This window comes from Urocampus carinirostris, chromosome 3 (genome assembly GCF_059441175.1).
Source record: "Urocampus carinirostris isolate Australia breed hairy pipefish chromosome 3, RoL_Ucar_1.0, whole genome shotgun sequence".
In the NCBI taxonomy this organism is placed as follows: domain Eukaryota; kingdom Metazoa; phylum Chordata; class Actinopteri; order Syngnathiformes; family Syngnathidae; genus Urocampus; species Urocampus carinirostris.
In genome coordinates this window covers 58967819-59089714 of record NC_142351.1, presented here as the reverse complement: position 1 = coordinate 59089714, position 121896 = coordinate 58967819, and the positions used below count along the sequence as shown (strand labels likewise).

Genomic DNA, 121896 nt, shown 5'->3' with positions numbered 1-121896 from the left:
TTTATTTATGTAGTTCAACATGTTATATTGTACATGTGTTTCATTATATCATATATACTGTTAATTAACATTTTGTTGTGAGATACTGAGTTGCTCAACATGAATGAGGTTTATTATAAAAAAAAAAGTTCAAAAATTAAGTAGCTTGGAGGTTCACTGGAGGAGGAAAAAATACATGCAAATATATTTAAGTACCGTAGAATAATACATTTTCTTATTGAAATTATGAATTCATTAGGGGTAACCACAAACCTGTCTTTTTTCATGTTCTCCTTTTATACTTCCTTTTTTTCTTAACTTCTTTATACAAAATAATAATTTGTAATGAAATGCATCAAAGCAAGTGAGCCGTTTGAGAGCCGGCTCTCTTTAATGAGTTGAGCCGAAAAAGCCGGTTCTCTAAAAAGAAACCGATTTCCTTTCACTACACAACTACCACATGAAATCCGATGTTTTTTAAGACCACAAACCAAAACGGTACAGAGATAGAGGCTACCGCGGCAAACTTCTTTGACTTGACTGATTTGCTTTTTCGTCATAGTCGGTGTATACCGGATGGTACCCATAATTGACAAATTTGCGTTTTTCCGTACAGATTTTCTTGTACGTCGTACTCGTCTTAAAATGCATAATAAACGTATTTTGTATGGCAAAAACGTACAGGTTAACAAGTATGCTAGTGTGTAAGACTTGACCACCAGATGGGACTGTTGTCTAATGCGGACAAAAAAAAACATGCCACAGCTACAATACGTTAGACAAACATGGCACAACCTCAGTTATGGAATCCTTAATGTAAAAGAAATGCATATTTCTTGACTTATGATATCTTGCGAAAATGAACATTGCTATGATGGTTCATGTATTATGTCACGACCAGAACAGAAGTAGGACCCAGATGTGTAACATTACTCTGAAGTTTATTCAAATATAGAGGAAAGGCAGCGCCAGCGATCCGGAGCTCGCTGGACGCGGGAAGCAAGCCGCTCACGGGATCGGAACGTGTTCCATATGTAGAAGTGGATCTTCCGGAGCGGGTCTAGCATAGTTAGACGGAAAAAGAAGTTGTTGCTGGGGGATCAGAACGCGGTCGGTGTCAAAAAAACGGGTCGTAGCAGGAGACAAACGGGGAAATCAGGAACGGCCGAGTGGAAAATGGGTGACAAAACGGGACCGACGGGAGTCAGAGACCAAAATGCTTGCCTTGTGAAAACAGAGGTTTGCTGATGGACTGACAAAGGGTGAGTGAAAGCACTGAGCTTGAATAGGAAGGGGAACCACTCAGGCAACCAGCAGCAGCTGTCGCCAAACGAGCAGGCACAGGTGAGAGCAATGAGTAATCTTGACATATTATTGCATAGTATTCAAACCAATGTTTTGTTTTTTTTCACTAAATGCGAGTTGTTTGTACCACAAGGAGGCAATTTTTACACACTGTCCTTTTAACTCATACATTACACTGCTTCTTTTGAATAAACACATCCTCCAATTTGAAAAAAATGTTCATGCAATGAGAAAAAAAAATTCTGAATGGCTTGACTTGCTTTCAGCTTGCTAACAAGTTTTGGGAGGGTTACTTTAAAAATGCAATCCGATGCAGTCACTAATTACCTGATCAAACAGAGTTGCCGGACACAACCGAATGTTTGATCTTACATTACACATAGTCCAGTGTTTTTCCGAATTGCTCAGTCCACAATTGAATGTCGCCGTCGACGATAAAGCTCCGTTGGGGGTGTGCAAGCTGCTGTTTAGCAGCGGGCAGGAGATTTAGCGCTATGCTAACGTTAGCATCCGGTGAAACTGTTAGCGGTGGAAAGTATACAGCAACACAAAGACCACAGTTAACTCTCCCGGTACATAGCTAGAAACTCCATATCGAGTGAGCAGTGTGTGTCAATGGTTCCGCTATTATTGTAGCGCGTAGTTTCCAACCCCTGTTTTTACCGGAGTCTTCGTCTCGTTCGAGCCGGTGATGTAATGCGGCGTCGGGAAAGCCAAGACTCCGTGATGGCAAAAAAAAAGTCCTCCAATTCCGGACGTTGTTGGTGGCGATCCGCAGCTCAATTCACTCATTGTGGACGATGGATCTGGCGTTCGTTGAACGTGCTTGGGAGCGCTGGTCTGTGTGGTCGCCTTCTTAGCTTAGCTCAGCCTTTGCTCCGTCGTTGTCATTGTCGGCAGGCGGCAAATCTTCCAGGGAGATCCGGTGGTCTCTGTATATCCCTTGGGATGTAGTGGATATTATTGTAAATGCGAAGGGAGTCGAAGGGAAAATAAGAGGGATCAGGGGACACTGAAAAACAAAAGACGAACTGGAGCCCGAGCCGCAGTGTCTGCACAACGCGCCGCCATCTTGACTACAAAAACATGCATGTCAGGTTAATTGGCCGGTTCAAATTGTCCCTAGGTGTGAATGAGTGAGTGACTTGTCTGTCTCTGTGTGCCATGCGACTGGCTGGCGACCAGTTTAGGGTATCCCCTGCCCACTGCCCGAGGATGGCTGGGATGGGCTCCAGCTCTCCCGCGACCCTACTGAGGATAAGTGGTGCAGATAATGGATGGATGGATGGATGTTTAGGCTGAATGAACAATGTAACCTTAAGAAAGAAAGGGGAAACCAAGATCAGGTAGTTGCTTGTAGTCCAAAAAAAGAAGTCACATTTTAACCACGTAGTATACGAGTATTGAGCAAAAATAAAAATTTTTCCTCCACACGGCGGACAATACATGCTTTGTTTTAGTTCACTTTACGAGCACATCAATAACCAAATGTTGTTTTGAACCGGTGCTTCTCCTTTATTGGAAGAAGAAATCCTCTCGCACAATGCACTCATGTTTGCCCTCTGCCAGCAGGCAAGAGGTTTGTTTGCCTCACTCTGCATCTTCGGACACTCAGCACAGTAATACAGTACATACTGTACTTCTTCTTTCATCGTGAAAAATTCAATGTAATTGGAAAAAATATACTGGATGCGTTGCTTTTTAGCTTGCTACCACTATGACTTCTTATTTTTGCTAAGGAGTGCAAGGAATCAAAATCCTTGGTCTCACTATCGCCCCCTGCAATGATAATTGGTGCCTCTCTTAGCATCTGCAGATGCTCAGCACAGTTATACATTACATACTAATTGTACTGTATTTACAATACACATAATATAATGTGGGCGGCACAGCGACTGAGTGGTTAGCGCATCTGCGGCACAGTTGAGGTCATGGGATCAAATCCAGCTACCAACCTCCTGTGCGGAGTCTGCATGTTCTCTCTGTGCTTGCGCGGTTCTTTCCAGGCACTTCCTTCCACATTCCAAAAAACATACATTTCAGGTTAATTGACCGGTCCAAATTGTCCCTAGGTGTGAATGAGCGAGTGAGTTGTCTGTCTCTGTGTGCCCTGCGACTGGCGGGCAACCAGTTCAGGGTGTCCCCTGCCCATTGGCCGGGATGGGCTCCATCACCCCCGTGCCCCAACTGTGTGTAAGTGGCGTAGATCAGTGTTTTTCAACAGTGTGCCAGGCCACAAAAGTGTGCCATGAGTCCTTGACTAGTGTGCTGCTGGAATTTGCCCAATTTTATCTTTCCCCCAAAAATCAGGCCATTATTCAGTGTTTTTGCTTTGTTTAGATGAGGAACTGTAATAGTCATCCATATCAGTAGGTGGCAGTAGATTTTCATATACTTTTTTATATACTAATTATCTGCTCATGAGGGAGCAAAGTACATTTAATAAGTTAATTTAACAAAGCGGTTTAAGATTGCACTGTAAAAATAAAACATAAATAAAGCACATCATTCTTTTTTATTTTAAGTATTATTTTCTCATTTGTATTTACTAATTACCTGCTTATAAGGTAGTACAGTGAAATATTTGACATAACTTCATTTTCAAACATTTTCGACTGACTGTGTGCCTCGGAACTTTTTCTAAATAAAAGTGCACCTTGGTTCAAAAAGGTCTAAATACACTGGCGTAGATAATGTATGGATGGATAATATAATGTGAACATTCAGCGATTTACAAAATAAGAGGAATAACTATAAGACAGAATAAATACAGTATAACCATTCAATATATTTCTTATTTTCATCTGCATAAAGGTGCGGCTCTACCTCTCCTGCCTCCCTTGACTGCACATCACTAGAAGTGACAGCAACTTCCAAAATATTACTATTTGCAATTGCTGCAGCTATTTTTTGTTGCTGTTGTTGTTTTACATTTCCCATATAAATTATGCTAATAACAGCAAGCGCTCAAAACAAAAGTGTTGCTCCCACTAAACGAAATGATAAATCAATCAAAAGGTCACAGCAATGTACTCCACCCAGCCAAGGGATTGGTGCCAGTTGTCTTGACTTCACAATCCATGGCCTAGTAAAGGGCACCACTTCTCACAGGTGACGCCAACATTGTTTTCACTACAGCTATTAGAGGGCAAGACATGCTGAATGTTCACAGTATTTGATTGTCACGTCAGAATTTGACTTTTGTTCATAAATAAAATGTGCTGGACTAGGGGTCTCTAAAGTAGTGCCCCTAAGGACAGCTCAAGTGCCTGCGGACATATCTAAAAAATAGCTCACCAGTCCTGGGTAGTTGTGTTATTTTATTAAAAGGATTTTTGTAGTTGTTCACTGATTCTATTTCACCCTTCTTCCAATAATTACCCTGGCAATAACATAGTAACATCATAGTAATAACTTAGTTATTACTATTATTCAGTTATTTTGTTTAATCTGAGTACAATATTGGCAACTGTTTATTTTCTGTTTTTAAATATGCCAAGTTAAAATATACCATTTATAACAGGATCATTTAAAGACAAATGCATGTATGCATTTATCAATTTATTCAGACCAATAAAATATAAATACGTTTCCAGAAACATTGTCCCTTAATGTCAAAATGTAAAAATACGCTTTACATTTTGTCTTTATTTATAAATTTATTATAAAGGCTGTGGCGCTGCTGATCAGTAAGTATTAAGCCTCCGGGAACTATTTCACTATGATAAACTACCACTAGATGGCAGGAATGACATTGATTAGATCTTTGTCCATACATCGATGAGAATTCACTTTTTCATGTTGATTTGCTTACTCCATCGAGCAACTGAGAGTGTGTGGGCGGCACCCGACTTACTGAAATCACGGTATCACATTACAGGAAATATAGGACGCTGAAAATTTCTTGCAAAGTCCATGCATTCTTCACGCATATGTTTAGTATTCTTGAAATTAAATGTTACATTGCAAGCACAGTTCCCATGTGTTTATGGAAAGCATTTTGTAGATATATGAGTTTTCATAAATGCAAAAAAGCATCCTTTTGCAAAAAAGCAGTTTTTCTCAAAAGTTTTCTTGGAAAATGAGTATTTTCATAAAATTAGCAATGTTCAACTGTTGTTTACGAAACAGCGGTATAAGCAGAGGCGATTTTGTTCACCAGGCAAACCAGACGGTAGCTTGATAGAGACAGATAGTCAAAATTTGCATTGCAATTGATGGAAAAGTTGAGTGAAGAATTGAAAATTGCGTTCTGAAACCTTCAATATGAAAAAAGAGGAGAGAAGAAAGCAAGATGGTGGTAGAAGTATAATAATGAACAGAGGGCAATAGTATTTTCCCCTTACCATTAATAATGAATGATGTACAGTAAGGCAAATGGTGCTAATCCAGTTTCACAAATGCTAGCAATAGCATGAACATACTTTATTTAAGTTGTTTTTTTTTTTTTTACCGTCAAAAGCTATTGCCCAATAAAATTCTGCTTGGGGCCCCACTAGACCCTAGAATTACCAGCAGCACGGCGGCGCAGTGGTTAGCGTGTGTGCGGCACAGTTATAAGGTCTTGGGAACCTCCTGTGTGGGTTCAAATCCAGCTACCGGACTTCCTGTGCAGAGTTTGTATGTTCTTCCCGCGCTTGCGTGGGTTTCCTCCGGGCACTCTGGTTTTCCTCCCACATTCCAAAGTCATGCATTTCAGGTGGATTCGCCAGTCCAAATTGTCCCTAGGTGTGAATGAGCGAGCGAGTTGTCTATCGCTGGGTGCCCTAGCGATTGGCTGGCAACCAGTTAAGGGTGTCCCCTGCCCACTGCCCGATGATTGCTGGGATGGGCTCCAGCACCCCCGCGACCGTACTGAGGATAAGATGAGATAAGATAAACTAGAAAACATCATTTTTTTAAATGAAAGAATGAAATGAAAGATGAGGGTTCAAATGTTCTTTGATATGATACTGTATGTCCTATGTCTATATATTAATTATATTATATATAATTTTCCTGTAGGCTTTCAAAATTGAGTCAAAAATTGTAGAAAATGGCTGGAACCGCGCTCGCAATTTTAGAGAAACAATTGGCACTAAATGAGTAAACGGTTTAATATAATCCATTCCTTTATTTAGGGTGCCTTTAAAGTACTGTGATTTTCCACAAGAGGGCTATCTTGTACTTAAGAGAAAGTGACTTCATCGGTTCTAACTACAATTTGAGAGCATTTTAAGATAATACATTTCTGACAATTAGAAATATGTACAAGACTGTCTCAGAGAATAAGAATATTGTTATCATTCTTTATCTTCTGTAATGCAATTAAAATGAAATGAAAAGTCATATATTTTGGATACATTATAAATTAACGGAAATATCAACAGTCTTTTATTGTTTTGATATTGCTGGTCATAGAAAAACTTCAAATGCTCAATCTTAAAATAATAGAATATCATGAAAAAGTTCTCACAATATTAAGGTCTCGTGAAAAGGTATACCAGTAGGCTGTAAGTCATAATCAGCATGTGATATTTCAGTTGATTTATAATAAATCGAGAATGTAAGATGTTTTTAATTGCATTACAGAAAATACATATTTTTTTCACAATATTCATATTTCCTGAAACAGTCTTGTATAGACATTATAAGCATATGTTATGCATAGAAAAAACTACTTAACCAAGTGCAATAAAGCACATTATGTTGAAAAAATACCCGGGTATAATGTTCAACTTTGGTGGTAAATTTTTCCCACAGTTGCAGTATTTTTTTTTAAATTTCATGACAAGAATGCAACAAAATTTAATTGACGATTCATTTGAAAATCATTCACCGCCGCTCTTGGTTGTTTGCTCCAAGTGCTTTTAAATTAATTAATCTTCAATGAGAACTCTTCAACTTTAAAAATTAACGAATACGCAGTGCTCTGTCTCACTGTGATGCGTAATTAGATCTTATCAGGATGTACTCATTGACCTGATACTGCACAATACTACCCTGACAAGTGCAGAGAGACTTATAATAATTGTCTCTATTTTGCATACCTCGTAAATAAGATTTGGATTTTATACTGAATGAAAAATACCAAACATTCAAGTGACAGGCAATCAGCAGAGGCAGGGGGAGGCAATGCCTCACATGCCATCATGGAAAGACAGAATTATAAATCATAAAATGATAATAATTTTTCAGTGTTGAAGTTCTTTCTCAGTTAAATTCCCAATTTTGGGATTTTATTTTTAAAAATTACAGAATATTCACTTCATGAATATTAATAATACGTTTAGGAGGTAACAAAATTATGTGCTGAGCGTCTGCAGATGCAAATTGAGGCACGGCATTCTCTTGCCTCATGGCAAACAGCGATATAGGGACCAAGGATCCCGATTTGGTGGGCCTAAACAAGAGAATTAGGAATAAATGACAAATTTAAATAAGAGTGCGGTGACAAAAAGTTGAGAATTTGTCATAGAGAGAGTCCAAAGGTGTTTAACTGAAGTAGTTTATTATACATACAAAAGTAATGTTATTTTACGATTTTCTGTACTTGTTCACACATGCACACACCAATCATTATGTACTTCAACAACAATCCAGTCGGAAATCCCCCCCACAAGAGTCAGTCTCCTGCAGTTTAGCGCATCTGTCTTTGAAGGGCCAGATGGAGGGAAATTGTTTGTCGAATGTTTTGTCTCTCAATGTATGCAAATGCAGCCACCTCGTCAGTTTGCATCCATCCCTCTAAAACTGACGTCAAACGACCTCAATCCTTTTAACTTGGGAAGCTTGTACGGAGGACTGATCCTGCCATTTGTAAAAATAAATATATGAATTGACAAATACATACAAAAATATGCCATATAAATAAATGAGCAAATGTCATATTTTATAGACTAATAAAGTGCACCAAAAAACAAAAATTGGCCAGAAATGTGAAAGTACGCCTTATAATCTGGTACACCTGATAAAACGGAACATATTTTGAATATACCTGGAAATACCTAGTTACGTTTAAATGATACTGCATACAGTAACTGTTTTGCCATTGAAAAACATAGAGTGGTTTTTGCATTCCCTCTTTTGGTTAACATGTCAGTTGTTTGTTGCCAAAATGAAACAAAAGAGAAGCGCAGAACTTCGACGGCAGCTCAGCAGCCGACTTTCGAGCGCTCATTGAAAATCCTCTTTTGTAGTTGCTTTAGACAATAATTGTCCATAAGTATAAAACATTGTGATCCCTTGAAAAATAATTTTTGATAATGGTAACTTTTTCTACAAAACCATACTCTTGTTTGAATTATTATTTAAGGATGCCGCATACTGTAACTGTTTTGACTTTTTTTTTCCCGATTGTTGGAATAATGTACATAAGTTATTCAACTTTACTATGATTTATGTGTGTTATATGTTTTCTTGTGAGATATTGTGCTTACAAAATAAGATTTTCTCTCAGCAAAAGTCTTCCACTACACCCTGGCAAGAGAGAATAAAATGGTGTGAATCAGTTACAGATTTGACCTGCAGATCAAGGATCTTTTCCTGAAATATAGCATGAAGAGAGTTAATCAGTCACATTTCAAAAAACAAGTTGTTGTGCAAGAACTGGTTTCAATAGAAAAATTCAACCCTCAACCAACCCCTAACTCTTAGTGTTGAAACCACCTTGTAACTAGGGCGTTCCTTTTCTGAGTAAAAGGCAAGGTGAGGGAAGGCTGCTTTGAAGTGAGTTGGAGGAACTGTAACCAAAAGCAGTTTTCCGTTTGCTTCCCTTGCAAGTAAACCAAACACAATTCTCTGTGTCTTTTTTGTATACAGGTTTTGTTACAAGTGTTGGGTTGAACCTGACACCGATTTAGTGATGTGTCACTTCATAACCTTAAACAGGTGGTGAATACAGCCAAACCGACTACTTGCCCGTCTGACCCGCCTCCGGGTTCTTTTTGGGGTCCTTGGACCTTCAGTTCGAAATATTATAAACATATCACTCTCCTCAGTTGTTATTAAGCCTACACTGAAACGACCCAACCTTGATCCAGAAAGCTTAAAGACCTGTGTCAAACCAACCGTTTCTTTCTTAAGTACTTGAAAAAGTTGTGGCACAGCAGCTGAATGATTCTTTATACAAGAACAATATTTTTGAATCCATGCAATCAGGATTCAAGGTGAATCACTCTACTGAGACAGCCCTGGTTAAGGTAAACAATGATCTCCTACTGGCAATGGACTCTGGGGCTTCATCACTCTTGCTGCAGCTGGACCTTAGTGCTGCCTTTGACACTGTAGACCATAACATCTTACTAGAACAGTTGGAAAAATGGATTGGTCTCTCAGGAACTGTCCTCTAATGGTTCAGATCCTAACTCTCAGATAGGACGCCGTGTGTTAAATATGGTGAAATGACATCTGAGCCCTTTAGTGTTACCTGTGGTGTTCCGCAGGGTTCAGTACTTGGCCCCCTTCTTTTCAGCATATACATGCTTCTATTAGGTGATATTATTGGCAAGTACAATATCAGTTTCCATTGCTACGCAGATGACACTCAACTATATCTTCCGATGGAGGTATCTGCCAGACTAAACTGTGGGAATTTGGAGGCCTGCCTCACTGAGATAAAAGAATGGACGGCACTCAACGTCTTGCACCTTAACTCTGAAAAGACCAAAATGTTAGTTATTGGTCCATCTCAATGCCGTGACTTGTTCTCAAAAACTGATCGGAAAATTGACAAATGTAAAATCACCCTGAGAGACTCAGTCAAAAATTTAGGTGTCATATTTTACCCAAATGTGTCCTTTCAAACACACATTAAGAATATTACTAGAAGAGCTTTTTTCAATCTTCGCAACATTGCTGTTTTATGTGGAGATTATAATTCATGCGTTTGTTACCTCCCGTCTCGATTACTGTAATGCACTACTCTGCGGTTTCCCAAAGTCCAAAATCAAGAGCCTTCAGCTGGTACAAAATGCTGCAGCGAGGCTTTTAACTAAGACAAGAAAGTTTGATCACATTACCCCGATTTTAGCTAATCTACATTGGCTCCCTGTTAGCTTAAGATGTGATTTTAAGGTTCTGTTGGTATTATACAAAATCATGCATGGACTTGCTCCCTCATATCTTTCGGATTTGATTTCCCCCTATGTTCCGGTCCGGAGCCTTCTCTCTGAAAACGCTGGTCTATTAGTGATCCCAAAAGCCAAGAAGAGATCCGCAGGTTCGAGAGCGTTTTCCATTCGGGCCGTGGAATGCTCTTCCCCCTGAGATTTGTTCTGTAACCTCAGTGGAAATGTTTAAATCTAAGCTTAAAACACACTTCTATTCTATAGCATACGAATAACCTATATTCTATGTTGAAAATATCTGTGTATAATTTCTTATTGCAACATCCATTGTAGCCTCTTCATCCTGGAAGGGGGATTACTTCATGCGCGGTCCCTTCTCAAGGTTTCTTCATTTTCCTCATGTTGAGGTTTTTGAGTTTTTCCTTTCCCTCGTGTAGGTTTTAGATCAGGGAATGGTGTAATAATAGTCTGTGGTTTGCAATAATCTGTGGTTTGTGCAGCCCTTTAGAGACTCTTTGTGATTAAGGGCTATACAAATAAACACGACACGACTTGAAAAACACATTAAGAACTCTTAAAGTGCCCTATTATGCTTATCATGTTGTTTGTTTCCAAAATAGTTCATGTGGCAAACTCATATGAAATAATGTAAATTTATGTTAGGGAATAAATAATTTTAAATTCAAAAGTATTTTTTATGCAACCTCAGCTCTTACAGTGGTTTTATTTCCTTGCGCCTTATAGCCCAGTCCACCTTAGATATGAAAAATATATCACAAAAGACAATTTTTTTGTGGAGTACGCCTTTTAATCCGGTGTGTTTTATAATCCTGTGCGCCTTATAGTGCGGATAGTACGGTAAAAAAAAAAAATCTTACATTACATAAATATACGACATAAATAAATTGTCTTTATGTGTTTATGTTTTCTGACATTCGTCATTTATTGTTTCAATTATTTCCGGCACAATTTCTTTTTATTCAAAGGAAGGGACAGGCAAAACTGTTTAAGCGCACCGATCAACTGCCAATTCTTTCTTCACTGATCTAACATTAGGTGAAAAGGTCAGACAGGCATTTATTTATTTATACCTTTATTTCTACATACTGTATGGCAGGATCAATCCTCCATAATCTTGTAGCTGGGCGGCTGTTGTGCCGAAATCTATCATAAAGCAAGTGTGTAAAATACATTTACAAAGTCTCCCGTACTTTTGTCCTTACAGTAAGTTAATGGTTTAATAACAACTGCATTAATTGCTGCCATTATAACAGACTAGCAGCCATCACAGGGAGCAAAACAACACATTTCACTATGTCTTACTCAGCCATAACCGCGAGCCATCATTGTGTAATTACATTTAAAATATTGCTCGATCCAGCGTAGAAAACGAGATCATCGTATTGTACTCGCGCTTCCTTGGGATTCGTCGTGTGGAATCAGCGCTAAGCTTCTGTGAGAACACACTTGCTTAGTGTGCATCCTCAAACATACATAAAGTCTCTAGCTACACAGTAAATCGGATGTAATTCAATCACAACATGAAAGGTGTGATGATATCTGCTAATTTCCATCAGCAATCTGCAGTTCTGAGAGGAAATCGCTCTGTAGTTTGTCCACGAGTGACGGATTTTTGTGTACACATGGTAGAGAGTCCGTGTTCTTTTCAGCATACTTGGCTTTGAAAGACTGAATTCATAAAGAAAAAAAATCGATCAATTATGAGCTCCAGATAATAAGTATTATTATTTAATTTGAAAAGACAAACACTTTTAACCCATAATCAAAAGAGGCAACAATGTATTTGCTACTTCAACGATTTTTTGGAACAAGATCATCACCTGGCTATTGCTATGCTACAGTGCACATCCTGGCCTTAAGCTTTCGCTCCCAGCCGGATGGTCAATAGATGAGAGTCCAGCAGACGGGATGAGCGCACCGCCAAAAGGCGATTCTCAGGCCCAATGCTCTTTCTCCAATGTGAAGAGGGACGGATTCATTCCTCCTGCAGTTTTTGTGACGGGACTGAGGCCAAGGAGCTGTTAAGTAGAGAGCTTGATCAGCTAGGAAAAGTTTCCAAAGGAGGCTGCGGAAGGGGAGAGAGAAAAAGGCAGCACATGATGAGAGAGAATTTCACAAGGGGCTGTTGTTTTTCAAGTAACCGTTGTTAATATTCAACATATGAACATTGCTTTAATCATGCACTGTATCGATTATATGCATTGTGTTTATGATTTTTGGGAGACCAAGCCAAAGATAAAGAAAAATTACAACAAAGAGGAATTCGTTGTTAAAAGACTAGAGGAATACACAATTTTTAATGCAACATTACCCTGTAACGCTTGAAACAGACACACAATTTCAGAAATATTTTGCATGCGCAAGTGACTCGACATGTATATACTGTACTGTAAATCAAATATATAAATATTATTTTCACACTTGCACAAATGATTATGAACAATATCTCATCTCATCTCATCAGCTGCACCGCTTATCCTCAGTAGGGTCGCGGGGGTGCTGGAGCCCATCCCAGCAATCATCGGGCAGTGGGCAGGGGACACCCTGAACTGGTTGCCAGCCAATCGCAGGGCACACGGGGACAGACAACTCACTCGCTCAGTCACACTTGATTAAGAATACACTTAAAAAATACATACTACTGGATGAACAGCTCTCAAATAATTGACAGAGCCCTGAAAATTGGAATAAGACTTATATTTTGGTTATTATAAGAACTCTTTTCGCCATTGGTTGAAATGTAACAATTCATATGTTAACCACAAGGGCACACTCAAAGACCACTCTATAAGGAAAAACAGCCACCATATGCAGTATAATTTAATCGTAACTATGCATTTGAGATTTTATCCACAATATGCTCTGGTATAAAAGGCAAACCGGTTTACAGGTGCACTTTCAAATTTCTCGACACTTTGGGTTTTTTCGGTGCGCCTTTTAGTACAAAAAGTACAGTAGTTTCATATACCATATTTTCCGGGCGATACCTTTCTCCGGAGTAAAGACGCATCAGTCTAAAAATGCATGTTTAACAAGGAAAGAAGATATAAGTCGTACCTGGAGTATAGGTCACAATTTTGAGGAAAACATATTTGATAAAAACACCAAAAACATACATGTCATCTTGAAAAGCAATTTAAAATTAAAATAAAATAGAGAACAAGTAGCAACACACCTTCATTAGGCCAAACTTACCTCGGGATGATGTCATTACCAACTAAGCGTATACGACCGTAACAGAATTACAACTATAGATCTACAAATAATAACACACAACACATAATCGCAGCTGAATAAATTGTTTTATTGTCATTATACAAAACGAAAACAAAATTGGAGGACATCCGTCAAAAGCACACGCAGGTATGAGCGAACAGCCTCTACTTATTCCAACACGAATGTCCCTTGTGGTCTAGGCTTTATCACCTCGGCCAACTCCCACACAGAAATCTGAATGCTTGGACCCTCGCCACACCTTCATGGACCTTGATGCCCCTTCACCTGTGTGTGTACTGCACCGAGCGGCTGTATAGTTGCGCGCTAGTATGGTATTTATTAATATAGCATTCTCTGTACTGTACAACGGTACAGACGAATATTTTTTTCGAGATGTAGAAAAAGATCCAGACATTGCTGTAAGTTAGATTTTGTATTGTGTGCACCTTTTTCTGAGTACAGGACAGTGCTTAAGTGCTTCTTTCGGCCGCGTGGCACACAGCTTCCAGCCTAAAGAATAATTCAACTTCCTGGTTTGTGTGCATACACACTGCACTGTATCTCTAGCACGTTAAGAACTTTGACGTTTTTAATTGTTTAATATCTCGTGCATCCATTCGATATGGTTGGCTAAAAGCTAGCGGCAGCTTAAAGAGGCGAGCCGTTTCTTTTGAAACTAAAGTGGAATAAGAAAGCTTGATGCTGGTGAGAAAATGGTTGGATCACTTTTTTTTGGCCTAACTCATCCAAAAGTAAGTTAAACTTAACTTTATTCATCTTTATAGTCAAGTCAAGTCATTTTTATTTGTATAGCCCTTAATCACAAGGAATATCAAAGGGCTTCACAGACCACAGAATGTCAACGCGTAATGTGATTTTTGATGTTTTAGAACATATTTTATTAAATGTTTATTTTTCAGTTTCAATGGACATTTTTTTTCCTAACCAAGCTATTTGCAAAAGCAGGCTGTGCGACAGACGAGTGTCACATCAAGCCTTATTCCACTATGTTATTATCTCCCTCTCAGAAAACAACAGACGAAGTAGGCCAGTTTCCCTGACGACCGGCCAACATATGACATCGAGCGTCATTAGGCGGTCACTTTGCCTCGCCCAAACTGTTTTCAGCCTGACAAAAACACGCCACCTGTTTTCCAGGGACGGGCAGATGCCGAAGTGGCATTTGAGTGAACCTAGGCCACGACAGGAAGCGGCTGGAGAATGAAGTGGCTAGAGGAACGCCTGCAGGCCCTTCTCTGATGGAAAAGATTTTAAATGAGCTCCTGACGGAGGCCTGGTAGCACAGGCAGATGTGGAAAGAATGGGAAACACACAGGAATTTACCAAATGTTTTTTTGTGTGCACCACATTTGCGGGTAAAATTAAAATCTGAGTTACATCAGTAGTGGCAAACCTGTTTTAGCTCTGGGACAATATGGTAGGAAAACCATTCTCACTGGTGCTGGACTAGTAAATTAATGGCATAAAAAGTGTGCCTTAGCTAAAGGGCTGGGGGTTTTTTTGGAGGCTCAAAAAGAAATTATTAATATTGTGGGTTTAATCTTTTGTAGTGTTTATCAACTGTGTAATATTAAAAAAACAAAAGACAAAACAACAGCTGAATTAATTTCCACTACAGTTTATTTAACTCGGGGAAACTCATACAGACTGGAAAAACAGCATATAAACACTAATTAATTATTTTAATCAATTATTTATTATTTATAATTTATTTAATTATAATTATTTCTGCTTTTTGCTTTAGTTTAACTAAATAAAGGAATGGTTAGATTCCATTATAGAAAGGAGCTAAAACTTCTTTAAACTTATGCATAGACCCAAGTGCTATATTTTAAATTTTGTATTTTTTGTGTTGCCAAGTACAATAACAGTGAGATTTTCTCAAGGAGCTCTGGCTGATTAACGGTAGTCAGCAAATAAAGCTACAGTGGGTGCTTTGAAAGTGGTGCCTGTCTTTGGCGACACCAATTGGACATATTTAAAACTCCAGGTCATTGTTTGACTAGATGCAGCTCTTTTTTCTCTCGTGCTTCTCTCAGCATTGTCAAGCGGGATGCATAAAATGATGTGTTCGTAAGTTGAATTTGTTCGTAAGTTGCTTCGGTGCGATATTTAGTATGGAATTTATGTTTAATGTTTAAATAAGTATGTTTAAGGCTTGTATAAGTAACCTGTAATGTTTTGAAACTGAAAAAGAAACGTTTAATAAAATAATATGCTCTATAACGTTACAAAGCAAGCTGAATGATAAAGCATATTACTGAATAACAAAGCTCCACATTAGGTGTTGACATTCTGTGGTCTTTGAAGCCCTTTGAGACTCTTTGTGATTAAGGGGTATACAAATAAACATGATTTGATTTGACTATAAAGATAAATATAGTTAAGTTTAACTTACTTTTGGAAGAGGTCCTCCTCCATGGTAAAAATTTTAGGGTGTAAGCTTGAAGGGACATAGGGAGTCTCTGTCGTTTGTTTTTTCCCTTGTGCTTTTAGCACTTGGTTTTGGTCGGTGACATCTAATGGTCAAATTGTACGCACTGTCCCTTAAATACAAACTTGGATGGTTTTTTTTTTTTCCCCCCTGTACTATAAGTTGCAGGGTTTTTTTCATAGTTTGGCCGGGGTACGACTTATACTCTGGTGAGACTTATTTGTGAAATTATTAACATAATATTATACAATTGAGATTTACATTTTTATTACCGATACTGTATATCACTTCATGTTATTTTCACACTGAACCGCAAGAGGGCGCCCTCCGCCTGTGTTGATAATTTGAACCGTGACTGTGACGTAGCAGCAGAAGGAATAAGCAGCTTTTAGTCTTCCTCCTGAGTTAAAGTTGTTTACCGGTAAAAGTGACATTGAGGATGAATATTTCACTGGATTTAGTTTTTCAGAGTAAAGTTGATAATGTGGTAAGCACGTTCTTTATGCAAGAGATATCTGAATAACTCTTAATATTTTTTGTCGTTTGTCTAAAAATGCACGTACGTGTAACGTTAGTTTACCGAGTTCTCCATTCTAGTTTCATTTTATACTTCCTTTCCGGATGACATGGATTTGATCAAATAAATTTGCCCCCAAAATGAAACTTACAGTATACTTTTTAATAATGCATTTTTTGACTGGTGCGACTTACACTCCGGAGAGAATCATAGTCCGAAAAATATGGTAATCATTCCTTCATTTATATTACTATTGTGTGATCATATATGAATTTATGTACTTTTGTATTCTTTAGGTCTTTTAGTATGTGCTTATTTTTCTATTTTGACATTTTTGTTCCTTCATAGGCATGAGTGGTGTAAAAGTCATCTGGCATTAGATAATTACTGATGAGAGGCTGAGGCATGGCAGATGGCTACTTACAAAGGCAGACTTTGATGAAAATTTCATGTGTTGAGAAGGAAGTAGGTACTGCCACTTTATTAGAATAAACCAACAAGCATGAGACACGGACGAATATCCTCCCCCCGAAACTTTCTTCCAAGCCCTGATGCACCAGATGTTAGGGCAACCATATCAAGGCTTACATGCCGCTGGGAGAGTTAAGAAGCTTTGGGATCTGGAAGATTCCCCCCGTTACCTTTTGCTGCACAGGCGACACAATCCGTCGGGCTGAAAATAAAGTACACAGACCGTGGAAAGCCATGTCTAAAAATACAGGCAAGCGATGGTGCTGAAAAGGCACAGGGCAATAGATTTCAAACATAAAAGGGGTGAAAATATTGCAGTCAAGGTTGAGCAAGCTGCTTTACATTTGCATTCTACTTTGACGCGCTGATTTCAATTTTCCACGCATGAATTTTCAGCTTACCAGTCCGATGTTTGGCTCGCATTACCATGACCCAAAAGTTTGCTCAAACTATAGCAGTAAAACACAGCGATATGTTTTTTTTCCCCTGATCCTTATTGCAGACTTCACATTTTTGCAGTTCACGTCTTATCTTCATATCAATAATTAATGTATTTTTTTCGCTATTTTCACTGTTCAACAACATTGTTCTTTTGCAATGTTTGCATCAACATACCTGTCTACCAGTACGTCTTTGCTGTTCAAAGTATGGTGTTTATGCATCTGGATGGAAAAAGGAATATTTGCCAATTATGGGTATCATCCGGAAAGCACAGAATAACAAGAAACAAAAAAAATCAAAAGAGTCCGCCGCGGTAGCAATTATTCAATGACAATTTTGTCTTCACATACAAAACAAGCAGTTTGCTGCAACTGTGCGCATGTATATGGCGCCAGGGTATTTCTCATTGCATCATTCCGATCACGTGTAAACGGTAGGGGTAGGCAGATCCATCCAAATATCGATATTATTGATACTAAGGAAGTACTTGGATCCGATTGATATTATTGTCCTGGGAACGATACTTCACTACTCCACCAATTTTTTGAAAGCACCACTTATATACGTAGAGAGTGCAGTCCTCTCTCTGACCCAGCGTTCCCGGCCACTCTTCATGTTTAGGGATGTTTGTGCGACTGACAAATACACTTTTAGCATCTATCCTTGCCTGGCCTGTTGGTGCACCTTGCCTGCCAGACAGAAGAGAGGGCTAAATCTACAGGTACAACCTTATCAGAAGCTAAATATGAGCGATGTGTGGACAAAGGAGAATGTCAGGTGTCATTTGGGTGGTAAAGTTTTGCGCTAATGCGGCAAATTTACCTAAACACAGGAAATAAGTTTACCTTACTGAGAGCAACAACCTGCAACCAAAAGTGTAAACATATTACGGTTCCTGAACAAAATTCTGTAATTCTGTTGTCACGATGGCAACAAAGCCGAAAGGGCTTGTTTGTTATATTGCTGTTGTTTTTGGTTTGACTCTCCTGACTTTTGCTCTGTAACAGTTGTTACAGTAGTAGAAGTGTTTTAGTTTTTATACAAATCAAGTTTTTTATATTGTATTGTTTACACTATTTGCACCATCTGACTTTATTTGCAGAGTATTATATGGTGGAATGTTTAGTAGACATGTTGACATTGTTATATTTGTTTTTTTGTTTGACTCTCTTGGTTTTTGTTCAGAAACATTTGTAATACAAATATTTCTATATATATATTTAATACTGTAATGGTAAAATTGTTATCTTTTAAGTAAAAAATGAAACATTTTAAGTGCCTAAAATCTTTGTGCTGTGTTTATCGTAAATAGAAACTAACTTGAGGAGGATTCAACTATTTAATGATCAAGAGCTTTCCAAGTAAAACATATCTTTATCGGATTGGAATCCATCAATACTACCATGTATTTACGTGAATCGAGATTAAAATCCCATGTATCGCCCATCCCTAGTGAAAAGAGCAAAACCACATTTCAACGTATTTCTAAACTTTTTGTTTAGATACAACTGTCAAATCGTGATGACCGGACCTGAATTAAAATGCCTTTACTTAATTAGAAGAGGCAAACATAACAAAGATAGCTAAACATTTGCTTTTGTGTACAAGTAGCTCTGGAGCGACATGCGGCTTTTTGTCGCTCACTAGTGGCTCCATAGCGCTTTTAAAAAAAAATCACGCCCCCAACAACCTTGCCCAAGTAGAATGGCCAGCAACAGGGCCATTATGCCGGTCTGTTCTTATTTAGAAAAACTAATTTACAGGCATTGTGCGTAGAAGGATATAACAAAGCATAGGTAAAAATAAAATGTTATAATGTATCATATTAATAGTGTCCACCTATGTACATGAATACAGAGACCCTTCGCTATTTCTTGCTTCGGTTATTGCTTGTTCACTACTTTGTGATTTTTTTTAATTTGAATACAATCGCATTATCTTTAAGGTCATTAATATCAATGCATCGTGCATCTGGCATACAGCAGGGACAGATCAGGGAGGGCGCTCTGTGTTGGGTGGATGTGATTGCCTGCTTGCGCGACTATGATAGGCTGATGTTTGTCAGGCGTACAAAGTGGGGGTCATAGCAACCACTAGCTTTAGGTGGTTTGTTACATGGATAAGAAATTCAACAATTAAATCAGACTTTAAAATAAGTCAGAAGACCCCCTTTGGGTGCTCCGTGGATTATTATTGGGTTTGATAAACAGTTGAGGCGACAGCTAAGCTACGTAGCAACCCTCACAACCTCCACCTCCACCTGAGTCAGCAATGACAGATCGGTTACCCATGAAACGGATGACCTGGAGCTACAGCGCGAGATAATTTGCTACATTTGGAACGGTTGTATTTTAATCACTGCAAAGACACCCGATCCTAGCGCGCAACTAGCCAGTGGCTCAGTGCCGAGGACACCTGATGTCAGCGCGCAACTAGCCAGCCTATTTGTGCCTTCTGTGAGTTTCAACGTCTACGACTGTGACGCGGAGTTCCAAGCTTTCCGATTTCCGTGTAGGGCTCGGGGCTGATAAAGCCCGGACCACGCACGTGTGGACAGGGTATGCGTGCTAAAGTAAGTGGAGGCTCTTCATTCATAACTGAAGCTTTGCGTAATTTTGAGGAATGTCTTCCAATTGTGTTTTAATTGTGTACAATGACAATAAAACCATTCATTCAACTGCAATTATGTGTTGTGTGTTATTATTTGGAGATCCATAGTTGTTTTTTGTTACATTTGTATACTCTCAATTGGTAAAGACATCCTCTCGAGGTAAGTTTGCCCCCTTGCTTTTATAAAAGTGTGACGCTTCTTTGGGGATTTTCACCTTTCTTTGGGTTCTAGTGCCCGTTAACCGTGAAAACTGAGGGATCTTTGTAAACTTAATTGAAAAAAAATATGCGATGCAAGATTATTTGGGATTTTGTAAGGAAAAATATACTGTAGCGGCTTGTAGCATTGAAATTGGCAGGTATGCATAAACTCCAATTCAAGAATTAAAATCCAGAATGAAAGCACTTTTTCCCCATAGAGAAAAAAATAAGTTATCTTTAACTCTGTAGGTTTTATACAACAAAAAACATCTTAAACTTTTATTTGATGTCCCACAATTAGTGCGCTGACTGGATATAGACTACAAAACGTGATTATGGTTCTTCTACGAAGCGTGTCAGTCTGAGACTGATTAATGATTGATGGAAAGCAAGGGACAAGCAGTCAGTGAAGAAATAAGACGTCAGACACCATTTTCTCTTCATGCATTTCTTTATTATCCACTGCTCTGTCAATTACAGCCAGTCTATTCTGTCATTCTGCCCTAAAACAACAAACGCAGACCTGTCTTCTTTTTTTTATGCCTTGCTGGGCTTCAAACGTAAATATTATTTCGTAAGTTTGAGAATCATTTTGTTTGAGCAAAATAGTGTGTCTTGAAAATGTTACAGTTGACAAATTATTATTTATGTATTATACAATAGTGCCAGATTTCAACTCCCAGAAGTTGCACAGATTTTAGGTTGATCAAGAGATCGCAGTTCGAATCCCGGCTCCTCCGCGTTACATGTCGAAGTGTCCTTGGGTAAGAAACTGAACCTCTAATGCCCCCAATAAGCAGGTTTGCGCCTTACATGGCTGCACGGCCGCTATTGGGAAATGTGAAGCACACTGTAAAGCGCTTTGGGAAGTCTTGACTTGAAAAGCACTATATAAATGCAGATCATTTCATTTCATTTTATTGAAACGTACATTAAGAATTAGATGTGCCTTTATCGCCTTTGATAACAATGTAGTGAACATTCCTTATGAAATAAAACATGGCACACACATATTTAAGACTTAAAAAAGAAAAATGTGATATATTTTTTAAGGCAAAAGTATTTACAAGGTAGCGCTTGGAGACTAGTTTAAGTGCATTAGAACAATAATGCAATGAAAAAGTAGTGTAATGACATTTAAAAGCAACATGATAACAAAATAAGTCGAGAAATAAGACATGAAAACCAATTTTTCGATCCATAGGAGAGATATATATTGTTTCAGTCTTGCAAGCTTCTTTAGCGTGGTGATGGCCCTAGGAAAGATACTATCTCTAAACCTGTTAATCCTTCTTTTTAGGGACGAGCCAGCCTTTTAATAGCCAGCTGAAGATGTCCATAGAAAAATAATCATGTGTGACACTATTGAGAGGTTGGACAGTGCCAAGGAGGACATTTTTAGCCTTTTAATGACTATATCTGGACTTAAAATGTAGAATTAAAAAATGTGAATTCACAATAGTGAGTTAAAGTCATTTCACCCGATTTGTAACAAAATGTCGACAAAATGTTATCAACGTCTGTTCTGTTGTTACTCTTATTTCCATATTGTAGTATTGAATCCAAATAAAGCAAATAAAACATCAATCTAGGGCTAATTTATAACGTGGTATTTGAATATATTTTACTAAAAATGTGATGAAACCTTTGGTTTTGGTTCCTCTGTGCCTTGCAGAAATTGAATCACTGCTGGTTGTGTATTGAATATTTTCTTATTAAAACACAATTTTTCAAACAATCACAATGCTGCACATAACACATTAACTCTTAAAATCTCACTTTACTATATTTAAATCAGCAACCGCACCTTTTAAACATTTGTGTAGTTTCATTATCTCTGTATTCCATCAAAATAAGTGAGAGAAAACTAATCTTGATTGTCCTTACTCCAGAAAATAATTGTCAATTATCACGCTATTGGATCTGATTAGTACATGAATTTATAAATAAATCTAAATTCTGTTTTTTTTTTTAATTTCAAAGTCTGATTTTAATGTCTAACAAACACATTATGATTCTGTGTGCTCTCATTTTCCAAAATGTCTCATCAAGTGTTACTGATTGGTTTCATTTGTTAATTATAAGGAGATAAATTGAAGAAAACACCTTGCTTTGGATGGGCTGTTTGACCGGACAATATTTCCCTGGTAGCCACTTGTCTCAAGATGAGGATTATCTTGAATAGCAGGATGGCAGATGCTGGACTTTGCTGACTGGTTAGCATGTCTGTGTCACAGTTCAGAGGTCTCGGGTTTGATTCCAGACACTAGCCTCTCTCTGCTGAGTTTGTACGTTTTCCTCAAGCCTACCTGGGTTTTCTCCTAAAATCCCAAAAGATGCATGTCATGTTGATAAGTGACTCCAAATTGTCCCTAGGTATGAATGTGTGTGTGTGATCGGTTGTATGTCTGTGTGTGCCCTGTGATTAGCTGGCAATCACTCTAGAGTGTTCCCGATCCAATGCTAGATACCAGCTGGGATGGGCTCAAGCCCCCTCGTGAAGTAGAGCAGTTCGGAAAAAGAATGAGTGCAGTATGGTAAATCCTGTAAATACTGTAAGCATGCCTAACGTCAGCTAGTAACAATGAGAAAGATTACAAGTAAGTTTTAGTAGTGGATCCAATGTTGGTCGAGTAGTGAAAGAAATATTTAAGAGTTGCTAAAACAATCTAATGTATTCTTAGCTAACTTATGATCAATATTTTTAGATTGAAAGACCAATCATCAAAATACATTTTGGGTTTGAAATTGTCTTTGCCAAATTCAAAGACCAATTCTCTTTATTTCTAATCATAATCATTTATAAAATATATCACAATATAACACATCGCTACTGTGGAACGAAAAACATACGAAACACAGACATCACGATTTCGTATTTTTTTAATTTTTATTCCAAAAACCCTAAATATTGGTAAGCTCACATGTGTGGCTTTTTTAATATTGCTTTATTATTTTTTGATATTCCTAATATTTCATTAATATTTTTTTTTACAAATTTTAACCCATTTCGGTGTGAAAATGCAATGGTATTAATCATACCATTGATCTTAAAATCTAATAAAATATTGATATTTTGGGTCCCCACCAAGAAGAAATTGGTTAGGATGCTAGATAACCAAAATTAAAATAATTTATTGTTCTTTTCATTATTATTCATAAGAAATAATGTTTTAGAAAAATTTAGATTAAAACTACAATATATTTATAACAACATATTTTCAGCTTCATCGAATAGATAGATACTCTGATCAACAAAAGATAATCAAACAATACGGTCATCATTTTCTGCATCTGCAGTTAGTAGTAATCAACTATTTTTCTACTTGGATCTTTAACAGCTGACTAGCCGTGACGAAAGTTGAGCCTGAATTAGAGCAAGCCACTTCTGGATCTATTCCAGATGTGATTACCTGGACCATTTTATTGATGAATGACTAGTAAAAATGTTTACTGGATTTGTGGCTGTGAGACAGAGCAGCACATTATGCGCTGCCAACTCAGGCAGCACACACCACCTCTTTGATGTCATTTTCCATATCCATGTGTCTCATAGCACGTACACCTGCTCCCCGGGTGTCAATTTAGCCAAAGCTAAATCATATCCGACAGCTTTTTTCAGCACTCAGCAGACATGATTATTGTGCTACTTACTCCGACTGAGGAGCTGAAGATTGCGGACCTCTTCTCGAACCTGTAGCTGAAGGACTTGTTGCAGGACTTCTTGTCTTAGAGTGTCCTGGACGATTCCCATCCTCTGGAGCTTTTCACCATTCAAACGCAATAAGGCCCGTCCTGGGAAAAGGAAATGGGCCTCTGCTTTACAACAGTACAGCAGTTTGATCGTTTAAACATTTGCACAGGGATTGGTCAGGAGCGACAGGCTGGCAACCGGTTCAGGGTGTCTCCTGCACACTGCCCGAAGATAACTGGGTCTGGCTCCAGCTCCCCCAGTGTGCCTACAGAGGATAGGCGGTGCAGAAAATGAATGGATGGATGGATGGATGGGCTAGGCCAGAAGGGGAAATACAGTAAATACCGGATTGATGTGTTAAATTTTTCCATATGCGGTCTAAAATCCAATACCTTGGCAATACATAGCAATAATATTTTTATCCCTTGAATTTAAGCACAAGTTGGGATTCATTGTCTGTTTCGTTTTTTTAAAGAAACCCTTAATCCAATTGGTTTTGAAACAAAATATACAAATAAATATATTAATCTACAAATAGAAACAAAGAGTTACAGCAAGCTACTTTAGTAATTATATTCACAAAATTTGCTAATTTGCATTGGAAAAATACAATAGGGCTACTTGAAAAAAGTTTAATTGCATAGAATTTAATAAATTTATCAATAAAATTGATTTTATAAAAGCAATGTAGCCAGTAATTAGAATGTTGGCCATGAACGAAATGAAAAGGGGAAACAAAGCGACGAATAGTAAGAAATCTGGGTGAGTGCAATCATATTGCCCTACACAAAGCCTTCTTTTTTAAATAAAACCACACAAGGAAGGGCGTTTCCAAAAATATTCTCCGTTCGGTGAAAGGTAGTCAGCATACTGTATACAGCTTCAGTGGGTTTAAATTGGCGCGTGGCATTCCAGACATCCAGTAGTCATATTTACAACTGGAGGTGATTGTTTGCTGAGATTTTTTTTCTTTTGCTTCTCTCAAAATCGGTTCCTGGGTCGGAATAAATCTGTTGGCGGGCCTGACACGGCCCACGGGCCTTAGTTTTGCGACCCAGGTTTGATGTATTAAAACAAGAATGCTGGGACTAGCAATGTATGACTAGTGATAAAAATTGGTCCTTGTATTTGTTTATGATTGAGCAGGGTCTGAATTTGACCAAATTACACGTTTAGCAGGATAAAATTAGCCTAAACTTTACTTGGAATTATTTGTAAATAATATACTGGTTGCATACCATTTTGCCTGATGTATTCTTTTTATGATTTAGTGTCATTATGTTTGTCACAGTAAATAAAAAAAAATCAAGGTCTACCCAAACCAAAAACCCTGGATGTCCAGCGAGGCGCGCACCCTCCTCAAACACCGCAACACCGCCTTCAGGTCTGGAGACAAGGCTCTTTACAGTGTGGCCAGGGCTGACCTGAAGAGAGGCATTAAGAAAGCAAAGGCAGCCTACACGAGGAGGATCGAGCACCTCTTCGCTGGAAATGACCTGAGGAGGATGTGGCAGGGCCTTCAACACATCACTAACTTCAGAGGCCACAAACTGGCAACTGTTGAGGCTGATGCTTCACTAGTTGCGGACCTTAATCAGTTATTTGCTCGCTTTGAAGCTGAAAGGCCACAAACAGCCAGCCACATCACACCCACCAACAACCAGCAGCAACACACTCACATTTCAGGAGCGCTAGTTAGGCGTGTGCTGAAAACTATAAACCCCAGGATAGCAGCTGGCCCGGAATGGAGTACCAGGGAGGGTACTCAGGGACTGTTCCGATCCGCTGGCTGGGGTCTTCACCACCATCTTCAACCGGTCCCTGTCACAGGCGACCGTCCCACCTTGCCTCAAAACCTCCCCCATCATTCCCATCCCCAAAAAGTCAGCAGTGGAAAGCCTCAACGACTACAGGCCTGTCACTCTTACACCTGTGGTCATGAAGTGCTTCGAGAGGTTAGTCTCCCAGTACATCAAAAACTCCCTGCAACTCACACTGGACCTACACCAGTTTGCCTACAGGGCAAACCGCTCCACTGACAACGCCATAAACACAGCACTTCACACCGTGCTGAAACACCTGGACCACCGGGGGAGCTACGTCAGAATGCTCTTTCTGGACTTCAGCTCAGCCTTCAACACCATTATCCCAGAGATCCTGGTGGAGAAACTCACACACCTAGGACTCTCTCCCTCCATCTGCCACTGGATAATGGACTTCCTCTCAAACTGCCCACAGTCCATGAAACTCGGTAACCACGTCACTCCCACCCTAACACTGAATACTGGCTCCCCCCAAAGTTGTGCACTGAGCCCCCTGCTTTTTACCCTCTACAACTCCGACTGCTCACCGACCCACCCCACAAATACAATCATTAAGTTCGCCACGATACCACCTTGATCGGCCTCATCTCTGAAGAGGACGTGGCGGCGTACAGGGATGAGGTGGAGTCACTGTCAACATGGTGTTCGGAAAACCACCTTATACTGAACACCACAAAAACAAAAGAACTGATACTGGACTTCAGAAGGAATGGCAGGAATCCAGCACCACTCATCATAAAAGGAGACTGTGTAGAGAGATTCCACTCCTCCAAATTTCTGGGTGTGCACATCTTCGACGACCTCTCCTGGTCTGCAAACACCAGAGCGGTGGTAGGGAAGGCCCAGCAGTGACTCAATTTCCTGAGAGTGCTTAGGAAAAATCCTCTAAAACAGCAGCTGCAGGTGTCCTTTAACAAAGCCACAGTGGAGAGCATTCTAACGTACTGCATTACGGTGTGGTATGCTGGGTGCACAGCAGCAGACAGGAAAACACTCCAGAGGGTCATCAAAACAGCCCAGAAAATCGTCGGTTGCTCTCTGCCCAGTCTGGAGGACATTGCCTGCTCTCACTACCTTAGCAGAGCAGAAAACATCATCAAGGACTTTTCTCACCCCGGCCACCACCTCTTCGACCTGCTGCCTTCCGGCAAGCGCTACAGGTCACACAAAACAAAAACAAACAGAGATAAGTTCTTCCCCAGAGCCATTACCACCCTAAACAGACACCCCACAAAAAACTGAAAAACTCTTGCAAAAACACTACCTCATACGAACGTAAAATGGTACTCAATGGTCTATGTTTCTTGCACATGTTGACTGCACTAGGTTTACTGCTCACCTTGCATAATGTTGACTATTTTTTTGCATTATGATGACTATTTTTGCACCAAATGCATATGTTGACTATTTTGGCACTATGATGACTATTTTTGCACCAAATGCATAATTGCACAAACCCTTACGATACCAAACTGTATTACGATACCAAACTGTATGTAACATTGTACATGCCAACATTTCTTGTGTAAATATTGTGTAAATTATAACTATATACCTCCTGTATCCTCCTTGTTTTATAACCTTAGCTTCTCTGTTCCTTTATCTTCTTGGCTTTTTTACCTCACTGTGAATGTGAACTCCTTGCACATTTGCTCTCTGCACTATTGTACTTACAGCGTTATTGTTACAGTGTTAATGTTACTGTTTACCTGACTTGTTAACCTGACTGCCCATTTTGCACATCTGGTTAGCTACTCCTCTTGCACTATCGGCACTATGGTAAAATACTATACGTAGCCATAATACAATACAACTTTTACTTATATCTGTACATTCGAGGAAACTGCGGGTCAGATGTATCGACATTTCGTTCTGTATACACGTGTACTAGAATGACAATAAAGTAGATCTGAATCTGAATCTGACTCTGAATGTGTGATACTGGAGTGTCATGCCCAATTTCGTTGTCACAATATGTTAACCCATTTTGTAACAATGACAATAAAGGTATATTCTATTCTATTCTAAAAATAATATAAATAAATAATATTTATTTAAACTAATTCATTTAAATATTATATTAAAAATAAGCAAAAAAAGCAAAAATACATGAACTATCATATAAATACAATTTCTTTAAAAACTTCAAGAAAGTTCATCTTCAAAAAAAGTTCAAGAAATTTGTCAGCATAATGTAGATATCAAGTCATGCTTATTTGTATAACCCCTAATCAAAATCAGTCTCAAAGGGCTGCACAGACCACAGATTATTGCAAACTACAGACTATTGTTACACCATCTCCTGATCTAAAACCTATATGACGGCAAGGAAAAACTCAAAAACCTCAACATGAGGAAAACGAAGAAACCTCGAGAAGGGACCGCACATGAGGTAATCCCCTTTCCAGGATGACTAGGCTGCAGCGGATTTTGCAGTAACAAACAATAGACAGATATTGTGAACATTAAAAAATATAGTTTGTTCATAAGCTATGAATTACAAGTGTGTTTTAAGCCTAGATTTAAACAGTTCCACAGAGGTTGCAGATTGAATCTCAGGGGCCAGAGCATTCCTCAGCACTTGGCAAAAAAAGAAGCTTATGTTTTTGGGCTCAATTTAAGTCTCTGTCATTTGTATTTGTTCCTGTGTTTATTGGCAATTGTTTTTGGTTGCACGACAATACAGGGACATCTAATCGTCAAATCAGACACAGTGTGCTTTTAAAATGGGAAAAATGATCTAATATTCTTTCTACTGTGGGACAGGAATGTAACCCCAATGACAAGTAAAGGATTAGATGAATTCCACAACAGATGTAGCAGTTTTATAAATCACCAAAATACCAAATATTAGTACCAATTAGTGCGTAAAACAAAAGTATATGCTGTATAAAATTAAGCAAGAAAAAGCAACACTAACACAATGTTGATTTTCTTAAAATGTATGGGTTGAATAAAACTAGCAGGGACATTTGTAATTCAGACTGGCGATTCAGGACCTAGTTTACTTCCCGAAACGTACTGCAGGTTTCTAATTACCAGCGGTAAAACATCTGGGATAAAGAGGAAAACATCGGCTCTGGGTTAGACTTTTTAAAGAGCTGGCATTTAACTAAGATTGTTTCCCACAGAAAGCATTATTCACAAAGAGCCTGCGTCCGTAGAAGCAAATGAAGAAACAGAAATGTGGTTCATTGTGATGGCCCACACATACATGATAGGTGGTGTCCTTCAGCGCACAAAGAGAAATCCATCATACTTGTCAGAGCTCCCAAATGATATAATTACACTCATTGCTCACGGAGATCCCATCTTGTGTTTGTTTTATTATTAGATCTATCACTCTATTTATTGAAGGCCTGCCACATTAAATAATCTTAGCGTTACAAAAGGTCAGAAAAAAAGGAATCAAGATAAAATAGCAATTAGAACCTCCTTTCTGTCCAATTTTGGCCCTTAAACAATATAAACAGCCCTAAATTGACAGTCAAAGACAAGGAGTCCAGGAATTATAAACCCTCCTAATGATGATAACGCTGGATTCAGCTATATACAGTATGTAAAGGATGGATTGAATGCAAGCGGTTGAACAACTGTTGAAGGATCATTTGTAGACGATTTGCTTCTGAGTGGACATGAGGGATCCGGTACCCACTGCATCTAGCATGTTCATACATCAAAACCAATTCATAGCCCCATCTTCTGCTTGTACACGCTCCATGGTTTGTAAGCTCAAGATGAATCCATATGGAATTAATTTTATGGTAGTGCATGTGTGAATTGATGTTGGATATCATGCAGGCACATATGTTTATCCATCCATTATCTGCACCGATTATTCTCACTAGGGTCGCAGAGTGTGCTGGAGCCCATCCCAGCAGTGCTCGAGCAGTGGGCAGGGGACACCCCGAACAGGTTGCCAGCCAGTCGCAGGGCACAGAGAGACATACAACTCACTCACTTGTTCACACCTTGGGGCAATTCGGACCAGTCAATTAACCTGACTTTTCTCTACATTTAAAACCTGTTATAATAATAATTATTATATTAACAATAATGATAACAGAATAGAATAGAATAGAATTTACTAGAATAGATTTTACTTTTATTGTCATTCTTTGTAACACTGCACACAGAACGAAATGTCGATACACCTGACCTGTACAGTTAAGCTGTAGCAAGCCGATGCAGCCGCAGCCAAACTGGGCGCTGCCATTTTAGACCCAACTGCTGTGTTGGGAGTCATTAGGTCACCAAACCCCCCAATTCCAACCCTTAATGCCGAGCGCCAAGCAGGGAGGCAATGAATACCAATGTTTTAAGTCTTAGGTATGACTCGGTCAAGGCTTGAACCTGTGACCTCCAAGTTTCGGGCGCCCTAACATCTAGGCTACCGAGCTGGATAATAATAATAAGCTCAAATCCACTGTGTAATCACAAGACCAATAGGGATGTAGATTTAATAGAAAAAGGCATTCGGTTTTATATCATCAACACACTATTTTTTACTCATGGTACCACGTTGTCCAACGTTTTTTGGATGAACTATTTCCCATAATGCTAATGCATCTACAATCCAACTGGCCAATTGGTTAGAATTTGGTGCTCTTACTGCCGCAATACGGGTCCGGTTCCAATCGCATCTAATGCTGAGAAAATGAGGTTAGCGATGTTTGTCGACTGATTAATCATTCCTCATTTACGGTGATATACTACCGTAAAACCTCTATGAAACACGCAACAACAGTGAGCATAAACTAGGTTCAGTCCAGTATATTGACCCTTTGCACACACATGTCCTAACCACGTGACAACACCATGATGGACAGTAGTAACCTGTAGTAAACAGTGGGTGAGGCCAGTAAACAGTATACAACAGCAAAAACAGCTATACTATTCAACAGCATTGGCAATGACCATTCAAACGAATATCATGCAGCTGTCAGATGAGGTGGCTCACCTTGTCAGAAAGCAAAAACGGCGCTATTTAGAGAAACTGAGGATAGAATTAGCAATGCTTAGCTACCAAGTGATACAGTCTTCCTCCTGACATATTTACACATCTAAACAAATTGTCCAGTCTTATTCATTTTATGTAATAGAACAGTAAAGCATGTCGCATTTGCACCTTGTATGAAATTACTTTTGAGCATGTTGAAAACATTTACTTTGGCTAAATTACGTTTTCTGAAGGTTCGTTTCTCATTTTATCCATCGGTAATTTGGTCGTTTATTTCAGTGTAAAAAGCTTAATGGTAGACCACATAACAGTTTTCAATACATGTGATATTCGGAAGATTACTGCTTTGAAACCCTGGTTAATCACAATATAAACAGCATATTCACGTAGAAAGAAAAGGCAACAATAAGACACTATCGTAGCTAGTTAGCAGTAGCTAATTGATTATTTTGAGTGTCTTTGACGTGACTCGTACCTACTTAACATAAATGTGCTCGGAAAAACATTAGACAAACCTTGCAAAACATGTTTGCTGCAAATCCTGGAATACTTAAGGGCTGCCAGCCTGCCAGTCCCTTTGTTTGACCTCAAATAATAATTGCCATCTTCTGTTCATCAAAAGGGATAAAATTCCAAATTGGATTAAGAAGCTTGCCCACAGCACAGGAATAATTCACTATGGTAAAAAGTGGTGGTTATTTGTATTTGTTTTAACTCAGTTTCCTATTCAAGTGCCGTGCGCTCAAGTGCGTCTTGCCATCCGTCATGGATTTCATTCTGACAGAGAAGGCAACGTGACATCACATGAAAAGGGTGAATATAGGGCATATTCCTAAATATAGTTTACAGTCAGGGTGTCACACTAACATACCCCGTTCTGGCAGTAGGTCGCTAAGAAATTTAGTTCACAGTTTAGATACTTTATGATAAAAACACAAAGAAAACACTCAAAAAAACAAAATACTAGTAAACCACTAGGAGCAATTTAACTGGGTGTGCGATAGAGGTGGGCGGATCTCTGCACACAGCGCAAGGCACTACCTTCGCTGTCTTGCTCAATGCAGCTGCGCCGAAGGTAAATACGACAAAAACCTTATCGTATTTTGTGACATTTTAACAAAATAATTTTGCCTGCACCTTGTTTTAAAACCGTTATTTAGGACAAAAAAAGTGGTCTAAATGAGCCTCAACACTTAAGTAACTAAGGGAGGAAGACAAATGTAAGTTTTAGATATATACAGTGGCTTGCGAAACTATTTGGCCCCCGTGAACTTTGAACCTGTAATTTCTTGTGAAGCGTCAACAATAAGTGGGAAACAATCATGAAGTGGAGCACACTTTATTGGATATTTTAAACTTTTTTAACAAATAAAAAACAAAAAAGTGGATGTGCAAAATTATTCAGCCCCGTTGAGTTACTACTTTGTAGGGCCACCTTTTGCTGCGATTACAACTGCAAGTCGCTTGTGGTATGTCTCTACCAGTTCTGCACATCGAGAAACCAATATCGAGCTCAGTGAGGTTGGAAGGAAAGCGTTTGTGAGCAACAGTTTTCAGTTCTTACCACAGATTCTCAGTTGGATTGAGGTCTGGACTTTGACTTTTGACTTTGACCATTGTAACACCTTGATATATTTTTGGGTGAACCATTACATTGTAGCTTTTGCTTTATGTTTTGGATCATTGTCTTGTTGGAAGACAAATCTCTGTCCCAGTCTCAGGTCTTTCGCGGACTCCATCAGGTTTTCTTCCAGAATGGTCCTGTATTTGGCTGCATCCATCTTCCCATCAATTTTAACCATCTTCCCTGTACCTGCTGAAGAAAAGCAGGCCCAAACCATGATGCTGCCACCACTATGTCTGACTGTGGGGATGGTGTGTTGAGGGTGATGAGCTGTGCTGTTTTTACACCACACATAAAGTCTTGCTTTGTTGCCAAAAAGTTCGATTTTGGTCTCATCGGACCAGAGTACCTTCTTCGACATGTTTGGTGTGTCTCCCAGGTGGCTTGTGGCAAACTTTAAAAGACACTTTTTATGGATATCTTTAAGAAGTGGCTTCCTTCTTGACACTCTTCTATAAAGGCCAGATTTGTGCAGTATACGAATGATTGTTGTCCTATGGACAGACTCTCCCACCTCAGCTGTAGACCTCTACAGTTCATCCAGAGTGATCATGGGCCTCTTGGCTGCATCTCTGATCTGAGCTGAAAGTTTAGGGGGACGGGCCGATCTTGGTAGATTTGCAGTGGTCTGATACTCCTTCCATTTCAATATTATTGCTTGCACAGTGCTCCTTGGGATGTTTAAAGCTTGGGAAATCTTTTTGTATCCAAATCCAGCTTTGAACTTCTCCACAACAGTATCTCGCACATGCCTGGTGTGTTCCTTGTTCTTCGTGATGCTCTCTGCGCTTTAATCACAGTGCAGGTTCATTTATACAGAAAGTTGATTACACAGGAGGTATCCATTTATCATCGCTAGTCATTTAGGTCAACATTGAATCATTCAGAGATCCTCACTGAACCTCTGGACAGAGTTTGCTGCACTGAAAGTAAAGGGGCTGAATAATTTTGCACACCCACTTTTTAGTTTTTTTATCTGTTAAAAAAGTTTAAAATATCCAATAAAGTGTGTTCCACTTCATGATTGTGTCCCACTTATTGTTGATTCTTCACAAGAAATTACAGTTTCATATCTTTATGTTTGAAGTCTGAAATGCTGCAAAAGGTCACAAAGTTCAAGGGAGCCAAATAGTTTCGCAAGCCACTGTATATATATGTGTGTGTGTGTGTATGTATGTATAGGGGACACAGGCTTTGGCATTATTACTTTTTCATAGATTTGATCAAATCATCAAATGACAGTGAAATAAAATGTGCTGAAGAATAAGGTTTTGTCTCCAAAGCCGGTTTGGCTGTTTTGTTGAATTTTGTCTGGTGTGACGCTCCTTTTTTTTATAGTTTTAAATATGTTTGCTTTATCGCTCTTTAGGTCAAAAAGATTTCCGACCCCTGCCCTACACACAAAATGTTTTTGGTTTAATAATAAGCAGCCTATGAGGCAAGAAGATCGAGATAGGCATGGATTAAAGGCAAACAATTATTATTTTGAACCGTGTGTGTGCTTGTGCCTTTAGTTACTACAGTGTGAAACAGCCTTTTTCTGTAATAAAATAAAATATCGATGTTCTGCACAGTCATATTTTTCTTTGTCACACACTTTGTGCTCGCCTTCATGAAACCCAAAGCGAGCTCCCATCGTCATCAACACTCAACTCCGGCCCTCCTTTGTGCGAGCTCCCACCAGTTTGTCCTCCAGGCACAATGCCCTTGCTATAAGCATGCATAAATGAGACAAAGCAGTAGAAAGGAATTCAAATCAATTCTCTCCAGACGTGCTACGGCTCTCGTTAATTGCATGCAGATTGGCAGGGGGAGCGAGCACTGTCACAAGAGCAGAAAGACAAAAACAAAAGCGGCTCAAAATATATCACTAGTCTCAATTTGGCTTCAAAACAAATTGCGTATTAGGACTTTCAATGGAAAATGAAAAGCTTTTGCAGCCAGCTAGGCATTCTGAAAAGTATTCAAATTTGGATTTTATTTTGCTTTAGCCAATGGAGTTATTCAAAGAAACTGGTCACTGCTTATTTAACTTTATTGAACATTCATTCAGAAAAAGCACATATGGCCCGTTATCCTAATTAATAATATGGTGAAAAAAGCAGCCACTAATCAAATGTTTTTGGGATACCACTCCTGTACTCTGTGTCCCTTCATGTGGGTTCCTTCTCTCCGATACTTATATTTTTTCATGGAGCATTTTTATGTACTTACTATTTTTTATCATGTTGTAGGGATTTTTCCAGTTTGGTTTTGAAAATCTCGAGGATTGAAACCAATTATTCTTTACTGTAATAAGTAAACCAATTTGCCTCTAGGTGTTGCTTGTGCTCCACCATAAATCATTTTTTTCTCTGAAGGATTCTAGAATTTCCCACACGGATAAATTGCTTTGAGTCTTTGAGTTCTGATATGAATTACTAATCCCAAGAAAATTGATTTAATGAACCAGCCCAATTGAAATAGGACACACAATTTATTATCACAGAGAATTAATGAAAAGAAAAAAAGGGTAAGAGAAGGTGTCGGAGATTATGAGAGTTTTTGACCACCTAAAGTCAAGAAGTTACTAGCACAAAAAGAAAGTTTCCCGCTATGATGCGAGTCGATTTGGGGGGGATTCCCGTGTACAGAAAAAAAAACTCATTCCCAAGAACCAGCAAACATAGTGTTAAATCTGAAAGCCTCCTCTTACTTGTTTGTTGTGGAGAGAATTGGTCTTGTGCTCCGGATGGTCGCAATGAATGGTCCAAATGCTGAACTCAAGGCCAGAGTGCAGGCCAACACGGCCGCTTGGCGCGGGTTGTGCGAGAAGAACCAGCCAGGCAGAAGAAAAAGAGAACGGCTATCGCTCACCCAATTCTTTCTATATGGACCGGTGTTGCTCGACCAGATCATGCCTCTATGGGCAAGGTCTTAGATCTGATACTTGCAGTATTTGGTGACAGTGTTTGAAATTGCTCAACTTGTTAGAAAGCCAAAGAAGTAAGAAATTTGCATAATGTTCTGTACTTGAGAATGTCCCTCCAACAAAAATGTAATTGAACATTATTTTATTAATTCCCTTTGATGTTTTAATTGCATTCGAAACTTCATGTTATCAGATTTCATTATGGTACATGGTGAATTAGTACGACCGGGAACTGTCCAAAAGGGGACGCAGTTGTTCCATCCATTCCAAAGTTAGTTATTTGAAACAAAGAATGTCGAAGTCCTTTTCGTGCTGGGCTTATTTGCTCTACAACGGATTTATTTCTATCAAGATATTTAGTGAAATAGAAACACTTCTGAGTTAGCCCGAGGGCATATTCAGTGTTTCAATGCGTATTAACAATTTCCGTGCTTACAAAGGGACATAATCCGACCTGGCCTCTCTCTTAAGCAGTTGATAGATAAAAAAATATATATATAACAAAATAAGATTTTTCAAACACGGTGCATGTTGGCTGGAAATGCAATCACTTAAACGGTGAGCACTTTTCCTGCTCTTCCATTTTGATTTTATTTTTTTTTCCAACCACAGACTACTACATGTAGTCGGCACCTCCCACAAACGTGATTATTATAGTTATTACTGTCCGTAAGAACAATTACTGGATTAATTAGTTTCTACATCTTGAAGCTTTCTGGAATATTTTTTATTCTTCGCACATTGTTTTGCTTACCTGTGATTTTTTTTTTTTTATTGTTTGGATTCAGACTACATATGAATATATTTCCGACACTAAAAACTTATTTTACAACAGATTTAAATAAGACATCCGTTTTTATGTAGCCTACCCAGAAAAAAAGGACAATGCCCTTGCCGTGTTGTGGTAAGAGGATTAAATAAAAAGCACACTATAAAAAACGATGTCCCAAATGTTCAAGTGCAAATTGAATGGCGACACTGATCTCCTCAGGCAGCTTGTTCCGCTGTGATGGTGTGCTTACTGAGAGACTCTGAAGAGACATGATTACGCTTGGGTCACTGAACAAAAGATGATACAGGAAATGAATTGTCTCGGGGCCGTTAGTTCGATCTGCCAAGAATGCACCAGGATGACCAGTCATAAGCAAAACATGGGTTGATGCAAAACCTATCCTAGGCGATTTAATAAAAATAAAAAAAAGGAGGACCTATTATAACAGGTTGAAATTTCCTAACTGTCACTAACCAACTAAGCTCTGCAACCACATACGTTTAAATAAAACACGGAGGGCCAGATACGTCAAGCCCTTTATACCACTGATTTCTACACATAATGTAAGAAATAAGGTAATCACTGTCACGCAACTTCTCTGCACACCAATTGGCATCAGTTGTAAGAGTGGCAAAAGCCGTAATCTATATTTTGTTTAGTACCTGTGATAGCGTGATGGGAGAAGGCTTCCACGTAGGTCAGGTAGTTGTGAGGACAGTGTTTTTTAAGCCACTTGCAGACGTCCTGCTGAGTCCACAGGACAACGGGTTTGGACAGACTGGACAACGTCGGGCTGGTATGATAAACGGTAAATGCTTCACCTGGATGCAGCTGAAAAATAGAGGGCAACTTTGAGTCAACACAGTTATATAGACAGAGTACTGTAGGTTATATTAAGATATTCAAGATTCAAAGAACCACAATTCCCTGCACAATGATATCCTTACTTCGCCGTCCACACAGTTTCCAGCGTAATAAATCTATGAAACAATATATATGTATACATAAAAGAATATTTCTAATATCAAAAGATAAAAATACAAGATTAACTCAAGATGAGTTAAAGTAATAAGATAAAAATAAGATAAACACAGTTGAAAGTGTCTGTAGTGCAAAAGTAGTTCAAGTATGGTCCGGTTTAAAGAGTCTGTAGGGTAATAAAGTGTCTGTAGTGTGCTGAACGTTTTGGTGGTGTATTGTTTGATCAGCAGCCGTTTAAGAGTCTGATTGCAGAGGGGTAAAATGTGTTCTTTAGACGTGTTGTCCTGCATTTCACACTCCTGCACGTCTTTAAGATATCAAAGAATAGTTAACATTTGTGCATTTAGGATCAAAAACCAAGGGGACTATGCAATTCAAATGCTCATAAAGTGGGTCAAATTTTGTGTATGGTGAGTAGGGCCAAACCGAAGAAGATTTTCTGATACATCATTTCACAGGCATCAGTTAATTTATTTGAGAATGATCACAATAGATACAGTATCTGACAATTTCTGAGGTTTCTTTTATTTTCACATCCTTTTTCTCCCTCCTCTCTAAACAAAATCTATAATATATCGTAAAGTGTTTGGCAGACTACAATTCTGATATTCAATTAGTTAAAAATAGATATGAAGAATATTTTGGAATCCCTTATTGCTTAAGGAGGTGACGATGAAAATTATACAGAAAACTAAACTTTAATACAAAATTGAGTCCGCTAGCATTTGTTTAACGATACAAAAAAAGAAAGAACCAGAAAGCAGCTAATGTGTGCCCATTTAGGTAGGGGGCATAGGTTTTGTTAGCAATGGACATTTATTGCAAATAATTTGATATTTTCCCAAGTCGTGATCACATTGGACCTAAATGCCTTGTGATTGCTAAGTGAATTCAGAGATGTATCTTAATACTTTATACACATTTGAAGACATTTGCTGAAAAGGTGTGCAAACAAAGGTGACATATAAAATAAAATAGAGCCAAAGTGTAAAATTTGTTTTCACTCTTTGGGGTGACAGCATTGGTTAACATTGACAGTTACTGCAATGGTAACAAACAGCAGCTAGCTTGCAATAAAAAATCAACAACACAATTTTTTTTAACTCCACAAATTGTTTAACAGCTGCTAGATGTCAACTCGTCAAGTGTTTCTCAAATGTGTTTTTTAATGTAACATGTTAGAGACCAGTTACATGCAGTCAAGAGAGGAAGTTGAGGCCCAACCTCACCTGTCATCATAGAAATAAAATATTAAATTGTTACATTTATTATCCACATTTTTGTTACCATTTGTTAGCATAGCATGAACACGGTGAAAGTAAGAAGAGGCCTTTTTTTTACAGTACAAACGCCAAAATAGAGGAGTTTATTTTGAGCACGTCTGAGTAACACACGTACTTGCAAGCGAGTCATAAAGAGCTTGACCGAGGCTGAGGCTGCAATGATGACACAAGCCAAGAGATGGCGGCAGCAAGTAAAAACGTTCCTTGTGTACAGCTCCTTTAAAGTTTGTTGTCATTTAACCTTACAATTTTTCCCAAATCACAAAATGTTCACAATTACCATTCGAAAATAAGAGCGAGTATGCGGCCAAAGAATCACTCGTCTCCTATCATCAACTGCGTGCCTTGTGTCAGGGAGCGATATTCAGACCACGACCAGTGATTCTGATTCGGCACACTTCCTCGGCGACGATCAATAGAAGGAGTGGTATTAGCAAGCTAACAGGAACTCAAGTTCAGCCATCCGGAAATATGTCAAAGTTGCTTGGCCTTTTTTTTTTAAGAAAAAATAGGAGGATTACCGTATTTTCCGCACTATAGGGCGCACCGGGTTATAGGGCGCACCCCCAAAAAATAGTTTTTGGTCCTATATCTTCCATAGATAAGGCACACCGGATTATAAGGCGCTACAATGGGAACGTCGACAAAATAGTCAGATGATTCAGTCCAACTGATTACCCCCTTAACATTCCCAAAGCTTGCAAAGAAGCAAATACGTGTCGTAGACACGTGCGGATGCGGTGTCCGTACGATGTCACTTGAATGCGTCATTTCAAATATCATTCGGAAGGTTGAAGTCTTGGGATTCAAGAAATGCCAAACATTTCTATGTTTCTATTTTCGCTCACAACTTTACTGTGCATATGACAATAAACACTTGGAATTGAGTTGAATTCACTCAACTCATCACAGCAACATCAAGATCGTTCTAAAACAAGATACCGGGAAAATAGAAAGCCGCATAACTCACCTAAGTTCTCACGTTCAATAATGATACGCAATCATGGTCTTCTTACAACCGTAAATCCAGGAGAGTAGAATATTTACAAATACAAACTAATGAAACATGTTTCTTTATGGCATACTTTAGCAAGCTTGCTACGCCATTGCTAAACTCGGCCGATTGCAGGGTTTGTTTTGGCCATCTCGCCAATCCGAGGCTCCGAATAACTTCAGCCAATAGCGATCGATTTAACGGATGATTGACACATCTTTTTCGGCCAATTGCAGGGTTTGTTTTGGCCCTCTAGCCAATCCGAGGCTCCGAATAACTTCAGCCAATAGCGATCGATTTAATGGATGATTGACACATTGGTTAGCCAATGAAACGCCGGTATATAAATCCCAGCATACACCGCGGACTTGCTACGCCATTGCTAAACTCGACCGATTGCAGGGTTTGTTTTGGCCATCTAGCCAATCCGAGGCTCCGAATAACTTTAGCCAATAGTGATCGATTTAAAGGATGATTGACACATTGGTTAGCCAATTAAACGCCGGTATATAAATCCCAGCATACACCGCGGACTTGCTACGCCATTGCTAAACTCGGCCGATTGCAGGGTTTGTTTTGGCCATCTAGCCAATCCGAGGCTCCGAATAACTTCAGCCAATAGTGATCGATTCAAATGATGATTGACACATTGGTTAGCCAATGAAACGCCGGTATATAAATCCCAGCATACACCGCGGACTACTCCACGTTCGGGGTAAAATCGAGTCGGCGGCTGTTGAGTAGTTGCGAGACCTTGCGAATTTAATATTGAGCCATATATAAGGCGCACTGTGTTATAAGGCGCATGGTCAGCTTTTGAAAAAAATTAAGACTTTTAGGTGCGCCTTATAGTGCGGAAAATACGGTACATGTCGAATATATACTGCTGCATGTCATTAGCAATACTGAATTTAATTACTGCAAGATAATCCAAAAATTATGTTGTTCATTTGATAAAAAAATTAAACTTGATTACACAAATTCGCTTAATTTTTATTCTATATATCGCTACAAGTAACTGTTTGTAAGGTTTCTTATCGCTTAATAAGGGCAATTGCAATCTTTAAGGGAGCAATTGGCTGAGGTTCACAGGTTTGCTTTTATTCAAAAAGAATGGCGCATGGAATTAATTAATGTTAAAAGGAGCTGGACAGAAGTTAAAACTCAAGAATGAATGGATTAAGGGAACTATTAAAACATGGTCAACAATACAAAAAAAAATATCAAGGGCCGTGAATAGGGCTACAAAAATAGCAAAAAAAAAAAAAAAAAAAAAAAGATTTTAAACCTAGGGTCATGGATGTAGGATTTTAAAAATGGGCACAAAAAGGATTGATGTTGATTACCCAAGTGTTAGAAGGACAGGTATCGAAATCTTTTCAACAACTTCAACAAGAATTTGACCAGCCTAGAAATTAATTTTATAAATATTTGCAACTAAGGCATTACCTCCAGAAACCTTATGAATGGAGAAAAATATTTAAGGAGCCAACTAAAGTTAAGGAATTATTGATATCATACTCAAAAGGACAATTATTAAAGGGGGTTATCTCAAAATTGTATAAAGCTCTGCAAATGGATCTCAGTCATGATGAGATGGAGGTTAAGAAAAATGGGAACAAGAAGCTAATGTAGTGATAAAAGACGACCACTGGGAGAAAACTTGGAAAAAGGGACACAAAATAAACCAGCAGTCCGACATGGAGAGAGTTTGAATGGAAACTAAAAATGTGTTTATTCTATAGACCCTCTATCACTTCAAAATATAAGAATACATACAATTTATGTTGGCGTAACTGTGGGAGGGTCGGGGATTTTACACACATTTTCTGGAATTGCCCTGTGATACAAAATTTCTGGAGAAGTATTCAGACAGAAATGAAATTTTTTATTGGTTGGGAGTTGCGGTTGGACCCAGTGACCTATGTATTGGGAATTTTGCCAGAATTATTGACTGGACAACATGATTATATACTAAAGGTTATGCTTCTGGTAGCAAAGAAAATGATCAGTTTGCTGTATTTGTATTTATTATTATTCAGCCAGTATCAACCATCAACATGATATCTACCGGAAATCATTTTGTCACGCAAAGCTATCCGACGTGACTCGTCACCTTCGATCGGCGCCGGGTTTTTAGACCCAACTGCTGTGTTTGGAGTCATTAGGTGACCAAACCCCCCAATTCCAACACTTAATGCCGAGCGCCAAGCAGGGAGGCAATGGGTACCAATGTTGTAAGTCTTAGGTATGACTTGGCCGAGGCTTGAACCAGCGACCTCCCAGTCTCGGAGCGGGCGCTCTACCATCCAGGCTACCGAGTTGAAACCACACCTTCCTGACATAAAGCAATGGAGAGACAAATTAAAGCAAATGTACATTATGGAAGAAAATCACTGCAAGACTTTAACTGAAACTAAATCTATTTGAGAAAAGATGGAAGCATATCAGACACTTTTTACTTGATGTCTAAACACCACACCTTTTATTTTATTTCTTTTATTATCATTTTTGTTGTTGTTTCTTCTGTTATTTATGGAATGTCAATTGTATATATTTTGTCCGTGTTGCTGTACGATGGGTGACGCAACCCTCTGTCCAATTGTGTGTGAGAAAAAAAAAAAAGAAAAGAGAAAAAAGAAAAAAAAAAGGAGCTGTACAGAATTCGGAACTTTGGTGTTCTTTGTCGCAATTTCCTGGCTTGTGTCTTCATTGCGGCCTCGTGCTTTTTTTAGATGCACTCAAAAAACTGTTTTTTTTTTTTTCATACTTTTGGGAGTTTGGGTTGGCATTTAGGCTCTACTACAAGCGGCTATTTTCTTACTTTCACCATTTTCATGCTACACTGACAAATAGAAGAAAAAAAAAAAAAACTCGGGGGACGAGCATTACATCACTAACGAGCCCCCTGAAATCCCCCACAGCCCTAAATTTTCGAATCTAACGTGTTCCACCACTAACAGCTCTGCTAAAATTAAGAAAGCAGTTAGGCACAGTGGAAATAAAGCATGAGAGCTCTCTGAACTCAGTTGGACATTGTTAACACTTAATAGAGAAACTTTTTAAGGACACCCCAAATGACACACCCCGCCTTTAAGGTAAGACAATAGCATTTTAAAAGTTGCTTTTTTTCGATACATAAATTATGATAAAGCTGTATAGTAGGTCAATTTATACGAATGACTGTGCCTCACCAGACAAGAACCTCACCGCACGTCATTGTTTGAAACTGTTGTGGTTTTTCGGAACGGCAGAACGAAAGTGTTCAAATGTTGCGTAAGCCGCTGCACAAGCTGACTGTTGTATGTCACTATGTAAATGTTGACTTTCCCTGAAGTGTCTTTGTTACATATGCCCACACACCGACAATACACAGACCGGTGATGTGACAGCTCGGACGAACACTTTGCTCATCTGTCAACCTAGACGAGCTACAATCACCTTCTAAGCGCGACTAGCAGCTAGGGCCTCAAAACAACCTACCAAAACCAAATATGTTCCAGCTTCCCGAGGCTTTAACTGGATATTGGATATATTTTCACAGCTCAAATGTGGTAATGTGTAGGCACAAGAACAATGTGTGATATGTGATAGGGGGTTGAACGCATTTATGATAAAAAGGAATCATCAGTCACTTTGAGGCCTTTTTGTATTGCTTATATTTGCTTTATTAGATGCATACTTTTCTGTGTCAAATCCATGGCCTGCAGGCCAATTGTGGCCTGTTATATCATTTTAAGTGGCTCGTGAGGCAATGCTGAGAGAAGCATAAGAGAAAAAAATTGTCAATGACTTGCAGTTTTAAATATGTCCACTGGATGTTGCCAAAGCCAGGCACCATTCACAAAGCTCTATTGACTGACTAAAATGAAATTACCCAGAGAAAATTAAGGAAAACTATCGAATATGATTTTACTTAAAAGTCACAGATATACCTTTTGAGGCAACAAAGAAAATATTACATTATAAAAAAAATAGCACCTGGGTTTATTTGTAAATGTTTAAAGAAGGTTTAGCTCCTTTCTACAATCCATATGAATTGTAACAGCCAAGTTTCCATATGCAGGCAAACATTTATGTAAAACAAAAAATCTGAAAGACTTTTAAATCATTAAACCAATCATTTAAATTAGTGTTCCTATGTTATCGTTCTCACTTTCCAGTCAGCATCTGCTTTTGCGAGTCAAATAAACTTAACTGGAAATTAATTCTTTTTTTTTTCCCTTATAAAAACACAGTTGAAGAACAGTGCAAGAGATTAAATCTTAGTGAAGGAAATAAACAATGAGGGGGACAAAACCCCCAATTATCGTTTTATAATCGAATATTACATCCCTGAATCATAATTCCATTGTGAGGCACCTCCCTGTGAGAATGTTTTTTCTACCGTGAGCTAAAATGAGTTTGACACCCCTGCTGTAGTGTTTTATTTTGAATTTACTTAAAGTGTCCGTTTATCCTTTTCTCGAGGAGGTCTAAATTTATTCGGTGCTCAAACAGTTACAGCGAGCAGAGAAAATCATCTCCTTCACAAAGTTGCTGGTTCTCATTTGTACGTAAAATCCGTGGATTAATGTCCAGATTGAGCCAAGCGTAAAAGAGGAGCAAAACACCAAACGGCTGCCAAAACCTCTACTCCGCAACCGAAGCTCATGTCATGAGGATTACTTACACAGACATGTCGTGCAAACAAGCGCAGTGTGTATGCGCTCCTGTGGCTTCATATAAAATGCTGAATCCTAGCCAGGTACTTGAACATCTTTTCAAAGCAGCTCATTTGAGACGCTGCTAAAGCTCTAGATTTAAACAGCAAGGAAAAAGATCAATTTGGCCCTGATATAATCTGCTCTGATGTAATTGATTTTTGTAAGCTTACACACAACTGACAGTAATTGAGCTAGGTAACGGTGTTGAAAGTTCTCTATGAATGCAGACAAGGGAAGGTGAATTTTTTGGGGGGAATTTTAAGGTAAAAATGCAAAAACAAAATATATAGTCCTGCCATTTTGTTTCAAAACCACATTAAGAAGACTAATCAGTCATTATTAAGCTGAGAGAGACATCCAAGTGCCTGGTAATCATTATCAAACTATTATGAAAGGCAACCATACAAGCATGCACTCTTTCTTTTACCCTTTTAACATTTGATATTGAGTATTTTGCAGTATGATAGAGCAGTGCTTGTCAACCTTTTTTGAGCCCCTCCCCGAATAGTTTTGAGGCACCTCGCCATTGATAATGTTTAGAAATAAAGTCCTGGCAACAATTGCATTTATTTTTAGCTTAAATCATTATGTCTCAATTGAAATTAAAACATTTTTCTTATCATTTGTTGATCAGGCTGTATAGTTTGTCACTGGTTGAAATACACTGCACTAGAGCTTAGTTTTATTGTATGTGGTTTGATAGAAATTCTGCTTCATTTCAAAGGACCTTGGAGGTACAGAAAGCTCATTAGTCAGTTTGACTCTCTGCACATAATGAAGGTTAAGAACATGAAAGCAATGTAGACGATTTTCATCTATGAATATAAATAAAATAAACAGTGCATTAATGCTTGAACATGAAGGCTTTAGTGTTGATTTAATTGCAGCGTTAATAAACAATTAGGTGCACCTTGATATTTTAGATAAAAGCAACGGTAAACTGAATCACAAGGCAAAAAAGCCAAAGAGAAGGTTAGTTGTGCATCAGACCGAAGCCCCCACATCCACCCCCATCCTCTTGCGTGCCTGCCGACCATCTATCAGTGTCTATGTCCTCTGGCCAACTCTTTTCTGATCCTCTTCACACTTTGTCGACTCCCCCACTCTTAGCGAGACCTAATTCTGTCCAGTGGGAGAAGCTCGCTCATTCATTACATACGGAGGGAGCAGAGGCAAAATGAGCCTGAGGAACGGAAAGCCAAGTTGAAATTCAATACAGAGCAGAAGGATGAGGGATGGGCAAGGCGGGTAATATACACTGCACCGATTGTCTTCCTGTTGTCTATCAAGACTGAGAGGTTTCATGCTAAGAAGTTCCAGTTCTTGCCAGTTTTGAAATGCTGACCTACACAGTAAAATATGTCATTGGGGTTCACGATCCTGATGGAAAATAAGAGAATAGCATTGCTTTGCAGTTTTAAAACGTAGATCAGGGGTTGCCAACTGTTTTGAAGCTGAGAGCTCCTTTTTTGTTACTGATAAGAGCAAAGGGCAACCAGTTATTGCCCGGGGGGAAAGCGAGAGTGGTGACAATGTATATATATATATATATATATATATATATATATATATATATATAGTATAAGTATTATATATAAGGTTGCATGGACAGGTGCTGGAAGAAGTTGAAAGTTTTAGGTACTTGGGTTGTGATGTGGCTGCAGTTGGTGAAATGGAGTGGGAGGTATTGCACAGAGTGATTCAAGGAAGCAAGGTTTTGGATGCTATGAGGAGAGTGATGAGCAACAAGAGTATGAGTATGGATGTTAAGCGGGGACTGTATGAGAGTGTGATTGTGCTGATTGACGGTGTTGGATAGTGTTATGAGTGCACCGCAGGAAAGAGGTCTAAATATAATGGAAGCTCGAGTTCTTGTTGGTGATAAGAATGAGTGGAGAGGTGTTGTGAAAGGATAGTAGGATGTTTGGATGCGTTCTAAGGGATGGGCAAGGCACTCACTGTATGATGCGGCAGGGTTAAACTAGTGAAAGTTGCCGGGCCCTGCTGTTGAACAGAAGAGTGTGTTGTGTCACCCTGACCTGGGTGACATGGCTACTTTCTTGTGTCCCGTTTCATCTGGAGGGACGAAAGCATGACCGACTTGGGTGCTGAGGTGCTTAATTTGTGGATGTTTAGGCATTTGGGTTGGCCATGGTCCAAAAAATGTTGTTTGTGATTTTTTGCTACTTTTTCCCATATATATATATATATATATATATATATATATATATATATATATATATATAATGTGTGTGTATATTGGGTCTTACTCTTTGGTTTTCCATTATCATGTGTCAATGACCCAGCCAAAAAGGGAAATGCCACCCAAAAATCGTTTCACAGCTCAATGCGGGTGATGCTGTAATGGCGCACAGCCATTCTAGTTTGATATGGATTTCTAAAATAACATGTTTTCACTGTATTGTTTCTATGTTAATACTTTTTGTTAAACATGTCAGGAATCAATTTTCCTAGAAAATCACAATGACCCTTGATACATTTTTAGAACCAGTTCACAGGCTACTCAGGTGGTCCGCGGGCACCACGTTAGATACCCCTGATAACAATTATTGTCTAATTTAAATTGTAGCCTCATTAATTGTTTTTTTTTGTCTGGACTTTTGTTTTTTCCAAACTTTTTTAGATTCAATGTGTGTATTTTTCCATCTTGTTCCAAAATTATTTTTTTTTTCGATTAATGGAAATGTCCTTTTTCATTGTAAGATAAATTGTTTAAAAGTTTTATGTTTTTCTAAAAAAACAGACTTCAAATATGCTCATCATTGTATTAGTTTTGATCAAGTCAAGTCAAGTCAAGTCATTTTTATTTGTATAGTCCTTAACCTCAAATAGTCTCAAAGGGCTTCACAAGTTGTTACATATAAGAAGTTTATGTTATTCGTATGCTATAGCGTAAAAGTGAGTTTTAAGCTTAGATTTAAACATTTCCACTGAGGTTGCAGGTCGGATCTCAGGGGGAAGAGCATTCCACAACACCGGTGCCCGGATGGAGAACGCTCTCGAACCAGCGGAACACTTCTTGGCTCTTGGGATCACCAGGAGACCGGCGCTCTCAGAACGAAGGCTTCGGGCCAGGACATAGGGGGAAATCAGATCTGAAAGATATGAGGGGGAAAGTCCATGTATGATTTTGTATAGTAATAGGAGAACCTTAAAATTGCATCTTGGGCTAACAGGGAGCCAATGCAGGTTAGCCAAAATTGGGGTGATGTGATCGTAATTTTTTGTCCTAGTTAAAAGCCTCGCTGCAGCATTTTGTACCAGCTGAAGACTCTTGAGTTTGGTCATCGGAAGACCGGAAAGTAGTGCATTACAGTAATCGAGACGGGAGGTAACAAACGCGTGAATTATGATTTCCGCATCCGACTGAGAAAGTATAGGACGAATTTTAGCAATGTTACGGAGATGGAAGAAAGCGGTTCTAGTAATTTTCTTCACATGTGTTTGAAAGGACAGATCGGGGTCGAAAATGACACCTAAATTTTTAATTGAGTCGCTCTGTGTGATGTGGCAATTGTCGATGTTCACAGCGGTTTTAGAGAATAAGTCACGGGACTTAGATGGACCAATAACTAACATTTCAGTCTTTTCAGACTTAAGACGCAGGAAATTGAGTGACATCCACTCTTTTATCTCAATGAGGCAGGCCTCCAAATTTCCACAGTTTAGTGTGGCAGATTCCTCCATCGGGAGATAGAGTTGAGTGTCATCTGCGTAGCAATGGAAACTGATATTATACTTGCGAATAATATCACCTAGTGGAAGCATATAAATGCTGAAGAGAAGGGGGCCAAGCATTGAACCCTGCGGAACACCACAGGTAACATTAAATGGCTCAGATGTCAATTCGCCATATTTAACGCAGTGTGTCCTATCTGAGAGGTAGGATCTGAACCATAAGAGGACGTTTCCTGAGAGACCAATCCATTTTTCCAACCGTTCTAACAAGATATTATGGTCCACTGTGTCAAAAGCAGCACTAAGGTCCAGCAGCAGCAAAAGTGATGATGCGCCAGAGTCCATTGCCCGTAGGAGATCATTGGTTACCTTAATCAGAGCTGTCTCAGTAGAGCGGTTATCCCTAAATCCTAATTGCATTGATTCAAAGAGATTGTTCTCGGACATGAAATCATTCAGCTGCTGTGCCACTACTTTTTCAAGTATTTTAGAAAGAAACGGTAGATTTGACACAGGTCTATAACTACATAAGTTTTCTGGATCAAGGTTGGGTCGTTTCAGTGTGGGTTTAATGACGGCGGACTTAAAAGCCGCTGGAACTACACCTGAGGAGAGTGATAAGTTTAAAATATTTAGAACTGAAGGTGCAAGAACGCCAAAGAGACCTTTAATAAGTGAACCTGGAAGCGGGTCGAACTGGCAAGTCGTCGGTTTGGCCGTATTCACCATCTGTTTAAGGTTATCGAGTGACAGTTCACTAAAACGGGACAAAATCCCTGGACTGCCACCATATCGTGAATCTATAGATTTGAGTGCTTTAGTATGTGTTGAATTAATACTGTCTTTAGCGATTTCTTCCTGTATGCTTTGGATCTTCTTAGTAAAGAAGACTATTATGTCGTGGGCAGAATGAGTGGAGCTATCTGGGATAGTCTGTTGCCTTGTAAGCAATGCTACAGTTTTGAAAAGGACCTTGGAATTGTTCTTTTGTGACGCAATCACCTTCGAAAGGTAGGCTGATTTTGCAGAGGCCAGGGCCGCTTTATACTTTAACAAACTATGAAAAATCAATTGTTGTTCCAACTTCCTTCTTTTACACTGTCATTTTTTTGTAGTTTTTGTAATAATTCTGACAAATCATTGATGACACTGAAAAAAAAAAATATTTACGCTAAAGCTATAGTTTGGATTTTGAGAGTAAAACAATATTTGTCTGTTCCCTCACAGAGCCTGCTGGCAGTTGATCTCTGTTCTGTTCTTGTCTTTTCAGGGATTCAATTTGTCTCTGTGATCCCACTGTGAGTGACAAATTGACACATGAGCTTGCATATCTTGTAATATTTCAATCCTTTTTTCCCAGCCACTGTAGACACCACATCCTCCTTGTCCATGGTTGATTTGAATGAGTTATTAAACAGGCAAGGTACTATTGGGCTCTCTTTCAAAAATAAATGCTCTTTAAATGACTGTGTGTCACCTTCAAGCTCTGTTTGGTCACTTTAGGGACACAAATAATATCTGGTAGGATAGACTCAATCCAAGGACAAAGGATCAGGAAAGAGTTTCAACAAATATCTATAGGCGCTTTTCTTGGACACTGTTCCGGCCATCCTCGGCTCGCCATTTTTGGTTTTCCATTATAAATAAGTACTTGGTCCTAAGTCCCTGGCATGTCCGTTCTTTGTACCACCTCTGTGGGAGTTCCAAAACACCGCCCCGGGGACTAAAACGTCACTGACGACCACCGATTAGTCAACAACCTCAGTCAGTGCCGACCTCTGATTTCTCAGAAAGGATCTTCCCCGGGACGTGATCCCCCCAAAATTGCTGCCATTGTGTTTTAGCGTATTATCTTTAGAAAAGAAAAAAACATTTTATCGAGTTATAGCTGCCCGTAATTCTGCCTGTGGTCAGTTTGCGAGGTGCAGTCGATGAATGAATCCAATGGGAGGTCAACGGAACAAGATTGAATGGTTCCAATTTCTGTACATTACGCTATAAGGTAGGCTAACGTCTGTTGCTAATATTATCATGTGTGCTTGTTCATGGTAGACCATAAAAAAACTTCATCCATCCATCAATTAACTGCACCGCTTATCCTCAGTAGAGTCGCGGGGGTGCTGGATCCCATCCCAGCTATCTTCGGGCAGTGGGCAGGAGACACCCTGAACTGGTTGCCAGGGCACACACGGACAGACAATTTGCTCGCTCGTTCACACCTAGCGACAATTTTGACCGGCCAATCAACCTAACACGCATGTTTTTGGAATCTATCTTAGTTTTTCTTTTCAAGTTTTGAAATCCCTCTTTAAATGTTGGCCAGACGTTTCATTTATATTTTTAAACGATGTGTTGCGATATAGTGTTAAGTTGTTAACGATTTTCAGTGGCAATTAGCAACTTACTGGTCTTATTTAACATGTAAAATAAGTCGATTTAAAATATGTCCTTTCTTTTGCTAGTGTAACCTGACAAAATATAGCAGGGTTCCACAAGTTTATTTAAGCTGAAATTATAAGGTAAAAAAAAAAAAGTTATTTTCTTCTTGTTTTGGTTCACGGTATTCCTGTTATTTTGGATTTTACTAAATTTTTAAACCATTTCTCACGATTCACAACATAAGAACAACAAATAATACTAGAAGTGAGCAGAATTTATCTTCCAAATAAATGTTCTTTTTACAACATTGTATCTTTGTTTTTTGTTTATTGGTAATAGGAAATTTTTAAACTCAGTAAAATTATGAGTAAAATGTTTACTTTGATTCATTCTTTTATTATTCATTGTAATCTTAAAAAAACGTCATCAAACAAAACAAATTACTACAGTATCATTCATTCATTCCCTCCACCGCTTATCCTCGGTAGGGTCGCGGGGTGCTGTAGCCCATACCAGCTGTCTTTGGGCAGGGGACACCCTGAACTGGTTGCCAGCCAGTTGCAGGGCACACAGAGACAGACAACTCACTCGCTCATTCACACCTACGGACAATTTAGACGGGGCCAATTAACCTGACATGCAGGTTTTTGGAATGTGGGAGGAAACTGGAGTGCCCGGAGGAAACCCACGCAAGCACGGGGAGAACATGCAAACTCCACACAGGAAGGTTCGAACTCATGACCTCAGAACTGTGCCGCACACGCATTAACCACTGCTCCGCCGTGCTACCCTTTGGCTGATCAGTAGAAGAAAAAAAAACAATGACCTGCTTTTTGGCAAAGATAAAATTGGGAAATTTTCTGCAGTACAAGTCTCATGGCACACTGGTTTAAAGACACTGCAAAATAGTAATCTACAATTGTCCTCTGCTAGCAGTGACCGAGAGTATTTGGAGTAGCGCCGAAATGGGCAAGACGGAATCGGTTTACCAAAAAAATCAAGTTTTCAAAAATTGATTTTCATCACTAGACTTCAACACCACGCAATCAAAAAGAGACATTCAACTTTGCAACCTTACCTGAGAGGATTGCACCTGCAGTCTTAAATAAGACTATTCCATGCAATAAATCTATTTTTGTTATTTTAATTTTATGTGAAGATAACCCAAATAAATCTCTTTACATTTAAGTGATTCCCTTAGTTGTTGTCACTGTTTAAAGGTTCTGATCATTGAAATGCTAAAGCCCCCGACATACGAAACCATGACAAAAACGTGTCTTTCAAGTTACAAAAAAAATGTTTATTTGATATGGGAATTATTTATGACTGGCTTTGAAGGCCATCCCCAGACTGCATCAGGATCTTCAGGTAATTAGGTGCATTTCAAAATCAGAATCACCTTTGTTATCATTGGATTGCTACAACGAAGTTATGTTTGCACTCCAGTTGGAAGACTATACAACAAAAACACTAATAAATAGAAAAACAGAGTGCTTACCTCTGATATAAAGTATTCATATCTGAATTAAAACTACACACAACCGTGATGGAAAATAAGCCAATTTGATGTAGGTTGCGAATTTGACCACAAGAAGGAGTATATTGCCCGTGCATGGTGATGACATTAACGCACGGTAACTGCAATGGAGACTCTGAAAAGTATTTAGTACCCGGGGCGAGGCAAGCCTGGGAGAGCTGGAACCATGTAGTGGAAAAAAAGCTTAGGTGTCTGACCTCAGTACACAGATATATATCAAATGAAACAGCACAGTAATAATAAAGAGGACAATGACCATTAATGGACTCCTGTTACCACATTGAGAAAATAAGTACATTTTGCAAAGGAGCTGCTTTAGTCTTGCCTCCCTTTTGTGTTATGTATTTGAGGCGCCCACAGGATGACAAAGAAATACATAATCATTGTTTCAATCTCTTTGAATCGTTACTCTAAGCTGTTGCTTTTGTATAAAATATGTATATAGAAAAAAATAACTCTTTAAATAACATGGCAAAGACCTACAGTAGTAGGTAGTCATTGATGAGTCGACTAATCCTTTTTACCTGTAAAAGCTTGTATGAAGAAAATGTCACACAAAAAAATACTCCATGGATTACCAGTGGCCATAAGTTACCAGACAGTTGTTTATAGTACTGTGCCCTAATTTCCTGATTATGTGATCGGTCGTTTAATACTTAATAATCATTATAATTATAATTATGAGAAAGGCGATTTTCTATAGGAACTATTTTCGGGCTTTATTTCAAGAAGATAATTTTCTGATTAAAGGACCATTTGTGGCTAAATATACACCAAAGTCAAGGAAGTACAATTAGGCCAAGCCTTTACCAGTCTAGTTTGAAAAATGGCTTTACAAAAGTTTGATTTTACCTGTGCTTGTTTGTCCCAAAAAGACACCACATATGTGACTGTAACCTTCTAGATGCTGCCTCTATTGTTCGCCCAAATCTTCCCTTCCCCATTTAAATGTATTCCGTTTCGTGTTGTATGTCACGCAGCATTAAGGGGCCAAGCTCAAAGCGCTCAGCTCGCCTCATCTGATAAACATGTGCTGTGAGGATGGGATAGATAGTGTTAAAACAAATCTATTTTTGACATATCTGTTTAGTACTTGGATATGTAGACTTGTAATGGGCCCGGTCACACAGCCGTTTGCGTCTGTATCGCGGGTAAAATTTTGGGTTTTTTTTTTTGCCCGTGGTTGCCCGCGATGGAAAATGCGCAAAATTGGCCAACCCGCTGTTCATCGGTGGTATGCCCGCAAAACAGACTGTTCCGCTTCCTCATTGCGTCATTTCCGCGTCATTTTCTCGTGTGGACCACGAGTATAAAAGCTGCCGAGCCGGCGTTATGCCGAGAAATGCATCCTTGCCGAGATTTGCATCCCCTCGCTACTACAACCACTTTTACCTCGTTTTATCTCACTTTTAGGGAATTTAATGGCGAACATATAACCAAAACCACTTCGTCTTGCATTTGTTGGGAATGTAATACAACTTAAATCATTCCATCTTTGTATTTGTTGTGAATGTAATCGAACGGTAATGCACACCTTATACAAATCACTTTTGAGCAGGTAACATGTTTATTTTGCCTTTTTCTATTCAAATCGCTCGTATTGAAACTGTTATGCACTCTACCATAAAGCTTATTTCTGCATAATAAGCTTTACGGTAGAGTGCATAACAGTTCTCAAAAGTGATTTATATACGGTGTGCATTACTGTACATTACATTCCCTAAAAGTGAGATAGAACGAGGTAAAAGTGGTTGTAGTAGCGAGGGGATGCAAATCTCGGCATAACACCGGGCTGTAGAAATCATAACCGCTCAAGACACAGTCCCGTGAAGATCAAGATTTCAAACTATGGCACCGAAGAAGCCAATATGTTATTATTGTAATAGTTATTCATTTTTATTTTATTATCTTGTAATGAAATGAAAATAAATGTCAAGAAATAAAAATGGATTAAGACGAGGTCACCACGGTGACGGGGATCCATGTTCACCCCTTGACGTCTCGAGCACAACTGACGTGTGCTCGGCAAATCGCGCTGTATATACGCGGAGAAAGGCGTTTGATCGTCACACGCGTAACACGCTAATTTCACGTAATAACACCGCGATACAGGCGCAGAACATGCTATGACCGTGCTCCACCCACGATTACCCGCTGAAATTTCGCGTCCTACCCATGTGTAACCACACGTTCCGCGTCATTTCCGCGTCATTACCTCGTGTGCCGCCCGCGGTTAACACGTGGTCTAAAGTTTTGAGCAGCGCAAAACTTTTTCGCGCGGCCAACCGCGTTTGAATTTCCGACCGCGTGTAAAGCACTGCTGTATCTCGTCTATATGGCGATCTCAAAGCGTCCAATTTCGTCTACTTCACGGGCATAAATTTCTGGCCGTGATTCAGCCTCGATACGCCTGTGAAAGGCTTGGTGACCGGGCCCTAAAGTTTTAAGCAGCGCAAAACTTTTTCGCGCGGCCAACCGCGTGTGAATTTCCGACCGCGTGTAAAGCACTGCTGTATATCGTCTGTATTGCGATCTCAAAGCGTCCAACAGCGTCTGCTTCACAGGCAGAAATTTCTGGCCGTGATTTGGACGCAAACGGCTGTGTGACCGGGCCCATAGGAAACAATGCACAAACACATGCAGTTATAACATTTTTCAAAGAAAATCGCGGTTTGCAATCGCTTGGCAGGATCTCTTTCACCACTAATGTATCTGTTTTTTTCTTAACTACAATGTAAAGATGAGTGGCAATACAATCAATCTGAGAAAAAATGAATTACTTTGGTCAAAAGTACTATCAGATTCATTAGTGGACTGTTAAAACAAATACTCTTTTTGAAGGAAATTGATCATCTGCACAAGGCTCAAAGAGTATTTTTGTGCAGTTTTGCAAAATAAAAGCCAGTGCCAGTTTGAGAAGCTTTTTGACCGTCACCCCGTATTACACAGAGCATACCTGTAGTGACTGTCAGTGGTCTTGGTGTGTGTTTTTGTCTGTCTCTGCCTAGTGCACATGAACTATTAGCACTGACAAACTGAGCATGACAAATCTGTGAGTCATGCATAAATCCAACAATGCGCTGCCTTCACACAAGTAATTAGGGCTGATGTGTGAATAAACATTATAATGACGTATTACTGTAATAATCACTCCCGAGAGACTTTGCGTGCCCAAAATCGGAAAACACAAGCTTGGGCAATGAGTCCACCATGTGTGAATGTTAAGCATGCACAGAGAGAGACAAAGTGATTTTGTTAATAATAGATGAGGTGGGCATGTTGCCACGAAGAAACGATAAGCTTCATGGTATAGAGGTTTAATTATCCGACTGGGCGTAATCATATGGAAACAGCTTCACACTTTTGTTAAACCTTTTCTTGTTTGGATAGCTAAGGGGGTCCTCAAATTATTTATTAAATAAACCTGCAGTGAATGTGTACATCCCAGAGCCTCCTAGTTGCCCGTTTTTCCAAAGCTGCTGGGATGATTCCACTGAGTTTTGGGCTCACTTTTATGTGAGCAACAGGACTTAGAGAAAAAAAAAAAGAGTCTGTTGTGTCATGTGCTATCTTTGGTCAAGCATGGAGCGCACCATATTTTTTCCCCCCGTTTTGCCCCTCTGTGGACATTTGGTGTGAATTGGACTTTAGACTTCAGCGACTATGAGCCATGAAGAATGTACTGGCCAAATAGTCACTCATTTCTTAAAACAACCGCTGTGAAGAAAAAACACTTCAGAACCTGATATCACCACCATGCTTTACTGTTGGCATCTTGTGCCAGATGGAACGGGCTGCACACCTTCAAAAAACGTAACTTTTTGAGTCATCAGTCCACAGACTGTTTCCCCAGAAGTCTTGAGGAAAATCAAGATGCTTTTTGGCAAACGTGAGATGCAGTGGTATTCTCCTGGGAGCACTCCCATGGATGCCATTTTTGGCCAGTGGTTTCTTATTGTGAAGTCATTCAAAGTAACTTTTACATTCAGGAAGCAATTACTTTTTCACATAGAGGGAGATTTTGATATGTCCTTTGTGCCTTAACAAATGGAAACAACATATCAAAACTGCATTTTGCATTTCCTTGGGTTGTCTCTGTGTGATATTAGAGTTGTTTTGAGGATCTAAAACTTTGAGTGTTAAATATCCCAAAAACACATATAAGAAGTGGGGTGAAAATACTTTTTCATGGCACTGTACAAAGGTTTATCTTTTGTGTTTCTCAAAAATTTGTACCTGGATGCCCTCTGTGCCAGGCTGTTGTAGCAGTTTGACTGTGCGGGTGTGTGCATTCGTCTGGCCACGGCCATCATGCCAAGTAAGATGGCTTCCTCCGGAGCGACGCGGCAGCTGGTAGCTCAGCTCCTCAGCAGACACCGTGTGCTCCAGGGAGGTTCGGCAGAAGCTGAAGCTGGACGCCGCTGAAAGAACATATCACAGTATGAAAAACTAAATACATAGAAGTAGAACATACAAACAAATGTAATAAATATCTGTTTTACAACAAGAATAAAAAAATGAAAAGTGATTACATTTTGAAGCATGCACACCACTTTTCATTACATGCTTCATGACTTAAGGGCTGAGAAATAAGGACTTCATATTAAATAATTAAGCAAACAAAATAACCTCAAAATGTACTTTTCAATCCAAATGGTTTCATTATGGTTTGTAGATTGACAAAACAACAAATAAACCACCAAACCCGATCTCCAGAAAAAAAGCAAATTCTTCAGACCCATATTATTTCACTGTGTGACATTTGATGATTTGATAAAATCTAAATCTATGAAATAATATTGGCAGAGCCTGTGTCCCATATCAACTAACATCACAGTTCACAGATCCATTAACCACTTCAGTCATAGGAACACAACTTCCTGTGTTGTGTCTTGGACAAATACAGCCTGGGGTTGCCCATCCCTCTCCAGGCTGGGCAGAGGTTTGCTCCCCAACATGAAACAGATAGTAGTGGTTTTCATGTTTTCCAGTAGCAGAAGAAGCCTCCTGATCGGACTCAAATATAGCACCTTCATAATCTGGGTGCAGTTGTTTTTCAGTGCAATGTGTTATCCTACTACACATTGACTTTGTCTCTCTCTCACAGTAACAGGATCATTGAGGCACATTTTTGTTGTAAAAAGGGTTTCAAAACGAGGTGAGAGCAGAGTCATTCTGTAAAAAAAAAAGTCACAAAATACTGCAAACGAAAAGGTTACGAATGTATTTAGTGTGGAACGACCAATATGTTTTTTTGGGCTGATACTTATTATTAGTATTAAGATGCGTCTCGTAATCGATATTTCATTTGCTGCAAAAGCTTAAAAAATTGCGAGAGTTGGCTGAAAACTGAGTTGTAAAGCAAAGCTCTCGCTGGCTCCTCTTACTCAATTTTAAACATGTTTAAACGTCCGATTTAATCAATTAAAAAGGCCGATACAGATATCCGTCAAATTCCCAAATATTGGCGCTAATAATCGGCCTAGCCGATAATCGGTGGACTTCTAGTATTTAAGGGAGTGTGCTATGTGTGCAGAGATTTGCCCATCCCTGCTGCTAACCCAATCAAATTGCGCTGGGTGTTTGGTGTTTATAGTATTTTTCTGTCGGATTTCATAATAAAGTGTCTCAACAGTGAACATAGATTGTTTAATGAGCTTTTATATAAAGGATTCTTTGAGACAGACAGACAATACAGGGTCTGTTAGCATAGCACCACAAGTGTATACTGTACTTAAAACTTAATCTTATATATTTTGGACTGAACATCAGTCCTACCTGAGTTGCTTCAGCTTTGGATACACTAAAATAGAAAATTTACAGAGAAGATAGTTTTGGCCCTTGTTTTATTTCTGAACCAGATGTATTGATGAGCCAGACATTCTTGACTCCTGCTGTATACCATTTAGCATGCACAAAAATTTAACATACTGTAATCTAAATTGACTTCACTTCAATTGCATTATACAGACATGCACCACTGCTGGGGTTCTCCGGCTACAAACATTTAAGTAAGTGAAATTAAAAATTGAAATCCCAACAAAGCTTCCCTGTTTTTTAACAGAAATATATTTAAGTATACATTTATTCATCTTTCCCATTTGCAACTAATTTCACAAGTTAAGACCTGTTTGATGAACTTTCCTGGATGAATATTCAATTGATAAATTGTGAGGCGTGTTCTAGTTTGCTTGGGAATGAATTCAAATATTTTCCCTAAATTCTTCAAAAAACAACCAAACAAAAAAACAAAGAAAAACAATACCCTTCTCAGTCACCCCTATAACTCTGGAATATTTAATAAAATGACATTGCGTACCATTCAATAGACCTGCTAAAAAGTCGTAACTTTTTTTCCTTTTATATTGTTTCACACAACACATTTTATTTCTAAAATAATCCGGCAACAAAGAAGCACCATTCATTCAGAAATATTTCTGTACACCACTAATACCTCATGTTTGTGAAAAAAAACTTCGATGTCTGTTAACTCAAAACCAGGAAAGAGAGAGGGACATTTTATTTCATGATAAGGCAAAAAAATTCCATATAAAAATTAAAACAGAAATGGAAAATTAGTGACCGTCTACTGGAATTACTAATGTAAGAATTTCTTTATGTTGTTGTCTTTCTCTGACTGCTAGCTTTGTTTTGTTCTTGTTTCCCCAATGGTTTCATCCTTTTTGTTGCTGGCGGGTCTTTTGGGTCGTCCAAACAAACCGGTGTAATAACCGGCAGTCAGGCTGCGATGAAGAGAGAGAGAAAATAGAATGTGGGGAGCAAAATCGAGCTGAAAAACCTGCCGAATGAAGAGAGCGAGACAAAAGAAAGAGCCAGACAGACACCAATGAGTGTGAGTAAAGGTTATAACTTTCATATTTGTGCATTTAATAACCTCGGCGGAAGAAAAAAAGTTTATTTGACAAAGTGTCAAAGAGATATCTGTTCATTCAGCCCAAAATCCTTCTTAACATTTTAAGATGAGGTGAAGCATTATTACATATGGGGATCAACTGACATCTCACTGATTTAACTTTCGCAAGACATTTTAACTCATTCAGTGCCAGACGTTTTCCCCAAATGGGAAGTGCCGGTGGCAGCCAATTTTTGCCATTCTGATTCATTTTCAAAGGCATACAGAAAATTTAGCCCTGTAGTTGTATAGGCAAAAAATGCATCAAAAGAAGCCTTGAACCCGGATTTTTCATTAGGAAAAAAAGTATGCTTCTACCTTTACCATTGTGTGGTAAATAACAGTTTAAGATGTTAAAGATGCTTGAAAATATTAATTTCCAAGAGGACTTCTGGTAAAAATGGCTTTTAGTAAAAGGATATATTTTAAGCAGAACTGTCATATCCATGCTTTATATATATATCTATGCTTTATATATCCATGCTTATATATATATATATATATATATATATATATATATATATATATATATATATATATATATATATATAAAGGTGCTTTGCTTACAAAATAACTTTTGATTTCATAACACTGAAGTTAATGCATGAACAATGCATGAACTATGCAAGAACTTTTCAGCTTCCGATGTTTTTGGTAAAGTGGTCACTTTATTCATGTCGTCAAGGCGAACACGAACATGAAAAAAAAGTCATCCCTCTCTGGCCCAACGATTACGAAGGCTTTCAGTCATTTTTTTAGAAAGAATAAAGCTTTGAAGCGTTAACAGTCTTAACTATACCTTTGCTTTTTCCGCCACACTGTTTGTAATTGGCATATGTGCCAGGGCCTACATCCTGCCATATGGGTTCATACGGTGGAGATTAAATGTAAGATCTTGGGACCGAATTTTAAGCTAGGTTCGGGCAAAAACTGTCATTAAGTTGGGACAGTCTTCTTACACACTTATTTGTTTTTCTTTGTTAAGGGCCCGGTCACACAGCCGTTTGCGTCTGTATCGCGGGTAAAATTTTGCGATTTTTTTTGCCCGTGGTTGCCCGCGATGGAAAATGCGCAAAATTGGCCAACCCGCTGTTCATCGGTGGTATGCCTGCAAAACAGACGCCGGCGACTGTTCCGCTTCCTCATCGCGTCATTTCCGCGTCATTTCCGCGTGTGGACCACGGGTATAAAAGCTGCCATTCAACATGGCGGCGCGCATGGATGCTGCGGCTAGTTGCTCTCCAGCTAATCTTCTATTTATTGCCGTTCTCTTGTCTTTTTTGCTTTCACTTTTGGATACATGTGTGGCCAAAAATACTTACAGTAGGGACGAACTTATTCGGTTGGGTGGGCGTCTAAATTTCGACTTTTCGGGCACTTTTTATACCGCATATGATATACCGAGCGAACTTCAAAGAGATCCGGCATCCTTGTGGACAGCTATTCCTCCTAATAAACGACGACAACGGCGCCGTAAAGACAGAAAACAGAAGCGTGGTTGCCGCGCAGGTAGATGTGTGAAGCGTGCGAAGTCTAAGGAGCAAGAAGGACGCGAGGATGTAACTAATTCCACCATTCATTACTCGCCGGACAACCGACGCTTTACACTCAGCGCTCACGAACGGCCCCAACAGCGGCATCTTTTGACGATCTCTACAAAGACTACAAAGACTTCAGCTAAGTTAAATGATTCAGCAAAGCTAAAATTTGGTCTTTTAAATATTAGATCGCTTGCTCCTAAAGCATTACTTGTTGATAACATTATTCGTGATTATAAACTTAACTGTATGGGTCTTTGTGAAACTTGGTTACGCCCGGATGAGTATTTAGCGCTAAATTATGCTTCACCCCCTCACTACGCGAGTAGCCATGTAGCACGCACGTTGAAAAAGGGTGGCGGTGTCGCGCTCATTTCTGAAAAATCGCTCAAATTTAATCCTCGTACCTCTAATAATTACAAGGCGTTTGAGGCTCTTGTGATGCGGTCCTCTCTATTGTCAATTTATGTAATAACTATCTATCGCACACCTGGGCCATACACAACTTTCTTAGACGAATTTGCTGAACTTTTGTCTGAACTAGTAACCTATGCAGACAAAATTATAATTATGGGGGACTTTAACATTCATATGAACTCCCCACTCAGTTCACTTACTATTGCGTTTAGGTCTCTAATTGATACATTTGGTTTTAATCAACTGGTTGATTTGCCAACCCATAAAGATGGAAACACGCTAGACTTGATTCTGACTCGAGGAGTTTTAACCTCAAACATTATGGTGTTACCGTGTACTACCGTTATCTCGGATCATTATTTAGTTACATTTGAGGTGCTAGCTAAATGTAGTGTTAAAAAAGCTAAAGGATTTAGCGGACGCAATATAAGCACTGGCACAGTTTCTGAGCTCTTTGAACTCCTTCCTGGAGCAGTTGCGTCCTTTCCTTCATACAATGGCTCGATTGACTCACTCATAAATGAGTTCAATACCACCCTGACTAGTGTCCTGGATTCAATAGCGCCCATAAAGCTAAAATCACGTCCTAAAAGACGCACGCCTTGGTTTACTGATGAAACTAGAACCCTTAAACAAGAATGCAGGAAATTGGAAAGAAAATGGCGCGCTACCAAGCTTGAGGTTTTCCATCAAACCTGGTGAGACAGCTTGTTAAAGTATAAAGCGGCCCTTGCCTCTGCAAAACCGGCCTACCTTTCGAAGGTGATTGCGTCTCAAAAGAACAATCCCAAAGCCCTTTTTGACACTGTAGCATCGCTTACAAGGCAACAGACTATCGCAGATAGTTCGACGCACTCTGCTCATGACTTAATGGTCTTCTTTACTAAGAAGATTCAATGCATACAGGAAGAAATTGCTAAAGAAATTATTAATACCACACATATTAAAGGGCTGAAATCTACAGATGCACGACAGGGTGGCTGTCCTGGGAAATTGTCCGGTTTTAGTGAACTGTCACTTGATGATCTCAAACAGGTGGTGAATGCGGCCAAACAGACAACCTGCCAGTTCGACCCGCTCCCAGGTTCACTTATTAAAAGTCTTTTTGGCGTCCTTGGACCTTCAGTTCTAAATATTATAAACATATCACTCTCCTCAGGTGTAGTTCCAGCAGCTTTTAAGTCCGCCGTTATAAAACCCACACTGAAACGACCCAACCTTGATCCAGAAATCTTAAGTAATTATTAAACCCACACTGAAACGACCCAACCTTGATCCAGAAATCTTAAGTAATTATAGGCCTGTGTAAAACCTACCTTTCCTCTCTAAAGTACTTGAAAAAGTAGTGGCACAGCAGCTGAATGTTTTCATATCCGAGAATAACCTTTTTGAATCCATGCAATCAGGATTCAGGTCTAACCACTCTACTGAAACAGCTCTGATCAAGGTAACAAATGATCTCCTACTAGCAATGGATTCTGGCGCTTCATCACTTTTGCTGCTGCTGGATCTTAGTGCTGCTTTTGACACAGTGCACCACAATTTCCTACTAGAACGGTTGGAAAAATGGATTGGTCTCTCAGGAACCGTCCTCTCGTGGTTCAGATCCTACCTCTCAGATAGGACGCACTATGTGAAATATGGTGAAATGACATCTGAGCCCTTTAATGTTACCTGCGGTGTTCCGCAGGGTTCAGTGCTTGGCCCCCTTCTTTTTAGCATTTACATGCTTCCATTAGGTGATATTATTCGCAAGTACAATATCAGCTTCCACTGCTACGCAGACGACACTCAACTATATCTTCCGTTGGAGGAATCTCCCACACTAAACTGTGGAAATTTGGAGGCCTGCCTCATTGAGATAAAAGAGTGGATGTCACTTAATTTCTTGCGTCTTAACTCTGAAAAGACCGAAATGTTAGTCATTGGTCCATCTAAATGCCGTGACTTATTCTCAAAAACTGCTGTGAACATTGACAAATGTCACATCAAACAGAGTGACTCAGTTAAAAATTTAGGTGTCATATTTGACCCTGATCTATCCTTTGAAATGCATGTAAAGAAAATTACTACAGGTAGAACCGCTTTCTTCCATCTTCGTAACATTGCTAAAATCCGTTCAATACTGTCTCAGTCGGATGCGGAAATTATAATTCATGCATTTGTTACCTCCCGTCTCGATTACTGTAATGCACTACTCTCTGGTCTCCCGAAGTCTAGAATCAAGTCTCTTCAGCTGGTACAAAATGCCGCAGCGAGGCTTTTAACTAGGACAAAAAAGTACGATCACATAACACCAATTGGCTCCCAGTTAGCCATAGATGTGATTTCAAGGTTCTCTTAGTATTATACAAAATCATACATGGACTTGCTCCCTCTTATCTTTCAGATCTGATTTGCCCCTATGTCCCGGTCCGAAGCCTACGATCTGAGAGTGCCGGTCTTCTGGTGATCCCAAGAGCAAAGAAGTGTTCTGCTGGTTCGAGAGCGTTCTCCATCCGGGCACCGGTGCTGTGGAATGCTCTTCCCCCTGAGATCCGATCTGCAACCTCTGTGGAAATGTTTAAATCTAAACTTAAAACTCACTTCTACTCCATAGCATATGAATAACCTACTCTTCTCGTCGGCTGAAAAATAGTCTGTGTAATATAGTGTAATAATCTGTGAAGCCCTTTGAGACTCTTCGTGATTTAGGGCTATACAAATAAAAATGACTTGACTTGACTGCCGAGCCGGCGTTATGTCGAGAAATGCATCCTTGCCGAGATTTGCATCCCCTCGCTACTACAACCACTTTTACCTCGTTTTATCTCACTTTCATATCTCTTTTAGGGAATTTATTGGCGAACATATAACCAAAACCACTCCGTCTTGCATTTGTTGGGAATGTAATACAACTTAAACCATTCCGTCTTTGTTTTTGTTGTGAACGTAATCGAACAATAATGCACGCCGTATACAAATCACATTTGAGCAGGTAACATGTTTATTTTTCCTTTTTCTATTCAAATCGCTCGTATTGAAACTGTTACATACTCTACCATAAAGCTTATTTCTGCATAATAAGCTTTACGGTAGAGTGCATAACAGTTCTGAAAAGTGATTTATATACGGTGTGCATCACCGTTCGATTATGTTCACAACAAAAACAAAGACGGAATGGTTTAAGTTGTATTACATTCCCAACAAATGCAAGACAAAGTGGATTTGGTTATATGTTCGCCATTACATTCCCTAAAAGTGAAATAAAACGAGGTAAAAGTGGTTGTAATAGCGAGGGGATGCAAATCTCGGCAGGGATGCATTTCTCGGCATAACACCGGGCTGTAGAAATCATAACCGCTCAAGACACAGTCCCTTGAAGATCAAGATTTCAAGCTATGGCACCGAAGAAGCCAATATGTTATTATTGTAATAGGTTTTCATTTTTATTTTATTATCTTGTAATGAAATGAAAAGAAATGTCAAAAAATAAAAATGGATTAAGACGAGGTCACTACGGTGACGGGGATCTATGTTCACCCCTTGACGTCTCGAGCACAACTGACGTGTGCTCGGCAAATCGCGCTGTATATACGCGGAGAAAGGCGTTTGATCGTCACACGCGTAACACGCTAATTTCACGTAATAACACAGCGATACAGGCGCAGAACATGCTATGACCGTGCTCCACCCAAGATTACCCGCTGAAATTTTGCGTCCTACCCACGTGTAACCACGCCCTGGCCGCGGCCATATCACGTCGTTCCGCGTCATTTCCGCATCATTGCCTCGTGTGTACCACGTGTGCCGCCCGCGGTTAACACGTGGTCTAAAGTTTTGAGCAGCGCAAAACTTTTTCGCGCGGCCAACCGCGTGTGAATTTCTGACCGCGTGTAAAGCACTGCTGTATCTCGTCTGCATGCCGATCTCAAAGCGTCCAACAGCGTCTGCTTCACAGGCAGAAATTTCTGGCCGTGATTCAGCCTCGATACGCCCGTGAAAGGCTGTGCGACCGGGCCCTAAAGTTTTGAGCAGCGCAAAACTTTTTCGCGCTGCCAACCTCGTGTGAATTTCCGACAGCGTGTAAAGCACTGCTTTATCTCGTCTGTATGGCGATCTCAAAGCGTCCAACAGCGTCTGCTTCACAGGCAGAAATTTCTGGCCGTGATTCAGCCTCGATACAGACGCAAACGCCTGTGTGACCGGGCCCTAAGGATCTGCACAGCATTCCACACTGTTCGGCACTGCACTTTGCTGTTGCATTTCGACGCCTTCTGTACTTTGGCGCTGAAGTGCCTTTTTTTTCTGAAAAGGCCAAAGTATGCGAGGCGCTGAAATGCAGCTTCGGGTTTACTTGGGGCTCAGTCCCTCAAATCAAACTACCCTATTTTCCGCACTATAAGGCGCACCTAAAAGCCTTTATTTTTTTCAAAAGCCGACCATGCGCCTTATAATACAGTGCGCCTTATTTATGGATCAACATTAAGTTTTCCAACTAACTTGCAGCCGCCGACTAGATTTTCCCCCGAACGCCAAGTAGTACGCGGTGTATGCTGGGATTTATTTACCGGCGTTTCATTGGCTAACCAATGTGTCAATCATCATTTGAATCGATCACTATTGGCTTAAGTTATTCGGAGGTCAAGGGGCGGATCATTTTTATCATTTACAGGCTGGCATTGGCTTAAACGGCAAAACAAAGGCTGCAATTGGCTGAAAAAGATGTGTCAATCATCAGTTGAATCGATCACTATTGGCTAAAGTTATTCGGAGGTCAAGAGGCGGATCCTTTTTATCATTTACAGGCTGGCATTGGCTTGAACGGCAAAGCAAAGCCTGCAATTGGGCGAAAAAGATGAATGCGTGTAGCACGTGGCTGACAGCACACAGAAAGCATTTTTTTCTATTCTGTATTTGTAAATATTTTATTCTCCTGGATTTACTGCACTCACGGATATAAGAGGACATTGGCTGCACATTATTATGAACACAACGACTTCGGTGAGCTACTCCGGGTTTTATATTGTCCCTGTATCTTGTTTCAGACTGAACTCGATGTTTCTGTGATAAGCGGTGCAGATAATGGATGGAAAGGAGTGTCTATTTTTAAATTCAACTCAATTCCAAGTGTTTATTGTCATATGCACAGTAAAGTTGCGAGCGAAAAAGAAAATAGAAACTAAGGAATGTGTGGCATTTCTTGAATCCCAAGACTTTGCATTTGAGTGACATCGTACGGACACCGCATCCGCACGTGTTCTCGACACGTATTTGCGTCTTTGCAAGCTTTGGGAATGTTAAGGGAGTAATAAGTTTGACTGAATTATCTGACTGTTATGTCAACGTTCCCATTGTAGCGCCTTATAATCCGGTGCGTCTTATGTATGTCAAAAATAGGACCAAAAACGATTTTTTTCGGGGTGCGCCCTATAACCTGGTGCGCCTTATAGTGCGGAAAATACGGTAATCTGTTGGGCTCGAGCTGGTTATAACTGAATTTTATAGGCCCGATCATACCTCTAATGGGGAGACTGGAACAAAACTAAGCACAAAGTGTTGACAAAGATCTGATCAAAGCCATTCCTTCCATCTGGTGGTGATTTATCATACTGGAGGCATTCCCCTAAGCTTAATCCTCACAAAAGGGCTGAGCCAAAGCCTTTAGAATAGTTTAAAACTAAAAAAGTAACATAAATTTAAGTTTTGGAAGTCAGGGACAATGCTTCTGAAAACGCATTTATAGATTATGGGACTGAATGAGTTCATCTCAAGAAGTCAATAAACAATATTAAGCACCCACACCACAAGCTTAAACAAAGACTTGTGGAATTCTTGGATGGGGTTACAAAAACTTGTGAAATAACAACTTCCAACTGCCCTCTGAGAAATAATTGCTGGAGAAAAAAAAACAAGAGATTACTAACAACTGGGAAGAAAAATAATGATCTGATATTCGACTCTGACAACTTAAAGCATATTTTTGGAAAACACTTGATAATCATAAATTGCTAACTTGTGCTCCTGTCTCTTGGCTCGGACTACAATGTGGGTAAGTATCAGTTAGTCATGTCTCAGTGGTGATTAGCGTCTTCACTGGTCAGCATCATGAGTCATCTGTCACCTTTCTGGCTCAATACTCAGCTTTTGATTAGATTGTACAACTGCCAAACATACTTTGCGCCATTTGCCACTGATTGCTGTTGAACGATCATCCATTACCCTTGACACTTTTAGAAGGCAGTTCCTGGAGCTAAAGAAAGTGTTTGATAGTTGAAAGGATGTAAGAATCACAAGGAACTTGTTTAGTTATCCAACAAACAAACAAAATTTGGAAGTAGTAATCGCTTGGAAGACTTATGATATTGTCCAATCAGAAGTACATTTGTATACAAACATGCCCTTCTTATTCCCCCTTTGCAGACGTGCTTTTTTTCCCTTAACAATTCAATCAGTGGTTCGATCAAAAACAGAACAATATATGAAATTTACTTAAGCGTCACAAAACCTTAAAAAGGGTAGTATTTTATGAAATGCAACAAATGGATAAATGTGAAGTTTCCTATGCTTATCAGTGTTCCAAAATCGGCACCATAGCTAAATTAAGGGTAAACAGTCAGTGTCAAAGCGTTCTTATTGTGAATTTATTATTTTTTTTCCCCAAAGCAAAGCAATTCAAAAATGAATATCATCACTAAGGGCAAAATATCTTGAATTAAAAGTGCGTGTACAGACAGTAGAGAATCCAAAGCCTTCAGCCCAGTAAAGTGTAACCTCATATCAACTCTTCGTGGCAGCATAGCCTCTCTGCTACACAGAGCTGCAGCTAAATCTCAAAGGTATTGCTTCACAAAAGTTAATTAAGCAGTTTGAAACGATATAGTTGAGGGTCTTTCTGTCTCAAACTTCACATCAATAAATATAACTTATTTGAATTCCGTGGTCTGTAAATCATGGGATTGGATCTAACTAAAAATGCAATAATGGATCATAGCTGAACATCAGCATTGGATTATATCAATACTCCGAAACTCTTATTTAACTCAGACACTATATTTCTGCTGATTTGAAAGTATAGTAAAAGCTAAAAAATGCCATTCACTTGCAGAACGTCAGTGGTACATCCACAAATTATTAGTGTTTGTTTGTGCTGTGATACCTCCACTCTTCAATACCTGGCACTAAGCCCAGGAACGAGCCATGAAATTACTCAATTTCTGGACCGTGCTTCAGGTTAAATATAAAATCCAGAACCCAGGCTTTTACCCATGATGCACTGCAGTCCATTATCCACTCTCACATGAGACTATGTTGTAGAGGCTGGGTCTGAGGTTTACTTTTCACAAAATATCACTGTCACTTGGCCGGCATGTATGGGCATCCACAATGCAAGCTGATAGAAGATAACACCACACTAACTCAAATCAGGACATAGGCGAGGAAACGCCAACTAAATCTGTTTAGGAATGTGTGTTGGTCAAAGCTGGCACGCTAAATATGAGTCACAAAGAAAGCATCGAGACTCAGATAACCACACACCTTTAGAATTCTCTCTTGCACACTGTTTTGGACCACAAAGGCTTGAATGAAGTTTAATCTCACAAGCAAATGTGTGGACCAAAATTGCCTGCAGATTGAATACAATGTGCTGCTAGCACAGGTACTTTTCTGATGGATTATTTTGGGAATGTACACCCAAATAGAATTCAGCACCAGAACACCAAAACATTCCCAGTTGAACTGATGAAGAAAAGGAAAACTTCCTTTGACAAAACTACAAAAATAGAGTTGCATTTTGATATTCTGGTTGGGGACAGTGTACTTCAAAATTACAGTAACATTCTGTACTCTCTGTAAACAAACATTTAAGACAAACCGTCAACATATGGCAAAAGAAATAGTTTGGAAGGACCACGTACATGAAATTAATTGATAATTTTTTTAAAGGAAACAAAGTTTTTTTTTTTTTTACAATGAACAACTTCAACAGAAAATATGATAACAATGATGTGAACAACACTTGAGGAATAGGATGATAATACAGGAAAAGAGTAATATGTACAGTAATCAAAAAGGTTTATAGAAATACATTTACAAAGATGATTATGCGTAAAAGATTGCTTTTTACAAGTATTCAAAACACATATTGCCAAATAACTTGCTTGATATTACAAAGCAAAGGCACGACCAGAGACAATACAGTATTTGAGGTTAATGAGGCATCGGCTTTTTAACGCTACATTAAATCATCAAATGGATCATTGGAGTATCCCGAAAAGGAATGTATTAAGTAAATGCACATTGTGCACTTTCATGGCTCTTAAGAACAAGAAAAATAATTCATTAAAAAAAAAAAACCATCAGGAAGACTGCGTTTGCACGTGTGCTTGTGTTGTGTTCTTAGTTGATACACTTTAATGATTTCTGGTAGGTAATCATTCCTTCTTGGACGACGAGGACATTGAGTTTCTATTCAAATCTGAAAAAAACATTATAAAATATTTCTGCTTTAACCTACTCCACTCATGTTATGCCATTCAACTATTCGGAAAAGCAATGTTGTTGTACATTCAAAAAAGGTCAACTGCACTTTAAATTAACTTTTGAGAAGCTTGTTTTCAATGTGCCTGATTCTATTTTACGACTGTATTAACCTGATCTCAGAGCTGATCAAATTTACAATTTTATATGTGACCACGATGCGTCGATGACCCACAAGCCATGGTAAATCTTCTCATTTGTCAAACCCACGCAAATTAGCCTTAGCTAGTGAGTGTAATGAGGAAAATCACATTAGGCGTAGCAGAACTGCTAACCATTTTGTAAAGGTCAGACTAACAGCTGCGCAGTGGAATCGGTCCAACTCTAAATTTTAACATTCATCATCAATGAAAAATATGATCATATTTTGAGGTTGTTGTGAAAAATTTCACATTATTGCCAATTAAAAATACTTAGGGTGCATAATAACATACGTCTCCCACCAATACCGATACAATCCTGTTAAAAGACGGATACAGATAAAATCCTGCTTATGTAACAGATAATAAGAACTGATAGCTTTTCTTTTGTTACCGCATGCTACATTTCGGTGAAGAAAAATGGAGAAAATCAAATTTATTTTATGCACGTCTTTTTTTTTTTACAATGTAAAGAACATCATACAGCTTTGGTAACCATTTCATTTAAAAGGTTTTTGGAGAGAATAAAGCTTAACTTTATCAATCTATTAAAAGTTAAATTTGTACTTAGTTTGTCAAATATGACTATCATAGGAAGATGTCATAAACATCATACTGGGTGGGTAGGAGCTCCATAGGGTCGTAGGGGCACCATTTCCTCTGCTGTGTCTAGTGCAAGTAGAGCCTGGTGGCATCCATCACTCTGCAGGCCAAGGCATTTGTATATGTTCATGGGTCTGTTTATTAATGTATATTAAAGCATGGCAACAACTCTGACATCATATTTAGCGGTTATCGATCAGATAACTCTCGGCCTAACAGTTATCCTGCGTTCTTGAAAATATCTCATTATTTTTTAAACTAAGATATCAATACATTTTTTAGGTGTAGAAAAGCCATGAGAAAATACAGTAATTTACATGTAACTTAAGTCATAGAATGTAAATTAACAGCAATGTGGCAACAGTATTCAATAAAACAGCTTTTGTCATACAAAATTATTCACAGTATGTGCTGATCAATGACATAATGAAGAAAGGAACTCTTATACCAAAGCACAAGAACTAAGAGCATACCTTCAGCTAGTGCCTGCCAAGTATCCAACACTCTCAGTCTGGTGACCATTGGGAAACTTAACATTTTCGAGTGATTTTATTAAATTAGTTAAAAGCAGTTGATCACAACATGCAAGGCCAAAAAGAAATGAATGCTTTCCAACATCCCCCTTTCATGGACTACTCTCTGACTGATTTTTTTCAACATGCAGTCTATAAAATCAATGGATGCTCCTGCCTACTGAGTGAATGACATGCAGTGGGGTGTACCAATCTATACCGTATTGAGTGTCCTCAGCCAATGCCTGTCACAGAAGCACCACACACCACTGATGCATATGTGTCACAGACGCCGCTGACAAATTAAAAGAAGTGAAAAAGTGATGCAGCTTGGCTAAAATAAAACCCAGTCAATCACAATAAATGTGAGAGCGCACACATAAACACGCATGTTCACACAAAAACAATGGCAAATCGATCTTTGAAGAGTAGGCATAAGAACAAAAACTTGTATAAAGAGTTTGTAAACTACCGTATTTTCCGCAATATAAGGCGAAAAGCTGACTATGCGCCTTATAATAAATACAGTGCGCCTTATATATGGATCAATTTTGAGCCGAAAAGTCTCGCAACTAAGGAAGGCACGCAGACTAAATTTACCCCCGTAGAAAAAGTAGTCCGCGGTGTGTAAACAGGAATTATGGGGCTAACCAGACAGCTTGCAACAAGCAACGTCCATCGAAGCAGAGAAGCTTCTCCGCTTTTCTTTTACTTGTCGGCATTATTGCAGGTTTTGGAGTATGTAAATATTTCACACAGACGGATTTACTACACTCACGGATGTAAGAGGACCATGGTTGCATATTATCATTGAATGTGACGGCTGCAAGACGACTTTGGTAAGCTACCCCAGCTTTATATTTTACTAGTATCTCGATGTTTCTGTGATGAGTCTATTTTTCATTTCAATTAAATTCAAAGTGTTTATTGTGATATGCACAGTAAAGAACCACGTTTCCCTGCACAATGAAATTCTTTCTTTGCTGTCCACACAGTTGCCAGCGAAAAAGAAAATGGAAAATATATGACAAAAAAACTATTTTGGGGGGTGCGCCTAATAACCCGGTGCGCCTTAAAGTGCAGAAAGTATGGTACCTCAAAGCATTATTATTATCATCCACAAACACAGATTGCGAAAATAACTAAATAAAAATAAAATCAAAAGTTTGCAACAATAAACTGATTTGTATTATGTTTGTTGAATCGTTTCCAATTGTATATTATTTGTCAATGATGATGAAAAAACAATCTGTAAAACTCTCAGGCATTGGTGTATTTGGACTCTTTGGTAAAACAAAAACATTAAAACGTTGCACCTACTAGAAGCATGTTTAATTTTGGTGCAGGTACTCAAACAAAATTTTGGCAAATTTCAATGGCAAATTTCATCAGGGTACATACACATATTGCTTGCTCTAAAGTGTGTTATTACAAACTAAAAATGTCTAATTCGTAAAAGCCCACATAACAAAATCCCTACTGTTGGTTTCAATTATTATTCCTTAAACCTTAGCATATTTGAAGTATTAAAAAAATACTGAAATTGCTATTGTGTTTTTATAACAGAAATACCCTTAAGTAGGTGTAAGACGAGAAATGTGCCTATCTGTGATAAACGCAGATTGAAAAAAGTAAAAGTCTCAGTGAAACTAGCATGCAGAGTTCATCATTCACATAGTTGCTGGGATGATTATAAACAGTAACCATGATGGAGGTGCTTTTTGTTCTCTAATAAAGCTGCAAAATAGAACTTGAAGCTTTGAAGTGGTCCGACTTTGTTGTGCTGCTTCGTGATTGGATGCAAGTGGCTCTAATCTTTCCCAGAGGGAAGGAAACTGACAGACTGAAAGATAAAAGTAGAAGAGACAAACGAACAAGTCATTGTCGCCATGCAAACGTGAGGCAATAAAGCGCTTTTTCTTAAAGTTAAAAAAAGGCAATTTGTGTACTGGAAAATACTTATTACTAACAGTGGGGTCAATTTTAGATCAGCGTATGTATTACAAGTCTGATGTGAATGAATCCAAATGTATTTATAAACGTCTAAATTACAATTATTAAAATGTGCAAACTAAATAGCACATGGTCAAATTTAAGCACTTTTTAAAGAGTTTGAAAGCCTAATTTTAATTTTATCCAGTACCACTGAAAGAAGAACTCCTGTGTGAATCATGTATTTTGCAGATCTCCATACTTATCTGCAATTCACATATGCATTTTTTATCTTGGGTGTGCATTGAGCAACACCTATGATTTTTAGATCTTGAGTTGTTCGCAAAAAATATTTGTGGATACGAACAATACGTGTGAAAATAGTTTTTAGACAATTATCTCCCCGTAAGGGTAAAATGACAATTATACTGTGTACCTTACATTTTTAGTTGCAGGAAGTTCTTTCCATGACAATTTACTAATGGGAAACATCATTTTAATTTTTTTGCATGGCCCATAAGAAACGCCATACCTGACCGGGCATTTCATCTTGGGCCTGCCACCTTCCTGGGGTTTACTGTCCTCAGCACCCATCTCACTTCATTCTCCTAAGGTGTTTGGGTGCCTGTGCTAGAGTGTGGAGCTTTATGAGCAACTGCAGGGGGCCTGTTTACCTCAAAACGGGCAAATATTAAGTTTAGTTCCTTTGCTAGATAGGCTTAAGTTCTGATTAAATTAATGTAAATTAAGGTAGTGGGGGATTTATTTCGACACCAATAGTTTCTCTTAACTTAATTGCCGTGTTGTCAGCTGTACACCTGCTTTCCCTTTTTATTAAGCCAATTCAATAAGATAGATAAGCACCTCCTCATCCCAAGGCCACACCATGAGCTCTGGTAAAAAGACAGCTGCTTTATGAAAATGGACAGTTTAAGAAGAAATAGATAAAGCAATCCAACCTCTTTTGTAATGTTTTGCACACTTGCAGGCAAATACACACATCAATAGATGCAGAGTGCTGAAAGAAGCTTCTTTTTCAAGGCAAAAAGATCCAGAGGTAACGTCTGTACCATGCACGCTCATGCCAAGTAAGCAACATTAGATCAAATAATGTCTAATTAAGTCCCTGTAAATTTAATCACAGGGAAATTCTGCTTGGCAGATAAATTAAATATCGAAAACAAACAAAAAATGGATGACTTATACAATTTATTTACATTTTTTTCTATTTGTGTTGGTAGATAATGTAAAAAGCACAAACTTTTTGCAGGGCAGTAACGAGTGGTAAAGCCACATTTGTGCCTTAATATCAACAGAAGAGCAATATAAAGAACAAGCAGGAATAGCTGTTTTCCCCTCTCCAATACAAAAGTGTTCTGGTCCTTCAGATTAGCAGATTTTTATTTGTTTGTTATGTAAAATTTGTTAGACATTAAAACAAAGTACCATATTTTCACGACCATTGGGCGCACCGTTTCAAAAGGGCAGTCTCTGTAGCCAGTTCCATTTCTGTATTTAACACATACACAAGGCACACCGCACAATAGGGCACAGGTTCCCTCTGCATCAGTCGCCTTACATCAGCATAGCATACAAGTGTGCATATTTAAGAATACAGAGGGAGCAAAACTAAGTTTGGTTATGGTTTATTTAAGTATTGATTATAAAGTAAAACACACGGATTAAAACTTGTCGGAGTTCTTTTTTCAGCTTCTTCACCTTGCGAACTATCAATTCATTAATTTGGATTTATTTAATATTTGGGGGGACAACTCTGTTCAGTCACCTGGAGCACAATAACTTTCAAACTGCTAGACACACTACGGCGTTAGCATCCATGAGTACTTCCGCAAACAATGGACGCATTGCGTATGACGTCGCGTATCCTCTTCTGCGCATGCGGGAAACTTGTTGCATTCACACAGTAGATGCATAGAAATCACAAGAGATAGCATACAAGTCACATTTAGTTGGAAATGTGAACGATCTCACAAAAACATCGGATTTCACCCAAAATTCAAAATTGAGCATTAATCTCTGTCGACCCAAGCTTTATATATGCCCACTTCTCAACCTTCAGCAATGACGCCGTCTTTGCAAATGCAGTGTGTCCTCAGCTATGTCTGCCACTTTACGTCACACAATTTGAAGAAAATTTTAGACTTTAATGTGCGCCCTATGGTCGTGTAAATATGGTACTCAGATCATACTCCTGACTTATCTTACAAGATGTGGTATTACCTAAAATAGTAGTAATTTATTATTTCGCAGTTACTTTACTGTTAAAAGGAGTTGACGCTTTGAGTCATGCAGTTATTTTGTTTGTTCGTCCTGTGGGTTAGTCACATAGTCCGGTTTTGTTTTTTTGCAGTAGTGTTACAGTAGTGTTACAATTTGCTCGTGGTATACAGGTGTGTTCACTGATCATCTATGAATGTTAATAAAAACTTCTCAGCAGCACATGTGGACGAATAAAGTAGAACTGGCTGTCGACAAATCTAGAAATACTGCTACCATGAACCGCAGTTGTTTTTTTTAACTTTAAAAGTAATGAACATGTGTTGTTGTCTATTCTCTGACCACATGTCCAACAAGTGTTAGCACTACGTTCAGAGAGTGGTCAAATGCGAACCAGGTCTGATTTTTGGAGTCAATGCTACCTCAGTTTGAACTTTTTTAATCCAAGTCTTAACTGCCCATACTGCATTTTCAAATACAACATCGGGTTGCTTTCATACATGGTTTTAGAATGTAGAGGTATCCAATCTTTTGTGAAGTGACCACGGTCTGAACAGCCAAATTCTATACGTTTGACCAGTATGCCATTAGTTCAGTAAGCGCTCTGCAAGGGCAGGGGAGAACAAGCGTAAGAAAGCACACTGTTGACCGTAAAAGTAAGAAGGAGAATAACATTGATGACTTTATCCATCCATTATCTGCACTGCTTATCCTCAATAGGGTCGTGGGGTTGCTGGAGCCCACCCCTGCTGTCCCAGGGCAGTGGGCACACCCTAAACTGGTTGCCAGCCAGTTGCAGGGCACACAGAGACAGACAACTATCTCCCCCATTCACACCTAAGGACAATTTGGACCGGTCAATTACCCTGATATGCATGTTTTTGGAATGTGGGAGGAAACCGGAGTGCGCGGAGGAAACCCAGGCAAGCACGGGATGAACATGCAAACTCCGCACAGGAAGGCTTGTAGATGGATTTGAGCCTGTGACTTCAGAACTGTGTCGTGGACGCCACTCAGCCGCCGTGCCACCCTGATGACTTTATAATGGACTCATCTCATCTCATCTCATTAGCCGTACCACTTATCCTCATTAGGGTCGCGGGGGTGCTGGAGCCCATCCCAGCAATCATCGGGCAGTGGGCAAGGGACACCCTGAAGTGGTTGCCAGCCAATCGCAGGGCACACGGGGACAGACAACTCACTCGCTCATTCACACCTAGGGACAATTTGGACCGACCAATTCACCTGAAATGCATGTTTTTGGAATGTGGGAGGAAACCGGAGTGCCCGGAGGAAACCCACGCAAGCACGGGGAGAACATACAAACTCCGCACAGGAAGTCTGGAGCTGGATTTGAACCCACGACAGGTTCCGATGACTTCAACTTTTTGCCACAAGAATTAACCAGAATCAACCATTTTTCATCAACAATGAACTTCAATCAAAAACAATATGGTCAGCTACCATACCATTCATCAATGACACCTTGTTGCAGAAAATATCAAAACTTGAAATAACAGCAGCAAAGCAGAAGGCACGCGCGCACACACACGCGCACACACACACGTGCACGCTTCTTTAAAATATTAGCCATCAGTAAATGGTTTTCTGCTTTGCTATGCAGTGAGCAATGTGATAGCTTGCTTCGATTGTGGTGTTTTTAGCAGTGACAAAGGTTTTCAGGGTCTGTGTTTGTTTGCCGTACCTGGACACGGCGCGTTTTAATGTCTCCGCGTTAAATTGATGTTCATGTTTTGTTTCGTAATGCCGTTTAACACTTGATGCGCTAGATACAACGCTCTCGGGGCACTGCTGGCACGCGTGTCATAGGTTGCCGACCCCTGCTGTATATAGTACTTAGTACCTTATATTACTTCATGAAACATGAAGCATAATGTTGGCACTTGTCTTTTCAGCCACACTGACCAATCTTTGATTATTCACACCAATATCCTTATGTGCTCCGTTTACGCATTTATAAAAAGAAATCTCAAACCCTCAATGTGTTCACCCCAAATATATAGTTTATATCTCCCGCATCAACTCTCTGTAAATATTAAACAAACAAATTTTAAACATCTAAAAGATCTCAGACACTAGACTTATCACTGGTACATGGTCAAGTTTACTTCCAAGAATAAAATGTTATGATGTCACTTTTCTCCACACACAAGTCACTTTAATGACAAGTGTATTTCACATCTAAGACAGACGTATTTTATATTTGAAAATGTGAACGATAACACTAAATAAATAAACATGGGTCTTTGCCAACAAATCCCAATTGAGAATTTAGACCAGCACTTTGAACATGGCCTTAGTTTGCAATTCGTGTGATTTAAAAAGCCCTTCTCAAAGCGTATTTTGATTTTCTAGAAATGGCATGCTCATCTTCATTGCAGCTTTATTTTGAACCATCTCATTTCAGGCATTCTAATGTGAGATTGTGTGTGCAAATGTAAGATTAAACCTATCTATGTCAAACATGACAAGAAAATATTTCTGAAATGAAAATCATTCTCTTTGCCACTGGGAGCCCTGCTGTGGGAATCTATTACTAAAATTGAGTTATACTTTGCGCATGTGTAATAGAATGTGTATGCATGGTTGCGTACGTGTTCTCCTGCGGTGCACCGGTGACCTGAAATGCAGGGGGAGACCGCAACTCTGAATTGCCAGTATATAGTCCACCCCCTGTAACTCTGACTGACAGCTTTGTGACCTCACCTACCCCAGCATGAGTTTTTTGCCAATTCAAATGCTTTAATAGCTGTATTTTCTCTCCAAATCTAACATGTTACTCAACAAAAGGAATACATTTAAGAAAGCCAGAAGGAAAATCGTCAAATTGATGTTGGTTACTCATTTTCAAAGCAAATATAAAAAGTCACACAAAGCCCTGTGCTGACACAGATTACACTTTCCTTCCTTCTTGTGGCTCTGCAGCACTTGACACATATGCAATTGGTTCCATAAGAGTGGAAAATTGAGCTCCCACTCTTATGGAACAAATCCTTACTAATCCCAGGATAAAGAACAAAAGCCAGATATCTCAATGCCTTTAAAAAAATCAGGTCAAAAGGATGCAAGCCAAAGAGCATTATCATACACAAGCATGAATGTCCAGTTTTAGACTTAGACCAATGCTCAGGAACGAATGGCTCGTGAGCCAATTGTGTGGCTCCTCATATGATTGCATTTAGCTAGGAGTAAAAATACTGCATTACATTTGTTTAACCCATATAGGCTGTAAGGTCAAATCAGGGATCTTGACTGGATTATGACTGCAGGACAACATTTACAGCTACTTATCTGTCATGAACCAGGACGGAATCTCGGACCCAGTTGTGTTTGTTTCAAAGGAATCTTTATTAGAAAGAGTTGTCGGAACTGGGTTTGGACGACGGCGTCTATCGGTCATCAGCCTCTTCGGACGGAATGGCAGTTCCGTGACAGGTTGGTGGAATCGGTACAGCTTAGCGGGCAGGTCGATGGCCAAGGTGGGAGAGCAGGTCGAAAACGTGGAACGGAAACAGGTCAAAATCAGAACGCAGGCAGGAATCAAGCAAGAGTAGTCTTAGGTACTTAGTAATCTGGCAAAACAAACAGGAATACAGAAGTACAGTCTGACGTCCTCCTCTGAACGCTGACTGCTTAAGAGGAGAACGTCAGCCAATCAGTGAGCGCGCCAAACGATTGCCACCAGGTGACTTCACTTTGGCCATCGTGACATTATCAATAGAAGTTGCAAGCTCGCATAGTACTATTTATTTACATATCATTTTAAATCGTCAGCCATTACACATGAAGATTTGACATGATTTACCTTTGTGTTAAGAGCAGATCCTGCAGTTCATTTGAGTCATAATATAAGGACATGGCTCTCACAGAAAAAATGATAACTAAATATTTTGCTTTCATCATTGTCAGAGCCAAAAAAAGGTTACTTTTTGAATAACCATGTAAAGCATTAGCAATGACTAATTTGTATGCAGACAATGTAACCCATTTACACACATGATCACTTTCGTTGTTGGAGTATTCCGTTCAAAGGAGATGCATGAACAACAAAAGTATGCAAGTAGGGTGTCTACATTTAATTTCTACATTAAAATATGTTCGCATTCTTGTTAATTAACACACTCACTAAAGTAGTCTGTAGTCTTTGCCCCCAAAACTGTGCTACCTTGCTGAGTGGTCTTATGTTTTTATGTTTCCTTAAATTGCAAACCAAAGGTATTGACATATGTTATGCAAGTAAAGGAAGTCATGTAAGAAGGCTAGGGAGAAATCAACATACAGTCTTCAAATAAAGCTCATTTATTTGTATTAAATGGCTCCGGGTTGTACAAGACATCCCTGTTTTACAAAGACCAAGGTTCATTGCAAAAAAACAACCCCCGAGAAAGAAAGTCTGAATACTCGGTCTGGTCCCAAACAAGAACACGCAGCGAGACAACGAAATGTCCTTCGCCTTCAAAAGTTAAATTGCTATTGAATTGCAGGTGTAATGCCTGGACAGAATCCTCATGAATTTACTCCAGAATACAATAAAATATAAAGATTATTCAAGCAGAATAATGAGTTTTAAAGTCTTACAAAAAACACTTTCCAATGTCACTGATCTTACACATAGGTTACACAGGCACACTTCAGACCTGTTGCTTTGTTGGCGAGCACAAGTGGGCAGACAGTTAACGCCTAATTTTTGTCATTCATCAGTGCCGCACAAGCAGCTGGATTGCATATGGTGATGAAAGCTACTGCACAGCACAGTCGGGACAACTCAAAAAAGTAAGGGGACAGCAGAAAAAAGAACATAGATAGTTCTGAACGTCCTCACATGCCAGTCACAAATAACACACAGCATTAGACTTGTGAGGGGCAACCGGGATTACCGTAAATTCCGGACTATAAGCCGCTACTTTTTTCCCAAATGTTCAGCCCTGCGGCTTATTCAGTGAAGCGGCCAATTTATGTAATTTTTTTAACGGCCACCAGCGGCGTTGGAGTATCAAAAGGTAAGATTAAGACCAGTAGAATATGTGCGCCAAGAAAGACTGCAACTTCTAAGTTTATGCATACATTGTCTGTAAAGGAAAGGTACGTTCCGATAATGAGGATGACGCCCTTGATGGCGCTAGTTATGAGGAGGAAGTTGAGGACGATCTACCATGAATTTCACAATTATGGGATGCTTTCTCTTTACAGATACGTTTGATGCATTGCGAGCTTGATCCTACTAGCGTGTTGGTACCTTTCAGAGGAACGGTTTGGGATGAAAGTTAAATTATTATTATTAAAGCATTGAAAACTCTCTCGGTGTACCGTCTTTCTTCGTAGATATGTGTAACCATGTATAATATGTATTTGCAACTGTACATTTTTGTAATGAATTTATTTTAGAGATTTATTCTGTTATGTGTTCTACGAGCGGATCAAAAAGAAGGGGCGGAGCAAACGCGGGCTGATGGGAAGTGGGGTAAAGCTGAGTTACCGGTAGATCTGTCTGTTGTCGCAGCGGACAATAGTGGATATATATTTTTCCCACCCTTAACTTTGGAAATATACATTTTGGATTACTTTCAACGGGACCCGGACTTTACAAGTCTGCATCATACGTTAATTACGGGTATCATTTTCCATTCATGATGCCGATAGTGGTACTAAGATTGTCTACTACTTAGTTGTTACACTCGTGGAACTTACAGCCTGGTCTGGGTTAAACTTGTGATTGTGTCACAAGTTTTAATGCGTGCGCACGCGACTTATACAGAGGTGCGGCTTGTGTAAGTACAAAAGTGGCAAATCACTTGAAAAGTGGTGGGTGCGGCTTATAATCAGGTGCACTCTATAGTCCAGATTTTACGGTACTTTTAAAGTTCATTAATGAACAGTCATGAGATGTGAAGCTCAAGCAAACAGCCATTTTGTTTAATAGACAAGCTAGAAATGTTTTGACCCCCAGCACTTAAAGGAAGAGAAGGCCAACCTATTAACAAAAAGGAAGAAGCTCCAGGCATCTCCACTTGTACACACGGTCACATTTAATTAGACTTTTTGTTTAACATCCTTTAATGGACAGATTGCAAACAGGGCGAAGTAGAGGATGCAGACTGCTCTCCTTGAAACTTTTCAGCTGAAAGTCATCCAGCAAGGATGAGGCTGAGAACACTGCAATTACAGTATCCATCTTCTCAGGACAGATGGTGGGAAAGAGGAAAAAAGAAAAATAAATTCATTAAAAGGTAAATAGGTGGGGCGTAGCTTTTGTTTTTTTAGGTCTAAAATTAAGCTATAGTAGTTTATGGTTTCTAAAGCAGAACTTTTGTGGGACAAGCTTTTTCAGTATATTACTCTTGTTTTTTATTTATATAAAAGTAAGTTTTAAATGTTTCTCTTTTAAGTGAAGTGGGATGGATTAACAACATTTTCAAGGAAGAGTTGAAGACCCTTTTCCGAAAATGTTTTGCCATGAGTGCAAGTAAAGAAGTAACAGAAATTAGGTCTCTCTTTACCAGGGGTGTCAGAGTTAGATGGATGGAAGGGCCATATAAAAATGTAAGCTTGAAGCAGAGGGCCAGACTGATTGAACGTTGAAAAAAATGTTAAATGACGCATATAATTGAGTGCAGTGTATATCAACTGGTGGGTCAGGACCCAAAAGTGAGTCACAAACCCGTTTTCAGTGGTTTGTGTGGCTTTGCCTCGGCAACATAATACTAAAAAAAAAAGAAAATAATTGAGGGTCATTTAAACCCCTTAACAGTAGATGGCGACATTGCCCGACAAATGCGAGTTGACATCCACCATTTCACACCAAAGAAAAAGACTACGAAAGAAACAGTTTGTTTACACATGTTGAGCCATCCCAAACACAGACAAAGCGGAGAATATATGAGATATGGATTTTATCATCTTCAAGACAGACACCGAAGTGAAGCACTTATGATTTTACAGTAATACAAACATTCTGCTAATAGAGAGTTGAAGGAAGTATTATTTAAAGTTATTTTTGTTAAGCTAGTCATTTTTTTTTTAAATCTCAATAAATTCTGCTAGCTCTGCTTCAAACTGCAAAATCCTTTCATTTAATAAATTTGAGAAGTAGATTTTGTTTTTCTTGATTTGGGCCACCGCTTGTAATAAGGGTGCAATGGTGGGTCGTGAAGTCTATTTCATCAAAAGTAGGATAAAATCTGAAAAAAAGATTGTACTTTTCTGTAATTTATGAAACAACTATCTACCTAAAGTGCAAGCAGAAGTACGATGAAAACAAATACACAACAATTTCTGGTGTATTATACAATAATGAATCAAGATGCTTTCAGGGGCCGAAGAAATACCTCCTCAGGGGCCGGATGTGCCCCGCGGGAATGGACTTTGACGTATGTGATCTCGATTAAAACTCTTTCATGAAATGTTACCTAATTAGTAATCCCTTCAAAATACTGCATCTCTTTTTCCCCATCGCACAGACCGAAATACATTCAGACTCTCTACCCTGCCTCCATAATTAAAGGGTAGAAATTGGACACGGACCTATGAGCACTGTAATTTAGAGAGAAGGGGTCAGAGAGGTGCGAGGTTTAACGGGTGAAAATTGCTGGAGCCAAAGACGCAGATGCTGGATACGAGGGGCGAGGCCTTGTCACTTCAGGAAATACGTGAGGAAGCCAAGGTTAGCAGCGAGGTCAGACTGGATGAGGTAGTTGAAGCGTGACAGACGATTCCAGAATCTGCGCTGGGGCTAATCCACAGCTGATTTTTTTTATAGCACGCCACTCTCCTCCACCTCATCACTCCTTTAAAGGCCCAGGTGTTTAGATATTTATCCTCCAATTCAAATCCAATTCATTTAATACTGGTCAGAGACACTCTTGATGAAACCTATTCTTTCTATTAAACAGTGAGTAAGACTTTTTGATGGAGGGACAACAGTAATACATAAAAATAAAAGATAATTACAGTGTTGACTTGAGATAACAGTTTAAAAAAAAAAGGATTCCCAATGAAATGAAAGAATGTTTAATTGAATTCAAAAGGTTGAATTAAATTAGGAAATTCAAAAACATTTGCAATTTCAGATTCAGATTCAGATTCAGATTCAGATCTACTTTATTGTCATTCTAGTACACGTGTATACAGAACGAAATGTCGATGCATCTGACCCCCAACAGTTTCCTTGAATGTACAGATATAAATAATGTGGTATTGTATTTTGGCTACGTGTAGTATTTTACCATAGTGCCGATAGTGCAAGAAGAGTAGCTAACCAGATGTGCAATATGGGCAGTCAGGTTAACAAGTCAGGTACACAGTAACATTAACACTGTAACAATAACGCTGTAATTACAATAGTGCAGAGAGCAATGTGCAAGGAGTGGCAAGCTATAAACAAAACTGCCAGTAGTGCAAAAGTCAGATTAGCAGCCGTTTAGATTTAAGTTAACTATATGTTAGATTGACCATTTAACAGTCTAATGGCCAGGGGGACTAGACTATTGCGGAGCCTGGTGGTCCTGCACCGCACACTGCAGTACCTCTTCCCAGAGGCTAGCAGAGTGAACAGTCCATGATGGGGGTGAGAGGGGTCCCCGGTAATGTTTTTTGCATGGGATAGGCAGTGCTTCTGGCCAATGTCCTGAATGGAGGGAAGTGTAGTCCCGATTATTTTCTCTGCTGTCCTCGTTACCCTCCTCACACTACCCCAGTCGGTAGCGCTGCAGCCTCCACACCACACAGAGATACAGCTGGTCAGGATACTCTCTATGGTGCCCCTGTAGAATGTAATGAGGGAGGGTGGGGGCAGGTGGGCTCTCCTCATCCTCCGCAGGAAGTACAGGCGCTGCTGTGCCCTCTTAACCAGTGATGCAGTGTTTACGGACCAGGTGAGTTTGTTTGTAATGTGCACCCCTAGGAACTTGATACTGCTGACAACCTCCACAGCCTTGTTGTTGATGCAAAGTGGGGCATGGTTGGGCTGGTTTTTCCTAAAGTCGACAATGATCTCTTTAGTTTTGTCGACATTCAGGACCAGGCTGTTGTCCCTGCACCAGCCCACCAACTGCTCCACCTCCTCTCTGTAGGCCAGGTCGTTGTCATCCCTGATGAGGCCCACCACTGTTGTGTCGTCAGCATACTTCACGATGTGGTTTGTGGCGGACCTAGGGACGCAGTCGTGTGTCATCAAGGTGAACAGCAAGGGGCTTAGGACGCAGCCTTGGGGGGAGCCCGTGCTGAGGTAGATGACATCTGAACTGTTCTGACCTATCCGCACTGATTGGGGTCTGTCACAGAGGAAGTCCAGCAGCCAGTTCCGCAGGGGGGTGTTGAAACCCAGGAGTCTCATCTTGTCTACCAGATGTTGTGGGATGATGGTGTTGAATGCTGAACTGAAGTCCAGGAACAGCATCCGCACATGGGTGTTCTTCTCCTCTAGATGTGTCAGGCTCAGGTGAAGCGCAGAGGAGATGGCATCCCTGGTGGAGCGGTTTGTCCTGTAGGCAAACTGAAAGGGGTCGAATGAGGAGGGGAGACTGGAGGTGATGTGCTCTTTAACCAGTCTCAATTGAAAGTCAATTGAAAATCTATATACAGTATTAATAAGCGGTGTGCTATCTATTTTGTGCAATGATGACTAATCGAATAACGCCACTAACCGCAAAACATTGTATGCAACGGGAACACCTGGACCACCAATGATAGAAATGACATACTAAAAGGCATTAGAATTTATGATTTTGATACTATTTTATACTATCCTCTAGCTAATGTTAGACAATTGATAATACAGAGAGTCGTCCTTAAAGATATAAATAAACGCAAAGTCCGGTCCATCATCTAATACACCCAGGAGTTATTTCTCTCCCTTGACCCTTTTTAGATTATTAATAATAATGAGATAAAATCTAATGCCTTTTCATATATTATCTGTATTACTAGCGATCTAGTGGTTAGGTTAAGGCGCTCTCACTGCCCCCACCTGGATTGAATTCCCGTTACATACAAAGTTTTGCGAGTTTGGTCAGCGACATTTGCTGACTGATTGTTGGACTTATATACAGTGGGTCAAATATGTATCTAGTCAACCACTGTGCAAGTTCTAGTCAAGTTTATTTCTATATACCCTAATCACAAAGAGTCTCAAAGGGCTTTACAGACCAAAGATTATTGCAAACCACAAACTATTTTTACACAATACCCTGATCTAAAACCTACAGGAGGGCAAGGAAAAAGTCAAAAACCTCAACATGAGGAAAATGAAAAAACCTTAAGAAGGGACCTGTCGTAATTGCCTAAGTGAAGTCACCTGGGGCAATCGTTTGGCGCGCTGGAGCGCACTTCCTGATTGAATGACGTTCTCCACTTAAGCGGTCTGCGTCCAGAGATGGACGTCCGGGTGTACTCTTTGTATCCCTGAGTGCTTCGCCAGACTACAAGGTACCCACGACTCCTCTTGCCTGATTCATGCCTGTCTCTCGTTTTTGACCCATTTCCGGTCCACGTTTTGCGACCTACTCTCCCGCTCCGGCCATCGACTTTCCTGCTTAGCTGCACCTTCCGTCTATCTGTCACAGAGCTGCTATTCCGCCCGAAGAGGCTGACGACCAACAAGCGCCGACGTCCCAATGCAGCTCCAACAACTATTTCAAATAAAAACTCTGAAACTAACGCTATTGGATCCGAGAGTCCGTTCTGGTTTATGACAGAATACCCGGACCATGACATGGATCCAGAGGAGGTTTCTCTCCCCTCCGGAGAATGCGGAAATGCCGAGCAGCAATCCGCGTTACAGCGCCTACTCCACACTGAAGGCGCGGTACAGCAAATAGCCCATGACGTATCCACCCTGGTTCGGCAAGTACAACGACACCAGCACTTGTTTGAGCAGCACCAGCAACACTGGGCAAGTTTTCCCAGCATGTTTTCACAGCAAACCACGTCATCAGGGCAAAGCAACACTTCCTCAAATACCCGGCCACGAAATCCGACTCCGCCCCTTCCCGATCAGTTCGGCACCGGCATTGTTAAACCACGAGTGGGTGAGCCGGAAAAGTTCTGTGGAGATCCCGCCCAGATCCGCCCCTTCCTTGTAAATTGTCGGCTGATATTCGACCTGCAGCCCCGCAATTTCGGGACCGAAGCGGCGAAAGTGGCCTTCTGGGGAACAGCCGCATATGAACAAGGGGCGACGGCGTGCACCTCATTTAGTCTCCTGGCCCAAGAAATGATTAAGGTTTCAACACTAAATTGGTAATTTCTTCAGCGTCAGTAATAAGTCGAAACTTAATGCAGAAAGTGATAACAACGGCAATAATTCCGGCACGAAAAAACGGCTGAGAAATTCTTCGGAAGATCGCGAAGGCAAGGAAAACACGTGTGTTGAAGCCAACGATTCGACGAAAGAAAACAAACAAAAGAATACTCCTAGCAAGGACCTTTCTGCCAAAATGGACTCAATTATATTCCTGGTTACGCTATGAGGAGGATGATAATGGATTGGACCTTGAGAAGGCATTACAACGAAGAATATATGAATTGGAAAATCTGAAGTGATAACTTGCTTTGTATTACCAATTAACTGTGATGATTAAAACTGCACGATTATATAGACTAATATTTCATCAATATTATTTTGTATAATGTACAATATTTTTGTGAAGTGAAAAATCTGAAGTGATAACTGCTTTGTATCATCAATTAACTGTGATGATTAAAACTGAATGAAAATATAGATTAATATAATTATTTCAGCAATATTATTTTGAATAATGTGCAATATTGTTGTGAACTGAAAAATCTTGAAGTGACAACTGATTTGTATTACCAATAAACTGTGATGATTAAAACTGAATGAATATATAGATTTATATTATATATTTGTCGCCGATTTACAATTTCAACCTCGATAACACTAAATTTTGGGGACCCATAGATCTCTGTTGGGACCCATAGATTTTTGAGCATGCGAGTCCGGGACCCATCACTTTTCACAGGTAAAATGGACACTGCATTGCTCGATGGGTATATTGACAAGGCGAAAGTGATATGTATGCTGTGCAAAGCTGAATTTAATGACCATCGGAGCACTTCTTCCCTGATGTATTACTTGAAAGCCAAGCACCCCAGTGCAGTGGTACAGTCAGACAGCGGACCTGGTCAAACAACCTTGGATCAGTTTGGTGCAAGAGACGGATGTTCTAAAATGTTTACATAAAGAAACATAAATATTTTGTTCATGGAAGATTTGTCTTTGACACCACAAGCTTTATGCAATTTTCCTTTATTTGGTCCGCATTTTTTTGTTGGAATATTTACGACAGCTTTACAGCACATTTACAATTCAACAGTTTTGACCTAAAATACTTGAATATGTTTTGTTATGAAAGCTATCTTTGGCATTAGTCTGTTTGCACGTTTACTATACTTGGTATAGGCCTATACCATTTGGCATAATTAATGTAATTTATTTTTCTATGCATATTTTTTCATATTTACGGCCATTTGTAAAAAGTGGATTTAATAGATGAATCGCGATCAAAACAGAGATTAATAATTTAATTTATTTTAATCGATTCCGAGCCCTACTAAAAACTTATTTGGCATGTGTGGGACAGGGACTTTTACAAACAATGTTTCTGCGAATGCAGAAGACATTCTCACCACTGACAATTTATATTTGAGTTGAGCTTGCTTAAACTGGGACATCAAATATCTGTTTTCGATGTCCAAAATGTTTTAGTAATTACCCATTGGTAACTTACATCAGGGGGCGGCACAGCGGCTCAGTGGTTAGTGAGTCCGCGGCACAGTTCTGAGGTCATGAGATCAAATCCATCCTCCAGCCTACCTGCGCAGAGTTTGCATGTTCTCCCTGTGCTTATGTGGGTTACCTCCCACATTCCAAAAAACAAGCATTTCAGGTTAATTGTCCCTAGGTGTGGATGAGCGAGTGAGGTGTCTGCCTCAGTGTGCCCTGCAACTGGCTGGCCACCAGTTAGAGCTGTCCCCTGCCCACTGCCTGAAGATGGCAGCCCCGCAACCCTACTAAGGATAAGTGGTGTAGATAGTGATGGATAGATGGAAGTTAAATCCAGAAAAAGTGAATTTTGTGGACTAATTTTATTCTGAATCTGTGGATAAATACGGGTACAAAAAAATCAGTGCAATGTTGATTATTTTGGGGTTCAGTGAGAAGCATTTATCTGCCAAAAGGGCATTATTTGAGTTGTTTTGACATATACTGTATATACCTCAATAGTTATACTTTTTCATTTTGTTTGTCAGGGTTCCTACAAGTTAAATTAAAGACCCTTTAGACTTGTTTAATGCCTGTTGACACCAAATTTAAGACAGAGTAAAAAAAAAAAAAAACACACACACAATAAAAACAAACAAAAAAAACACAAATATTTATTTTACACAATACACAATACATATTGTGGATGGACCTGATATGAGTCTGCTCTGAAAAGGCCCGACTGAAAACACGTTGCTGTTTTTATTGTAGTCGTGCTATGTTGCCACAAAAGTAAATCAGTAAATTATTAAAAAAAGACAATTGATAAATGTTATTAAATCTTTTTAGTCCCAACAAATATAAATCTTTCTCATGTGTTGACATTTTTAGGACTTTTGAAAACTGGATTTAAGACATTTTAATGTAAATTAAAGCCTTATTTTTAGAATAAGGAACGCCTCTGGAACCCGTCAGATGAGCTGGAGGAGGTGGCTGGGGATAGGGATGTCTGGGGTTCCCTTTTATGGCTGCTACCCCCGGGACCCGACCCCGGATAAGCGGAAGATAATGGATGGATGGATTAATTCAATGCCTTTTAAGACTTTAAGGATGCGCAGGAACCCTAGTTTGTGCATCTTAAATTTATAAAAACACGGCTGAAGACACTGAAGTGAAAGTGTTTTCGATTGCATTAAAAATTAGTTAAAGATGCATTTAAAAGGAATAATATTATTTGAAGATGATTTGTTGGTCATTTTTTTTTATTAAAAAATGTGAATATATTCTACTCTCTCTGGTTTTAACTGCTGATTTTTTTCAATCATTAATTTGAGAAGTAGGATTTTTTTTCTTGGAATTAGGTCATGGCTTGTAATTAGGGTGGGATCGTGGGTCCTGCAGTCAAACCAGTTGAGAACCACTGCTCTAATATATACTATAGGCGCCAACGGTTAAACATAAATAATCATGGTAGCTTTTACTGTAGTTTTAATTCCAAACTATTCAAGGTCATTGATTGTTTCTCTTAGGGGCAGGCTGTCTTTATCACAGTCTGGCTAAAATATTGGGTCAAGCCGGGTGGCTTAGCTGTGTCAATCAGAGGGTCGTGTACTTGCGTGTTTGGCTTCAAGGGACTGTTCCATCAAACATAGTGACAAAGTGCGTGCTGTGAGGCTGCGGATGTGAGATGAGGCTAGGTCAGTATCTCACACGAACGTAAAAAAACACACATGAAATCCTGTAAGTGTGACTCTGGCAGAATTTTTCCATATATAAATTGACAATAGGAGACCCAAAGGTGGCCAGCTGTCAGCGCCGCATCAGCCAAATGGACGCTGTTCCCAGCAGGCGATGTAACAAACGCTAGGATGGTGACTACAGGGGTGTTTGTCCGTTAAATAAACTAAGAGCGTTGTAACAAGGCTGACCCCCATCTTCACACCCACTGGGGGTTCCAGCTGCCCTTCTGCCTTATCTGAATAATTATACAAACACACCCAAGTTGCAATGCTCACAACCACATCTCAATGCTGATCCAAGAACTTTAGCATAAAAAAAATTCTCCCAAGTGGGGGCACCATATTGCGCAAGGTTGAGTAAGTAAAACGTTGCACGAGTAATTTAATCACAAGGTTGTTTTTTTTCTTCCCTCAATATAACTTTAAATGCATTTATACGTGATTAGTCAACAAGTTAGACAAATGTGAATGTTGCATTCTCATTCAAGTAATAAATTATGGATTTCTTCTACCACCAAGTTTATTTTAAAAGTTAATTGGCTGGTTATTAAAAACATTTTTATAGAGAACCATAACTATTGGTACCAAAATAATTAAAGACTTCAACTAAAGGCACTCATGATATTTTTAATGTCATTGCATTTACAATTCAGCTTCTTTATTTGGTTTTATACAGTTTTGAGGTGTGATTTCATATATTTGTCTGTGTAATGTTTGAATGCATTAAATCAAACATCATTCAAAAAAAGCAGCAAAACTCAACCATTTTTGAGTAATATTAGCTGGTTGGAGTTAAAAAACGATTATACATAAAACACTCTTAATACAGCAAAAAATAATCATTAGATCAATAATACATATTAGCACGATTCAGGTCCTTGGGTACCTTGCCTGTAGCCTAGGTTATGGTTGTTTCTTTTTCCTCAATATTATTTTCTCATCAGGCTGTCTAGTACATATTGCATAATTTTAAAAAAACTGACTTAATGAACAGGTATAATTTTGGGAGGTAGAATGATGTCCACTTTAAGGAAGTATGTGTTTTTGTCCCATTAGTGGTTAAATAAATAAATGGTTTGATTTTTCACTCACATCCAGCTGCCAGTTTGTTGCCATGCTAGCCTGTCAGGCTGATGTATGCAATGGGACCTCGCTACTTCGCGGTTCCACGTTCGCGGGTTCAGAGCTTTGCGGGTCTAAAAAATAATAATAATAAAATAAAATAATAATGAATATATATATATATATATATATATATATATATATATACATATTTTTCTTTAAGCATTTTTGAAAGGGTGTCGCTACTTTGCGGATTTTCACTTTTCGCAGGTGGTTTTGGTCCTCATTAACCGCGATAACCGAGGGATTACTGTATGTATGTTTGTCTGTGTGTGTCCATGTCTTACATATATTTCACTGTATATTTTATGTATGGAGGCAAGCCAACTTGCATTGCAACTTAGGAAGAAAAAGCAGAGCTGTTAAAAGAGCATATGCTGAGCTTGGCCTGAACCAAATTTGGTGAGGGAAGACATGTAAACAACAACAACACAAAAAACACTTTTGCAAATGCCCTCCTTACATGCCTGAAATAAAGAATGGAGCTCTCCTCTGGACCAAAGATTCAGTGCATCCCACACAATAGGCACTGACCACCTTATGTTGAGGCTTTTTTATAGATTGGTATGCATTAGCATCCCAGACATCCTGAGCAATTGAAAAAAGGAATGTTAAATTACCTGTAAATGATCGCATTGGGGCACGCATTGCTACAATATGAAGCAACGAATAAAAGATTTGTAATGCAGCAGGAAGTAATGTTCCTTATTAATTTCTATAGCTTATGTAAACTGCAAGTGCATCCAATGCTGTATAAAGGCTCCATTAAATGAAAAGATAACTTTTCCACATAACAGAATAGAAAAAAGGAAAATGTCCTTTACACAGCTCCAATATAAGGAGAGCTTTTTTCAATATACATAATCCATCTCACATAAAAAATGTCAACCGTTTTGTTTTTCAATGCATTACCAAATGAGTTTAAGATGGATGTGATTTGGCCACTTGTTAATAAGCTTCTTAAATCTTTTTAGACAAAACAATGTCTTTCAATGGAAAAACAACACACTGATGCCCAGAGCACACAATCAAGGAGCAGATGCATAAGTAAACTGTAGATCAATCAAAAGAAAAAAAAAATAGCCCTATGTTTGACAAGGTGAGGAACATGTGTGCTATCTGTGTTACGAATGAACCTTCGGTTGACGTGAGAAAAATAATCGTGCTAAACAAATATGCATGTCCTTGAGCAGGGCGAAGATCTGATTGGGCGTCATTTGCCTGATGCCAAATAGTAAATAGCTAGTCGAGAACAAGCACAACAACAAAATGAAAAAAAAACGAGGTTCCGTTTGGGATACTGTACCTCCAGCAAGGCTTAAAACGAATCATCTGTCGAAGCAATGGGTAAATGGCTGCAACCCTGAGATTCGTCATGAGTGAAAAACTCTTAAATTGAGATCAATATTGTTTTAACTGCAATCTAATTGCTTTCTTTTTGGCCCACATAACACTGCTCCTCGAAGCTTATTGCATAAGATTGCTTTACATACACAAAAAAACTTTTTCTGTCAAATACCACAACATTAAATACATTTCAATGTCCAACTGCATGTTTTGAGTCTTCGTACAATTCATTTAATTGGGGCTTAAAACGCAAGATATTCAGCCTTGTTGGTATTTTTTGTGGATACTCAGATTTATCATAATGTACAGGTATAGAAAACACATGAGTTGAGTCTGGTATATGTAAAAAATGAGAATATGATTTCCCTGCCATTATATTTGTTTTTAAACCACAAACTATATAGTGACAAAGTTAAAACAAACGCAAGACAATTTTTAATGGGAAACAAAACCAAGGCATACTTATGAAATAAACCTTTTTTACTTCTCTTCACCAAACCTGCCACCATTTTGAACAGGAACACGGATGAGCAGAGTAAGCAGAGCGAGTGACAGGGTTTAAAATTCTAGCATTCTAGCATTCTTGCCTCCTCTGCCCCAACATAGCATAATTTGCACTCGGCTAAAAGTGTTGCCATCTGTGTTCACCTAAAGGCATCTCCACACAGTGTGCATTACTGGTTCTTTTTTGTATAAAGATGAGGAGAATATACACACATATAAAAGTACAAAGTGAAAGTCCATTGCTATGTTAAAGGTAGAATAAAATGCTCCTTCCCAAGCAATTATATCAACGCAGTTTCAGTAACCTATGCATCAGTTTAATGACACTACTGTATGTTGCCATCTGAGATGTTACAAAATGTGTTTCTCATCAAAGGCTAGGAAACACTCAAGTAGACCGTAAGAAGATTCGACATATGTAGCACATCATTAGCGCTACAATCAAATGACAAAGGTTGTTGTCATGCAATTCTTCTGATCATTATTTAGTATTATATGAAAAGATTTTTTAAGTGCCGTCTTGGATGGTAAAAGTCCATTCTTAAGCCACATTGCCTAGTTGTTTATCTCAAATGTAGGAGTCCCCACTGGAATACAAATTATTCTGTTTTTTTTTTTGGGGTGGGGTTGCAGCAGAGTTAGGGTTTTATGAAAGATGGATTCTATCCCAGTAAGATTTGGGAATGGGGCAGAATGAACACTGGTCACCAGTTAATCATAACATTTGTCCGTCTAAAACCCAGACAAAAATCAGCCGCTTGTCGCATCTAACAGATTATCAAACCAACACTGCCTGAAATAAGTCGGACAAATGTGCCAAAACATCCTTAATTACCCTTTACAGATAATTCATGATAAATACACACCACTTTTCTTCAAATTTCAAGTGAAGTCCTTTTCTCAACTCTAAAATCACTCTCTAAAAACATTTAAAACTAAAGAAAGCGTCTATGAGCTCATCCATGCAAAAAGACAATTTGATTTCTATTTATAGGCAGACCGAAGAATGGAGCACAAATATACTGTAAGCCGGCTCATTATTGTATACCTCTGATGGCAGCCATTCATGTGAGGCAGAGACAGGTTTCTTCATTCATAAATTCAAATCTGCTTTTTGATTGACCCAATTTAGGAAAATTGTGTAAATCATAACAAAAGAAAACTGAAAATTTTGAAAAGATTTAGGAAAATCGTGGTTGCAAAGACATAGAAAAGACACTAATGTTCTTTTGAAAATATGTCTGTAAAAGATATGCTGTAACTCCAACCTTATTAGACACGTCTACTTTTGGACTAAAACTAGTCTACCAAATTTTGCTCCTAATCCAGCGTCCGGTAACATACGGCTCACTAGACAAATATGGAACCTTACATGAGTTCATCTGGCTCGGAGATAAATTTGGGTCCACAACAATATGCTCGGTGTCATTCTAAATTTGATGTATGCAAAGCCAACGTTAATCAATAACTAAATGATCATACTAGAATATATAGGGCACAGTCTTAACTACGGTTTACATTTCAGGTGTTACACCAACAGACCCCAATTTGGCTGTACGTCTCTAAGAAATCATTTATATGGAAACTTGATAAACATTCTATGTTAACTGTTGAAAACTTTATGATAAAACCCCCAAAATAAACTGCAGACACCCAGGAAAGCCAGCCAAGCAGCCATTGTAATTTGACTAGGTAAACAGTAGGTTTGCAATATTTTATGACATTTTTACAAAAGAACTCTGCCCTCACCTTGATTTTAAATCATTATTTACGAAAAAATGAAGGTCAAAGTGAGCCTCAACAACTTTAAGTAAGTGAAGGTGAGTGACACAATTTAAGTGGTGTATTTGTTGATATGGGACACAGGTTTTGGCATATTATTATTTCACTCGTTTTACAAGAAGTGAAACACTTGTTTTAATATAAAGTTACTGCTGTTTTTTCACCATACTTGTGATACAAGGGGAAAAAAGCCATCACATTGGCTCGCCACTGACTGACCCGGTTCCGTCAAGACAAAACGCGCTTACCGTCCACGGCCATGCTCGCTCTCGGCGTGGGTCTGTCCGTGGTGATGCTGTCACCAGGCTTCCATTCTTTTGCCGGAATATTCGGACTGTGAGGAAGGCGAAGAAAAAGAGCGAAGAGAATGTGAAGAAGTCCTCCCTTTCGGACCTCTGGACTGTTCTGTAGCTCCTCGCGACCATTTGTTGTTACGGATGCCGGCAAACCGCACAAAGGGGGGGAGGCGGTGCATGTTCAAGCCCCGCCCCTTCTCTGCACCTGACCGCTTTGAGACTGAAAGGTCACCAGGGTGCAATTTGTGCCTGTTTTCTTTCTTATCTGCACTTATCTTTTAGTCGTGTTAAAGCGTAGGAGGGTGTTCATTTGTCATCTTGTAAAACCACAAAGTTTATTAAGAAAAAATATGAAAGCCAAAAATTATGCAAAACATATTGTCCAATTTGACACTCAAAATTTTGAACAAAAAAGAGTTCCCCAGTAATTTAGAATCTAGTATTATTAGACAAACACTGCTGCCCGTAATCGCCGAGGTCTGGCTCATCCCTGAAGAGCGGGGTAACGCTGTAGACAAAAAAAAAATAGCAACCGAATTATGAAGGTACTATGTCTGAGTCAAATCAGAAGGCTTCCCTTTCTCTGACAACAAAGAAAAACAATGCCATGTTTCATAATTGGAAGCAAACCCTTACCCCTCAAAAAACGGTCTGGAAAGGGATGTGTGCTGCCAGGCTGTCCTTGCCCAAGACACACCACAGGAAGTGGTGCCCCTAAAGATCCTGGCGGTTAAGGGATCCGTGAGCTGTGAGTCCTGGAAATAATGTGTAATACAAAAAGATATTTGGAATACAGAATAGATTTTCATATTTGGTCCTCTGAATTTAATTGATTAAAGGGACAGTCTGTAATATTGAGTGCCTCCCAGTAGTATGAAAAAAAACTTTCATTCCGCAAAAAAAAAGTATTTGAATACTAGGCAAGAAGACATGAACTATCATACCAATGTTAATTTTTATTTAAAAAAATATCTTGGGTCGCAAAGTGTGTATTTCTTTTGCATAGTTGAATCCCTACCTAGATGTCGACACCATGTTTGTCTGGGATCTTGACGTTATGCTGTGCTCTGTGGCACTAGTTTTTGTTCGTTTTTGACATCAGTGTCATCTAACGGTCAAATATTACACACTGGGGCTACAACAAACAGTGTGCCAGAGCATACTCCTGCCGTGACAACCTTTTCTTTTGTGTCACTGGAAAATCCCCAATTTTTCATTGTGAAAAAAATCATGCAATTTGATCAGATTAATATCTGTATCTTGCATAAGAGTTTGCTGATTTTAATTAGTATTTTGTATTATACTTTTAAAAAAGGCAGCACGGCGGCGCAGTGGTTAGCGCTTGTGCGGCACAGTTCATGTCATGGGAACCTGTCGTGGGTTCAAATCCAGCTCCAGACTTTCTGTGCGGAGTTTGTATGTTCTTCCCGTGCTTGCGTGGGTTTCCTCCGGGCACTCCGGTTTCCTCCCACATTCCAAAGACATGCATTTCAGGTGAATTGGCCGGTCCAAATTGTCCCTAGGTGTGAATGAGCGAATGAGTTGTCTGTCCCTGTGTGCCCTGCGATTGGCTGGCAACCAGTTCAGGGTGTCCCCTGCCCACTGCCCGATGATTGCTGGGATGGGCTCCAGCCCCCCGCGACCCTACTGAGGATAAGCGGTACGGCTAATGAGATGAGACTTTTAAAAAAAGGAGAAAAAAAGTCAATTCAACTTTTTTTTTGTTCCTTTTGCAGATCATTCTGGCTTATTTGACTTTTTTTGTGTAATTTTTCTAGAAAAACAAGATAGAATAATATGGTAATAATTTAAAAACAGGTTAAAAAATTGATGATATATTATCAACCAAAATACATATGGGCTACCTGGACCACCACTGATAACAATGACAATACAAAGGAAAAGGAAAGGAAAGGAAATTATTATTATTATTATTATTATAAACTGTGTACTGTCAATTAAGGTAACACAATATTTCAAGCTGGGAATTGATTTTCAAACATTTTCGATAGGCTGTGTGCTTCAAAAAAAAAAAAAAAAAAAGAAAGAAGTGTGAATTGGCTCAAAAAAGGTTGGGTAACACTGGTTTGTCTTGGGCAAGTACAAACTGGTGGCGTCCATCCCTGCCAAACATATATAGACTCAAATAAGGAGAGAATATGTCATCTACTTTTGAGCTTGTAAGGAGAACAGGAGAGGACCATACATTCGTACAAAACCCTGAAGATTTAAAAATCCAAGCTGTTCTGGACGTTGTCCCCAGCCCTTTCTTTTGATCAAAATCCCCTAGGTTACAAGAGCAGATCAAAACGAAAGCGTGTGCAAATCCAATGATAAAAAAAGGATTGGCCAACAGTGACAATGATGTAAACAATGCACAAGCTCTCAATAATCTCATCTCATCTCATTATCTGCACCGCTTATCCTTAGTAGGGTTGCGGGGGTGCTGGAGCCCATCCCAGCAATCATCAGGCAGTGGGCAGGGGACACCCTGAACTGGTTGCCAGCCAATCGCAGGGCACACAGGGACAGACAACTCGCTCGCTCATTCACACCTAGGGACAATTTGGACCGGCCAATCCACCTGAAATGCATGTCTTTGGAATGTTGGAGGAAACCGGAATGCCAGCACGGGGAGAACATACAAACTCCGCACAGGAAGTCCCGGTAGCTGGATTTGAACCCACACAGGAGGTTCCCAAGACCTTGGAACTGTGCCGCACACGCGCTAACCACTGCGCCGCCGTGCTGCCCGCTCTCAATAATACTGCAGTCAAAATAAGAAACAACAGTGTGCAATCGCTATCAAAACAATGGACCGAAGTGCGCATTTGTAGTCAGAATGATAAATAACATTAGGGAATAATTGTCAAATAACAAGAACATTAGTGCACTGTAATAATCAAAAAAACACAACCCTAAATAGTCCAAGCCATCTTCAATATTCAAAATAGAACAACATTCTACATTGCAAGCAAGTAGAATGAAAACAAATGTTGTAAACATTAAACTACTTTCTTATTGGGGTTACATGCTCTTCTTAAGACTTGGCCACACATTACAAGTCTTAAAACAAGACTATGTAACATATAGAGTGTTGCGTTATTTAGGAGCTAAAACGAGTACAGAAGGAGCTCAAAATCCAGCTCCGGAAAGGGAAGGAGCAGTACAGGAGGAAGTTGGAGAAAAAGCTGCAGAACAACAACATGAAGGAGGTGTGGGAAGGGATGAAAACAATTACTGGCTGCAGCACCAAGCAGGGTGTGGCTGTGGATATAGATGTGGGGCGAGTCAACCAGTTGAACAACTTTTTCAACAGGTTTGACCACTCCGCCTCATCCTCACCCCTGAGTACTGCAGCTGTCCATCCCCCTCCCCCTCTGGACACTAGCATTGAAGACATCCCCCCACTAAAAATAACTGCAGCCCATGTGTGTGGAGAGCTGAGAAGGCTGCGAACCAGCAAGGCAGCTGGTCCAGATGGAGTATCCCCCCGACTGCTGAAAGCCTGTGCGTCTGAGCTGGGAGACCCTCTACAATGCATCTTCAACCTGAGCCTTGAACAGGGGAGGGTCCCTCAACTGTGGAAAACATCCTGCATCATCCCAGTCCCAAAGAAATCAAGACCTGAGGAACTCAACGACTTCAGGCCGGTCGCCCTGACATCACATGTGATGAAAACCATGGAGCGGTTGCTGCTGCACCACCTGAGGCTACAGGTCCGTCACGCCATCGACCCACTGCAATTTGCTTACCAGGAGAAAGTGGGAGTGGAGGATGCTACAGTATACATGTTACACCGATCCCTCTCTCACCTGGATAGGGCTAAGGGGGCTGTGAGGATTACATTTTTGGACTTCTCCAGTGCCTTCAATACCATACAGCCTCTGCTACTGAGTAGGAAACTGACAGAGATGGGAGTTAGCTCACACCTTGTAGAATGGATTACTGACTACCTGACAGGCAGACCCCAGTATGTGAAACAGGGGGGCTGTACATCGGACACTGTGGTTAGCAGCACAGGATCTCCGCAGGGGACCGTGCTCTCTCCGTTCCTATTCATTCTATATATATCGGACTTTAAGTACAACTCTGAGTCCTGCCATGTGCAAAAGTTTGCCGACGACACTGCGATCGTGGGATGTATCAGAAATGGGCAGGAGGAGGAGTACAGGAAATTGATTCAGGACTTTGTCCGATGGAGCGACGCAAACCACCTGCACCTGAACACCACCAAGACCAGGGAGATGGTGGTGGACTTCAGGAGAACCAGAACTCACCCGGTTCCTGTAACAATCAAAGGAGAATGTGTAGAATTTGTCCAGACCTACAAATACCTGGGTGTGCAGCTGGACAACAAACTGGACTGGACTGCCAACACAGAAGCTCTATGTAGGAAAGGGCAAAGACGACTTTACTTCCTCAGAAGGCTGGCCTCCTTCAAAATCTGCAAAAAGCTCCTGAAAATATTCTATGAGACAGTTGTGGCAAGCGCCCTCTTCTATGCGACAGCGTGTTGGGGAGGCAGCGTCAAGAAGAAGGATGCCTCTCGTCTCAATAAACTGGCTAGGAAAGCGAGCTCTGTTGTGGGCAAAGAGCTGGACAGCCTAACAACAGTAGCTGAGAGACGGGCACTGGAAAAGCTGCGGTCAATCATGGACAATCCATCGCATCCACTACACAGCATTATCTCCAGACAGAAGAGCAGTTTCAGCGACAGACTGCTGTCACTGTCTTGTACTATGGACAGACTGAAGAGATCTTTTCTTTCTCATTCCATGAGGCTTTTTAACTCTACCCGGCAGAGTAAAAGCCCACAGTAAACCACACCACCTACATTGCATATTACCGAATCTTATTGCAATATGTATTCTGTGTAGCACTATTTAGTTATTCTATATAACACTCTACAGTGGGCATTTGCACGTCACACTGGGTATTTGTATATTGTATTCTTTTTGCTTTATTATTGTATTGTTCTCAGCTCAGGGATGCTGCTGGAAATGTGAATTTCCCTTCGGGGATGAATAAAGTATCTATCTATCTATCTATCTATCTATCTATCTATCTATCTATCTATCTATCTATCTATCTATCTATCTATCTATCTATCTATCTATCTATCTATCTATCTATCTATCTATCTATCTATCTATCTATCTATCTATCTATCTATCTATCTATCTATCTATCTGTCTGTCTGTCTATCTATCTATCTATCTATCTATCTATCTATCTATCTATCTATCTATCTATCTATCTATCTATCTATCTATCTATCTATCTATCTATCTATCTATCTTATTTTCATAACATTTCACTCTCATTTTCCTCCATATTTCCCAACTGAACTGGGTATCACCAATTATTTCTTCTTCTCCTTACACATCTTAGAACTTGTCATTTCTGAGTGCACATTTTACAACAATCCGAGGTTCAGGATTCAAGTCCGCCTATCGCAGCCACCCTGTGTGGAGTTTGCATGTTCTCCCCATGCCTGCGTGGGTTTCGTCCGGGCACTCCGGTTTCCACCCACATTCCGAAAACATGCATTTCAAGTTAATTGGCTGGTTCAAATTCTCTCCAGGTGTAAATGAGCGAGTGAGTTGTCTGTCTCCGTGTGTCCTGCAACTGGCTGGCAACCAGTTCAGGATGTCCCCTGCCCGAAGATGGCTGGGATGAGCTCTAGCACCCCCCCGATCCTACTCAGGATAAGCGGTGCAGATAATGGATGGATGGATGACTCATTCATGATTGAACGGGTTACAAAATTACGAAAGGCAGTTTTTTTTTAATCATGAGAGAAGTTGAACGTGCTGCATTCACATTTACATGGTTCCCTATATTGTCAGGGACCAGGAACGGAGACAGGAACCCAATTGCGTTAGTTTCTTAGTTTTATTGAAAGAGAGTGAGAGTAAGGCTTGCTTGATAGCTTGCGGAGAACGGGAGCAAGAAAGGCGGGAGTGACACTTCCGTGTCGGAAGAAGACAGGTGGGAATGCCAAGTCGCTTGACCAGGGCTGGAGATCAGAGGCGATGTCAAGTTTGTAATAGAGGTCGTAGGCAGGCGGCGGGCAGAACAGGCGTAGTCAGGTTCAGAAACGGGTCGAAAAACGGGAATCGTACGGGAGTCAAAAACAGGGAGTCAGGTTCGGAAGGCTTGCCTTAGCGGGAGCTGAAGGTTCGCAACGATCGGAGGCTGGTAACAAGGAGTCGGCGAGTTTAAACAGTGGAAAGGAGTGCACACACGATCCGGAGATCGCTGGTTGCGGGGTGTAGCTTGCTCGGACGCGGAAGTTGGACTACCGTGGCGAGCGATGGTGGTGTCGAGAGCGGGAAAAAAGGGGTCAGTAGCCGGGGTGGAAGAGCAAAAACGTGGTGGATGACAGAAAATGGGTCGTTATTCGGGACCGGAGAGCAGAGGTTGTCGAGATCAAACGGATCGTAGCGGGAGAAAAACAGGAGCAAAAACACAGGACAGGCGAAAAAGGGCTTGCCATGTAAAAACGGAGATTCGCAGACAGACAAAAGGGGACTGACATGACAGAGTTTAAATACTGACTGGGAGCCAATCTGTCAACACGGGCGGGGCCAATTGGGCTCCATGGCAACCGTGACAGAAGCAGAAATTTGAAAAAAGGGTGACGTGAAAAAGCTGAAGCTTATCCTGGTCCTGTCCCCTTGACTTTCTAAACACTTTTCACATATGTAGATCTTTCAATCTTGGTAGAATTTGTTTTTAATCAAATAATAAAATATGACCTATTTTTAAGGAAGAAAACAAGATGAAATATCTTCATACAAGGAAAAATCCACTGGTAATGAGCAACATTCCGTTAAGAATTTATTTTCAGCATTGTAATGAAAAAAAGAATAGATGCTGTTAAAACAATCCAATGAGTATGTAAAATTTTGCGTCACATTTTCCCGTTTTTATAGAGTCAAAACAAAAACATCCTTAGGTGGCATTAAATTAGTATGAAGTATGGAATTTTTAATGAATTAAAATCTCATCTCATTAGCTGCACCGCTTATCCTCAGTAGGGTCGTGGGGGTGCTGGAGCCCATCCCAGCAATCATCGGGCAGTGGGCAGGGGACACCCTGAACTGGTTGCCAGCCAATCGCAGGGCACACAGTGACAGACAACTCGCTCGCTCATTCACACCTAGGGACAATTTGGACCGGCCTATCCACCTTATATGCATGTCTTTGGAATGTGGGAGGAAACCGGAGTGCCCAAAGGAAACCCACACAAGCACGGGGAGAACATACAAACTCCGCACAGTAAGTCCAGTAGGTGGAATTGAACCCACACAGGAGGTTCCCAAGACCTTAGAACTGTGCCGCACACGTGCTAACCACTGTGCCGTCGTGCTGCCCATGAATTAAAATAAATCTAATAAAATATTGTGTTTCTTGTTGTTGTTTTGTTGAACTAAAACATTCAACTTTTTAGAGCATTAGTTTCTGTCCAAGTTACATTTCTTTTTTAAATGAACTGGAATATGCTTTCTCCTTCTTTCTAAAAAATAAACAGACAAGTTTATTCTCACTCACTCTCTCTTACTGGCCACACCATCAAGACCCAGGCATTTGCAAATGCATTTAATTTCAGAGACAGACCTTAATTTAGCAGTGTGCCCATGAACGCCTGAAAGGACAATTGCTCCTGTCTTACAAATGTATCTTTAATTTAGATGGCGGTCAGCCCTGTTAATAATAAAGTATACTTCGCCATGTTTAACCATCTTGCACCAACTGGTTGGCAATGTTGGCAGCATAGACATATATAATGTCCCTTCCAAGTTTTTCATAGGATCCATACTTCACATCCTTGAAGCAAAACATGACAACATGAAACCTATACTGTGTTCGTCTCAACCCACTTCTGTTTGCTTCATCCAAGAGGTTCTTTGATACGACTGCACCGGAAACAGTTCAACTCAAGAACCCATTTTCTCATTGGCACTTTATTTTGTTGTATGCTGTTGCTCGAAGGGACTCCTGTGGCCTGACAGCATGAAGAAAAGGGAGCTTATAGAGCTAGAGCGCCATTCATGCAGATAAGAGCTCTTTCTGAAAAGACATAGAGCAGCTATTGATGTTTGGAGTGTGGCATCAGCCGTCCCCAAAGCTTGTGTCATGATGAATAGCTGTCTTTTAGAGGGCACTGAGAATTCACGCTGGGCAAACTCACCACGACGTGGTGAGAAAAGGAAAGGAAAGAAGAAGAAGAAGAAAAAAGCCTGGACGGTGTCTTTAAATGAACAAATAGCGAAATTTGAAAGAAGTGCAAGCTCAATGAAGCTTCTTAATCTGATCTCAAAGGGTTTGTCTGTTTCAGGTGAAAGTGAAAAGAATGCACTCGATTCCCAGTGGAAGCTGTTTGGATTGCTGAGTGCAAATGATCAAGAGGAAGTGACTTGGTATTGTTGGTTTGTCTTCCTGAGCTTTCCCCTCTGTTTTGTATTAGCCCTTTTACAATTCAACAACTCCTCATTTATTTCCAATGGGGAGCAGAGAATGACAGAAGCAATTTGAGAGAGGCCATTTACCCGCTTCTGATCATACTCCCTTTGCACTGCTTCCGACTGTCATTGCTATGTACATACTATATTTCATATATGTGCAAACAAGCAGGAGGGGCGGGTACGTGGTTGGGGGGTTGGAGGGGGGTCAATTGAGACTGATATTAACGTTGACCATTAATTTGCATTTGCCTCCACACATCTCTCAACAACGCAGGGCTTGAAACTTGGCCTCTTAGCTGGAAGCAATTGAAGTTAAACACCAAGAGACGAGTTAAAAAAAGAAGATACAAAAAAAAGGGTGTGTAAGATTTGCACCATCGCTCATCATCTTTTCTCATCTCAGGTTTCATTTTTAAAAGTCAGTGCCGTTCACTCTGCTGTTCACTCCAACTCTTCCCATTACTCTTACCACATTCCTTTTCAGTCAGATCTTTACATAGTTCATCTTAATTTATATCAAGCCATACGTTGGTTTTGTTTATCTTTTTACAAATTAATTTTAAAAGACATACTGGTATACAGTATGTATCACGGCTGTGTTAAAATGAATATGATATAATTTTGATAACCGTTATGATAAGATGTGATTCCTCTTTTCAAGTAATATTCTGTTACAGTATAACCATTTGTTTCCTGAATGCATTATTTTCAAAAGAGTAGACTCTCAAGGGGACAGGACCAAGGTAAGCTGCTTACCGTCATCTGTCACGATTGCCCAGTGCCCTCACCTGTGCCCGCTCGTTTGGCGCCAGCTGCTGCTCGTTGCCTGATTGGTTCCCCTCCTATTTGAACTCAGTGCTCTCAGTCACTCCTTGTCAGTCTGTCAACGAACCTCTGCCCTTGCAAGGCAAGCATTTTGACTCTGTCCGGTATCCTGCTCGTGTATCGAGTATCCGGTATCAATCCCGTTGGTCCCGTCCTTTCCGGTATCTTGCTCGTGTATCCAGTATCTGGTAACGATCCCGTCTGTCCCGTCTTGTCCGGTATCTAGTCTGTACATCCTGTATGCGGCATCGATCCTGTCGGTCCCATCCTGTCTGTAATCCTGCTCGTATACCCAGTATCCGGTATCGACCCCGTCTGTCCCGCCCTGTCCGTAATCCTGCTCGTGTATCCTGCATCCGGTATCGATCCCACCTGTAAGATATCCTGCTTGTGTATTCAGTATCCGGTATCGATCCCATCTGTCCCGTCCTGTACGGTATCTTGCTTGTGCATCCTGTATCAGGTGTCTGTCCTGTCCTGTATCTTGCTTGTGCATCCTGTATCCGGGATCGATCCCGTCTGTCACATCCTGTCCGGTATCTTGCTTGTGCATCCTGTATTCGGTATCGACCCCGTCTGTCACGCCTTGTCCGCAATCCTGCTCGTGTATCCACTATCCGGTATCGATCCAGTCTGTTCTGTCCTGTCCGGTATCCTGCTCGTGTATCCTGCATCCAGTATCGATCCCGTCTGTCCAGTATCCTGCTCGTGTATTCAGTATCCAGTATCGATCCCGTCTGTCCCATCCTGGCCGGTATCTTGCTCGTGCATCCTGTATCAGGTGTCTGTCTCGTCCTGTCTGGTATCTTGCTTGTAAATCCTATATCCGGTATCGATCCCGTCTGTCCCATCCTCTCCAATATCTTGCTCGTGCATCCTGTATCAGGTATCGATCCCGCCTGTCCCGTCCTGTGCGGTATCTTGCTCGTGCATCCTGTATCCGGTATCGATCCCGTCTTTCTTGTCCACTACCTTGCTCGTACATCCTATATCAGGTATCGATCCCGTCTGTGCGGTCCGGTATCCTGCTCGTCTGCCCCTGGCTTCCTGTTTTCATGCGCCTGACTTCTCTGCCCCACTTCTCCTGCCCGGCGATTGCCGAATCGCTGGCTGGCGTATGTGTTCAGGTGCATGACTGTCCGGCTTCCGTCAAATAAAGCTTGGTGTAAAAAATGTTATGCGTTTGGGTCCACCGTCTGTTTGGGTTCTGACAGCCATCTCTTTTTTTCTTCCAGCATTTCTCAGTTGTTTCATGAATATGTTGATTTCCGTATCATTGTAATCTTTTATTTCAATGAACAAAGGGAAAAAATATCAAACAATAAATATTTTTTCCAATATAATTTTATTTGCAGTTGGACGGTTGGATGTTTTTAAAGTCACTCTTGTTATTTTGAACCACCACATAAAATTTGATCTGAAACCCTGGCAAATTCAGATGATTGGTGGTAAAGCCTAGCATAAAACTTGCATAAAAGTATCTAAAATTGGGAAAAATAGTTAAGTAGCAAAATAAATTGTTTTTTTCATCTCGGGGATTATGCTATTACCGTAAAAAATACATCACACTTACTCAGGCAGTGAACAATCAAAACTCATCTGCTTAATTATTCACATTGAATCATCTAAATATTCATATATTATTGATGAGTTTAATTCAACTTTACCAACATTTATAAATTGATACTCCAGACAGAGTACCCCTCGCCCCCCATCAAAAATCCCAGTTAAAATTGTTTGACCCTACATATCCAAAATTCAGTGAGATCTAATTCTTTAACAATGTATTTAAAACACATAGAAGGCATTTAGAGACAAAAAACCTAATTCACCTTGCAAGGTCATTAGGGTGCCAACATCCAAGTATCTGTCTGTCTTCCTTATTTTTTCCATCTAAAACCGTACTAATCCATTTGAAGTTTTCCCCACCACCTCTTTCACTCTCATCTACTTGTGCTTAACAGTCATTAACTGCATCCGTTGTAAAACTGTTGTTTCATCAAAAAAGAAAACAATGTGCATGTCTCTGGATAACAGTTTTGCTTATAATTTATCAGTTTTGTATCAGGAGAATAAAGCTTAAAGTCAGATCTTTCCTGGCTCATTCATAGAATTTGGATGTTGATATTCCCAATGACTATTTTGAACATATGAATGTGTACGGATAGTGAGTAAATATAAACATAATTATGCTTGTCTGTTTAGCTTGTATATTTAAGGAATTTTCTATAGTCTGTTATCGAATTGTATTTGCTGCTACAATGGGCAAGGGGGTTGCAACTGGCCAAAGTAACCATAACCAATTTGAGTGTCCTGCAGTTCAACACATTACATTTCAGACACGTTTGTCGCCTCGAGAACATGTAGCCTTACTTGCCCGTGCCAAAACGTTTACTGTCATGCCCAGCTTAGTTGATCAATAACTTTGAAGAAAAAAAGGGAAAAAACAATTTAGCTTTGACCTTATCCAAGGACACTTTTCTTTGTTATTGCAGTTACTTATGAGAGCTCAAGAAATCATTAATCCTGTGATGACATTACGAAAATCTGTGTTAGCACCCAATAGAAACTAATCGAGCTTAGCGTGTCTATATAATTGTGAGAAAAAAACAATGTTATTGTCGTAATTGTTTTTTGTTTCCAATCCTTTGAAATTATGTCTGCGAAGCTTTTTAGAAAGTACAAAGAATGCATGTGTGCCTGTGTGTGAATGTTAGTGTGTCCTCCACTAAAGTTGTTGTATCGTGATATTCCAAACCCACAGTTTTTTTTTTATTGTGCCGATGTCTTCCATACAATGAGGAAATCAATAAATGTAAACTAAACAAGATGTGTCAGATTTCATGTTTTCATGTTCTCTCTGCTGCAATAAGTTACATTATAATGCTGCAGGCAGGCAGTGGTGTCAAGCAAAGATGACTCAATAGTCCTTTTTTCTTACTTCGTCATATGCATTCTATACTTAAACCCATGAAATGCATACTGAATACACATGAAGACACTGGCAATGTCATACAGATTATAATGTGTTTTGCAGGAGATATGTTGTGTTATATGTTGTATTATATAGAAATGAGGAATTTTATTTGGACCCAAAAGCAGACAAAACACAGGCAATTAAATTAGAGTCTTAATGTACGGAAATACAAAGTCACTGTAACAGAGATATTCATAGAGTAGTTGTGGGTTATTGGCTACTTAGAGGTCAATATGACAAAATGAGATTGAAAAATAAAGAGCTCAATCTAGGACAGATGGGTGGATGGGTGGATGGGTGGATGGATGGATGGAGGAATGGATGGATGGATGGATGGCTGAATGGATGGATGGACAAGCACGGTCGGATGGATAACCTCATGCACAATTCATACAAAAAGACGTTATTCATATTGAAAGATGATGAATATAACCCAGTGCCCACCCTACCTTTTCTAAATCCTGATCAATCTTGAAGGCAAACTCCACTATCTCTGTCAGTTAATGTAAGTCTGTTGAAAATTGTTTTAAGAACATTATGTACATAAGTAATCTGCATTTACTTGGAGTCTGCTTACTGTTTAACATTTTTTGTTTCCTTCTTGAATTGTATTATTGTTTTTTTTTCTTCAAAATAAGATTTATTGTTTAATATAGACATATGTTCTGCTGTCTGAAATACAAATAGCACATTGAGGACAGATAAGATGTCTTGATTCTATAAAAACAATTTAACAAGCAGATGTGGGACACTTAAATGCATTGTATCTTGATTTGTTTCCAATTTAATAGATATTTTGGAAAATAACAAGACCCTTAATACAGAGAGAATTGTCATCTCTTAAACCTTCATTGCCACCATGAGGCAAATGCTTTTTTTGTTTTTTTTTAATGGTTATTAACAATAACATGTATATATATGTATATATATGTATATATATGTATATATATATATATATATATATATATATATATATATATATATATATATATATATATATATATATATATATATATATATGTGTGTGTGTGTGTGTGTGTTTGTGTGTGATTTCAGACGAATATGAATGAGAAGAGAGGAATTCGTGGTTTTGTACAGAATAATTTCGTTTTTTTACCCACCAACTCTACAGGCTAGTATTGTTAATTTAAACTATGCATGATATTATTACAAAATGAATAGCTTGTCTTCAATCAATTGACCTTGGCTCTAATCGCATTGAGTAAAGGAAGCACTAACAAAGCCGGATAAAAATTAGATATACTTTGTCTTTAAATGTGCCTTCGCCAGTGTTTTGTAAGGCAGTACGTTTTCATCAAAGCATATTTTCCCATGAGTGTGATAATGTCTACACTAATGGCCATTTAAACAAAGAAAAATGGTAAAGCGCATGTCTAGGCGAGTACTTTGGATTGGTGATGAAAAATGCAGATGAAACAAGTTAATATAGTATTAGTCCCCAGCGCATGGTCAAGATAAACTAGGCAAGACTAATGTACAGTAAGATACCTTAATATAAATACTGGCTTTAAGGCACACAGGGATTCGAAAATGTGTACTATAACGAATGAGACCTTCCGGAATTATGAATATTGTTATGCCCCTCGATGATCACTGATGCACTCAGTTGCTGATTAAGTCTCGTCGACAATTTCATTTCAAAATAATAGGCGGTATAAACATTCACACAAGAGCTACTGTTGGTCGAACACCAAACACCAATCACCTGCACCCCAGAGTGACTTTAAAGCAAACTACTGCAAAGCACAAAACTTCTGCATCTGTCGCCTCCTTGGCGACACGTCCTTTCTCAAAGGACCATACGTAAACACAAACAACAGCAACAAAAGTAACATGCATTACACTATATTAGTTTTACAAAGTAGAAGGATTCTTGACCATCAAGAAAGACAAACATTGGAGAATACTTACATTTGAATCTGTCAAAGCTTTAATTTCTAATTTACTTCCTCATCTCTTTAGCTACACTGCTTATCACGGGGGTGCTGGAGCCCATCCCAGCAGTCATCAGGCAGTGGGCAGGGGACACCCTGAACTGGTTTGCCAGTCAATTGCAGGGCCCACGGGGACAGACAACACACTCGCTCATTCACACCTAGGGACAATTTGGACCGGCCAATTCACCTGTAATGCATGTTTTTGGAATGTGGGAGGAAACCGGAGTGCCCGGAGGAAACCCACGCAAGCACGGGGATAACATACAAACTCCGCACAGGAAGTCTGGAGCTGGATTTGAACCCACTGTGCCGCACTTGCACTAACCACTGCGCCGCCATGCTGCCCTAATTTACTTTCTATAAGGGTGGAAACATATGTTGGCCTGGACAGTGATTGTCGCCACCAGGCTGTGCTTGCCCAAGACACACCACAGGAATTGGTGCTCCTACGACCCTTGTCGTAAAAGGATCCAATAACCAACCAACCAACCGTAAGATAGTACAGATTCTAGCTTGTCATCTCGAATATCCCTATAACCTCAGTCATGACCTAAGCAGTGTGAGAAATTAGTGTATGGAGATAAATAATACAATTCCTATTGTGTCCGTTTTAGAAATATTCTTATTAATATGTTGAAAATAGATAAGCAAACTTGGTTATTGTACCTTACTGTGTATTTCTTATTAATGTTAAGTAACGCAGGGACGTTATTGAACTAATGTATTCCTTATTCATTACATCTCAAACCACTGAATGTTTCTAATAAATAAGATATCATACTTTACCCATACCTGTCAACCTGTACGTTTTTGCCGTACAAAGTACATTTATTATGCATTTTAAGACGTGTACGACGTAGAAGAAAATCTGTACGGAAAAAGGCAAATTTGTCCATTACGGGTACCATCCGGTATGCATCGACTATCATGAAAGGGCAAATCAATCAAGTCAAACGAGTTTGCTGCGGTAGGCTCTATCTCAGTTTTGTTTTTTTCGTTGCAAACAAAGCGAGCGGTTTGATGCTACTGTGCGCATGCGTCTGCCGCCTTGGATTTCATGTTGTAGTTGTGTAGTGAAAGGCTCACTTGCTTTGATGCATTACTGTATATTACAAATTATTATGTTGTATAAAGAAGTTAAGAAAAAAAGGAAGTATTAAAGGAGAAAATGAAAAAAGACAGGTTTGTTGTTATCCCTTTAATCAGTATATTACCAACAATAATTTAATGCAGAAAATTAATTAATAATTTGAATGAGAAAATGTATTATTCTACTTAATTATATTTGCATGTATTTTTTCATTCTACAGTGAACGTCCAAGCTATCCATCCATCCATTGTCTTCCGCTTATCCGAGGTCGGGTCGCGGGGGCAGCAGCGTTAAAAGGGAAGCCCAGACGTCCCTATCCCCAGCCACCTCCTCCAGCTCATCCGACGGGACCCCGAGGCGTTCCCAAGCCAGCCGAGAGACATAGTCTCTCCAACGTGTCCTGGGCCGCCCCCGGGGCCTCTTGCCGTCCAAGCTACTTAATTTTTAAACTTTTTTTTTATAATAAACCGCATTCATGTCGAACAACTCAGTGTCTAACAACAAAATGTTCACTGACAATATATATGATATAAGGAAATACATGTACAATATAACGTGTTAAACTACATAAATAAACATATTTGAAAAAAAAAAGTTTTTTTGTATTTTGTAAGGGAAAATACGACAGCTTGTAAGGGCATGGAGCAACACAAAATTTTGGGGACCCATAGATCCCTGTTGGGATAAATGAACACGTTTGAAAAAAAATATGGTGTAAGATTATTTTGTATTTTGTAAGGGAACATACGACAGTTTGTAAGGGCATGGAGCCGTGGAGGTTGACAGGTATGACTTTACCAATCGTAAGAAGATAGCGTCATCTTGTGGCTTTTTGTAATATACTGAAGGATGCACAAACTTTGTCAATTAATCACAAAAATCGACCTAACATATGGTATTTCGAAATAAATCTATAAATTATATCCAAAGCCCTGTTTGGGTTATGAAAATGTTGCTTCCTTTTGTTATGCTGTAATCACACGACCCAGCATATCATTCTGGCCAGGAGGGGCGCTATTTCAAATACGATGTTGTCACTTTCAAGATAAGCGGAAATGTCTATATTGTTTTTCCGGCGTTGGGTTATCCTGTTCGTCGTGTGCGCGCTGTAAAGATGTCCGCCACTTTGGCTAAACCGCCATCTAAAAATGTCTCGAAAACTAATGCTGGAGCCACCGGTGCAACTGCCGCACCAGGCGCTCCCCCAGTTATTCCTCTTGCCTCACCGCTGATGGGGAAAAAGAAGAAACCCTTTCTGGGTATGCCCGCCCCGCTTGGCTACGTTCCCGGCTTGGGCAGAGGGTAAGCTAACGTTATAGCTTTCTTGCCTGTTTTTAACTTAACTGTTTACGGATTGACAAAAGATACTATTAATCATTTTCTTAAATAAAGCATCATGAAGGCGTTGGTCATTTGCTCTCTCTTTATGAACAACGTTCGTAGTTACTAGTAATGTAGTTTGTTATAAAATTAACTTTAAGTGCTCTGATTGGTCAAGGGCTTCATTGAAAAGTCTCAAACAAGCATGTTGAGTTTACGGTGGTAAAGTTATGTCCCTTCAAATATAAGTTATTGTAGCTCTGGTAATAAAGGACGCACGCGTTTAAACAAATCCGCAGATTTTAAACAACCACTAATTTTGACCTTAATAATCAGACCGAGGACAATCTACTTTGGCCTGGACGGATCTATTGACACTAACAAAGATGTTATATAATGCAATTGTGAATATGTTTGATTTTCGAGAAGGTTTGTTCAAACCTCACTTTGTGTTTGCTGTTAAAAACGTAATATTGGAATATAATATTGTGAATGTGCTTAATTGCTGTTGAGATTGTCATGATTGTTTTCTGTTTTTAGTGTCAATAAATTTGTTCAAACCAAAAAAATATCACATAGAAGCCTCCTAAGCTAATGAAATACCAATGGCACCACATTTTCAGTAAATTGCTGATATCGACTACACAATGAATGAATGAATGGATGGGCTTTATTGTCATCATACAAACATAAAAAAGGAAGGCTTCCCCTTTCGGTGCAAGTCAAATACATTAAAAAGGGTAAAATGCACAAAATTATCATTTTAATAAACAATATATTAATGGTATGTAATAAATACGCCCCGCGACCATACTGAAGACAAGCGGTGCAGATAATAAATGAATGAATTAAGGAAGGAAGGAATAATACATTTTTACATATCTATTGTGGGAGTTGTACAGGACAGGCTGTGGATGGGAGTTCAGGGTTGTAATGGCTTTCCGAAATAAGTTGTTCGTCATTCTGTTGGCTCTTGCTCTGATGGACCTTTAGCGCCTTCCAGAAGGCAGCAAGTCAAATGACTGGACACCTGGATGCAACCTTTCCCTGATGTTGTTTTGGGCACTGCTAAAGCACCGCGTGGAGTAGATGTCCATCACTAAGGGGAGAGGCCGGCAATGCTGTGCTGCTTTTAGTCTTAAACTGGAAACTATAAAAGTAAGAGACAAATGTGAACATTAAGAGGATGTTACTCCCAGCTACATATCTGTTTAATTCTTTCATAGATTTGCATATATTGTAAAGAAGATTCTCTTCTTCCTCCGCGTGTTGTTTTACTTTCAGTGAGACGGGCAAAAAAAGGGCTAGAGTTGAGCAGCTCCGTTAAAATTCTTGTTCTTAACATTCCAAGCACAAATGAGGTACATAACAAAATTTTACAAGTGCCCAGTAAAAAGGCGACAAATGGTTTTATACCAGGTAATATGGGGGAAAAAAACTGAGGAAATGGACAAATCTCTACTTCGCACCAGCCCTTCGTCTAGGCCGATTCTGAGAAGGAATTATAAAACTCAATGACTACTGCAAACTAAAAACACCACTTGAAACAATAGAATGAAAAACAACTGAATTAAGAAGTCAAATGACTATATCAAGAAATAATTACACTCAATTACACTAACATAAATGAATAATCATTAAGTGCTGTAATTATGACTTTATAAGTGAATGAGTTATAAGTGACTGAAATAATAAAAAATGTTATTAATGAAGAAATCAAACACTGACAATTATAAAAGCCATGACGCATTTCAGAATTATAGCAATAAAAAAAATCACTATAGGGCAAACTGACAGTCAGAGGGGAGTAAAAAGGTCTATGCTTGTAAAATGTAATGTAATAGTTTGATTGACACTAGTTGGCTATAAACAGTGGTGAAACTGGTGAAAGCATCTAGTTTGCATAACAAATATGATGATCTGACATTGTGAAGCAGTAAAATCAGAAACTCACAGATTACTATTAAAAAAGAAAACGATGTAGTTATCAACATAACCTTTCTCAGGCTAGTGTCCATTTGTGTCACTTTCTGTTTTATGAATGAATATGCAGTTGTTTAGCGCTAAAGTTATGATTGATCGCTATTCTATAGTTCAGGGGTCACGAACCATTATGAGTCTGAGAGCTACTTTTTATTACTGATTGGCCCAAAGGGCTACCATTTTACCATTTTAAATAATTATGTTATAACTATGTTGTTACTTTATTACCTGGTTGTAACTATTAGAAGTTAAGTCAAACACTAAAACATTATGTCAGTTAGAAATCAACTTTGCTGTACTAGAATTTAGCATTGTCCCATCACTGGTGAGCTTTTTTACTCGGGTATTTTTTGGTGGCTACCTGGTGCCTGCTGTCACCATGCGGGAGACCTTTGCTTTAGCTGTATAAGCTTGGTTCTGTGTACATCACAAGTTCTTAGTTGGATGTTTTGCTTTTGTAATGAGGTGATATGAAACTTTCCTTCATTGCTTCTTCTTCAGAGCTACCGGTTTCACTACCCGATCTGATATTGGTCCAGCACGTGATGCAAACGATCCAGTTGATGACCGACATGCCCCACCAGGAAAGAGGACAGTTGGGGACCAAATGAAAAAGAGCCAAGATGATGACGATGAAGATCTGAATGACACCAATTATGATGAGGTGCCTTCTTGTTCACATTTATGGATCAGTGACTGCTGTTTGTGTTGCCAACATACTCCCCAAAACTGTAACGCTAAATTTCTTGTAGTTTAACGGGTATGCTGGAAGCCTGTTCTCCAGTGGTCCTTACGAGAAAGATGATGAAGAAGCAGATGCCATATATGCAGCTTTGGATAAAAGGATGGATGAAAGACGCAAAGAAAGAAGGTCATTAAGACATGCACTTCAACATTTTTCTGTTAGTTATGACAAATATATGTTGTTATGTATAAAGGGAGTTGAGGGAAAAGGAAGAGATAGAGAAATACCGTATGGAACGACCCAAGATTCAACAACAGTTCTCAGATTTAAAGGTAATGATTGGAACAGTAATAAAAAATGTTTCTTGCCTTTATCTTCTTTTGCCACATCATTTTTTTTCTTGTTCTTGTATTTTCTACAGAGAAAGCTGGCAGAGGTCTCTGAGGATGAGTGGCTTAGCATTCCTGAAGTAGGAGATGCCAGGAATAAACGGCAGAGAAACCCACGTCATGAGAAACTCACCCCTGTCCCAGATAGCTTTTTCTCCAAGCACCTTCAAACGGGAGAAAAAAACACCAGTGTGGACCCTCTGAAAGGGGTTTGTGTTTTCGCCTAGCATTTAAATTAGCGCTGTCAAAATTGAAAGCCGCTTTGTACCTGTTTAACTTTGTTGTTAAACTAAGGAGTAAAATCTGATTGATAGCTTTAACTCTTGACTAAAGGCAGTTTTATCATTTGAAATTTTAAAGCAACGGTAACGAGTTTATCTGACTTTCAAACACATTAAATTATAACCTGGTAATCGAAGTCGTTAGTGTATTGTTCAGTCTTTCCATGTACTTAGACCTCGCTTGACCGTTCCTGTTGATTCTCTCTACTAGCTTGGTGGGCTCAACACACCATACCCAGGAGGCATGACCCCAGGTTTGATGACACCAGGAACAGGAGACTTGGATATGAGGAAGATTGGCCAGGCCAGGAACACACTCATGGATATGCGACTTAGTCAGGTAATTCATTATTCGGGCCCAACTCTGGTGATTTTGTTGTTGTTTTTCTTTGCCTTAATTTGACATCATTGAAGACAACTTGTGCACAGAATATATGAATCTGCTCGGCTCTTTCTCACTATTTCTCTTTCATCAGGTATCCGACTCAGTCACCGGGCAAACGGTGGTTGATCCGAAAGGTTACTTGACAGACCTCAATTCGATGATTCCTACACACGGCGGAGACATCAGGTAGAGAGGCCTGGCACTATGCAAAGTAATTTTTGATTGTTTTCACGTGTAATTAATTTTTCATTGCTGCCTTTTGACTCTGCTTGCCAGCGACATCAAAAAGGCCCGTCTGCTGCTAAAATCGGTGAGAGAGACGAACCCTCATCACCCGCCTGCTTGGATTGCCTCGGCCAGATTGGAAGAAGTCACTGGGAAACTGCAAGTGGCCCGTAACCTCATCATGAAAGGCACTGAGATGTGTCCCAAGGTAAAAGTAGGAGAGAGGCATAGCTGCTTTGATCTGCAAAAATAGTTGATTGCTTGGGTTTGAACTTTGTCAGAATTACCTTTTGTTACTTTATTTTGTCTCTACATAATTAAAACTTATGGTTTGAGGACGTCACCAATGTGTTTAAACTTGAGTGTAAGGCTTGGGACAATGTGTGAATTATTGTGTATTTGTTTTGGTGTTTCTGCACGTTTCTGCAATGTGTGCGTGCGTACGTGCGTTGTTTTGTAAGGTGTTGGCTATGTAATATTTGCGTGCATTTTGTATGTGTGTGTCTTAGAATGTGTGGGTGTTTTGCAGATTTAAAGGGTAATTTACTATGTATATTATCTGTTTGTTCTATTTTAGTCTGTGTCTGTTTTGTTTTTAAGTTTTAATGTCTCATATTTGAATTCAGGAGAACTATTTGTGGTCTGTTTCTGTCAGAGTGAAGATGTGTGGCTGGAGGCTGCCAGGCTACAGCCTGGCGATACGGCCAAAGCTGTTGTAGCTCAAGCTGTCCGCCACATGCCACAGTCTGTTCGAATCTACATCAGAGCTGCAGAGTTGGAAACGGATGTCAGAGCCAAGAAAAGAGTATTAAGGAAAGGTAAGGATCGAGTGTAGTCTATCAATTTAGTTTTGTTGTGCGCATGTGTGTTATAAGTAATTCATGGTGTTCCCGCAGCTTTGGAGAATGTGTCCAAGTCTGTCCGTCTGTGGAAGACAGCTGTTGAGCTGGAGGAACCTGAGGATGCTAGAATCATGTTGAGCAGAGCAGTGGAGTGTTGTCCTACAAGTGTTGAGGTTATTGTAGAACACATGCTGCGGTTTGATTCCCGACCGTGAAAAATGCCATCAGAACTGAGCTGTATCTGTTCATGATCTTTAGCTGTGGCTGGCTTTGGCTCGCCTGGAGACATACGAAAATGCGCGGCGTGTCTTGAACAAAGCTCGCGAGAACATCCCAACTGATCGCCATATCTGGATCACTGCTGCGAAGTTGGAGGAAGCCAATGGCAACACTCAGATGGTGGAAAAGATTATTGAGAGAGCCATCACCTCGTTGCATGCCAACGGGGTCGAGATAAACAGAGAGCAGTGGATACAGGTGTGTTACCGTAAACCCTAGTTTCATTTTTGTGACACATTTGCAGTATAAAAAAAACGCAATTTTGAGATTTAACATTTAAAATGATTATCGATTGTTATGAGGGTTTTTGCTACAATGCACATCAATATCCAAAAGATTCGCACTCCTGGAAATGCTGGCCTTTGATGCGCTGTTTTTCCTGGCAGGATGCAGAGGAGTGCGACAAAGCTGGCAGTGTGGCCACATGCCAAGCCATCATTCGAGCAGTCATCGGGATTGGCATAGAAGAGGAAGACCGCAAGCACACCTGGATGGAGGACTCTGATAGCGTGCGTACATGGAGTTGGTGTGACATGATTTTCAAGATGTGAATTATTAAAAAAAATAAAGACTCATTTATTTGTATAGCTCTTAAAGTTGGAGCGTCTCAGAAAAGTTTCATATCTTCAGTTTTATCTGTTTGTGTCCTTAAATTAAAAAATTGTGTTTCAGTGCGTGGCTCATGGAGCACTGGAATGTGCCAGGGCTATCTATGCTCATGCACTGCAGGTGTTCCCCAGTAAGAAAAGTGTGTGGCTTCGAGCTGCTTACTTTGAAAAGAACAATGGAACCAGGTAAATAATAGTTATCATCAGTGGTGACCGTTTTTGAAAAAAAAAAAATCGACTTCATATTTTTTCTTTTTCCCACATGTCAGAGAGTCTCTGGAAACACTGCTCCAAAAAGCTGTGGCTCACTGTCCAAAGGCAGAGGTACTCTGGCTTATGGGAGCCAAATCCAAGTGGCTTGCTGAGGACGTACCTGCTGCTAGAAGTATCCTTGCGCTGGCTTTTCAGGTATTGGATCTGCTTTCTTTGTTATGCTGCACATTGTATATACCTGTACTCAAATATACAATATCGGACAGGCAAACCCCAATAGCGAGGAGATCTGGCTTGCTGCTGTCAAACTGGAGTCTGAAAACAATGAGTACGAGAGAGCACGTCGACTGCTAGCCAAAGCTCGGAGCAGTGCCCCGACTGCTAGGGTGAGTTCTCCTTTCTCGCATTTGCCTTTTCAGCAATCTCAATCCTTCAACCTTTAGAAATCCCTTTGAAAATAAACAAAATAAGCCGTTTAAACTGCCGAATTTAGAATCTTTCTCCGTGTTTCCCTTCCATCCTCTCATTATGAATTGTTACGCTGTAAGGAGTCATCCGCCATTTTGAAAAATCAATATTATTTTGTCTGCTGATATCTGGAGATGAGTCATTGTCTTTTGACCAGTATGTCAGAGAAGTTGTCATATAGTATCTTTAATGAGGCATTCAGTTCACAGTTCACAGCAGACGCATGAATAGTCCTCAATATTCACAGCCTGTATTGGATCTTGTCTTTAAAGGTCTTCATGAAGTCTGTCAAGTTGGAGTGGGTATTGGGAAACATTGAAGCGGCTCAGGAGCTGTGCACAGAGGCCCTTAAACATTATGAGGACTTTCCCAAACTCTGGATGATGAGAGGTCAGATAGAAGAGCAATGTGACCAAATGGACAAAGCCAGAGAGGCGTACAACCAAGGGGTAAGATAGTGGTTTAAATTCTATCAATTGAACCTCTATCTGGTTAACGACTCTCCATATTTTCACACAGCTGAAAAAGTGTCCTAACTCAGTCGCCTTGTGGCTGCTGACATCACGTTTGGAAGAGAGAGTGGGACAGCTGACCAGAGCCAGAGCCATCCTGGAGAAGGCGCGACTCAAGAACCAGCAGAGTCCCGAATTGTGGTGCGGAAACTAAAAAAGAAGATTAAACAATATCTTAACCATGTCTTTTCACTACCTTTCATGCTTGTCTTCTGCTAACCAGGTTGGAATCAGTGCGGTTAGAATTTCGCGCAGGACTGAAGAACATTGCAAACACGCTAATGGCTAAAGCACTGCAGGAATGTCCTAATTCAGGTTAGCGTTGGACCAGGAGTGGATAGAGTCCATTTGTTCATTCAGCTAAATAGTAATGTTCAAATTCTGTTCAAGGCATCCTTTGGGCCGAGGCGGTATTTTTGGAGGCCCGGCCACAGAGGAAGACAAAAAGCGTGGATGCGCTGAAGAAGTGTGAACATGATCCCCACGTGTTGCTTGCTGTGGCAAAGTATGAATAGAGCTTTCAACTTGTTAGAATAAAATATTTGAGTTGTGGTTTCTCATTGCAAATTAATACTCCTAGGTTATTCTGGAGTGAGCGGAAGATCACCAAAGCCAGAGAATGGTTCCTCCGCACGGTAAAGATAGAACCTGACTTGGGAGATGCTTGGGCTCTCTTCTATAAATTTGAACTGCAACACGGAACACAAGTAAGATTTTTTTTATTTATTTATTTATTTTTAGACTCGGGTTTTTTGAGATTGTTTTGAAGGGCTTTGAAGGGTATTCTAAAGGCTTGCTACTCCAATTGTTTCTATAGTTCATTACCATGCCTGATGCTTTTTTGGGCTCTGAACCTCAGTGATTCCATGGACAAGATAGTTGCGTTTCCAGCATTGTATGGTTGTGCAAAGTAATTATTACACTGTAACCTAAATTAATTGATTGCATCCAATTAAGTAAATCATGTTTTCTCCATAATAATAAATGTATGATAAAATGTTGAAAACAAAATTCCATGTCAACAAAGCATTCTAATTCATATATTTCTGGAAGAAGAATTTAGCAGATTCGTGTTTTCCTCTATTTAATTATGGGAATATTTATACTGCAATTGACTCAAATGACCCCCTCCAGCCTAAAAATTTTACTGCTCCCATATTTTTGAGATTGTCTATTATAAAAATAAACAATATATTTTTTTTAATCTTATCAGGGTTACAACTGGAATTGGAATCTCATTTGGAGTCTGCTCCAAAAGATAAAATAATTTCTTTCTGGATTTTACTAATACCTACCGTCCTCCATTAGGAGCAGCAGGATGAAGTGCGCAAGCGCTGCGAGAATGCCGAGCCACGTCACGGCGAGTTGTGGTGTGCAGAGTCGAAACACGTTTTGAACTGGCAGAAAAAGACAACAGAGATTCTTGCACAAGTTGCGAGCAAGATCAAGAACACGTTCTGAGACTGAAAAGCAGGAATCGACATGTGAAGCAAAAGACCATCAAATGAATTGAAAAACTATGAGCGTGCACATCTCGTCGTCTTGCAGAGGACAATGAGTATTCTGATCATGTGCAAAATAAGACTTTTATAGCCAACTGACTAAGTTGCTTCATTTCAAAAAAATGTTATTGTTTTTTTTTTTGAACTGGGTGTTGGCATAACGACGATTGAGAGATAATCCATGTGTACAGCCACTTAAATGTTGTGTTGTATAATACATTCAGTGAGTTGATGAATACAACACATTCACAGAATGATTGGTTATTACAAAAAGTAAATCTAGAGAAGGAATCATCCATTTGTGCCAGGTGTGGCAAAAGACATCGGAATTTAAGGTCTTTAATTTTTTATTTTTATCTCATCCCCTGTGCTGTTGTAGTCTTGTTTGGTAGTTTGCTTTATAAGAATATAGGCTTTTAATAAATTGTTTCCACCTTAACTTTGCTTTGTTTTTCCAGAAGTGAGCGCGTATTTTTTGTTTTGTGTCAGTTGGAACCGCATAGACTTGAAATCTGATTTGGCTATACTGCAATCGGTTGATGCCAAAAGGGAGCTATGAAACGTGTTGGTGATGCTTAATTGAAGAATAAACGCGCCGAAGTTAAATTTGAGGTCACGATTGGTTGAATAATTACACCTCTCCGTGCACAGCCATATGTCGGAAGGTAAGGATTCCATTTTGTAAAAGAAATACAATTTTTTCGATATCTTCTTTTTTTTTAATAAAAAATTAACATTGGTCTGATAGTTCACATATTTTTTCTGGTATTTAAATAATTGTTTTGTTTTACTGAATGAGAGTTTTCCGCTATGAGGCACTAAATATGACACACTGTCCCTATAAAGCTATAAACTCTAGTATTCTCTGGGAATAAACACTTAGCAGTGTCCCCGCGGGAAGACAGTTATAGTAAAAATATCCTTTTTTGTGTTGGATGGATATATATATATATATATATATATTAGGCGTGCTGAGTCGTATGCGTCATGGCTTCGCCACCAGCCTTCCTGTGCAGAGTTCTTCCCGGGCTTGCGTTGTTTTTTTTCCGGGCACTCCGGTTTCCTCCCACATTCCAAAAACATGCTTGCCAGGTTAATTGGCCGGTCCAAATTGTCCCTAAGTGTGGATGAGTAAGTGAGTCGTCTGTCTCTGGGTGCCCTGCGACAGGTTGTCCCCTGCCCACTGCCAGGAGATAGCTGGGATAGGCTCCAGCATCCCCACGACCCTACTGAGGAGAAGCAGCGCAGATAATGTGTATATATATATATATATATATATATATATATATATACAAATAGTAACTCCTTTTAAACTTATAATTCGTAGAAAACACATTTCTCCCAAATATTGTCTTTCCTGCAATGGCCACGCGTGTAAATTTTGATCGTTGTTACTAGGAACCTTTGCGCGGAAATAGTTGTTCCTACCCGAACTTGTCATTTCGCGGGAGATGCCCATTTTCTGTTTCTTAACGACTTCTAAGTGAAACATCCCACTAGCTTGTGTTATGATTTTCTCTCCAACTTTCTTTTAAGGACATAAACGATTCCCATTAAAAATCAAATCCAAAATTAGCTTTTTCGGGCACATTCTTCTATTGTTTCTACTGTGTCGAATATTGTTAGAGAAAACAATAACAACAAACCGTAAGTTCTGCACTCTGAGAATCAAAAATGTTGTTTCTATGGTCTTGTCTTCATTAAACCATAAAATTCACCGAATTTAGATTTTAGAAATGGCGAGCAGCAGTAGCAGTTTAGACATGGACCCCGATGTGGCTCGAAAGCTATTTGAAGAGGGGGCTACACTGGTACTGCTGGGAGTCCCCCAGGGTACAGAGTTTGGCATTGACTGTAAAAGTTGGAGAGTTGGTCCCCGCTTCCGAGGCGTTAAAATGATCCCTCCAGGACTACACTTTATCAACTACTGTTCTGCCAACTCACCGAGCTGTGGTGGTGAGATTGGCCCCAAGACCGGCCTGTTCCTCAATCTTAAACCCAAAGACATAATGTTGGCCAACTGGAACCCCAGAGAAGAAGATTTGGACTTCTCTGCCTCCAACAACGAGGAGGAAGTTAACAAAGTCCGAGCAAATCTAAAGAATCTGGACCCACACCTCGGACCATATCCTTACGAAGTGATGAGAAAGTGGGTGTCACTCACAGACCGTCTGAGTGAGGAGGTTGCCAACAACCTGCAGCCGCTTTGTGGTCGGGTCCGTGCCTACAGTGATGTGGTCCCCGAGACAGAATTCCGACACACCAAGGACCGGGCCGAGCAGCCAAGAAACGACACGGCCTGTCAGACCATGAAGGAAGGACTGGACAGACTTCCCAAGATGAAGCATAGGGAAGGGACAGAGCTACGCTTCTCTGTCATCCCAGAGAAGGCTTACCCTCCGGGGGCCTCGCCCGCTCAGATCACTCAGTGCAGTATGGACTCCACCTATGCCCTGGATATGGTGCTTGACCAAAACTACCTGCAGAAACCTCTAGACTTGCTTGGTGAGTCATTAACACGTAACTATGATGTTATGTACGAGTGATGGGAATTCCGTCATTTTTGGTAATGTCTCTTTCAGCTTCCAAAACGGCTCTTCAGATTGTTTTTGTTGCTTTAATCCATACATTAACAATTATTATGTAACATTATGCATGAAATGACTAAAAAGGACAAAAAGAATGAAAGCCTGAAGAAAAGAAAAAAGGGGAAGAGAAAAACACTAGGGGGAAAAAACAAAAGGAGAAAAGAAAAAAAGATAAAAAGCAAGAAAAAAGGGTAAGAGCTACAAAAAAAGAAAAGGTTGGGGGAAAAAAAAGTAAAAAGCAAATAGAGAAACAATTCAGAACAAAAGGAAAAGCGCAAGAAAAATAGAAGATCTAAAACAAAAAAGACTATATTTTACGGT

General features: G+C 39.6%; 3 protein-coding genes across 8 annotated transcripts in view; 2 read left to right on the top strand and 1 right to left on the bottom strand.

Moving 5' to 3' along the window:
• Positions 1-272: 272 nt before the first annotated feature.
• On the bottom strand, positions 273-94145 carry LOC148370270 (sterile alpha motif domain-containing protein 10-like). 5 transcript variants are annotated; one of them, XR_015850102.1, is made up of 6 exons: positions 70231-70325; positions 55863-56047; positions 36710-36878; positions 23918-24058; positions 12173-12417; positions 273-2226 (listed from the first exon to the last, which is right to left on the bottom strand). XR_015850102.1 is itself a non-coding variant. In XM_088332739.1 (5 exons), exons 1-5 carry the CDS (start codon positions 70292-70294, stop codon positions 12395-12397), a joined length of 582 nt encoding a protein of 193 aa, XP_088188865.1. In that variant the 5' UTR covers positions 70295-70325; the 3' UTR covers positions 12051-12394. The 5 variants fall into 5 exon arrangements, 2 of the variants coding, with proteins under 2 accessions (XP_088188865.1, XP_088188864.1); XR_015850100.1 differs by lacking the exon at positions 273-2226 and adding an exon at positions 7753-12020; XR_015850101.1 differs by lacking the exon at positions 273-2226 and adding an exon at positions 7753-8073.
• Positions 94146-110381: 16236 nt separating this feature from the next.
• prpf6 (PRP6 pre-mRNA processing factor 6 homolog (S. cerevisiae)) lies at positions 110382-119426 on the top strand. The gene is made up of 21 exons (XM_088332736.1): positions 110382-110597; positions 113100-113262; positions 113351-113469; positions 113537-113615; positions 113705-113881; positions 114165-114293; positions 114430-114524; positions 114615-114771; positions 115219-115381; positions 115460-115578; positions 115664-115882; positions 116071-116193; positions 116357-116478; positions 116562-116700; positions 116772-116891; positions 117246-117422; positions 117493-117626; positions 117709-117800; positions 117876-117990; positions 118066-118192; positions 118794-119426. The coding sequence occupies exons 1-21, from the start codon at positions 110410-110412 to the stop codon at positions 118944-118946; spliced, it is 2910 nt and encodes a 969-aa protein (XP_088188862.1). The 5' UTR covers positions 110382-110409; the 3' UTR covers positions 118947-119426.
• A 993-nt stretch (positions 119427-120419) lies between these two features.
• aar2 (AAR2 splicing factor) overlaps positions 120420-121896 on the top strand; it is a 6488-nt gene continuing 5011 nt past the window's right edge. The window contains exons 1-2 of one of the 2 annotated variants that reach the window (XM_088332735.1): positions 120420-120634; positions 120715-121492. In XM_088332735.1, the coding sequence (XP_088188861.1) occupies positions 120724-121492 (769 nt within the window). In that variant the 5' untranslated portion in view covers positions 120420-120634; positions 120715-120723. Of the gene's footprint in view, positions 121493-121896 lie in introns of both variants that reach the window. The other variant, XM_088332734.1, reaches the window with a different exon arrangement.

What these genes read in the sequence shown, in the direction of transcription:
- LOC148370270 (XM_088332738.1), bottom strand. An exon ending in CTGGCACAGAGGGCATCCAG is followed by an intron (nt 36,879 to 55,862) that starts GTACAAATTTTT and finishes TCTATTTTTCAG; the next exon opens with CTGCATCCAGGTGAAGCATT. An exon ending in CTCCCATCACGCTATCACAG is followed by an intron (nt 24,059 to 36,709) that starts GTACTAAACAAA and finishes TCCTTTTCCCAG; the next exon opens with GACGGGCCTTATTGCGTTTG.
- prpf6 (XM_088332736.1), top strand. Translation starts at nt 110,410, where the DNA reads ATGTCCGCCACTTTGGCTAAACCGCCATCTAAAAATGTCTCGAAAACT. An exon ending in GCACTGAGATGTGTCCCAAG is followed by an intron (nt 114,772 to 115,218) that starts GTAAAAGTAGGA and finishes TGTTTCTGTCAG; the next exon opens with AGTGAAGATGTGTGGCTGGA. An exon ending in GCAGTGCCCCGACTGCTAGG is followed by an intron (nt 116,892 to 117,245) that starts GTGAGTTCTCCT and finishes TTGTCTTTAAAG; the next exon opens with GTCTTCATGAAGTCTGTCAA.